This window comes from Choloepus didactylus, chromosome 20, assembly GCF_015220235.1.
Source record: "Choloepus didactylus isolate mChoDid1 chromosome 20, mChoDid1.pri, whole genome shotgun sequence".
Classification (NCBI taxonomy): Eukaryota; Metazoa; Chordata; class Mammalia; order Pilosa; family Megalonychidae; genus Choloepus; species Choloepus didactylus.
Window position 1 is genome coordinate 15,696,463 of NC_051326.1, and position 110,291 is coordinate 15,806,753.

The window sequence follows — 110,291 nt, forward strand, 5'->3', positions numbered from 1 at the left end:
AAACTGTCTTCCACAGTGGCTGTACCATTCTACATTCCCACCTGCAGTGAATAAGTGTTCCTATTTCTCTACATCCTCTCCAACACTTGTAGTTTTCTGTTTTTTGTTTTTTTTTTTTAATAGCGGCCACTCTAGTAGGTATAAGATGATATCTCATTGTGGTTTTGATTTGCATTTCCCTAATAGCTAGTGATGTTGAGCATCTTTTCATGTGCTTTTTAGCCATTTGTATTTCCTCTTTGGAAAATTGTCTATTCAAGACTTTTTCCCATTTCTTAATTGGGTTGTTTGTCTTCTTATTGTTAAGTCATAGGATTTCTTTATATATTCTGGATATTTAAACCTTATCAGATATGAGATTTCCAAATATTTTTCTCCATTAAGTAGGCTGCCTTTTCACCTTTGTGGCAGTTCTTTCAAACAGAAAAGTATTCAATTTTGAGGAGGTCCCATTTGTGTATTTTTTCTTTCGTTGCTTGTGCTTTGGATGTAAAGTCTAAGAAACCATTGCTAGATATTAGGTCCTGAAGATGCTTCCTTGCATTTTCTTCTAGGAGTTTGATAGTTCTGGCCCTTATTTTTATATCTTTCATCCATTTTGAGTTGATTTTTGTACATGGTAGGACATGGGATCCACCTTCATTATTTTGCAAATGGAAATCCAGTTTTCCCAGTACCAACTGTTGAAGAGACCATTGTTTCCCAATTGAGTGGTCTTTGCCCCCTTGTCAAAAATCAGTTGGCCATAAATATGAAGGTTGATTTCTGAGCTCTCAATTCAATTCTGAATGTCTGTCCTTGTACTGGTACCATTTTGTTTTGCTTACTGTGGCTTTGTAATAAGTTTTAAGATTGGGAAGTGTGACTCCTCCAACTTTGTTCTTCTTTTCCAAGATGGCTTTGACTATTTGGAGCCCCTTACCCTTCCATATAAATTTGATGATTAGCGTTTCCATTTCTGCAAAGAAGGTTGTCAGAATTTTGATTGGGATTGCATTGAATATGTAAATCACTTTGGGTGGAGTTGACATCTTAACAATATTTATTCTTCCAATCCATGAGCATGGAATAAATCCTTCCATTTATTTAGATCTTTGATTTCTTTTAGCAATGTTTTTGGTTTACTGTGTATAAGTCTTGTACATCCTTGGTAAGAGTTATGCCTAGAATTTTGATCCTTTTAGTTGCTATTATAAATGGAATTTTTTTCCTTGACTTCTTCTTTTGATTGTTCATGGTCGGTGTATAGAAACTGATTTGGGGGTGTTGATCTTGTATCCTGCCTGTGATGGTTAGGTTCATGTGTCAGCTTAGCCAGGTGATAGTACCCAGTTGTCTGGTCAAGCAAACACTGGCCTAACAATTGCTGCAAGGATGTTTGTGGCTGGTTAATAAACCAACAGGCTGGTCTATTAAATCATCAGTCAATTGACTGCAGCTGTGACTGATGAATCACCAAAGGGTGTGTCTTCCACAATGAGAGAATGCAATTGGCTGGATTTAATACAATTAATCAGTTGAAGACTTACAAGCAAGACAGATAGAAGACCTTCACTTCTTCTTTGGCTGCCCAGTGAAGCATTTCCTGAGGAGTTCATTGAACACATTCGTCGAAGATCCCAGTTCATTTCCTGAGGAGTTTGTCAAAGGTGCCGGTTCGTTTCTTGAGGAGTTCATCAGACTTCTTCCTTGGAGATGACAGTTTACTGACTGCTCTACAGAATTTGGACTCATGCATACCCACAGTTGCGTGAGTCACTTTTATAAATTTTATAGTCATAGGCACCTCTCATTGATTCTGTTTCCCTAGAGAACCCTACCTAATGCACTGCCACTTTGTCGAATTCATTTATTAGCTCTAGGAGATTTGTTATAGCTTTTTCAGGATTTTCTGTATATAGGATCATGTCATCTGCAAATAGGGAAAGTTTTATTACTTCCTTTCCAACTTGGATGTCTTTTATTTCTTTTTCTTGCCTAACTGCTCTGGCTAGAACTTCCAATTCAGTGTTGAATAACAGTGATGACTTTCACCATTGAGAACAGTAACAGTGCAGTTTTTATATATGCCCTTTATCATGATGAGGAAGTTTCCTCAATTCTTAGTTTTCTAAGTGTTTTTATCAAGAAAGGATGTTGGATTTTGTCAAATGCCTTTTATCTGTCAATTGAGATGACCATGTGCTTTTTTTTTCCCTTCATTATGTTAATTGATATTCTTATGGTGAACTACCCTTACACATCTGGGATAAATCCTGCTTGATTGTGATGTATAATTCTTTTAATGTGCTGTTGGATTCGGTTAGCTAGTGTTGTGTTGAGGATTTTTACATCTATATTTTTACGAGATATTGGTCTGTAATTTTCTTTTCTTGTGGTATCTTTATCTGGCTTTGGTATGAGGGTGATGTTGGCCTTGTAGAATGAATTAGGAAATAATCCCTCTTCTTCAAATTTTTGGAAGAGTTTGAGAAGGATTGGTATTAATACTTCCTGGAATGTTTGGTAAAATTCCCCTGTGGAGTCATCTGGTCCTGGGCTTATCTTTGTTTGGAAGTTTTTGATTATTGATTCAATCTCTTCACTTGTTATTGGTCTGGTGAGGTCTTCTGTTTCTTCTTGAATCTGTGTAGGTAGTTTGTGTGATTCTAGGAATTTGTCCATTTCATCTAGATTAATTTGTTAGTGTACAGTTGTTTATAATATCCTCTTATAGTCCTTTTTATTTCTGTGGAATCGGTACTAATGTCCCCCTTTTTATTTCTGATTTTAGTCATTTGTGTCCTTCCTCTTTTTTTCTTCATCATCCTAGCTAAATATTTGTCAATTTTATTGATCTTTTCAAAGAAGCAACTTTCAGTTTTGTTTATTCTATTTTTTATAATTCTCTATTTCATTTATCTCTGCTCTTATCTTTGTTATTTCCTTTCTTCTGCTTGTTTTGGATTTAGTATGCTCTTCTCTTTCTAGGCCTTCCAATTTTAAAGTTAGGTCTCTGATTTTAAATCTTTCTTCTTTTTTAATATAAGCATTTAGAGCTATAAATTTCCCTCTCAGCACTGCCTTCATTGCATCCTATAACTTTTGGTATGCTGTATTTTCATTTTCATTCACCTCAAGATATTTCCTAATTTCGCTTCTGATTTCCTTTTTAACCCATTGGTGTTTAAGAGTATGTTGTTCAATTTATACATATTTGTGAATTTTTCCATTTTTCCCTCTGTTATTGATTCCCAGCTTCATTTCATTGTGGTTGGAGAATATGCATTGTATGATTTCAATATTTTTGAATTTGAGACTTGTTTTGTGACCCAGCCTATGATCTATCCTGGAGAGTGATCCATGTGCACTTGAGAAGAGTTGTATTTTGTTTTTGTTGGTTGAAGTGTTCTCTCTATATATTTGTTAGGTCTAGTTAATTTAGAGTATCATTCAAGTCTTGTACTTCCTTATTGATCTTCTGACTAGTTGTTCTATTCATTATTGAAGGTGGTTTTTTAAAGTCTCCTACTATTACTCTAGAACTGTCAATTTCTCCCTTTATAATCTCTCAATATTTACTTCATATATTTTGGAGCTCTGCTGTTAGGTACATATATATTTATAGTTGTTACCTATTCCTGCTAAATTGTCCCCTTTATCAGTATATAATGACCATCTTTGTAACTATTTTTGACTTAAAGTCTATTTTTTCCAGTATTAGTATAAGCCACCCCAGCTCTCTTTTGGTTACTACTTGCATGGTATCTTTTTTTTCCATCCTTTCACCCTCATGCTTCTTGTATCTTTGAATTTAAGAGGTGAGTCTGTTTTAGACAGCATATAGTTGGGTCATGCTTTTTTATCCATTCTGCCAATCTCTAACTTTTGACTAGAGAATTTAAGTCATGTAAAGTGACATTTATAGTCACTATTGATAATGCAGGACTTTGTTCTGCCATTTTGCTATATAGTCTTTGTAAGTCTTATACCTTTTTTTCCCTCAATTCTTTCATTAATGCCTACTTTCGTATTTACTTGATTTTTGTGTGTGTGTTGTACCATATTGAGTCCCTTCTCATTTCCATCTGGATATATTTTTCATGTATTTTCCTTGTGATTACCATGGAGTTAAAATTTAACCTCCTAAATATGTCACAATCATATTTGATTTGATACCAACTTGACTTCAGTAGCATACACATACACTGTTCCTATACCCCTCTGTCCCCCCTACCTTTAATTTGTACTTGTTACAAATTATATCTTTGTACACTGTATATCCATAAACATACATTTATCATTTCTTTTTATGCATTTGTATTTTAGCACCCATAGGAAGTAAGAAGTAGAGTTACATACCAAAAATACAATACCATATTACTTGTATTTATAATTACCTTTAGCAGCGGTCTTTATTTCTTTATACTTCTTTGAACCACTGCCTAGTGTACTTTCCTTTTGGTCCAAAGAACTCCCTTTAGCTTTGCCTGTCGGGCAGATGTAGTGGTGATGAACTCCTTCAGCTTTTGTTTCTCTGGGAATGTCTTCATCTCTCCTTTATTTTTGAAAGATAGTCTCACTGGATATAAAATTCTTGGTTGGCAATTGTTTTCTTTCAGCACTTTAAGTATTTCAACCCACTGCCTTCTTGCTTCCATGGTTTCTGATGAGAAATTGGCACCTAATCTAGATGGAACACCCTTTCATGTAGCATGTTGCTTTTCTCTTGCAGCTTTCAGAACTCCCTCCTTGTCCTTTGCATTAGACAGTTTGATCCATATGTGACGGGATGTGTTTTTCTTCAAATTTATCCTGTTTGGTGTTCTCTGGGCTTCTTGGGTGTGCATATTCACATCTTTTGCTAAATTTGGGAGGTGTTCTGTCATTATTTCTTTGAATGTTCCTTCTGCTCCTTTCTCTCTTTCTTCTGGGACTCCCGTAATGTATATATTTCTGTGCTTGCTGGGGTCCCAGAGATCTCTTAGGCTCTTTCTGCTTTTTATAAATCTTTTATTTTTCTGCTCCTCCACGTGACTCATTTCAATTATCTTGTCTTCGAGTAGGATGAGTCTTTCTTCTTTCAGCTCCAATCTGCTGTTGAAACCCTCCTGGGAATTTTTTCATTTTGGTTATTGTGGTCTTCAACTCCAGCAGTTCTGTTGGTTTGTTTTTAAAATTTCTATCTCTTTATTAAGATTCTCATTTTTTCATTCATTGTTTTCCCAATGTCCATTAGTTCTTTCTCTGTATTTTTTTTCATCTCCTTGGTCATATTGAAGATCATATTTTTAAAGTCTTTGTCTAGTATGTCCACAATATGAGCTTCTTCATTGGTGTTTTCTGGTATTTACTGTAATTTACCAGCCTCTTGCTCCCACTCTTCCCTAGATGCTGTACAGTGCTCTACTGGACTCTGGAGTTTCAAAATAGTTGATTCAGACAGTTCCTGCCTGTTAATGGTTGTTCTGGTAGAGAGACTGATTCCTGGAGCTTCCTACTCTGCCATCTTACCACGATTCACCCACTCTGACAGTCTGACCTGTCCTGCCCAAGGTGTCAATTTTCCCTCAGGTGAGTCCTTAGGCCTCTTAGCTCCATGGGCCTGATGTAGGCAGGAAGGACAGGTCAGTGCCAACTTCCATAGGGCCTCTGGCAGAGCAGGAACTGCAGAGGAACCCAGGCTAGAAGTCCACGCATGACCAGTTCATACCGGCAGAGAAGAAAGGCAAAGCCCAGGGCTGAGGTCAGGATTTAGTCTGGGTTAGTGATCTCAGGCAAGGTTTGGAACCCAGGCACGTGGACGAAGGTTAACACTTGATGAGAGGTCCAAGCCAGGCTGGGTGGTATGGGCAGAGGAGCAGCAACCTGGGGGTCCATCTTCTACTCTATTCCCTGCTCAGATGTCACCTCCAGGAAGTCTTTCCTGACTTCCCAGGCTGAAATGTTAGGTGCCCCTTCCTGGTGCTTTCAAGGCCCAGTGCACTGATCTGATCATGGCACTCACCATGGTATAAGGAATTGTTCAATTGTCTGCCTCCTCATTAGAGTGCAAGCTCCCTGAAGGCAGGAATTGTTCTTTCTCATCACTGTGTCCCCAGTACCACCTGTGGTGGTTGGCACACAGTCCTTGATGAAGCCATCCTGGAAAGGAGGAGCTTGTTGTTAGAGTGGAAGCAGGATGGAGGTGGTAGGATTTTAGTTGGGTCTTAAAATGATGCATAGGATTTGGTGATAGAGATGAGGGAGGGCTGCAGCTTAAATGCCACCTCCTCAGGGACGCCCTTCCACACCCTCATGTTAGATTAGTTTTCATATTATACACTCTCATTGCACACTATTTGCTCATCCAAAGCACTTGTCACACTATAATTAAATCATTATTTGGAAATTATTTGTTTCCTTACTTGCCTTCTAGGTTACCATACTCTGGTCTTCTCCTACTTCACTGACTGCTTATTCTCAGTCTCCTTTGCTGGTTCCTTCTTGTTTCCTAAATCTTTTTTTTTTTTACGTTTATTTATCAAAAAATTAAAAAACAAACAAACAATAAAAAACATTTCAAACAAAACCAAAACAAAGGAATAAGAAAAACAAATAACCTAAAATAACTACATTGCTTCCAACATGTTTCTGCCATGCCACCCAAAAATTAACAAACCATAGTCGTTCCTGAGCATTCCCATAACATTAAGATTAACTTCCATAACTTATCTGTTCTTATTAGATTATTCTTCCCCCTTCACTAGTTGCTATCTATCACTAGGTCCCCTACATTCTACAATATAAAACATTTATTTCACATTAATGTAACATACATTAATGTTACATTAGTGGTAACATACAATATCTCTCTTTTTGTGCCTGGTTATTTCACTCAGCATCATGTCTTCATGTTTCATCCATGTTGTCAGATGTTTCACAACCTCGTTCCTTCTTACTGCCACGTAGTATTCCATTGTGTTTATGTACCACATTTTGTTTATCTATTCCTCTGTTGAAGGACATTTGGATTGTTTCCATCTCTTGGCAATTGTGAATAATGCTGCTATGAACATCGGTGTGCAAATATCTGCTCGTGTTACTGCTTTCAGATCTTCCAGGATACACCGAAAAGTGAAATTGCTGGATCGAAGAGTAACTCGATGTCTAGTTTTCTAAGGAACCGCCAGACTGTCTCCTCAATCTTAATGCTGGATTAGCCCAGGACTTGGTCAGCCTCTCCTCCTTCTATACTCTCTCTCACGGACATATCATCTAGTCTCAAGACTTTAAATACTACCTAGAAATAGCAGAAAGCAATGGTTGTTGAAGCTGGATGATAAGTCCTTGGGGATCATTGCTCTATTCTCTCTGTTTTTGTATGTGTTTGTAACTTTCTATTTAAAAAAGTTTAAAAAATAAATAGCACATATATGATGATGATTCCCAGATCTCTTGCTTGAATTCCAAACTCATATACCCAAATGTCAGCTTGACATCTCCTCTTTCATGTCTGATAGGCATCTCCAGTTTCCTAAGCCTGAACCTGAGCTTCTGATCATCACCCCTATCCCCAAACTTCTCCTGCAGACCCTCCCAGGTCAGAGCATGCTAACTCCATCCTTCCATTTGCTTGGGCCAAAAACCTTAGAGTCATCTCGGCTCCTCTATTTTCATCCCATACCCAGTCTGTCAGCAAATCCTGCTCCCACCCTTGTCCAAACTGCTATCATCTGTCATCTTGATTATTGCAGTAGCTTCTCTAGATGGTTCTGTTTCTACCCTTATTACCCTTTAGTATATTCTCAACCCAGCATAGGTCAGATTTTGTCCCTCCTGAGCGCAAAACCCTCAAGCAGCTTCCCATCTCGCTCAGAGTAACAGCCAGAGTCCTTCCAACGGCCAGCAAGGCCCTTCACAACCTGGCTCCCTCTAATCTCATTTCATACGACTTCCCACCTCCTCCCCAGCCATTCTGGCCTTCCTGCATTTCCTTCAACACACCAGGTATGTTCCCACCCCGGACATAGAGCCTCACGATCCCCTCCTCACCTGCTACAGATACTTCACCTACTCAGATGCCCTTTCTCAAGCTTTCCCTGCTTGTCCTTTTAAAAACTGCAACTTCCCCCTGAACATTGTCTGTATTCCTTGCTTTTTTCCCCAAAGCTATTATCACCACCTAACATACTATATATTTTCTTATTTGTTTACTGTCTGTTCCCTCCCACAAGACCGTAAGCTCTGTGATGGCAACATTTTTGTGTTTTGTAAGCTGCTTTATTTCCAGCACTTGGAAGAGGGTTGGGCACTTAAAAGCCCCCAATAAATAGTTGTTGAATGCATTAATGAATGTCTGTCTCCCACACTAGGCTATAAGAGCAGAAAGAGAGTTTAATTGTTGTATCCATGGTACTATGCACACTAGTAAGTCCTTCATAAATATTTATTGAATAAGTGAATTAGTTAACAAAAAGGACATTTTGTGAGGGGAAATGGTGTAAGAGCAATAATAGAGAGATGGAAAGAACAAATAAGAAAGAAAAATAATTTGGAGGGGGAAAGAGACCAGATTGTTGAAGAAGTTTCCCTTTAGGGCAACAGTAGACAATGAGTTTAGAGGGGTAAGTTGGCATCAAGTTGTAGGGTTCATTGCCAGATTTAAAAGATTGTTTTGCATCCTGCAGACCCTGAGCAAAGGAGTGGTGATGACGGAGGTCTCTTGCTTTAGGAACATTGATCTGGTAGCAGCATCTAGGATGAGATTGGCAGCAAAGAGAATAGTTAGGAGGCTAGGACAACAGTCAGTGTGATATAGGATTCCCTTAACTGGGGTGCTTCAAGGCTGTGGGAGTTGAAAAGAATGGACAAATGAAGAGCTATGTGAAAAAAAATTCTTTACTAAGACCTTTTTGCCTGAAATGGGGGAAAGGAATGAAACCAAAACCCAATGATGCTGGGGCTTTACCTTACTCTATCATTTTACTTTAAACATTTTTATTAGAGCAGTCGTAGGTTTACAGAAGAATTGAGCAGAAAGTAAACAGTTCCCATAGACTGCCCCCCTCACACACACAGTTATCCCTATTAATATTTGCATTAGTGGGGTACCTTTGTTACAACTAATGAACCAATAGTATTATATTATTATTTTATCGCCTATAGTTTCCATTAGGGTTCACTCTTTGTGTTGTACACGTCTATGTTTTTTGTGTATTTTTATTCTGATAACATATATACAACCTAAAATTAATCATTTAAACCACTTTCAAGTATACAGTTCCCAAGGGTGTTAATTACTTTCAGTGTTGTGCTACCATCAACACCATCCATTCCCCAAAATTCCATCACCCCCAAACAGAAGCTCTATACCAATTATTCACTGACTCCCCATTCCTCACCACCCGCCTCGCCCCTTGGTAACCTGTAATCTCATTTCTGACTCTATGAATTTGCATATTCTAATTATTTCACATAAGTGAGATCATACAATATTTGTTCTTTCATGTCTAGCTTATTTCACTCAACATGATGTCTTCAAGGTTCATTCACGTGGTAGCATGTATCAGACCTTCCTTCCTTTATACGGCTGAAGAATATTCCATTGTGTGTATTTACCACATTTTGTTTATCCATTCATCGGGTGATAAACACTTGGATTGCTTCCATCTTTTGGCAATTGTGAATAATGCCTCTATGAACATCGGTGTGCAAATATCTGTTTGAGTCCCTGCTTTCAATTCTTTAGGGTAAATACCTAGGCGTGGGTTTGCCAGGTCATATGGTAATTCTATATTTAACTTTCTGAGGGATCAACAAACTGTTTTCCATAGTGGCTGCATCATTTGACATGCCCCCCAACAATGAATGAGCGGTCCTATTTCTCCACATGTTCTCCATACTCGTTCCTTTGTGTTTTTTAAATAATATCCATTCTAGTAGGTAGGAGTTTTTGTTAGAAGTGTTGAAGGGAGAGGAAGTGAGAGAGGAAATGTTGAGAGAGGAAATGCTGGCATTCTGGCTGCTTGGGGAAGACTATGGGGATTTTTGGAAAGCCAGAGGGCAGCAAGGGGGCACTGCGTGGGAAAACAAGAAAATGGGGTTGTAAGAAGCCAGGAGAGGGATGTAGAAAGGATATGGAAGGACACCAATGATGATGTGCAGATATTCTTGGAGGAAGGATCTTGATAATTCCCCTCTTCTTGGTGACAAAATAAAAAGCAACTTCCCTCTTTCTAAACTGGGAGGAGACAGTATAGAAAGAATATCAGTAACAATATCAACAATAATCAAGCACTTAGCATGTTATCAGGCACTGTTCAAATTAGCATTTAATCCTTATAACAACCCTAAGAGGTAGACACTGTTATCACCATTTTACAGATGAGGAAGGCATGCCATTAGCCTGCAGGGTCTGGGGTTATAGGTCAGAGAGGAGGGGGATATAAAGCAGTCTCTTTAACTGGAAGCCCCCCCTCCACCCCAGCTGTCTGGCCCAGGGAGGACAGGCAAACAAGCAAGCTGGCAGTGGTTTGGGTCACATGTAGTATGTAACCTTCAGCTGCAAGAAGGAGAGCAAGAAGGGCCTGACCTGGCATCATTTAGATCCACACTCTCCCAGGAGGGAAAATGAATGTCAACCCCAGCTTTGGTGGGGCCTTAGACCCTGAATTTTAAAGTGGGAAGGGAGCTGGTGTGTCTAAAGAGAAGTCCCAGGGTAAACCCTGAACGTGGGCTCGGCAGCCTCGGGTCCGGACCTCACTGGGGGCCCTGGGCAGGTCAGTCTCCTCCCTGGGCAGCACTTTCCATCACTGTAAAATGAAAGCACTGGATTAGAGTTAAATCTGAGGTCCCTTCCAGCTCAAGAACTGTAGAATTCCAGAAGCTGGTGACAAATTATGATCTCTTTCCCACTGCATATGTTCCAGAGCGTGATATTTTGGGTATAAATATGCCAATGTCTGCTGTCTGTGTGTGTGTGTATTCCAGCTATATGACTAAAACTTTAGTTGTTTGTGGGTAAATAAGGAATGCTTTTGGTTTTCTCCAGGAAAGACCAAATGGCTGGGGGGTGGGAAGGGAGAGAAATTATAAGATCACCAACTCAGGACATGGCAGGAGGGCAAACGACTCAGTAATCATTCCTTAATGCAGTTATTTTTGTCTTTTCCATTCTTTCTTACAACCAAATCTAATTTAGTGTTCACGTTAGCCCCGTGAAATGGCATGGATTTTTACAGAAGAGGGAAAGAGAGACTCAGAGGTTAAGTGACTTGTCCAATATCACACAACTTGTTGCAGCCTTCTGGCTCCTGGCTTGTGTGTCCCTCCTCGCACTGTGCTGAGTGTCCAAGAGACCCTTTGGCTAGAAATCGGCGCGGAAGAGGGTCTGGTGTCCAGGTGAAGGCAAAGTGGAGAGCCTCTGGCCGAAAGTGGCCAGGCAGATGGCCACCCGGCCCTGTTCCCATCTCTGCACTCCAGACTTAAAGATAAAGGCTATTTGAAGAGCCACCGCCTGTAATTAATCAGAGGAGGGCAAGAGTCGGAAGTCATAACATTCTGGAGCCTGTGGCAAGATGTGAACTGTGGATGTTTACTAACTCTTCCCAGAACCGATTTGCCCTCTTTCTCGGGCTCACTTCCTCTACAAAGCAGGGAAATGAGGATAGCACTTCTCAGGATTGTCGTGAGATCAAAGGAGATAATGAGGTGAAAAGTACCTTTGAAAAGTCACACAGAAGTTTGCTCATTCATTCAACCAACCAACATCTACCGAGCACCTGCAAAACATCCCAGGAGCCAAGTTAGCAACTGGGGGGATTTTAAGACAAACAAGATACAAGGAGCTCAGAATCACATTCTTCATCTCCTCTCCTCTCCCCTCCTTTGTCTGTTCTTTCTAGGATGTGTGAGGGAAGATGTCCAATGCTCCAGCTAAGAGCTCTGACCCAGGGAATTCTTGCCATGGTCTCCAGGCTCCACTGGACCAGTGGGGAGCTCTCGGCTGTGGCTCATTCTACAAATCATTTATTCACTTATTAAGAGTCAGGCATGGTTCGAGGTGCTGGGGATGCTGTGGGGAACCAAACAGACAAAGTCTCTGCCCTCATGGCACTCAGTCTACTGTGGAAGGCAAAATTTAAATAAATTAACACACAAAAAAATATGTGTTCATGAGTCCTGGTAAGGGGACTATGCAGTGAGGGAGGGGAGTGGAACCCAGCTTAGAGAGGAGAAGCTGAGATTCTGGAAGGATGAAGAGCCCCAGGCAAAAGGAACAATATGGTCAGAGGCCCTTAGTGTGGGTAGGGACTCAGGGTCTTCAAAGACCCTCAGGAAAGCCATGGGGCCCATGAGGTTAAAGCCAGAGGCAGGATCATGCCAGGTAGTGCAGATTGAGGGAAGGAATATTTCCTAAGTGCGATGAATTTCTTAAGGCCTCCTGCTCTCTCTTCCCAATGCTGCTAGTTCTGTCGTCTCATAATGATGGTGAAAGGTTGGAAGTTGGAGAAATTTGCCATTGTATAAACTACCCCAAAATTGTCCACTTTAGCTCTTTCCCTTGTAAATTCATCTGGCCCAGAGTGGGGTTTTTGACCCCACTCCCCACACTGACCACAGATCCTATAGGAATAAATTCATTAATTCAGCAGTCATCGTGCTCGCTGGGTATGGTTTCTTTAGTCTAGTAGGCTCACCCCTCTTGGAGTGTGGTATGGACTTACCACGTAAATCCTAGAAGGGGAGGTAAATGTGCACAGATACCTGTAATAAAGGGAAGAGACTGATATAAGCCACACAAGGGAAAACAGAAAAGTATGATTGAAATAATAAAGCTCTTTCGATGACAGGTTATGGGAAACATTGAGTGCTCCTCTATAAAGACAACCAACAGCTCAAGGTGGTAAATTCTAAGTGGGGCAGACACCTTCTCCCCTAGATCACAGGAAATTACTGGTAGAGGCAGGTGCTCTCAGGCCCTGCAGCCAGGGTTGTCTGTCAATTGGTATTTTTCAGGGAAGACAGTGAGTAAACGGAGCAAGAGCCTCAAAAAATTCACCTCGACCCAATGATTCCACTCCCAGGAATCCACCCCAAAGGGAAAAAAACAGAGATTTATTCAAAGATTTATGTATAAGGGTTTCATTACAAGTAGTAGAAATAACTACAGCTGGTGGTATAAATAACTATCAGTCAGAAAAGACTTAAATAACCAACCTGGATTGTATAATTAAAGGACTGTACACCCTCATGAGGGCATAGTAGTTAAACGAAATTTTTGAAGGAGTGAATTTTGGAAAGTCTCGAGATACATATTTAAAGGAATGTGCCAACTAATAACGCTATAACACGATAAATGCTTTGACAGAACAGGGCGGGAACAACTGGGGGCTGAAGGAAGAACTCTCAGAAACACCGGCCTTGGAGGTGGGTCTTGAAGGATGCATAGGAGTTTCCAGGCGGAAGGGAAAGGAACTACCAAGTGAAGGCCCCTGAATTCTGAAAAATTAGACTGGGACGTTGCTATACATCCCTCTAGAGAAGGGCGCGCGGCAGAACGCGTGATCTTTAAGCGCGCCCCTGGGCCCTGCCCGCATCATGGTGGGCGATACCTTCCCGCGGCAGAGGCAGGGGAGCCCTGCGGCCTGCCCGCCAGCCGGGCGGCGGGAAACAAGGCTCGGCTTCCCGCGGGGCCCGCCGCGAGAGAAATAAGTCCCAGGGCCGTCGCGACGCCGGGCCCGGTCCCTCCGCCGGCGCCATGGCGCCCGGGGGCGCGGGGGGCGCAGTGCGCAGGCGCAGTCGGCCGTTGCGGCCCGGCGGAGTGAGGGGTCCCGCCCCGGAGACAGAGAGTGTGTGTGGCCTCCCCGGCCGAGAGCGGCTCCCAGGTAAAGGGCTGGGCCTCCGAAGGGTCGGCCTCCCTGTCGCTACAGAGCCAGAGGGGACCCGGGGAGCCCGAGCGGTCCCTTCGGAGCCGAAGCTTGTTGCCTTGGTTGTCCTTCCCCACCCCTCTGGGGCCCTGTTCACCGTTTCCCCTCTGGTCCGCCACGACAGCAACCCCTTTCTGCTTCCTTCTTCGGCCCTTGAGCCATCCCTCTGTTCTCTCCGCTGCCCGGTCTCAGAGGGCCAGGGTGGGATGACCTTGCTCTGAGAGGGGGAGGCTGGGAGGGGAGGGGTTCTCCTGGTCCAGCTGCAAGCGCTGCCCTCGGGCCTGGCGTTTGGACCCCCGACCCGTCTTAGGCAGCACGGTGTTTGCTTGAATTGTCTCTCCTTTGGTAATTGTGGGTCTTCTTCATTCTGGACCCAAACTCCTTGGGCGCTGGGGCCACCCTAGTCTTCCACACCCAGCAGTGAGCCCAGGGCTGGTTACTGAAAGCCCAAGGAGCTCTGGACAAAATCGACCTCCTCCCATGGCTTAGAACTCTCCTTGCTCACACCTCTCCAGGATGTGGAGTGTCTGGAGGTCTGGGTAGCTGAAGGACTCTGGGAAAGCTGTGGTAGGGTATTTCTTCTTTAAATGTTGAGGGTGAAGGCCTTTTCTGGACACCTGCACTCTCCTGCCAGCCACGGATCTCACTCACTGCTGTCTTATAGGTGCCCTTTGTAGTCATTACCTGCCCGGCCCCTGAAGGCAGTGACACGAGTGTCGCTGAGAGTTCCCTCCTTTGTGACCTCCCCGGGGGACGCTCTCACAAATGTTTCTTCTCCCCTGGCCCAGATCATGTCTCATTTGGACGAAGCAGCCCGCCGGCTGTCCAAAAGTGGAACCAGCCTCTATGCAGTGCTGGAGCTTAAGAAGGGTGCCTTGCCCGAAGATGTCAAAAAGTCCTACAGGTTCAGATCTCAGTCCCTTCTTGAACCTTGGGATTTCCCCCTTACACCCTTTTCTCTCTGCCTTGCTTTCTGACCCATTGTCAAATCCCAAGTCCTCACTTTAGTGTCCACAGCGGCCAGCAGCCTCTTCAGTGTGGCATGGGAAGGCATTTAGACTGGCTGCTGGCCTCCATCCTTTGTCCCACATCTCCTGCATCCCTTCTGCACTCTCTAGAGATCTCCTCCTGTAATTGATCCTAACCTTTCTCCCCAGTCATTTCCCACCCCTTTCCCACCCTCCTTTACGGATATTGCCCGGCTAGGAAACTGGCCTTGAAGTATCATCCAGACAAGAACCCAGGGGATCTTCAGGCTGCAGAAATATTCAAAGAGATCAACACAGCTCATGCCATACTGAGTGACCCAAAGAAGCGGAAAATCTATGACCAGCATGGCTCGTTGGGAATATATGTGTATGATCACTTCGGCGAAGATGGCGTCAGATACTATTTTATGTTGAATAGTTGTTGGTTCAAGGTACACAGTTTCTGTCTAGTTTCTTAAGAACAGGAAGGAGGGCCTGGGGACTCTCCTCTGCGAGGACAAACGCTTCTGTCATCTCATTTTCTGGGCCCTGGGAGGATTGAGGGAGGGGCGCTTGAGGGGAAATATAGAGGGGCCTGCTGGGCTGAGAGCATGCTCTCCTGCCTGTAGACACTTGTTCTCCTGTGTGCACTCCTCACATGTTGCTGCTTCTGCTGCTGCTGCTGCTTCTGCTGTGGAGCACTGAAGCCACCACCTGAGGAAACTGCGAGGAAAAATTACCAACAGAATGTCCGGCAACAGCCCACGAGGGCAGGTAAGAACCATAGGCACTAGCTGAGGTAAGATCTGGGTTAGGAATGAAAGAGATGGTCACGGGTGAGAAAGGCCTGTGAAACTGTGAACCCCTAGATATGGGAGGCCCCGAGCCTGGTATTGGGGCAAAGTGAAGAGAAAGAGGCAGTTAAGTTCTGTTTCTGAGAGCTTGTGCCCCAGGCTGACAGGTTGAAAAATAGTGTTGTCTTCACATGATGGCTAAGCTAAGGAAAGGGGTGGGAGAGCAGGCCTAGAAAAGGTAGTAGCTGAAGATGGGTGACAGGATACAGCTTTTTGCATTTACTCGGGAGGAAGATGAAGTGTTTGAGATATCCCCAGAGTAGTTAGTCTTTAAAACTGGGTTGACAGCGGTTCATACACCAGCGCCACCTAGTGATGCTAACGAGGAAGTGCTCGATAATGGTTTTCGCACCAGTTGCCTAGAGTTTTTAGTAAATGTTCATATATTTGTTTTTCAAATTCCATCATAGAAACCAGAGTTCATTTTAGAGGAGGAGACGATTCTGATTCTGACGATGAAGATGATTAAAAGATTAAGAAGAGTGAGATACAATAACTGAAAGGCCAAGATATTTCAAAGATAAGAAAGGACTATAGACTAACTCCAGATGAGTCATTAGTGGAAAGTTTATATCCCTACAGAATTGACGACAGGCACTTACCTAGGGGGGTCTGCTTTAAATTCAGGATGATCATTCCTCTTAATAGGGTGCCAACTGCTTCTGCCTCTAGGTGCTGACCCAGTGGGGATGCCTTCTGCCCGGTTCACTGTACACATTGAAGAGAGGAGCATGTAGCCCCTGTCCTGACACTGACCCTGATTTCACCTCTCTTCTTGTGTAAGAACCCCAATTTCAGAAGCTTTAATGACATCCATCCCAGTGAGGACACTGTCCTGCCCTGACAGTGATGCCAACCCTGGCCAGACAGTGCCACCCAGCTACTCTTCTCTTTGGCTCCAGCCCCAATTTTAACCTGTCAGAGAGCAGCCCTCCCATCCCTGCCATTATGAGGTCTCCAGCAGTGGTGACAGACTGCTTCCAAGGATCCTTTTTCCTGTGCCCTCCTTGGGGTTTGAACCAGTGTCAGCTGGTAGGGTCCCTGAGCCATTTGTGATAGCTCCACCAAGACCCTGGAGACTAAGCAGGGTGTTCAGGGTCCCTGGAGCTGCTGCATCAGCTAACGCTCCCTTCTTGAAACTCTGTGTAACAAGACCTTCTAGTGCCGGTCTCTTTCCTCAGCCCCTCTGCCTTCCCGGGGCTGCCCCCATCTTCACCTGATGCCCACACCCCTGGCATCATCAGCTGTGCTCTCTTGAAGCAACTCGGGAGAAGGATGAGTGGCTTTGAGGCATAGGGGTCACCATCCCACCTTCGGAGCCTCCCTGGACCTCAGCCACCAGCGTGGCACCTGTTTGCATCGGCCCAGGGTTGAGTGAACTTCACCTGTCAGGCAGTGGCTGCTTGCCTCCATCCTTTCTACCATACCTCGTGCAGGCTGGTCGCCATATATTTTGTTCTTAAAGCGAGGGCATGAGGCAGGTGGCAGGGAAAGGCTGGGACATTTGCAGACTCTCTCCTCACCCCTGCTTCCTTATTCTGCCCATTTGGTATCCCTTCCACACCATTTATTCCCATCCCCCCAGGGCCAGAGCCTAGTAACTACTCAAACTTCTCTCCCCTGACTGGGAGAAGGGCTAAGAAACATGTCAGTAAATAAAAGAACTTTTGTCCAATCCCAGTGCATATGTTGGGGCCAAAAAAAAAGAGACGAATTTTGCCTGGGATAGAGAAAAAGACCTGTAGGAGAAAAGATGAGGGGCCAGTGCTCCCGGCAGGGGTAGGAGTCCAGGACAGCTGCTGGGTTGGGCCAGAAGCTCCCTGGGGCCTCGTGACAATGCACTTTGTCAGGGCTCTAAAATTTCCCTGGAGACTGATTCCCTTGGTGCCCAGAATAGGCCCCTGGCATCAGTCCCTTCTGCCCAGCTCAGCTTCTTCCAATTTCCTACCAAATGTGAAAGTCCTTGGAATGGCTCCAGGGATGTGCTCACAGACCACAGCCCCACACTTACACAGGGACGTGCCCCTAAGGGCGTTCCAGGCCCTGCCCAACAGCTCCTCTTCCTGGTGCCCCGGGTCTGATTCACAGACGAGGAGGTGGGACAGGGTCGCTAGCTCAGCCCCTGGAGGAGGAAGTTGTCACTGACTGTGGGTCTGGCAAGGTGCCTCCTCTCGCCCTGAGCTGTGTGCGGTGCCCCTCACACTGGCTGATCGAGAGGCCGTGTCACTGTCGGGGAGCATGGGGGCAGAGGCTCCTCAGGGCCTCCCGAGGGAGAACAAGTGAGAAACGGCCACCTCCGCCGGCCCACCCTGTCACCCTGAGCAGTGAGGCTCACCCCCTGCCCTTGCTCAGGGGAACCAGTCACTCCTGAGTGAGTCAGGGTCACTCGCTGTGCGGCAGCTGTGGCTCGCCTTACACGAGCTAAATTGGGAGTTGGAATGTCCCACAGATACCCCTCATCTCCCCACCCCCACGTTAAAATTAATCTCCTCCCTGGGGAGCGAGGGACAAACAGTTCTGCCCACGGAGCGAACAACAGAGAGTAGTCTGGGGAACAAACAGAGGTTTTCCCAGGGACAGAGCCACCCAGAGAGGGAGGGCAAGAGAAAGCCACGTGTGCTCAGGGTACAGAGCAAAGAAGTGTCTGGAGGCTGCTGTCTAAGGACCAGGCAAGTTGTAACAGGGAGGCACAGGAGAGAGTGCAGGGCTATTTCCACAGAAGGGAACCTAAGACCCCGCAGGCTGTGTCCAGAGGCAGTGGGAGCAGGCCAGGCCGGGCCAGGGCCAGGGCAGGGATGAACTTCTCGGTGGGTTTCAAGCCGCTGCTCGGGGATGCGCACAGCATGGACAACCTGGAGAAGCAGCTCATCTGCCCCATCTGCCTGGAGATGTTCTCCAAGCCGGTGGTGATCCTGCCCTGCCAGCACAACCTGTGCCGCAAGTGCGCCAACGATGTCTTCCAGGTGGGCTCGGGGCACGGGGGCCGGTGGAGACACATGGGCTGGGACGAGGCGTCTCTCATCAGGTCGAAGCGGGGTGCCCAGAAGGGAGGGGGTGGGAGGCTCAGGGAGGTGGGTGGCAGGTGTTGTGGCTGAGGAGCAGAAAGAGCCAGGGTCTCCGCCGATCCCAAAGTGAGCGTGAGTCAGCAGCCTGCCCGGCAGCTGGGACACTGGGGCTGGAGGAAATAGGAGCCGGGAGGGAGGGGCTTGGAAACAGCCCGCACCAGACTCTGCTTTCCCGTGTGGCGCTTCAGATTTTGGGAATGACATGCACAATCCGGGGGAAAGATCCATGAGATAATGAAAGATTAAAAAGTAAACACTGTGAGAAAAAATCTGTGATGATGAGGAAACTGTTGAGCGAAAAGCTCCTCGTGTCCATCCTTTTGGGGGCAGAGTTAGGTAAAGGGGGCAAGAGGCAGGTCTCCCCAGCCCCATCCAGGTGGTGCCAGGAAACAGGCCTGTCAACCTGAGCAGAGAGAAGGCAGAGAACTGCAACCGGGTTTGGTTTATTTGTGGTCGTGGAGCAGAGCAAACTTGAATCAAATTCACAGATACCATTTTAACCACCACCAGTTTCAAAAATAAAAGCAGTATACACCAGAATGGTTTATAACTGGGCTTGCTTTCTTGCCCTGCACTATGGTGGAGGTGCTAGTAAGCTATAAAATTGAACAAAAATCATGGAGGGGGGGTGGGAAGCCCAGATACCTTACAAATGACACAAAAACTCTGAACGGGCCAGAGCTGGCTTTGTGTGTGTGTGTGTGTATGTTAGTGATCAGATATGACATGAAGAAGCTTTCTTCATCTGTATTAGAAACGTATTGGACGCAAGTGATTTTTAACTTAACCAGGAAAATGTTTCCCTCTTAAGGGGCAGCTGCATATGGAGGAAAAAGAATGGGCTGGCTAAGTCGGGGCGCCCCGCAGCTGTGCCCCGGATCCCACTCGTGTCCTCAGCTCCCCACCTTCACCTCCCACCCAGCACGGCCACCTCCCTGCCATCTTCCTGTTGAGGTCCACTTCCTTCTCTGAACCCTGAGTATCCACACCTGCCATTGTTTGGCTCCAGGGTCTCTCGGAGCCAGGGTTTTCCTTCTCCAGGGCCCTATGCTGCAAGGCCTGCTCATCCCAGCAACCGATCATGGAGGGAGGGTTCATGCCTTGTCCCCTATCTTGGTTTTCCCCTCGGTCTCCCTTGAACATCCTTCAGGCTGAGATGCATAGGAACAGATGGCAAAATGATTTTGCTATCTTTTCTCATGAATTTATAGCAAGTCATTCTCTTGTTAGAACCTGAAATTTATGAAAACAAAGAGAGGTTTTGAAGGCTAATGTGCCCTGAAAAAAAGTGGTCAGAAGGTTAACGTGCAGGCCATACAGAACAATCTGGCAGAAGGACCCCGGAACAAGTTCCATACGTGGAGGCCGAAGATGTCTGCATGACCTCCCTTGTGCTTGTTGGGTTTCACTGATGTTCTGGAAGACTGACCTGGCCAGAGAGACCTGGGGGTGGTTTGGGTTTGGGTCAAACTGTGCAGAATATTTGGGAGGCAACATGACTTCAGGGCTCTGAAAGGGTTCTTTTGGATCTGGGGTGATGGGTGTCTTAAAGAGCAGAGCACCCTTGGGCCCTCCAAGGAGGGAAGCGTGAACGGCTCGTTTCCTTGTTGCTTTATTTGGGAGGGCCTGGTGGGAGGCTGACCCAGTTGTTCAGCTGCACTTATGTATATCCATCTCAGTGCCTCCCCCTCTAAAAGATGAGCATATTTAGTTTTTTTCACACATTGCCTCCACATTTTGACAACTCTAGGCATAATCAGATTGTCTGTTTTCTAAGTATGGGACAAGAATAGGACTTTTAGTTCCTCTATCTTAAAACCACTTAGGAAGAATACTCTTAGAGCATTGCCTAGAAAGTTAACAGGACTTGTTATAAAAGTGACACTGCTATATCATAATCTTTTAACAGCAATATATGCCCATATCTCATTTTTCCCAACAGTATAGGAGTTTATGTCATGAAAAGTAAATGTCTCGCTCACCTCAGATCCTCCATTCCCTTCTCCAGATAGAGCTGTCCTTCCAGGAGTTTTTCATGGTTAGGTACTTGTTTGCATATATATATATATATACACATACAGACAGACACACATATACATGTGCATATTTATATATATGCATATTTAAACACATATATGTTTAAACACAAATAGGCACATACTAGTCATTGTCTTCTCCCTGGCTTTGTTCTCTTCATGTCTCTTGGCAATTGTCCCATACCCCCTTGTTCATATCTGTGTCTTCCTTTTCAATGGCTCTGTAGTATTCCATTGTTATGGCAGGGCCACAGTCTATTTAGTCAGCCCCCCAAAACATTTAGGGGTTTCTGGTGTTCTGCTAATCTAAAAACTGATGTGACAAACAGCAAACAGGAATTTGGGGGAATTGTGCATTTATAAGATCAGGTGAACTGAGAGCCAGGAAGCAAAATTTGAAAAGTTAAAACACTTCACTGAGAATATTGAACAGTATTACTGGATTGGGAGGAAATCACCCATAATTCTACCTCCCCTGATACAACTTTTTTCTGTATATTACTTTCAAGCCTTTGTCCCCATACATTCATATTTTTACATAGTTGGCATCATAATTTAACTAGTTTTCTTTAGAGCAGTAAATCTCTCTCTGAATTTGGGCAGAATAAAATACCAAAATGTACCCCCTCAAATTCTCCTCCCGCCCCTGCTTTCCCCACACTTGCACCCACGCAGCTACCAAGAATTTTGACTAGAAGTAAGCTGTTGGTGTGGGAATTTGACACAAACAGCTTTCCTTGTCTTTCTGTATTTGTAAACTCCATTCCCTCCTAAGCTACCTTAAAGCAAGCCTGCAGCTTATTTTTATACCTGCCCCCACTTCACTGTGGGCACTTGTTTATGAGCTGCAACCTGTTGTCATTTAACAACCAGAGGCCTTGGAAGCAGATGGCTCAGGAGCAGCTTTTCTAGAAGGTGTCCATTTAGGAGGGTACTTACAGACCTGGGGATGTCTCCGTACACCCCCTCTGAAAGGTGAACGAAAGGGCAGTCAAGGAATGGGGTGACCTCTGTTTCACTCCACCCTGAATTCCATTTTTTGTGTCTGTTAATTGTTAGGACCCATTATCATCGGGCACAGGCCTGCCAGTGAAAATCCTTTACAGCCTCTATGGCCCCTTCCACCTACTACTGAGGGCACTGGGAGCTCCCAGCCCAACCTTGGGTGGGTCACCTTGGCAAGAAATTGGTTCCCTAACAATTTGTCAATTGCATTCACCTTGCGGCAAGGTTAGGAATCTTACTTGGTCTTCAGGGAAGAAGCTTGGTTTAAGGGTGAAAAAATAAACCAACCCTGGACCTAGGTTGAGCACTGCTGGGTGCAGGTGCCGGTTTCTTCACTCATTTGTTGCGTAATCTAAAGCAGGCTCATTCACCCCTTCAAGCCTGTTTACACATCTGCAAGTTGAAGGGTCTTTCAAACTGATCTCTAACACCCCTTGTAATTCTCACAGTCTTATTTCACAAATTCAAGAAACATTATTCTTGATTTCCATGTTTAGGGGCTTCCTGTTTGGTTACAGGTGTCCTGACTTGACCCACCCTTCAGCATGGGGTTTAAGTTTATGAAAACCCTCCTGCCAGGCCCTTTGCTGGATTCTGTGAGCCATAGCTACCCCCCACTCAAAGCCCCTCTTCCACCCACAACTCAGCTTTTACCCCTACCTGGATTCTTCTGAGAGCTTCAGCTTTTCCCCACATTTCTGCTCTTCTGCCCCCCGTTTCCCATGGTTTGTTCCCCCAGGGTATTCTGAGTGCCTGGCTCAGAGGACACGTGTGATCCTCCATTCCTCCTGGCCCAGCCACCCCAAATTAGCATCTCCCTGGATAGCCAGAGAAGAGGGAAAGTATTCTGAGATAAGTATGGATTTGATAGCATGACTGCATTTACAGAGCATCTTTCTAGAGGGGACATTTCTTCTGGCTGCTCTGGAATGTTACACAGGAAATGGAAGGACCCAAACAGCCTATACAGCATGTGTGACACAAGAAAAGCCTCGAACGTAACCTGGAATTAAGCCCCATTTACTTATTCTATCCCATTTTACCCTCCCCAGTGAAGAAAGAGCAGGTAGCTATTCACGCCCTGCGGTTCTGGGTGGTCATTTATTTTTAAGGCCTAGATTAGTTTGTTGACCAGCCTTGGTGTTTGCATAGCGCTTTGTAATTTCTAGAGTGCCTTCACATGCACAGTTCCATTTGAGGTAGATAGAATGGATGTTATCTCCATTTTACCGGGAACACGGAAAACAGTGGTTGCAGTTGCGCAAACAAAGGGACAGAGTAGGGACATAAATCCAGGTATTCTGTTTCCTCGGGTGATGGAATTTCCTCTACAAAGCACATCATTGGCACAAGAAATTTTACTTTAAGGGGCTCCCTTGTATCAGTGTAAGATTTAAGGAAAGAACAAAGACATTTATGTGTATAATAGAGCCAGTAAGTTTTTTCTTTGTCTTGAAATAGAAAGATAAACAGATGCAGAAGACATGATTTTGCCAATTGAATATTAGCCAGAGGGGAGCTCTTTAGCCCAACCTAGGGACAATCAGCTATGGAGGTGTATTGAGGAGGTTGCCATTTGCTCCTTAGAGGAGAAAATTGCTATTTGTGATGAGAATGTCAAAGGCAGGAATTAATCTCTTTTCATGACATGCTCCCCTTTTGTCAGTTTGTGAAACCTATGAACACTTTCTAGGAACAGTGTTTTAAATGCTTGAAATAGAATACATATGCTTATAAAGGAACTGATCACATTGGAATACAGCATACATTCTCTGTGAGTGATATTGCTTTCAAGAGGGGGAAAAATTGGTTCTTGGGGAGGGGCAAAAATGTTTACTCTTTATAAAGTGCCAATATACATACAGTACCCAAACATATATAGTATACTTATGGCATTTATTTTTTTTCTAATTAGAGAAGTTGTGGGTTTATAAAAAAAATCATGCATACAATACAGAGTTCCCATGGACCACCCTGTTTCTAACACCTTGCATTAGTGTGGTTATGGCATGACATTTTTTGGGGGCAGGAGACTAAGGAAAAATGTCTAAAAAGGCTCTTAGAGTGGACAATAATGAAAAAACTTGAGTAACACTGAAATATAGTTTTTGAAATATTTAAGACATTTTATAATGACACATTAAATAATGAGATTTTATGATGACACATTAAATAATGAGCCCCAGCAGGGGGTCTAATAACTATTAAAATTTAGAAATAGCTGTAGCCCCAGCAGGGGGTCTAATACCTATTAAAATTTAGAAATAGCTGTAGCATAAATGATTTTTCGGGACCTCAGCAACAACCGTAATGTGATATGAGAATACCTGGGATTTCTGTCCATGACAGTCACAGGTATTGCTTAAAGCTACCGTGCTTTGTGGCCTCAGGCTCTGGGATGTGCGTGGATTCTGGCCCCTGTTTCGCAGCTGATCTCTGCCTCCTGTCTATCCAAACCACCTCAGTTAGATGAATATTCGCTTTCCTGTTACCTCCGTTCCTTACCCTTGGACTGAAAGCCCCCATGATAAGACCCACCTGCCTCGTTTGCCCCCCTACTCCTACTCGACTCCTGAACTCTCCTTCCACCCACCACCCCCTGCCATCTGTTACCCTGACTTCAAGGTCCATCTCGACTGGTATCTTCTTAGACGTCCCCTCCCTGGCACTAACATATTTCCTTACGGTTCTCCTGTCGTGTTTTATCTTGTTGGCTGTTACCCTTTTATGGCACTCTAGCGCCCCCTTTGTCTTTCAGTCAGAGTTGAGCATTGCATTTCTAAAAAAGCGAAGTATACTTTTTTCTAAACCTGAAAGTCCTTGTAGAAAATTTGGAAAATATTTTAAAAAGAAGGAATTAATAAAGTCCTTAGAATTCTCTCACTCAGTAAAAATTATTGCAAATATATTTGATTTTTATTGGTATGCACTTTATAAAGTAATTCATGGTCTATACAAATTTGTGAAATGTCTATGTATACAAAGAAGAAAATGTTTAAATCACCCATAAATCCCCTAACTCATTACAAAATTGGAATCTTACTGTCTACATGGAATTTATATCCTGCTTTTTCCATCTAAAAGTATAATGTAAATACCTTCCCATGTTATTAAGTACTCTTCATTAAACAAGGTAGCAGCTCTACATTCCATTTCACTGTACCATAATTCACTTAACCATTCCCCTACTTTTAAATACTCAGGCTGTATTCAATCTGAAAAGGCAATTTTTATTGTCTGATTACAAAAATAATACAGGTGTATTATATAAAACTCAAAACTCATAGATATACAAATTGTAGAATGTGTAAATCCCCCATAATCCCATTTCCTGAGACAAATACTGTCAACAGATTGTTGTATATTCTGCCATTTTTTCTCTAACATATAGTAACACACACCCATTACCAAAAAATGGCTTTATATCAGGTATAATGTTTTTCAACTTACTTTTTCCACTGAAAGATTTATTGATATTTTCCCATGACAGTTCATGCATATTTACCTCATTCCTTTTAAAAGATGAAGAGTATTCCATTAAAAGGATTAGCATTGTTTCCTTCATCATCATATCAATGGATAGTGTCTTAGTTTCCAGGCTGCTATGACAGATACCATGCCCTGGGTGGGCTTAACAACAGGAATTTACTTACTCATGGTTTCATCCTTTCTCCCAGGGTTGGTTGCATTCTGGCTAGCCAGAAATCCTTGTGTTCCTTGGTTTTCCCAACCCACGGCATGTCCTCTCCTTTCTCTTCTGGGTTCCACTGACTTTCAGCTTCTACTCTTCCATTTGGCTTTCTCTTCATAAAGTTTCCAGGAATAGGATTAAGGCCCAACCTCATTCACTTGGACTGCATCTTAACTAAAAGTAACAACTTTAACAGACCCTGTTTACAATGGGTTCCCACCCATAGGAATGGATTGAGATGAAGAGCATATTTTTTTTCTGGGGTGCATAATTCAACCTACCATGGATAGGTTGCTTCCATTTTATCCCATTGGTCCGAGTTTGGGTGAACATTTATTCTGCAAAAATCTTTGTAGTTTTGGATTGTTTCCTCAGGATAGCTTCCAAAGTGGAACTACTAGGTCAAAGGATATGAACATTCCTATACCTCTTGATAAATATTGTTTATTGCTTTCCAGATATGCTTTCCTTATTTATGTTCTTACCATGAGGGTATCCATTTCACTGAGCACTTAGCAGTTTTGGTAGTCTGCCTTTTCATAGTTATTTCTGCACTAGAATGAGACTACTTTGTATGGTAATCACTATGAGGACAGATAATTTATCATACGTCTTTGTACTTCCTGTCTATCACAGCATCTTGCCCTGAAAAGGCTCTGTAGAAATATTTCTTGAACTTAATGTTTAAATATAATAAATAACAATACCATGTAGAAAAAAAGGGATAAGTACAAGTTGTAGAGTGAGGAGTGAAGCTACCTGATAACCCTTTAAAGGAGAGAGAGGAATTCACCCACCAAAACACACTAGGGCTATGTCAGAGGATATGGGATTCAGGAACTGCTTGCATCAGTAGGAAGAGGGTGCATCAACAGCGAGGCACAGGCGCAAACAGAAGAAGTGAGATGATGGGATCACATGAGTCAAAATTAGACATGCAACAAAGTTCCTAGAGCTAATTAACAAATTCACCAAAGTGGCTGGGTACAAGATCAACACTCAAAAATCAGTAGCATTTCTATACGCTAGTAATGAACAATCTGAAGAGGAAATCAATAAAAGAATTCCATTTACTGTAGCAACTAAAAGAATCATATAACTGAGAATAAATCTAACCAAGGATGTAATGAACTTATACACAGAAAACTACAAAACATTGCTAAAATAAATCAAAGAAGACCAAAATCAATGGAAGGACATTCCGTGTTCATGGATTAGAAGACTAAATATCGTTAAGATGTCAACTCTACCCAAAATGATTTACAGATTCAACGTAGTCCCAGTCCAAATTCCAACAGCCTTCTTTGCAGAAGTGGAAAGGCCCACTCATCAAATTTATATGGAAGGGTAAGAGACCCTGAATAGCCAAAACCATCTTGGAAAAGAGGAAGAAAGTTGGAGGACTCACCCTTTCCAATCTTAAAACCTATTACAGGTCCCCACCTGCTCTATGGGGGTCAGCGGAGCATGTGTGTGCTGCTGTAGCATCTCTGCCTCCCCAGGAACCTGATGGGTGCCTGCTTCTCCCCTGCTGGGTGGTGAGGCCAGCAGCTATGAAGAGGTGGCAGATGAAGGAAGGGAAGGGCAGCAGGAGATGAGCTTGGTGCCCCTTTCAGAGGCTGGAGAGCTCTGGCTCTGCAGGGGTCAACACTGGGTGTGGGGCTGGGGCCATGGCATTGTTGTGGACCAAGTACAGGGCAACGCCGCTGCAGGGCTCCTGCTCTATTTGATGATGTCCACCTGCATAGTGTTCCTCAACAAATGGCTCTATGTCCACCATGGCATCCCCAACAGGAGCCCCACCCTCATGCACCTCGTGGTCACCTGGCTGGGCTTGTGCATCTACCAGAAGCTGGACAGCTTTGCTTCCCAAAGTCTGCTGCCCTCTAAGAACTCTTCTTGGCTCTCAGCTTCTGTGGCTTCGTGGGCTTCACCAACCTCTCTCTACGGAACAGCACCCCAGGCACCTATCAGCTGGTCAAGGCCATGACCACCGATCATAGCTATCCAGACGCTCTGCTACAAGAAAACCTTCTCCACTGGACTACAGCTCACCGGGTGGGTAGGAGCCAGGTGGAATGAATCGCAAGTATACTCCATTGCAGCTGCTGTACTACCAGGCTCCGATGTCACTGTCCGTGCAACTGGTCGCTTTGCTCTTCTTCAAGCCCGTTTGGAGGAGGAATCTTTGGCCCCCTGGTGAGATTTTGCTTTGCTTATGGTGTTGTTATGTGGGGTAATAGCTGTCATGGTGAATTTACCAATTTACTGTATCATTGGGAGCACTTTACCAGCCATCTACAACATGTTTGGACACTTCAACTTCTGCATTACTCTTTTTTGGAGGATATGTTTTATCAATGGATCTGCTGTCAATTAGCCAGGGTCTTGGCATTTTATGTGCTTTACAAGGCATTCTCGCATCTACCCATTTTAAACTCAGCAAACAGGAAGGAAGTAAAAGTAAATTGGTACAATGTCCTTACTTGGGTTTTTGTGGAGAAAAGAAAGTTGCCCCAAGGAGATAAAAAATTTTGTCAAGTGTGCAAACTACTTTCAAAGATGCAAAAACATTTATAGTGCAAAACTCATTAAATGATGGTTTGCAAGAAGTAACACAAGGAAATTTTATTCACAGATGTAACTTTCTTTTTTAGAGTATCTTTAAAAATACAATTCTCTAAAACAAAAACAGTTCATGCTTCTTTTCAAAGTTGATCGTTATGAAGTTCATAGGATGGGTTGTTTATACTATATCAAGTGCATGAAAATTAAAGTTTTATAACAATGACAAAGGAATTAGTTTACTGTACTACAAATGTGTTGTGGTTTTTAAGTGTTCATATTCCTTCAGGGGAAGACACACAGGACTCCTCCAGTTGCTAGTAGATGGTTTTCATATGTGAGATCTATTGTGATTCTGGCCTCCAGAATGACTTCTTCACATCCTCACGCTTACATACTCCCCCACCCCAACTCAGTTCTCCTTTCACCTCAGTGATTCTCAGCATTTCTACCACCCTACATCGTATCGGGGTCCTAGGCAGTGGAAGTCAGGGACCTCACATTTGTATAGTGCTTTATAGTTTACAAGGGGGTGTCCGATTGCTCTTCCCCATGAGAAACCTGGGCTGTAGATAGAATTGTCATCTTTTAAAGATGCAGAAACAGTGACTACCATCTTCATCTCTTGACTGCCAGCCTCATGCTTTTCTCCAGTGCCTGGGTTTGGATGACCAGCTCCTCTTTGATCACTACAGTGGCCTCCTGCTAATGGATCTCCCTGGCTTTCACCCACCCTCGATCCATCCTCCACCCATAACCAGATGGCTTTTCTAAAACACATACCTGAGTGCATCACTCTTCTAACAACAAAGTCCAGACTCCTTAGAGAGGTCTGCCAAGTCCTTCATGCGTTGGGTCCTGGTGGTCCTTCTCCATTGTACTACTGCTCACACGTGCCCCGTCACCGTGCCAAGTGCCATTCAGTCCTCCTGAAAATCCTCACCTTTAGGCTTTTGCTGACACCGTTCCTGTGGCCTGACACACTCTTTCCTCCTTCCCCATCCTTTTACCTGGCTAACCCCTGGCTAACTCTATTCATCCTTCAGAATGATGTCACTAATCCTGAACACTTCCCTCACCCCTTAATCACTAGGTTAGGTGCCTGCTTTGGGGGACTACCTGGTTTACAACCATTTCCCGCAGGAGACACCTGAACCCACCCCTTTCTTTTGGAACTGCACTCTTCTCTCTTCCCGTGGTGGGAGCTGCTGTCTTCTTACCCAAGCCCCACTTTTTTTTTTTAATGCAATTTTATTGAAATATATTCACATACTCTACAATCATCCAAACAAAGTGTACAACAGTTGTTCCCAGTATCATCATATAATTGTGTGTTCATCACCACAATCTATTTTTGAACATTTTCATTCCTCCAAAAAATAAAAGTAAAAATAAGAATACAAATAAAAGTAAAAAAGAACCCCCAAAACACTTCTCCCCCACTATTATTCATTTACTTTTTTTGCCCATTTTTCTACTTCTCTGTCCATACACTGGATAAAGGGACTGTGAGCCACAAGGATTTCACAATCACACAGTCACACCATATAAGCTACAGATGAGTTATACACTTGTCTTCAATAATCAGGGATACTGGATTGCAGTTCAACAGTTTCAGATATTTCCTTCTAGCTATTCTATACACTAAAAACTAAAAGGGTATATCTATATAACGCATAAGAGTAACCTCCAGAATGACCTCTCGACTTCGTTTGAAATCTCTTAGCTACCGAAACATTATTTTGTCTCATTTTGTTCCCCTTTTGGTGAAGAAGATTTTCTCAATCCTATGATGCCAGGCCATAAAGTGTCCAAGGTAAGGCCTCAACAACAGGGTCCCTTCCCTGGAGAAAGGCCATTGTGGCCAGAAAACCTCTGTTAGCTTGGAAGGCATGTGACTGGCGTCCACTTGCTCCCAGGTTGCGTTTCAAAATGGCGTTCTCCAAAATGTCTATGTCAGCTTCTCGGGGCAAACTCTGGGCTAGCACCTCCAAAGCATAAGCAAAACTCTGCTTTCAACAGCGATCTACAAAATGTCTCTGTAAGCTGCAGCAAGCTCCTTCTGTCTGAGCTCTTATATAGGGCTCTAGTAAACCAGTCAAGGCCCTCACTGAATAGGCGGGGCCACACCTCCATGGAAATTACCTAATCAGAGTTATTACCTACAGCTGGGTGGGTCACAGCTCCATGGAAACAACTTAATCCAATGATTCCAACTCAATCAACACTAATACGTCTGCCCACACAAGATTGCCTCAAAGAACATGGAATTTGGGAGGACATAATACATCAACCCGGCACAGTAGGTTTAGCCTCTGCTTTGCAATAACAAGCGTCATAGGGGCAAGCCCTAGGATCGAGGGCTTGGCCTTCTGAACTGGTTGTCCCCAGTCGAGCTCCATGTTTGAAAGGCGGCACTTGATCCAGGCAGAGCCGATCAGATTACCTTGCTCCCTGGGTCTTGGTGATTGGTCCAGGGTCTTGAACATGTGGCCCATGTTGGATCAGAGTCTTCTCAGAAGTTTTCAAATTGGCTGAGAGAAACTCATTCTTCTTGGAGTGGGGGAAGAAGCTGGGAGGAGTTCAGCCAGGAGCTGGCTGTACCCACCAAGCCCCCTTCTGCCACCCCCCGTTGTCGCATGAGAGAAAGTCCTGACGTAGTTTGAGTCCTGGTTCCAGCCCACCCTTGCAGTCAAAAGCATCTTGTGTGATCGAATATCCTTTCTGGTTCAGGACATGTTGGATTTCAAGAATCAGAAAACTGCTCACATTTGCTTAAGGAAAGGGGATTTAGTATAAGAATTTGAAGAATTTCTTTTAACTCAGTTGTAGGAAATACATCTAAATATGGAAAGTCACAGATGACTACTCTCTCCATTACTCTCTAGGTGTGCATGGTCTTCCAGCTGTTAGGATTGGGTTCTGCTGTGACAGAAAACCCCAAAGGGCTTAAAGAAGGTAGGAATTAGTGTTTTATCTCAAGTATGGGTAGGCAGGCAAGGACTGTTAGTGTGACACCAGGCTCATCAGAGATCTGCTCCTTTTATCTTGCTGCCCTTCTCAGCATGTGGCTACCACCTCATAGTTCAAGATGGCTGCTCCAACTCCAGCCATCCCATTTTCATTCCAGCCAGCAGGAAGGAGTAAAGGGGAGGAGTTGGACGTGCCCATTTCCATTAAAGATACTTCCACAAAAATGGCAAAAACACTTCTGTCTACAGCCCATCAGGCAGAACATAGTCACAAGGCAACGCCTAGCAGGAAGGGAGAATTGAACATGTGGTCTTTATTCCAGGCAGTCATGCATCTTGCTAAAACTCAGGGACTCTGTTATTAAAGAAGAGTTGGGAGGAGATCAGGGAACAACAAGCAGCCTCTGCCCATCTTTCAGCTTGGCTGCTCTGTACATGCTGGCTCTTTTCTCTTCTCTGCAGACCAGCCTTCTCTGTTTGGCTCGTAGTTCCTGGTCTCCCCACACTTTCTACTTCCACTTGCACAAGACTTCAGGTGGCCATAATGCTGGCTCTTAGCCCAACTCCATGGGCCTTTTAGGTTCTAGAGCCGCACTTGGTCAAGACACCTCAGCTTCTGTGTCTCAAAGTCAAATTCCTGGGAGAGAAAATCTGGTCCTGCTTCAGTCAGGTGATCACCCTCTCAACCCTGAGCCCATCACCTGTGGCCAGCGTTAGGTAGTCCTAGGCAGGGCTCTCGCTTTTAGGATAGGATGGAGCAAGCTCCTAAGAAGGGGGCGTGAGTGGGAGGAAGTATTGAGCATCTGTGGTAGTCCTCCTTCGGAGCTTGCCCTTGTCATAACAGCCATTCTGCCAGAGGCAGTTGTCCATTTGCTTGTCCTTCAGGCAGGGATATGCATTTTGTTCATATCTTTATCAACTGGGACCTAGCAATTACCTGGCACACTCAATCAATTTTTGTTGTAGAATGGGTAATCCATTCTAGTCCTTAATTTTACAGAGGCTGAAGGCTTGCACAAGTTCACTTCATAAAACAGTGTCAGGGTCAGCCTAAGAACCCAGGACTCCTGGACTCCCAGTCCCTGGAGCAATCCCCAGAATTATCTAGCTGATTCAGCACTGGCCACTGCTTGGGCTCCTGCCCAGTTCTGTGGAGAACCTCCCCCAGATCTGGCCTGCTCAGGGTCCATTTCTTACCTTTAGCTTTCCTATCTGGGCCACTTGCTCCCTATAGCTCTGCGCTGGGCCCCTTTGGAGAGATCCCATCCTGACGGGCTGCCTTCATTTCACAGCCCATTTCACACAGTGGGCTGGCTTAAACCATGAGAATTTATTGGCTCACAGTTTCAGATGCCAGAAGGCTTGCTACCTCCCAGGGTCAGTGGTGTTCTGGCTGGCTGGCAAGCCTCAGGTTCCTTGACTTTCCCATCCCACGGCATGTCTTCCCCTTTCTCTTCCGGGTTCCATTGACTTCCACGTCTCTTCCTGTGTCCTCTTCATAGAGCTTCCAGGAATCAGAATAAGGCCCAACCTCATCCAGTTGGACCGCACCTTACCTAAAAATAGCATTTTCCAAAGGTCTTCTTTACAGTGGGTCCCAACCGCAGGAGTGGATTAAGAGGAACATGGTACGTGACATATAGGCCTTGGCCACAGCTGGGCTCTGGATGCAGACACTCAAGGAGATGGAGATGGGTGATGAAGCAAAGGTGGAAAACCTGCTTCTGTGGTCACCCACCCTGAGCTGCTTTCCAAGGAAGACCCCGAAATAGAAACGGGCTTTCCCCCTGGCCTCCCCCCAGTTCCCTTATGCCTTGTGCTGCCTGACCCCACAGGCCTCGAACCCTCTGTGGCAATCCCGGGGCTCCACCACTGTGTCTTCGGGAGGCCGTTTCCGCTGCCCTTCCTGCAGGCATGAGGTTGTCCTGGACCGACATGGTGTCTACGGCCTGCAGCGAAACCTGCTGGTGGAGAATATTATCGACATCTACAAGCAGGAGTCGTCCCGGTGAGCTGTCAGGGGCTTTGGCCTCTCTAAAGCCTGGGGCCTGGGACACAACCAGGGAACCCAGCAGGGCCAGAATGGGAGAACTGAAACAAGCCCCCTGCCTTGCCAGGTGGGGAGGGACTTGAGCCAGGTGCCTCATCTTTGGTTATGTTGGCTCAGAATATTTACACACAGAATCTGATGAGTTATCCACCCTGGGGGCAAATACAGATCCATGGCAGGAGGTCTCCCCAGAGATTTGAGCCATTTTCTCTCCTTTGCACGACAAGCGGAACATTCTGGTTGAAAGCACCTGCAGGGTCCTTGTCAGTCCTCCATGACTTCCTGTCCTGTGGGCTTCCCCTGGTATACAGACCATGTGAGGCTGCTCCTGGATCCCAGCCTCCTCTATCCCTTGGGTCTTTCTAGTCCCCAAACTAAGGAAGGCACACACCGGCCCACACAGCCCCAGCTGCAGCGGCAGAGGAGGTGGCGGCGGTGGTGGTGTGCATGGAGCCTGGCCCTCTTGGTCTACCCTGCTCTCCCCGGCCTGGCCCCTGACCACCTGCCCCTGCCCGCTCCCCTCCAGCCCCCTGCACTCCAAGGCTGAGCAGCACCTCATGTGTGAGGAGCATGAGGAAGAGAAGATCAATATCTACTGCCTGAGCTGTGAAGTGCCCACCTGCTCTCTCTGCAAGGTCTTTGGTGCCCACAAGGACTGTGAGGTGGCCCCACTGCCCACCATCTACAAACGCCAGAAGGTATCAAGCAGGAGAGGGACCAGCCTCTGGGGAGTGGGGCATCGGACAGGGTCTCCAACTTCAGCCTCTTATTCCACCTGGTTTTGAAGTCGGGGAGATCAAGGCCCAAGTCCCAGCTTTAGCCTAACTTAGTGAGACCTGGGACAAGTTATCTTACTTCTCTGACCCTCGTCTTCCTCATTTGTAAAATGGGGATGAAAAAAATCCACTTTTGAGAGTTGTTGTGAGGGTATCATTAGATAACAATGAAAGTACTCAGAGACTTCGCTAGGGTGGACTGAGTACTCTCATTATCCCACAAATAGATGCTACATAAAATATAATTTGAAAATTATATTGGTAGGTCCTTAGGAAGCAAAGAAAACCTCCAAATTTTGGAGGAGGAGTTGTGGGGAGGAGGAGAGTGAGACGAAAACAGAACCCTGAGTGGGACACCCAGGAGAGGCCAGATTTCCAAGGTACGCAAATGCTGGCATCATCATGGCGATAGAGAGCCAGCCCCAAATCCCAACAAGGCAGGGGACCCACACTGGGACTCCCCAAACTCCCAGAGGGAAGCTGGAATCCCAGGAGCTAGAGTGGTCAGTTGCACCCAGGAGCTAAAGTAGTCAGCTAAAGTGAGCAGAATGGTCATTTTGACAGAAACATGCAGATTCTCTCTGCAGGAAAGCATCCTCAATTTGGGTCCTGGGGTTTCTTTAGAGTAAGATCAACAAAATATTAGCTCACAAGTGAAGATGCACAAAGAAATGTACCATGTGTGAAGTCAGCAGAAACAAAAACAACAGATTTAGACCTGTGAGAAATTCAGATATTGGAATTATTAAAAAAATAGAAAGTTGCTATGTATACAATGTTTTTTAAAAAGATGGACTTAAAAACCAAGCAATCAAAAATGACCATACAGTTGAACAAAGAACCAAATGGAGTTTTTAGAAAAGAAAATATAAATGTTGAAGTAGAACATTCGAAAGATTAATAAAATGACAGATTCCTTTGAAGAGAGAATTAGTGACGAGGAAGAGGATGGAACAAACCACCCAGAATGTAGCACTGAGCTGAGCATGAGATCTAACGTATCTAATCAGAAATGCAGAATGAGAGAATAAAGAGAATGGAGAAGCGGCAAGAGGCGAGATAATGGCTAGGGATTTTTCAGGATTGAAGAAAGACGAAATCTACAAAGTTCCCAGTACAGTGTCTGGTATATATAGTGGATGTTTTTCCTTTCTCATTTAGTGGCGGAGGCCTTCCTCTCTCCACCCCCTTCCAGAACCTATAGGATGTGCTTCCGTTCTTCTCAGATGGTTCCAAGACCCCTAGATCCCCATAATAGTGCCCTGAAGAGGCCCTGATGGAGGGGTGTTGCGGGGAGAGTCCTCCTTTGGGGAGCCGAGGCTGGGGTGGGGGGTGGGGGGTGCCACTCTAGGCCAGGCCCTTGTGCCCTCAAGGCTGCCCTGTGTGTGTGGCAGAGTGAGCTCAGCGACGGCATCGCGATGCTGGTGGCAGGCAACGACCGTGTGCAAGCAGTGATCACGCAAATGGAGGAGGTGTGCCAGACCATCGAGGTGAGTCCGGGAAAGGAGGGAACACACTGGCCTGGCCTCCCAAGCCACGGCCTCTTTCTGCGCTTCTCAGGTCCCTGCTGGCTGGAGAGTTTCTTGGCGCCTGGGATGTGTTCAGCCAAACTGCTGGGTTTGAATCCCAGCTCTGCCACTTACTAGCTCTGTGACTTTGGATCAGTCACTTAACTTCTCTGTGCTCTGGTTTTGTTTTTACTACATAAAATAGTGATAATGATAATGATCTAGCAGCTACCTCATTGGGTCTTTTCGAGGATTAAATGAGAGAATGCAAGTAAAATCCAAGGCCAGGGATAGAGACAGCACTCAGTGAAACTACTTTTAAAAATTGTATTGTTGCTGTTATTATTGCAGAAAATATTTGGGAATCATGAGCCCTTGGCTGGAGTTTTGGCGCTGCCACTAACTTGGGGTGTGGCCACCAATAGGTCACTTTCCTTCCTGGCTCTCTGTGAATTCCCTTAGGTGGGGAACCGGTTGCGGGTGCGGGTTTCCCAGCTGTTGAGTCTCAGCCACGCCTTCCCTCATCCGGGTCCAACAGGACAACAGCCGCCGGCAGAAGCAGCTGCTAAACCAAAAGTTCGAGACTCTATGCGCGGTGCTGGAGGAGCGCAAGGGCGAGCTGCTGCAGGTGCTGGCCCGGGAGCAGGAGGGGAAGCTGCAGCGCGTCCGCGGCCTCATCCGCCAGTACGGAGACCACCTGGAGACCTCCTCGAAGCTCGTGGAGTCCGCCATCCAGTCCATGGAGGAGCCGCAGATGGCGCTCTACCTCCAGGTGGGCCCTGGAGAAGGGCGGCTGTGCGAGCAGTGGCTGGAGTGGGGGCCTGGGCACCTGAGACCTGGGTTCCAGTCTGGTGTCTCGCCCCTACTTTCCCTGCACGAAATTGGGTTGTGCTGCCCACCTACCCCGCAGGACTGTGGTGGGACTCGGAAATGGGACTTTGTGGGGGATTAGCCCAGTGCTTACTCTCATCCGTCGTTTCTTCCCTGCAGCAGGCCAAGGAGCTGATCAATAAGTGAGTAGGTGGAGCCAGAAGGAAAGGGAAGGGGAAGGAAGGGTCCCCGAGGGCCCCACCAGCGCGGGGAGGGGGTGAGGGCTGAGGGTGCCGGGTGGTTTCCAGCTAAGCCGCTGTGGTCGACGCAGGGTCGGGACAATGTCGAAGGTGGCGCTGGCGGGACCGCCAGAGCCGGGCTATGAGAGCATGGAGCAATTCACCGTGAGCGTGGAGCACGTGGCCGAAATGCTGAGGACCATCGACTTCCAGCCGGGTGAGGAGCCGGGGAGCCCGGGAGCCAGGGGGCGGTGGCCCCGGGCAGGGAGTCCAGACCCTCGGGTGCAGCCAGAAAAACAGGGACTCCACCTTACGGGGGCTCCCTTCGGCCAGGCGCTTCCGGAGCGGAAGAGGATGAGACCCTGGACGGAGAGGAGGGCAGCGCGGGGCCAGAGGAGGAGCGGCCGGACGGGCCGGAAGGTGAGTGCGGCCCGAGGGGCTTGGGGCCGGCCCAGCCCGCACGCTCCTGTCCCCGCCCCTGGTGTCGGTCCTCCCGGTGGCTGCAGCGGTCGCTTGGAGCCCCGGCTCCTTTTAAGTGCCACCTCATCTCCGAACCGGAGAGGAGCGCCCCCCAGCGCGCGCGCAAAAGTGCATTTCCTTTCCCGCTCGCCATTCTTCTGGGGCTTGGGGATGCTAGATTGGGTGGGCAGGTAGAGGAGAAACCCTCGTGGCCGGGGGAAGAGGCTGCGCCCGGGCTCGGCGCCGCCGCGTTCCTGTGGAGCGCCCTCCCACCGAACTTCCTTTTCCTGGCCTAGGCCGGCACTGACCCGACCCCAATCCGGGAGCCCACGCACCCCGGGCCTGGCCCTTCGGGTGGTGGAGGAGCTGCGCAGAGACCACGGCGCCATCTAGCTCGGCGCCCCGCCCGGAGGGGGCTCAATAAAGGGCTTCTGAGTCCCAGACCCGCATCTCCTTTCGGCGCCCACTCCCTCAGCCCGGGCTCCGGAGGCGAAGCCACTACTGTCCCGCCCTTGCCCGAAACTGGGGCCATTTGGGTGGCCGAAGTAGAATGTACCCTTATTCGGCACCTCCCTGACCAAGAGGTTCACGCGTCGGACAGCGGCGCTGGGACCTCTGGGTTCCTGGGGTGGTCCCTGGCCAAAAGCCATTCTCCTGGAGCCTCCGGCAGCATCTCGTTCCCTCCCGCTGGCCGGGAGGCCCCAATGTCCCACGGGGTCCCACTCTACTATGGCTTCCCGCCACCTCCACGACAGAAACCAAAGGCTCTTCAGCACTTTTATTAAAAAATAGTAACGTAAAGAATGCTCAGGCCAGGGCCTCTCTGGCCGGGCGGGTCCGGGTCAGTTCGGTCGCGCGCATCCCAGCCCAGAGGTGGGGGGTGAGGGTCAAGGTGTTCGCGGCCCCGGACCGGATTGATCACTTGCCCACTGAGTCGAATATAATGCGGTTCTGCTCGGCGCGCTCCCGCTGGCTCTGCGTCCGCGCCAGCTCCAGCAGGGTCCGCAGCAGGTGGAAGGTGAGGTCGATGGACAGTGGGGGGTCGTCCCGTCGTGGCCGCTCGCCTGCCGTCCCGGATCCCCTTCGGCCCGGCTCCCCGCGGCGCGGGATGCTCTCAGCCAGCAACAAGAGAAGCGCGCGGGCCCGGCCGCCCTGGCTTGGCGCCCCGGGGCTCCAGCGCAGACTCGGGTCCGGGACCCCGGCTTCCGCCGCCTCCCGGCTCCAGCGGCTGCTCCCTGGGCGCAGCTGTGCCACGAGCAGCAGCGCCGCCAGCAGCGCCGCGCGTCCTGCCCGCCTCATGGTGCAGCCGCCCTGGACACACAGGAGCAGGGCAGGGTAAGGCGCGTCCAGGGCAGCCGCAGGTGGCGCCACATCCAGCGCCCCCGCCGGGTCCCTCCGGCTGCCGCCCGATGCCCACAGTATGCCCTCCAGCCCCAGCCACTGCCCCCGTCCTGTGCCACCCCTCACTCCCTCTTGGGGGGTCGCCGTGGGAGAAACGAGCGCAGAGTTCTGGTGCCGATGCTCCGAGCCACTCACAGGTAGGGCTTGCACGGTGCGAGACGGAGCTCCAATCTGTCTCTCGGGACCGTCTGAGGGCGCCTCGGGGAGCACGGGGTCTGTCCCGGGACCGCCGCCAGCCTTATATAGCGCCAAGACAGCTCCGACTGACGTCAGCAAAGAACATGCACTGATTGTAGAAGCAATGACGGCCGCGCTCCGAGCCCGGCGGGTTGTCAGCCCCCCGGGGGGCGCGCCTCCGGACGCTCGACTTCTTGTCTCCCGGGCGGGCGCTGGAAGCGGCACCGGGTTCAGGAAAACGAGAAGCCGGCTGGGGCGTAGAGATTGCTCTGGAATGCACGAGAGTCCTTCATCCCACTTAGAAAAGCCAGCAACGCCTAGGGCCCACCCCGAGACCAGATTGGTCCCGGGCCGCACATTCGGCACAGGACAGGAGGCGGGGCCGAGGGTGCTGTCCGTGGTGCTGAACCTGTCCTCCACCCCTAGACCGGGCCGAGGCCTGGGGCGAACGCTGCGCAGTTCAGATGGTCTCTAGCCTCAACCATCAGTTCCGCAAACTGAGGCAATCAGGAGCGCGCCAGGGGCATCTGGCGACCACCACGGGACCCACCCGGAGGCAGCTGAAGCAGCCCGGGTCTGCCGCTGCTCAATTCTCCAGAGTCTTGAGCTTCCCATCCCACGATCTAAATGCTAGGGCTGTCTGCCCGAGGCAACATATAAAAGAGGCTCTCTGGTTTCAGGGTGCCTTCAGACTACAAAAAGGCTGTCCCATCTGCCCTTGAGTTTGCCCAAGGTGGCAGTTTAGACAAGTTAAAGTTTTCTCCCAGGAACCACAGCAGCAGTATTACACACTTTTGACCTTTGGTTAAGATCACCAGGTAGGAAGTAAGGAAATTTAGCTTCAAGTTTCTACTCTGCCACTAACTCATGGTGTGGTCAGATCATTTCACTTCCATGGGCCGCAGTTTTCCCATTTGTAAAAGTCTGGGCTTGGTGATCTCTGGGCTTCTTTCCAGATCTAGAAATCTCCCCAATAGTTTTCGAATAAGTCTTACTCACTGCCTCTGCTAAGAACATATTTATAGGGTTGGAAGGGTCCCAAAAGAGCTGGAGCTACATTAGGGTTGGGAAGGTGTATCCATAGAGCAGGGTTGAGTGGCATTTGTCAGGATATGGGTGTTAACCCAGAAAGCCAAAAGATCAAGACAGTTAAATAATTATTTATGGAGTGCCTGTTATATAGGGGGTAAAGGACCATTCTAAAGGTTTTGGTGATTTTGAAAGGAGTTGGTTTACATTTTAGAGCAAAATGAACCATTTCACAGTGGTGACCCATTAAATTCTGACCAGCAACCCAACCCTGTGAAAAGGGATATGCCCACTCTGAAGAGGCTGTCTGACACATTCCAGCCTCTTCATCACTGCAAGGCAGGAACAATGGAGCGAGACAGGCCTAGAGCCGATGTGCCTTCCAGGACAGGTAGGAGTTCCAGATAACAGCGACGCACTGGACAACAGCCAACCTAAGGAACAGGAATGGTATCATGGAGAAGGGGAAGCAAAAGGAGAAGCAAAGGGGTATAGAGATGGAAGAGGCAGCAGAAAGTGCAATGGAAAAGGAGGGGTTATGTCTGAGAACATCCAGAGTTTAGGCCTCCTTCCCTCAGCCCCTTATGGAGAGACTGTGGGGCTCAGACCAGAGGACAAGGAGCTCAGTTCTGGCACCATCCCAGAACTCTGTCCTCTTGACGACAGCAGCAAAAGTTAAATACCCTGAGTAGCTTTCTTGCCATGTATGGCTGTTATTTGCATGTCTGTCCAGGCCTCTTCTAAATACATGTCTCTGTCCATCTTGTACCAGCTGATATTTCATATTCCAAAAATGGACGGCCTGCCATCCATTTTTATTTTAAATTTACCTTGCTTTAGTTGCAGAGAGTGTTGCAAGGAAACCTAATGTTTACAGTTTGGTTCCTAAGTCTGTATGCCTTTTAACTATGCTATTAATGTAAATTTTAACCATACTCCTTCTGAAGAGTTTCGTATTTTACCCTGTTCCCAAAGCCCCCTCACATCCAACCATTTTTACTACTCATCTTTCATTCCACTCTATTTTTTATTGCAGTCCAGCAACTACCTTTATTGTTAGGGTAAAAGCATATTTTGCAGTGCACTAACCTGACCAGGTTCCTACTTGGCTTTCTGGTCTACCTTTCTATCTAATCTAGGCTGCCGCTCCCCAGTCACTGTCCCTGCAGATAAGGCATCAGAGGTGGAGAACTCAGGTGGGATGGCAACAAGGGTTGTGGAAGCAGGATCCTCCCTAGGAAGATGAGAGAAAGTCAGCAGGCAGACACCCTGGGACAATGGTAATGCGTAAGATGGTCTGAATAAAATACTTGGAGTCTGAGGAGCACTGACAGGGACTGAGTGTTCTGGTTGGGGGGTGAGGGTGGGGGGTGAGGGTGGGGGGATGTTCCTAAAGTAGCTCAGGCTGAAATTAGAATCATTTTGTCTTCACGTGTTTCTAATGTGGATCTTCCTTGAAGGGAGAGGTAGGGGTCTATCATACCTGTAATGAAGAGGAACCAGGTAGAAGTTGGCCAACTGCACAGCAGGCCAGAGCTGCAAGAGAGGGGAGGTAAAGGTTGAGTGGCTACCTTCATCACCTGACCCCCCACCTCACTGCCTAGCTTGGCCTTACCCCAGTGGCTGCACACAAGAAAAGGTGGGACAGCTGGGTGAGGGGTTCCCTGAGTGTGGTGTCCACACTGGAAATGAGAGAGCCCTCCCAACCAGGGGCTTTCTATGTCAGGAGGACCCCCAAGCCCATTTCTGGACTCAAGGAAGCAGGAGAACAGGCAGCTGAGGACTCAGGTCTTACGTAGTAGTTGGTGATGAGGGCATCAGGATAATCCTGAGGAAGACAAGAGAAGGAACTAATGCAAATTTTAACCTCCAGGCTGCTCCCACCTTCCAGTCTGACCTCTCTTCCAAGAAGACTCCCCTGCACCCCTCTCAGCGCCTCTCCTCCAGAGCCTGGGGCTCCACCTGCACTTCCACCTACCTATCCCCACAAATCCTGCCTCATTCCCCTGGGACTGCTGGTCTACCAGCCAGAGGTCTTCCTCTACTGCCCAGCTCACCCGCTGGAGTTTGGTCCAATTGTCCTGGGCTGAGAGTCCATTGAGTGTCCCAACTAGTGGGAGGAAACAGCCTAGAAAACATGGGGCAAACCCCCCCTAGGGAAGAGAAATTAAAGCTCTGTGAACATGGATTTCAGAAATCAACAGCCCTGGATCCCCACCATTCCCCAACACGGCTTGCCCTTCCTGAATCCCTTTTCCTCCTGCTCACCTGATCAAATAACATCTTCTTCAGTGCATCTTTCTTGGTGGTGCCAGGGATGAGCCGGTCCAAAACCCTGTACCAGCCTCCAACTACAGGGCCCTGAAAGTAAACCCCAGATAGGGGCTGAGGATGCAGTGAGGAGAGAACTTGGCTTTTACATCACAAAGCTCTTCCCCAAGCATTAGAAACCCAAATCCCTGATTCAGCAGAGGGCCAGGCCAAAAGAGGAAGGCAGACTGGTAGAGATGTGAAAGGGGCCAAGGGAAGTCAAGGGAGGGCATGGAACTAAGACCACTGTCTGCCCCACTGGCAGCCCTGCTGTGGGCAGAACTTACCACAAAGCCACAGCCCAGAGTTATCATGGTCAGGGTCCGGCCACTCTGGTGTTCCCGCAGACCCCTCTTCTCCACCAGCTGTTGTGAGATAACGTCACCCAGGCCCATCAGGGACCCTGTGTAGGGCACACGTGTGTTGTCAGGACCTCTCCCGAGGGTGGAAGTGTTTCCAAGTGGTCCCTACTGGGAAGCCATCCAAGGAGGAAAGTAAGTCTGCTTGAATGAGGCTGTGGCTGTCTGAGCCTAAGGGCTTAATTCTGGGGACAAATGGCCAGTCGCTGCCTGCTCCTGAATGCTCTCCTCTCCCCGAGGATGGTGACTCTCATGTGCATCCTGCAAGAAATGGGGACAGCAGGCCTCAAGCAGGCCAGGGCCCAAGAGCTCTGTACCGAACAGTAAAAGGGAAGTCAGGGTCAGACACCGTGGACAGAGGAAGGAGAATCCAAGGCCCCAGGAGGTTGAGAACCACAGACTGTCAGAATTGGAAAGGGTCTTCCAGATACTTTCATCCAAACTTCTTATTTTACAGGTGTAGAAATGAAGGTCCAGGATCTCACCCAACTAGTAAGTGGCAGACCCGGCACAAGACCTGTTTTCTTTCCAGGATACCACCCTATGAACAGATCATGTAGAGAATAGCAAGGAACTTGGTTTTTTGCCCCTTGGCCAAGTCTGATGCGAGACCACAGCAATCTCCTTCACCTTGGTCTTAGGGTCTCTATTTGTAGAGTACAGCACCAATAATTATTTTTCTAAAATATGAGTACTCAGATAGCCCCAGGCAGAAAGATGACTGGTTGAGCTGGTAAGGGTCCCCACAAAGAAGAGTCCTGGCCACCTCCCAGCATAATCACCTAAACCCAGTCTTCCCCACTCACAACCTTGGACTGAGCTGGCAATGAGTAGTTCAGCCATTTTTTCCCTTGGCACCCACTTCCTGTCCTCTCCCTTGCCCTGTCACCCAGCTCCAAGCAGCCATAGTGGACAACCACACCCAGAAACCAGGACAAAATCACGATTTACAGAGCCCCCAGGGAATTAGGATGGCGTGATGGTTTCTAGCAAACACACACCTACAGGGCCGCTTGGAGAGTGACCGTATGATCTCCAGCTCGCCTGTCTAGCTCACTGTGTAATGAAAGGCCCCCTCCAGCCCCACCGCCACCGCAGTCCCTGTGCCCTCAATTAGCCCTGGACAAACACATCCCTCAACCCCATTCCTTGGCCCAGAGCTGACTCTGACGTCCATGCTGGCTGCACACTCACTGCTCTGCTCTTCCCCCACATCCTCTGCAGAGCCTTGCCCCTGAGCAGCCGAGTCTGAGGCAGCTGGTTAAGGCTGGGAACTAGGGCTGAGGCTGTGGCCCCCAGAGGGGATGGACTTTGGCCCCGGCACTCCCAGCCACAAAACCGCTCTGGGCTGCCCTGGTGCACCCGTCAGGGCAGCCCTGCCTGCCTCTCCCTGAAACTCCCAATGTGGTGGAGGCTCCTCCCTGGAGCACTGCTAGACGTGACCCTCTAGAGGGCACAGATAGGATCCTACACTTCTCTGTTCTCTCACACCCCACCCCACCCCACCTACCCCAAGCGCTGGCAGGTGCTCAGAAGATAAATGAAGGAAAACTGCCAAATTTACTGCCCCAATCAGCAGGACCGCTCTGGGAGAGCTGCAAGTCTAGGAGCATGTGTCGAGTATGAGATCCTCATGGAACTGAAGGCTTGTCCCCCTACCCTGCCCATCAGTTACACTTAACTGACTCCTCCCCGCCCCCCCAGCACACACGCACACTCAGCCTGCGGTCACCGGCGGTACTCCCAGGAGGAGACGGAGCTGCTGCAGCGGCCATACTGAGAAGGCAGCAAAGGCAGTCACTTCTTAAATGAAGACAGTAACAGGACAGACACTCTGATAAGACATTTACTTCGCGCAAAAGGTTTGGGACATAGGGGGTCACATTTCCGTTTAATGATAAACAGGGTCTGAGAGATGAGGGGGCTTTGTAGGGAATGGAATGGGGACCTGCACCCAGGCTTCTCTCAAGGAAGAGGCCGGGGCATTCCAGGCACAGCCTAGAAGACCTGAGCTCCAAGGCCAGTGGGCAAGAGGCTCCTGCGGCTGCTGCCCGACAGGAGGTCCTGCCCGGGTGCGGCTCAAAGGGCCTGCAGATCGGACACACCCTGGGCTAATGCACCTCCTCTGTCCTTTACTCCCAGAGTGTGTCACCTCGTCACCTTGTGGGGAGGGCAGGCAGCAATATCCCTATTTTCCTTGTTTGTCTGGGAAAGAAACAGTCACAAAGAGGTATGCATTTTCACTCTTCACGGCTTGCCAACAGTCATGCCTCAGTATAAAGACAGAGCTGGAATGGAAACCCAAGTCGCTGACGTCTAGCCCCATAGTCCCGGAAGCCTGCTGCCTGAAAGAAAGGTGGGTTCCAAAGGCCCCAAACTATGCCCTTCAAGCCTCAGTGATGGGGCAGCAGCGGGGAGTGGGAAGGGGGTGTGTGGCTCTGTAGCCCCTGCCACTTCTGTTCATTTCAGACACAACAGTACCCAGATGTTCCTCTTCTGTCCAAAGATAATCGGGTCCCCTATGCACACAGCAACCCCAGGGTGGCCAAAGACTTTGCATTGCTGTCTCCCCTCTTGTTGGACTTCCTTCCAGGGGGCTGGGGCTGGAAGCCCATAGAGACATAGTGCCCAGGGCCGATGGGGCAGGGTGAGGGGCTGCGGGGCAGTGATGCCCCAATGCCAGGCTGGGCACAGAGCCCAGGGGCAGACGCTGGCACGGATGTGACGTCATGCCCCTGGGTAGGTGCCAGTTCTTATGCTGTCACTTGCCACAAGATCTAGTGGGGGGGGGGGGGGTAGCCTGCTTCTGAGCACAGATTTATTTGGGACCACCCTCTGCTCACAAGTGGAAAAGTTCCAACTCCATCACCTTCTTCCATGGCATGGGTGGGGATAAATCCCCTACTTTCCCAATTTTATTCCTTTTCTGGCTCCTGCCCGTGGAGTTTAGATGCACAAAAATAAAGCATTAATAGGGGGTGAGAAGCCAGAGGGGTAGGAAGTAGCTTCTTGGAATGAGGAGTAGGAAGTATGTCCTTGGGACTACAGGAGGCCTGGGTGGGCAGGTAGTTACTCGCATGGGACAGCAGCACTGCCAACTCGTTCCTCCCCAAAAGTCTCTAACAATTAAACAGCGGCTGGGATAGGGGCTTGGTCTGGTACACAGCCCGGAGGGAGTTGAGGCCCAGCAGTGAGAGGGGAGAGAAACTACTCCTTGGGTGTGAGGCCTGATCTCCCCATTCCTGGCCTAAACCCCTGTCCGACAGCTAGAAAAGGAGAAGAGACAGATGGTTCTGTAGCTTGTCAGGTATCTAAGTCCAGACTAGTTGGGGCTGCACTTCACATTCTCTGGCCCCAGTGGTCTCTAGCACAGGGCAGTGTAGTGTGCGTGTGTGTGTGCATGTGCGTGTGCATGCCCTAGGTTCAATGCCAGCTCTAGCACTGGCCATGTGTGACCTCAGTGCATGCCACTCCCTCCTCTTGCCTCAGTTTCCTTCTCTGTATTATTAGGGACTGGTCTTTCATGCCTACCAAGCTCTCACATCCTGAGGCAACACTTTGGGGAAGCCAGTGTCTAGAGGACCTCAGCTGCCCCATGGCAGGACCAGAATGATCCAAGACGGTTGGAGCTAGGCCCTGGGCCCACTGGAGACTGGAAGGGCCCTCAAGAAAAGAAGGAATGCGGCTGACTCAGAGTACAGAACACACAAACCTTTCCCCAGCTGCCAGGTTCCTGTGGCATGGCAAAAACTGGGGGTAGCAGACACTTCCTACGAACAATTTTAGATTTCCTTGACTTCACCTATTTCTGACTTCAGCCACTAGCAGTTCAGCCTAACAGAGTCCTGCCTCCAGCCTTTGCCATTCCTGGGATTTCACTGTTGAGGCCTGACCTTGGAATCTCACGCAGTGACCAGGCCATGTGCAACCTGGAAATACAGGGGAGTTCACATCCCATAGGGTGAACTGTGACCAATGGGATGGGAGCCAGGGGATAAAGGTTTCTCCTTTATCCAGACAGTTTCTCCTTTATCCAGACGGTCCTAAAATGCATTTCAAAGAGCTTCTCAGACAGTCTCAAGGGATTGAGCAACCCATCGCTCTCAGCAGTGGTCAATTTGATAATGCATCCTTGCATTGCTTTCCCTCTTTTCCTGCTTTGGTTCACTCCTTGACAAAGCACCTGCACATAAGCTTCAGGCTCTGCTTTTTGGGGAACCAAGGCTAAAACGGTTACCTATGTTCAGATTTATGGCAAATGGAACAAACCCAACCCAAGCACCTCTATCAAGAGAACAGCTTGTGTCTGGGTGGCCAACACTCAGAAAGGGCCGACCCTTGAGCCTTTAAGTTTATACAACATTTTCTGATTTCCAAAGCCTTTTCACAGATGTAATCCCTACAATGACTTTGTATAATATAGTATATATAAGTAAACCCAAGTTCTAAATGAGGAAGCTGAGGCCCAAAGAGGTTTACTGACTTGCCCTAAATAACACAGCTGCTAAGTGCTATGGCTCTGAGATTCAAATCTTGGTCTTCTAACTCCAAGTCTGAAATCTCTGCGCTGTTTTCCAGTGTGATGAGCTGTCACATGAGTCCCTAAGGACTACTGTGCTGGGGTCCAAAAAAGGGCTTAATGAACAAAATCCACCTCCCCCCTTTATTTGCAGTTGGATGTAAATACACTGAGCAATAGGGATAGAAAAGTCTGGAGGGTGTGGAAAAGTCTGAGAAAGATGCTACCTAGGGGATTGCAGGTTGCTTTGGGGCTGAACAGGGATGTCAGCACAGTCTGAGGAAGACTGAGAGTGTGGGGACAAAGGGTTTTGACACAGATAGCCCAGAACCCCAGTGCAGTCACAGATCTGCACTTGGACCCCTTTGGAGCTCTAGCTCCTGCCCTCGTCAGCCACAGCTCCCTTGCAATAGGGAGACACAAGGACTATCCCTCCCTCCATATTCTTGATGGCCACGAGGGGACCTTCCTTCTGGCAGTCACCGGCCCTGAGGGAATCTGAGGCTGGGCAAAGGGCCCAGCGTGTCAGTTCCCATCACAGCCACACAGTCCAGCATGAGTCACCACACACGCAGCCAGGTGAGTCATGCAGGCTGACGGACACTCTGAGGACAGGACAGGGGTGGCTGGGCACAGGAGGCTGGAGAGGGTCCCAGGGAGGGGCAAGAGAGTCTCCCCTGGCCATTCACCCAATGAAGTTTCTAGTGCTAATGTAGGGTTCTTTCAGTAACAGAATCCCTGTTCTACGTTGGCTTTCAGTGGCCTTCCGTTCAACAGTCCTCCTCCCAGAAACCCATGCTCATGATTAGAATTCTGCTCCCTTCCTCTAGACGTAGGCAAGACTCCATCTTAACCTGACCACTCTTTGTACTGCCCCAATGGTCATGGGCCTTCTAATTCTTCCACCCAGAACATTTACTTAACTCTCTGCCATCCCCTCTTAGGTGAGCTCACCTGCTAAAATAAGGATGTTAATAAATGCAGCCAAGTCACTGGGTTACCTTTGCTAGGTTGCTACACAATCACTGGATTTGGAGTAAACAAAAACCTTGGTTAGTGTATTGTTTGGGGATAAATACATAGGTGGTAAAACTAAAGGAAAAACAAAGGAATGATACAAACAAAACTCAGGAAAATGGTTACCTCTTAGGGCGGGTGAATTAGGGAGAGGCACTCAAGGGGATGCAAAACTGAGCACTGATACAGGGGTATTCAGATTTAATACTATTTAAACTGAACATACACATCTTAATCATTCTTTTGGATGTTAAAATGCATATCACAATTTTAAAAATACTAGGGAAAATAACCCAGTGTGAGTCCTCATTGTTATCTTTTGTTTTCTAAGTAGGGACCCCCTAGGGCAATGCCTTCATCTGGAGAGGATGACATCTCAGCTTTTTGAGGCCCTTCAGATCCTACTCCACAGCCAGGCCAACTATGCCTACACCCTTCCCCACAGACTGGAACAGCCTGGAAGGAGAGACAGCCACCCCTTCATGAATAGAAGCAAGGTATGAGGGACAAGCGATTGGACAAGCCTCTGCTTCCCAAAGCAGCCCACTCTGGTACCACTCACGTCCCAGAGGGACACTCACCAGCGGTCAGCACCTGTACTTTCCACGGGTGAGCAGCCAGAGCTCGCTGGTATGCCCGCCAGAGTGCCATGCTTCCTGCCAAGCCAAGAGGAGAGGGTGTCACCCGCATTGCCCCTCCCACAATTAAGGAGACTTCTGCCTCCCCAAGCCCTTCCGCTCGCCAACCTGTCCTAAGGGGGCAGACTTGGGAAGGATGCTTCCCGGAGAGCTTCCTGTTACAGGGGTCCCCCTAGACAATCGGGGAAGAGGAGAGAGGATGTAGGTGCCTATGGAATCCCGGTGGCAGCCATCTGCCCCCTGACCCCAGCCCTGAAACAGGACTGGTGAGGACAGGCTGGCTCGGGCTTCGACTCAGAGGCTGGGCTCCGAAAAGTGAGTCTGATCCGTCCCCAGATTTGGATTCTTTGTTGGAACCACCCGCATCCTTCCTGAATTCACGGAAGTAGGGCCCGTGACTCCGCGGGCCTGGGATGCTCACATGCCCGTGGGCACGCCTGGCGCGCTGCCACCTAAGCCAGAGACACCGATCACCCGCCACTCACCCAAACGCGAGCTCGGCGCGCGGCGGCCCCGCTCACGTGACCTGAGCCGGCCCGGGGACATCCGCCGCAAGCCCCGCCCCTTCCTCCTGGTCGGCCGTGGCTGTTCCGAAAGGCTTCTGGGGTGGTAGGGAGGTCGGCTGACCCTGATACCGCGTGGAGCTGCTCAGCTCGGTGGTTCGCTGCGTGCGCAAGCCTGAGCGAGTGCACCGTGCCGGGTCTTGGCGTGGCCCTCGCCAGCCGTGCTTCCCACCTGGGTGCGATCCCGGCCTCCTGCCCCTTCTCTCTTGGGCGCCGGGACTTTCTTAGCCTGACTGGACCCTCACTGTTCCCGTGCCCCAGAGCTGGCCAAGGTCTCGACGTCCTTCTCGGTCTCAGTACTCGGAAGTACGAACTCTTCTAGAATCAAAGTTTGGAAACTATAAGGGATAGATAATTAAGTGCGTTATACCTGTGTGTATTATTTTAGTGTCGCTGGATCCTCCATTAGCCTCAATAATTCTGAGCTCCTGAAGGGGTGGAACTGAGTCTGATTCGTTTTTGTTATCCTCATAGCAACGGTTTCAGTGCTTTGCCCGCAAAAGTCTCTTTAGAAATTCTGTCTTAAATTGCCTATTGCATAGAAAGCACTGGGATTACAAAGTCTCAAAGGTTTGGGTCCAGGCTATGCGCAGCCTTGTGCAGCGTTGGTCATCAGTAGACTTGAACTTAAGGTTCCTCGTGTAAAATGAGGGGTTTGGATTACTTGTGTTTTTCAAATTGAACTCCTCAGAATTCTACGGTTATAAGGAGCCGGTTGGGAGCGCTGACTACAGGTTCACTCTACCCCAACTGCTGTTTTGTTTATACTTCTAGAAAGAACCATTTTAAATCCGGCCAACAACTAAAAAAGTGTTTGAAAACCAGTAGACTAAATGATGTCTTAATCCCCTTCTAGCCCTAAAGTTTTAAGATTCTGTGAATATAGTGGAAATTCCTATCTATATCCACAGTGGATTTGTCAAACTGGCAGGTTCAGGGGGCCCACGCTTCAGGAGGTAGCCATGTCTACCACTTTCTGGCTCTCCACATACCTAGCTTCAACCCCAATTTACCCAATTCTTGTATGATTAAGGCAGGAGAATCCTGTCACCGATGCTGGAGAAACAGAGCAAGGAAGCAACAGAATTCATCATCCCAAACATTTAACTAAAAGGATCCTATTTACAACTTACACACTAGAGTGAGTTTACACTAGTAAATGTCATAAAAGATCCAATGTGGTGGGCTGGAAAGTTGAGGTAAAAGAGACTGCTCTAAAGTCAGCCTGTCTGGGTTCAAATTCCAGCACCACCTACCTGTTCAGGCTGCTCAATCTCTCAGAATCTTAGTTTATCATTAAGTAGAATGGGACCAATACCTTCCTCATAGGATTCAGTAGCATATGCAAAGTACCCTATATAGATCAAATGCTTAGTAAGTACTTGTTTCTCCTCTTTTCTGCCCCCTTCCCCCTTGGGAACACATGGAAGGGAGATTATATGTACAAGAGAAATCTGGGAAGGCTCCTTGGTGAAGCTGGAATGTAAGCCTGGGCCTTGAAGGAGGAATAGCACCTAGGTGAAGGTGGTGGAAAAATGCACTCCTGGAGGAGGGAATACTGTGGAAAAAAAGGCAACAAGGTAGAAAAGTGCAGGAACCAATGCATGGTATAAACTGGGAATACTGGGAGAGAGGCTTGGAAGTAGTAGTGGCCTGGGGAGAAAAAGGTTATAGTAGAGAAAAAGAGCAAGGTCAGAAGCATCATTTTCTTCTGGAGGCTGAGACTCAGCAACACTAACCTACAGCCTCAGCAACTACCACTGAAAGTGCAAGTTCATGGTGCAGCATCAAGGGGCTGCTCTGTTGAATGGCAGGCACTTCCCTACTTTTTACCTCAAAAACCAAAAAACAGGCATAACCTGAGCCAGATCACCAAAGCAGGGGCACTTGGCTCCATTGTACTGACAGGTTGGGGGTCCCTCTGCTGCAGATTGTCCAAGTGTCCTCCAGGTCTTAGCTTCCTCTTCTCTAACATGGAGGGAAATGGACTACTTGATTCCTTTCCTCTTAAAGGAGATTTCCTGACATATAAAAAATTCCCTATTCTGGAGAGGCAAAAAGCTGTCTCCAGATATTTTGACAGTCACGAGTGCCAGGGGGTTTTGTTCCCAGTAGGCACTAATCTAACCTCCACTCCCTGCAGTAGGAACTGAATGCTCTTCTCTATTTCCTGAGGTTATCTAATCACATCCCCCTGCAAACCCCAGCCTGTACTCATGCATTCCAAGACTAAGGTTTGCCTGTGTCTCATTGCTGGGGTCCATCTGTTCTTGTTTAGGAGGCAGTACTGCGGTCACCACGAGCCCGCAGCATCCCACAAAAGGACTCTAACAAGCTGAGATATAACAATACATGAATTACTATGCTTGGTTTCTAAACAACTTCGGTACATAGAGTTGAAATAAAGTAGCTGAACATTTAAGAAGTCAACAATGTGACCGTATCATGAAGGACCAAAAATCATGACGTGTAAAAGAATGATTGAAGTAATGGAAGATATTTAATCTAGAGAAGAAAAGACTTGGGAAATACGTGATAGCTATTGTTAAATACTTAAAAGGACAAGCACAGGGAAGAATGACTAGATTTTTCCTAACACCCATGGATAAAATTTATAGTATACTCTTTGACTTGATATAAAGAAGATCTTTTAAAACATGACTGTCTAGGAATGTTCAAGTAGGGTCAAATGACCAGTGATGGGGAATATTTCATAAGCAGGAGCAAGTAAGATCTGAGTCACTGTCCTATTGGTAGGGTATTTGTGGTATTCCTCAGTTAAAGAAATACTTCAGCTTCAGCCCAATACACATCCCTCACAAGCTTGTGTGTTGGTTACTCTGAAGAGAAAGTTTGAGAAGGCAGTAACACTGGGTCCTGGAATACAGTCAGACAGGAGCCTTCATGCAGACACCCTTTCCAATTCTCCAAACACCCATTTGCATGTGATCTCAAAAACACCCAATTCCTTTACTTGGCTTTACCCACTTGACAATATGCTCAATATGAGCAATTTGACTCTCAAGCCTAGGTCAGGCCTGAGTGTTTCTTGTAAGCCATAGTTTTAGGCTGAGGAGCCTTGAGAGTTTGTGGAGGGAGAGCCCCTCTGCCCGCAGAGGGCTGTTATCATTGGAGAAGTCTGTGGAAGGAGAGGGATCTAAGGAGTCCTGGGAGGCAGGAGAAAAGGTCCAGGCCTGGGCAGCATCACTGTCCAGGAAGGCCCCAGTTCCTGTGGCACTATGCATGGGGGCCATTTGTTCTTGACCAACTTCATTCCAAGGGGCGTGTGTGGACCAAGACTAGGGAGTGGGCAGAAGGCGATGGCTGATTGGAGGGAAGGCAGGCCCTTTCGGCGGGGAGGATGGCTGGAACATAGTACTGAAGTGGGCTCGGCTTTCAAGCTGCATACGGTGGCCCAGTGGGGAAGTGAGTCCTCGGACAAAATGGATCCGAACCAGCCCTGACTGCCCCCCAGATACCAGCCATCCATAGGAGTCCAGATTTGGGCTGAAACGTACCTGTAAAGAGAATAATAAACAAAAGATAGACACCTATGGTTGGTGCTTTAGGGTGAGTTCTAGCTGTATGAGAAAAAAAATGGGCCACAGTCTGAAAGAGAAGTGGCAATGAGGAGAGGACAGTGAGTGAGGCATGTCTATCAAGTGCTAGATGATTAGATGATGACGTTGCTGATGTTTTCCCTCCTAAAGCTGTTACCTTCTCTTCCAGTTCATCGACCACCAGCTCAGAGTTGGAGGAAAAGGAGAGAGGAGGGTAGAGAAGATGAGAGAAAAGGTTCTTACCTTATGAATAGCCTCCAGCTGCAGCCTGTCCAGGCAGAGCTGAGACTGCCCCTCTCCTTCTTGCATTCGCAGCACTGGTTCCCTACGAAGCAGATCATGGAACGAACCCTGGGGAAGAATGTAACAGGATGGAAAAAGTGAGCAGCTTCTTAGTTTTTTTTTGCAAATTTGTGCTGGAACTCTTTAGGGTTCCCTACTATACAGGAACTAAAGCTTTCTACCTTTTCTAATGCCACACCCATTCTCCTGACCCCAACTTACCAAATCTGTGTCTTGAAAGAGCAGGTAGTGATGGTTGACAGTTTCAGCATAAGTTCGAGCCTTGGGAGGATTGGGGGCCCCAGAGGAAGCAGAAGAGTGATCTTGACCTTCAGGGCTTTCTTGATACGGCATCAGATCTGCTTTATATATAGGCTAGAAAGGTGACCGTGAGGTTAGGTTCTATATTACTGAACACAGAAAAAAAGTAAAGGAAGAGGAAACTGGTTTGGGGCAGGAGAGACTTAAAGATGGAAGAAAGTAGTATGTTTAACCAAATGCTCAGATTGAGTAGAGTAGAGAAGATTACCCACAACTCTGCATTAAGACTTTCAGGGATAGTATCAGGCCTGGAAGACCTGACACCAACTTGTACTCTACCAGGAGTTGGGAGGGGATGTGGATTTGGATCCAACCAATGGTGCTGCATGAGATATTCATATACGTACAAATCTTCGTTCGACAGGTCGCTTGACATTTATTGGGTTCAGTGCCATATCAGGCAATATTGCCGCAATGAGCTCTCCAGATATATCTCCTGCGGCTATGGTCCCAAGCCAGTCTGATCCTGAGAGACTCTAACAGGAAGAGACAGCTTTCATTCATATATTCACTCAGTTCTAAAGTTGGTAACAACTGCACAGTATGAGGGGAAAGAGACACACACACACACAAACAAAAATGAGCTTATTGTAACCCATGTCCGTGATGATAGTTACCACAGACCTATCTTTTCCTCCTCCTACCCAACATACAGCCTCTTCCTGACCACCACTAGGTGAGTACATGAATAGTTTTTCTGTGTAATAAAGATCACGAAAGAGAGCAAGGCTCACCCAGACAGTGCCTTTTCGAGGAGCAGTGAAGTAGGCCTTGAAACCAAAGTAACCAGCATCAATATAATGAATTCCACAGAGCCCATAACTATAAGAGAAAGAGAAAGAAAATAAAACCTCCCTTTTTCTAAGATTAGATTCATTTCTTCTCCCCAATTCCTTCCAGAATGCAAATTACCTCAGTGAAACAACTCTCAACCCTCCTTTCCCCATAAAAATCTGGTACCCTTTTGCATCCCAACCCACAGGGCCTGCCCCCAGAACTACTACTGTTTCCGCCTTGCCGTACGAGGCATAGCAGTTGTCCTGAGCCACAGTGACACCATTGTAGGGTAGCAGCCAGGCCAGCTCTGTACTCAAGAAGCGCTTGATAGAGTTTATTGGTTCATAAGGCCGTCGAAGATCCCAAAACTTGATTTTCCGGTCACTCCCAGCAGAGACCAGGAAGTGACTGTGAAAAGAGGGGATAAGATCGAATTTGAACAAATCTGGAAGAGTCAGCTTGTCCCAGTCTTCACCTGCTACCTCCACGACTCTCCTCTTCTATACCTGTTAGCTTTGCACCACTGAAGGGTACGCACAGCCTGGTCATGAGCGAGGAAACACTGGAAGGGGTAGAGCTTCAAGGAACCATCAGATAGCCGTATCCGCTGCAGAGGTGAGTTAGTAGGAAGGTTCCAGAAGACCACCATGCCTGAGGTAGGGACAGAATGTGTAGGCATTAAAGGCAAGTTCTCTTTTCCTTGCTTTAATTTAGATCTCAGGGCCCCTAGGACCTTTGACTTCTACCCTCAGATCCGAAGCCTTATGGAAGGGTATGGGGATCATGATCAGCTACCCAAGAACCCCTCAATTGTTAATTAGTCAACTTGATATTTCAGCCCCCATTCTTATCAATAAAAAAGTAACAGCTCAGTCTGGGACCTGCAGTTAAAGAAGACAGGTTGAATGTACCCCAGTAGCGTCTGTCTACTAAATAAAAATAAAGGTATTTGAAAAAGGCATAAGCTCTCTAGGCTGAAGGTTGGCAAACTACAGCCAATGGGCCAAATACAGCCTGCCACCAGTACTGGTATATAAAGTTTTATTGGAACACAGCCATACCCATTCATTTACCTAATGTCTATGGCTGCTTTCACCTTACAACAGCTGAGGTGAGTAGTTGCAACATATCCATACAGCCCACAAAGCCTAAAATATTTACAGAAAGTTTACCAACTCCTGCTGTAACACAAAGAGAACAGGCAAGGAGCCAAAAGCCGCAAAATGTAAAGGGACAGAAAACAAATGGACAAATAGGAACTAACTTGGCTGACCTATATACAAGACTGGTAGAGGGGAAGGTAAGTCAAAGGGATAACTCTGATTAAAAAGAAAAAAAAAGCATTTAAAAAATAACTGGGGGTTCTGCAGTTGGAGAGACTTCAGCGCTCCACCCCCCAGAGATACTTTGAATAATCAGCAATAACTGACAGAAATATCTTTCTCAAAGTTCCAGAAAGCAAAGGATTGCAGTAACAGGGTGAGTGCCAAATCTAGAAAAAGGCTGCTTAAAAGTAGCAGGATCTCCTGGCGCTCTGGCTGGCCCTTCCCCCACCGCTCGCTCACTGACTCAGCAAGGCACTGGCCCACTCTCCCAGTGAAGCAACCTGGTCCTGGTTCTGGAAGGAGCAGAGTAACCCTCATGCACAAACTGGGAATAAGTATGTCTGGCCCAATCTGTCTGGAAGTGGTCAGAGGGACTTTCTATCCCAGAACTTGCCCTCCATGTAAAAGGCAGCTCACCGAGCTCTCCTACAGAATGTTCCAGGAATCAGTCCCTCTACCAAAACAACTACTGAACTGGCAGGATCTGCCTCAATCAACTGTTTTGGAACACTGAAGTCTAGTGGAACACTGTGCAGTATCCAGGGAAAGGCGGGAAGAAGAGGCTAGTAAATTGTATTAAGTAGCAGTGAATTTCACCCTCTATCCGGTGGCTACCACCCCCATTCCCCATCTGTGTGGCAGGCAGCAGTGGGGACTGCACACCAGGCTCCTGGTGCAGCTTGCAGGTGCCAGGGTGGGCTATCAGGACCTAGACATCCAAAATTTGGGGGTGTGGTCTGATCACTGATCACTGTTTTTGATTAGCTACTTCACATTGCTGGGCAGCCGACTGTAAAGAGGCCAATGTTCCAAACCACAATCACCCCCTTTCAGGGAAAAGCAGCAGAGGTCTTAAAGTATACCTATTTTTTCGTCTCCTCTTAACACTTTCCATTCCCCATTTGGAAGAAAAAATAGTTTACGAAAGTCACAAATTGACAGCTCCAGCCAACAACAGCAACAACGAAAATAACAAAAACCCTTGTAATATCAGAGGAGTGGGAGAACTAGACTTCCAGAGTGACAACAACATAATACTCAAAATGTCCAGATCTCAACAAAAAATTATAAAACACCCAAAGAAACAGGAAAGTATTGCCCACTCACGGGATAAAAAGAATTTGCCAGAAAGCATTCCTGAGGAAGCTCATACACTGGAACTATTAGTCAAAGACTTTAAATCAACCTCTTAAATATGTTCAATGAGCTAAAGGAATCCATATACAAAGAACTAAAGGAAATTAGGAAAATGTTGTCTGAACAAAATAAAGACATGGAAATTATAAAAAGGAACCAAACAAATTTTAGAGCTGTGAAGTACAGTAATTGAAATGAAAAACTCATTAGATGGATTCAACAGCAGATATGAACAGGCAAAAGAAAGGATTAGTGAATTTGAAGATAAGACAACAGAAATTATACAACGTGAGGAGCAGAAAGAAAATAGAGCCTGAGGGACCTATGGGACACCATCACACATGTCAACATACACATCATTGGCATCCCAGAAGGACAAGAGAGAGAAAGGGGCATAAAAAGTATTTGAAGAAATAATGGCCAAAAACTTCCTAGATCTGATGAAAGACATAAACATACACATACAGGAAGCTCAACAAACTCTAAGCAGGATGGACTCTAAGAGATACACCAAGACACATTATAGTGAAACTGTCAAAATCCAAAGACAGAGAGGATTTTGAAAGCAGAGAGAGAACGGTGAGTTGTCGCATATAACGGATCCCCAATAAAATTAAGGGCAGATTTCTCAGCAGAAACCATGGAAGCCAGAAGACAGTGAGATGGCATATTTAAAGTTCTTAGAGAAAAAACTGTCAACCAAGAATTCTATATCTGGCAAAATTATATTTCCAAAATGAAGGGGGAAATCATGACATTTACAGAAAAATAAAAGATTTTTTAAAAATGGTCTTAAAATGTTCAAAAATTGATTGCAGTGATGAATGCACAACTATATGATGGTACTGTGAACAGCTGAATGTACAGCATGGATAAATGTATGGTGTGTGAATATATCTCAACAAAACTGAATTTTTTAAAAAAAATGGCCTTAAACCTTGCAAGTTGTTGAAAAAGGGATGGTATTGGGGAAAAAATATAATCAAAGCAAACTGGAGTCTATGGTTAACAGTAACATTGTAATAAGCTTCCATTAAATGTAACAAAAGTTATATACCTAAAGTTAAATGTCTACGAGAGGGAGATGTAATAGGGGAGGGGAGGTATTGGATTCTCGGTAGTGGTGTAGTTGTCTGACCTTATTATAATGTTGTTTTGTATGGTATTTTAATTTTTTAAATCCTTTTTATTATTCTTTAAAAATTTTTTTGGCATAATGATTACGTTCAAGTACTGACTGTGGTAATGAATGCACAACTACATGATGATACTGTGAACAACTGATTGTACACTGTGGATGACTGTATGGTATGTGAATATATCTCTATAAAATTGCAGGGAAAAATACAAACAGGGATACAAGTGCTGGAGAAAACATGCAGAGAGGGATGTACCAATTTACTGTTGGTGGGGAAGGAGAATGGTGTAGCCTATCTGGAGGATAGGGTGGTGGTTCCACAAGAAGCTAACTATGTGGGTGCCATAAGGTCCTGCAACTCATTGGGTTTATACTTGGAAGATCTGAGAGCGGGTACAAGAATGGACATTGGTACACTAGTGTTTACGGCAGCAGTATTCATGATTTGCAATGGATGGAGGTGGCCTAACGGTACATTGTCTGATGAACAGAATGGTGAATTGTGGTGTACGCATACAATAGAATACTGAGCAGCTGTAAGAAGGAATAAAGCTGTGAGACACACAACTAGGTGAATGGATCTTGAGGACAGCATTTTGAGTAAATTATGCCAGAAACTAAAAGATAAACATTATAATGCCTCACTAATATGGACTAAATACAATGTGTAAATGCTGAGAATTGAATCAGAGCACAGCTTATCAGGGGAACACTTATTGTAATGGTCCCTACATTGTAAGCTCTTACAGCAGTCATATCTATTCCTGAGTAAAGTAATGGTTATCTCTAAATACTGAGATGCTGAACTCTTTGTGAAAAACCTCATTGGTCTCTGGAACTTTGGGTATCTGTGTGACACCTGAAACTCAGAGCTAGAACTCAGCAGCTATGAATGTCAGTGTAGCCTCATAGAGCAACTGTTAAAAAAAAGCTGAAAAAGAGTTCAGACTTCAATTAGAGTTATGAATGAAGAGGTTCTGGTTAGGACTAAGGCAAATCAGGCCAAAGGGTAAAGGACAATACTGACTGTGTTTTAAAACTTCAACTACTGTGTGAGACCAAGGGAAGAGAGGTTTATTTGGTGCAGGATCTATATTTTCTGCACCACACTAAATAATTAAACTTGCACAGTTAGTTTATTCAAACACCATAATCACATGGAACTTTGAATAGGAAGTGAGATCTAGTAGGTTTCTACAGGTGAGTGTGACATCCCAATACATCCCAAAGTAATTTCAGCAGAGAATAAAAATACATTTGCAAGGCTCCCTTAAGGAACTGGGGAAAAATGCAAGAATGTTGGACTTCCCCACCCGGGTTATTACTGATATTTTCACAAACTTTGAGGACTAACAATTTAGTAGGATGAGCCCTCAATCTTGGGGCTTGCCCTTATGAAGCATGTTACTGCAAAGGAGAGTCTAAGCCTACTTATAAATGTGCCTAAGAGTGCCCCCCAGAGAACCTCTTTGTTGCTCAGATGGGGCCTTCTCTCTCTCTTAGCCCACATAGCAGGTGAACCCATTGCCCTTCTCCCTATGTGGGACATGACTCCCAGGGGTGGAAATCTCCATGGCAACATGGGACATGACTCCCAGGGATGAGCTTGGACTGGGCATTGTGGAATTGAGAAAATCTTCTTGACCAAAGGGGGAAGCAAAATGAAACAAAATAAAGTTTCAGTGGCTGCAAGATTTCAAATGGAGTCGAGAGGTCACTCTGGAGGGCATTCTTATGCACTATATAGATATCCCTCTTTACTTTTTTGGGTATTAGAATAGCTAGAAGGAAATACCTAAAACTGTCGAACTGCAAACCAGTAGCTTTGATTCTTGAAGGCGACTGCATAACTACATAGCTTACATGGTGTGACTGTGTGATTGTGAAAACCTTGTGGCTCGCACTCCCTTTATCCAATGTATGGACAGATGAGTAGAAAAATGGGGACAAAAACTAAATGAAAAATATGGGGGTATGGGCAGTGGTGGAATGTTTTAGGTGTTCTTTTTTACTTTTATTTTTATTTCTTTTGGAAAAGGAAAATGTTCAAAAATTGATTCTGATGATGAATGCACAACTATATGACAGTTACTGTGAATGACTGTAGGGTATGTGAATATACCTCAATAAAACTGCATTAAAAAAATGGTCCTAAATATGCTCAAAGAGATAAAAGAAAACATGGACAAAAAAACTAAAGGATATTAGTAATCTTTTAGATGAATACAAAGAGAGTATCGATACAGAGATGTAAATTATGAACAGGAACCAGAGAGAACATGCCAGGGATAAAGAGAGAATTCTGAATTCAAGAGGGAAGCAATGCATCACATACGTGGGAACCTCAAGAAGATTAAGTACCGATTTCTCATTGGAAACCATGGAGGCAAGAAGGCAGATGATGATATATTTAAAGTGCTAAAACCAAAAAACTGCCAACCAATAATTCTGTATTTAGCAAAGCTGTCTTTCAAAAATGGGAGAGGAATTAAGACATTCCCACATAAACAAAAGCTGAGGGATTTCGTCACCACTAGACTGGCCCTACAAGAAATGCTAAAAGGAGTTCTGCAGGTTGAAAGGAAAGGATACTAGACAATCAGCTGAAGCTGCATGAAGAAATAAATACCTTGGGTAAAGATAATGACATGGTAAAAATAAATACCAATATTATTTTTTATTTGTAACTCCACTTTTTACTTCCCACAGGATCTAAAAGGCAGATACGTAAAATGTAAAGATAAATCAATGGTTTTGGATTCATAATGTATAAATATGTATTTTTCACAAGAATTACTTAAAGTTGAGGGGATGGAGGGATATAGGAACATAGTTTATGTATGCTATTGAAGTTATGTTGGTATCAAAGCAAATGAGACTGTTCAAGATTTAGGTCGTTAAATTTAAGGCCCATGGAAACCACAAAGAAAATATCACAGAATATCCGTGCACACAGAGACAGAAAGACTACAGGTTACCAGGGGTAGGGGGCAGGGGCAATGGGAAGTTAATGCAAAATGAGTGCAGTTTCTGTTTGGGGTGAAGGAAAAGTTCTAGTAATGGATGATGGTGAGGGTACTGCAACACTGTGAAATGTGATTAATCCCACTGAATGGTATGTTTGGGAGGGGTTGAGATGGGAAGATTTATGTTGTATATATGTTTACACAATTAAAAAAATAAACAGAAACTAAAGAGATAACGAGAATTAAAAGCAATACATGATACTGGATGGGATCTTAAGAATTGGGGGAGTTCTAGACTGTAAACTCTTACAGCAGTCACATCTACTCATGAGTTGTAATGGTTATTTCTAAATTCTGAGATGCTGAGCTGTTTGTGTATAACCTAGTCAATCCCTGAAACTTCGGGTATCTGTGTGACACCCGAGACTCAGAGCCAGAGTTCAGCAACTATGAATGTCAGCATTACTCCACACAGCAATTGTTAAAAAAGCTGAAAAAGAGATCAGACTTCAATTAGAGAAACAAATGGAATGGACTTGGTTGGTACTAAGGTAAATCAGACTAAAGGGTAAAGGACGATGATGATACTGTGTTTTAAAAGTTCAACTTCTATGTGAGACCAAAGGAAGAGATGTTTATTTGGTACAAAATCTGTATTTTCTGTACTACACTATATAATTTAACTTGTATGGTCAGCTTATTCAAACATCATATTTACATGGAACCTTGAATAGAGGGTGAGATCTGGTTGGTTTTTACAGGTTAGCATGAAGCCCCAATACATCCCAGAGTAATTCGGGCAGAGAATAAAAGTATTTGCAAAGACCCCTTGAGGGACTGGGGAAAAATGTGTTAATATTAAACTTCCTCACCTGGGGAATTCCTAATATTCTTGTAAGCATTGGGGACTACCAGTTCAGTAGACTGAGCCCTTGATCTTGGGGCTTGTCCTTATGAAGCTTGTTCCTGTGAAGGAGATGCTAAGCCTACTTACAATTATGCCTAACAGTCACCCTCAGAGAACCTCTTTTGTTGCTCAGATGTGGCCTCTCTCTCTAAGCCAACTCTGAAGGTAAACTCACTGCCCTCCCCTCTATGTGGGACATGACTCCCAGGGGTGTAAATCCTGGTAATGTGGGACATGACTCCTGGGGATGAGCTCGGACCCGGCATCATGGGATTGAGAAAGTCTTCTGGACCAACAGGGGGAAAAGAAATGAAAGAAAATAAAGTTTCAGGGGCTGAGAGATTTCAAATGGAGTTGAGAGGTCATGCTGGAGGTTATTATTATGCATCATATAGGTATCAGTTTTTACTTTTTAGTGTATTAGAATAGCTAGAAGGAAATACCTGAAACTGTTGAACTGCAATCCAGTATCTTTGATTTTTAAAGACAATCGTATAACTATATAGCTTACACAGTATGACCATGTGACTGTGAAAATCTTGTGGCTCATACTCTCTTTATCCACTGTATGGACATGAGTAGAAAAAAAGAGATAAAAAGTAAATGAATAATAGGAGGGGGAGGAAGGGTATGAGAGGATTTGGATGTTCTTTTTTACTTTTATTTTTATTTTTTTGAGTAATGTTCAAACTTGATTGTGGAGATGAATGCACTACTATATGATGATACTGTGATCAACTGATTGTACACTTCGGATGATTGTTTGGTATGTGAATATATCTCAATAAAATTGCATTAAAAAAGAATGGAGAAGAAAAAGATTAAACGACATTATTAGGACATAAGAAAAAATTGGAATATAGACTGTAAGCCTTATATCTATGTTATATATATTATTTTTAATATATTTATTTCTCTCTCCATCTAATCTTTTGATCTTTAAGCATAGAGAAGTGCATAAACTGATACTCATCTATTCTTAATTATTTTCTGAGTAAGAAAGTCTAATGACTTTTTTCTTTCTTCTTTGCATTGCTTTATATTTGTATTTATAACTATATAATGTCCAGCACTGAACCAAAAAAGAAATAACAACCAGAAAACAAGCATATATAAAAAGCTTAAAGAGCAGTAGCTCCTTATGTTTGGTTTGTATTTTACCATTATAGTATCCAGCAGCCAGGTGGTGGTGTGGCCGGGTGGGCATCCAGGCCAGGCTAAGGCACTGACCACACTCAGAGGGGTCTGCAGCTTGCATAGATCCCACCTGAAGGGTGGCCACACATTGTACCTGCAGGGACAGAAGAGATGGGCCTGGGGTTAGGGAACCCTACTGTTTGAAATAATGGCTCAAATCAGTGTTTTATCCAGCAGGGCAGGGAAGTTTTTCAGAGGGAGGGGACTCACTGTGGAATGAGTAGAGGGAGGCTCTAGAAGATGGAGCCTCAGCTAAGGCAGCGGGTCCTTCACTCACCTTATAGATGGCAGGCTTCATTGCATCTGGGAGGAAGCAGAGCAGTAAGTGATGCTGGGGGTCCTGAGGCCTGAGCTCTTATTCAGCCCCTGCTCCCTGGCCCGCCCTTCCCTTATATCTCCTTGAGAAAGCCCTCATCTTTCTACCACCAAATTCACAAATCCACCTCCACCCATTCCATCTTCTTTCCTTCTGTTGTACCTGTTAGTATCCTTCCTCCTATCAGAATGGCTAATCCCTTCACTCTGCTGTCTTCTCATTCTCTCTCATCTTTTCCAGAACTCTGCTTTTTCAGTGAGCCTGCCTTCTCCTGCATTATCCATCTTTCTCTCTTTCTACTGGATCATTCCCATATTCACATGTAAACATGCACTATTGTCTCCTATATAAAAAAACAAAAACACCTTCCTTTACTCCACACTCACCTCCAGCCACCACTCATTTGCCTTCTTCAAGCCAAACTTCTTGAAAGAATTGTCAACACTTACTGTATTCACTTCCTCACTTCCGATTCCCTCTTCAACCCACTCCTCCTCCACCAGACCACCAAATATGGGACCACCCAGGGCTTAAACCCGGATGCCCCCTTCCGGAAACATTCAGTATTGTTGAAAAATAAATAAATTCAACAAATTGGAGCTGCCCATCTCTGACCCCTTCCTCTTCTTGCTCATCTTCAGCTCTATATTCTTTCCTACTCATCTCAACAAAGATACTGTGAGTGTATGAGTGGTGGTGAGGACAAGAGAGGCTAGGAACCAGATTAGTAAGAACAAGAAGAGTAGAGCAGGGGAGATGAGCCCCATCTGTCAGCCCCCACCCCAGCAGTTTTACACAGCCAATTAGCTGTGTCAGCAAGAGAGAGAGAGGCCTGAGAGCACACAGGGAGATTAGGGAGGAGGGGGGAGAATAAAAGAAAATGTGCTGAAGGGGTCAGTTAGAAGATTACAAAAGAGACTACCACCTGCAGGCTGCTAAAAAGAGACCTCAAGAACAAATATGTGAAGTCAGAATGGGAGGTATGGCTGAGTAAGGCTATTCCCTAGAGTCTGAAATGGGAGGAGTTTTAGGGGTGATGAACAGGCCCCACTAAGCTCTGGCCACCCACACAGCCCTGTTCTCCTGGTCATGCTACTTACCTGGGGACTGCTGAGCCAGCAGGGCCTCAGGATGGGGCAGACTGAATAGCAGCACCTTCCCGTCTGAGCAGGCAAGAGCCAAGAGACCCAGCCGGGGCAGGAGAGGAGCCTGGAGGGTGAGACCAGGTCTGTGTTGAGGCTTGCTGCCTTGAGTGCCTCTCAGAAAACCTTTGAGGTTTCACGTCCCTGGAAATATGTTATGGAGGTACTGGAAAAACTTGACCTCTCGCTCTCTAACCTCCCTTCTCCCCACTCTGGGAACTCTTAGGGCTTCTCTGTTATGGTTCTGAGTCCAAGGGTCCACAAGCAACTGGGGAAGTACCTTCCGAGGGGTGCCTGGAAGTTCCCATGCTCCACTGGGGCAGAACTTGAGGTCCCAGATGCAGCCGTGATCACAAGCAATCCCATAGACAAAGTGGGCCCTGTTGCCAGGACTGGGGAGAGAAAGCATGTGGGGAATGGGTAGGGAGGGTCCCAGGGCTGCCAGAGCATATGTGCCCTTTGTTTCAATCTGGTCCTAGCCCTTCCCCTACACTGCCCAGTCCCCATCCTTCTCTCCCCCTCAACCACCGTCCCACAGTAGTGTCCCAGCCCCACCTCACCAGCTTTCTTGCTGCAAGGTCCCAAGGTCCCAGAGCTGCAGCAGCCCTGGGCCTGAATGAAGTTGGCTCAGAGCATGTGTCTCATTCATGTCAGGACTGGAGAAAAGGGCCACATACTGTGAGGCTGCTGCCCCCTCTGGCACTGGGCACCAGTCCAGAGCCCAGAGTGGTCCCCCCGTGAAGAAGGACACATCCCAGCGCTCAGGGTGTGCTGTGATCGAGCTAAATCTAGAGAAAATTCAAAGATGGGGTGAAGAAAGGAGTTGATAAAACGTAATGAGGACAGAATATCAAGAACAGTCTACAGGTGAGAACAGTCCTCAGCCACCACTTTCTTTCCCAAAGTCTATCCTGATCCAGCTCATGTTCAGAGATGATGGGCTGTTCCTTCTGGTTCATCATTGTATTCTCTCTAGGGTTAGTCTGTCCAGGTCTAACTGAGTACATGTGACCTTGTAAACTGGCTTGACCCTCAGTCCAGCCAGCTCAGTGATGAACACTGTGAATTACAGAGGTTTGTCCAGCTCTAGCCAGACTCCTTCCCCTGGGACCAACTGGACCAGCCATGGGGAAGGGCAAGGCTAATATGGCATTTCTTTCAACATTCATTTTTACCTGTTTCTGTTCTCCTAGAATCACATAAAAGGCTGAGGTCCAATCTTTACCTGTTTATTCGGTAAAGGGTGGCATCTTCAGGAAGCCCTTCGCGTTGTACTGAAAAGAGTGGCGACTTCTCCTCCTGGGGCAGGTAGGAAGCTGCCTCACTGGAGGAAGGAGAAGAGAAGAGACTGTATTTGGAAGAGTTTCACCAATCCCGGGATTCCAATTACAAATCTAGAGTCTTCTTTCGCCATTTTGTCTCCAGTGGTGCCATGCCCTCCTAGGCTTCAGAGATGTCTCTTCAACTTACATTTCAGATAACAAGTGCCACTTCCAGGCCAAAGGAATCCATTCAGCAAACTCCCAGTATGAATGCTTCTGTTCTCGGCTAGAGGAACAAAACAAGCATTAATGGAGGAATGGAGACATTCTTGGCAGCACTGTCCAATAAAACTTACTGTGATGATGGAAGTGATCTTCTATCTATGCTGTCTAATCAGAAGCCACTAGCTGCAAGTAGCCATTGGACACTAGTAATGTGGCTTCTGTAACTGAGGAACTGAATTTCCAATTTTCATTAATTTCAAATTCCATTTAAATAGCCACACGTGGCTGGTGGCATAGCTCTGGAAATCTTGCCTTTGGAGAGTGCCTTTTGGTAATGCATGTCATGGTAGAACTCTGCCCTGGAAGTGCCTTCTCTTGCCCATTGCTCCACTTCCAGATCCTGCTTTGCACTCCCACACCACCTCTTCACCTCTAGCCCCAATCCCCAAGACTCACAGTTCCTTGGTGAGATGGAGGCACTTCCAAACAGGAGCCATGATGTGATTCGGTAAGCCATTCGGAGCCACACCTCGGCAGTGCGGCTTCTGCTTCTGCAGCGTGAAAATGAAGAAAATGAAAGAGAATTTTATAAGCTAGTGAGAATGTCCCCAGAAGACAGTTTTTTTTCCCCAGCTTTCATCTGCTTTTAATTCCTTTGGCATGACTGCCCCTATAGCCTCTACCCTATCAGCATCTTAAAAAGGATTAGTTTCAACCCTTACAATGACTTCTCCACCTTCTGCTCCTACTCCTCCATAAAAACTGCAAAATCTGTTATCTATTTTCTGTTCATTTTCCTTGATTTCTCCATGGCATTTGATTCCTATTTGCTTCTTGAAACTCTTGCCCCATGGGATAGTCTCTGGTTACTTGTCCCACCTCTCTAATACTCCTTCTCAATTTCCTCTGCAGTCTCTCCCTGCTCTGCTTGTTTTGTTCAATGACTGTAATCCCTAAAGTCCTTCTGTCTTCTTCTCGCCTCTCTATCCTAAACTCTCTTGGTGATCTCAACAATTCCCATGGCTTTGAACTACCATCTTTACACCGGATTATCGAATTTACATCTTAGTAGACGTAAATTTTTCTCAGCCTCAACTTTTCTACAAGTTCTAGACCAATACAGTGCCATGCCGAATCACGTTAGGGCCTGAGGCAAAGAGAAAAATCAGTGATACAGTTCCTACCCTTATTAAAAAATTTTGATATTCTGTTCATCATGCATTAGTTGCATTGATTTTGATTTTTTAAAATATTGCCTTGAAATATCATTTATCTTGACGACTAAGTTTTTTGGTGTTCCCTTAAATTGTGCACCCAAGACAAGTAAGGCATTGGTCCCTATATATATTACTGGCTACTGGGCATCTCCAGCAGTTGGCTCACAGCCCACAGGCACCTCCAACTCAACATATCAAAAAGTGACCTCATCATCTTCCCTGCCCATCTTTACCTCCCTCCCAAATCTCCCAATATTCCTGTGTTCCCAAGTTCAGGGTATGGTGGCACAAGTTAAGCTAGAAAATCCTATTCAACTTCTTCCTTTCCTTTAACTCCCAAGTCATGTTAATCCTTTTATCTCTTAAATCTGCCTCCCACCTTCTCTTCCTTTACTGCTTGACGCAGGCCCTCATTATGTCTACCTGGATAAGTGCAGCTGTCTTCTAATTGTCAACAGCAGCTTGACCTATTTTCCTAACTGATCATGTCATGTTCCAACTTAAAATCTTTGCTGGCTTCTTGTATTCTAAAGGATGAAAGGCATCCACTTTGCATGGCGTGCAATGCTCTTACCAATCTCTTAGTCCTTTCATCCTCTCTAGTTTAATTTCCCCTGTCACTTTACCCCATGTCCTATGCTCCAGCCATAACTACCTTCTGGGAAACCATCCCCTCGGGGGAACCTCTATTCACCCTTCAAGACCTAGCTCAGTTATCACTCCTCTGAGAGACTGAAGCTGTTAATCACCCTTCCTCTACATGCCAAAAGCATTTTGTTCACTCTTGGTACAACACTTTTCACACTGTGAGCTTTTGTGAGGCAGGACTCTGTCTTGTTCATATTTGTGCTTTGTAGCACAGAACAGATGCTCAATACATGAATGAAGAATCTTGGTTACTACCCACCTTCCATTTCTCTAATAACCCAACGTTTCTGAAGTTGTCCGTATCCTCTTTTACATTCTTTTACCATCATAATTAGCAGGCTAAAGCTATCCTGGGCACCCTGCTGACTCCCTAAAAATCCTACAATTTACCCCTTTGCTTTTCTGTCCATTTGTGTTACCCCTGAAGTGGATCCTCGGGGGGTGCTTCGGGGCACTGGAGGCTCGGGGTCAGATGAGCTCTCACTTGGGGCCTCACTTTCTTCCCCATCTTCAGCTTCAACCTGGAGAACAAAGTCCTCATCCCGTGCAGTATCATCCTCTTCTTCCCCACCCTGGTCAGCTGCCTGCTGCCGGCTTTTCTTCGGTTTCATGGGGCTGCTCAGTTTGGGGCTTTCAGGACAGGACACTGGAGCAGGCAGGGCTGTTGACAGCTCTTCAGCCAATTCCTGAAGATACAGAAGTGCCCTGTGGGATAGGGCAGGATCAGAGCTATGCTCACAAACACGTAACTGAGAGCCCACTTTTCTGGACACTTTGGTTGATTCTTATCTCATTTTATCCACCCAGTAACCCTGTGAAGTACGTATTAATTTCCCCTTCCCCTCTGGTAGATGAAGAAACAAAAATTCAGAAAAGTTAAATAATTTGGCTAAGATGATTCAGATAACAAATGTGAAATCTGAACCCAAGTCTTCCAACTCCAAGTCCAATGTACTTTTCAATCACAGTCAAAGATCACAGAAGGCAAAGGGAAAGAATAGAAGGGTACATGTACCCTGATAGATACTAGGGTGGTGGAACAGCAAGTGAAGTGCTGGGGGCTTTGTGAAAAGCGTTATGGGGTACAGAAAGTACACCTCCTAAACAGGCCAAGTTAGCAATGGAGAAAAGATGCTGTGGAGAGAGCTAGAAGACTGCTCAAGTCCCCAGGACCCAGGCACCACCCTGCTTACCTGACCCTCATCAGAGTCATCTTAACTTTCTAACACCTGCCCCACCCTGATCCCTTCACCCCAATCCCCCTCCAACAAGCTGTGCCCCACAATCCTTACACTTGGGCAGCCCTCCTGCGGGGTCGTTCCCCAGGAGGGGTCTCAAAATCCTCAGGGGGCCTCTTTGGAGGTGGAGATTCTGGCTGATCTAGGCCTTTCGACAACTTCAGCAGTAGCAGCTCTGCCTTGGACTTTCGACCTCGTTTCTTAGGCACAGGGGTGGACAGAGGGTTGGACTGATCTAAGAGACCAGGAACCAGAGGGGCTGATGGAGGATTAGGTTGTTGGGGCCTTTTGGGGCCTTTTCGTGTCCTACCACCTCTCTTCCGGCCAGGCTTGGATGCCCTAGGCTTTGAGACCTTTGACATCTCTGAAGAAAGATCTGTAGAGAAGAATGCATCTGTGAGATGAGACCAGAGCTCAGGTCAAGCCCTGCTGAAACCTCTTTGGAATAGATTACACCACACTCAGGTTTGTAAGATCCTGTGAGCTTGAACAGCTCTCTTCCATTTTAAGCTAGGTGCAAGGAGACAAAAAGATGAAAGGACAAGGTACATACCCTGTTGTTCCGGTCTAGAGAGGCTTTCCTGCTCTGGAGGAAGCTTCAGCTTATTAGGAGAGTCCTCAACTTCAGGCCGAGGGGTAGGTAAAGACATCTCTATAGAAGCCTCCACACTTGCTGTTTCTGAAGAGGCCTCAACACCGAGCTGGTTTAGCACCTCTTGTCCAGGAGAGTCTACCACAGTCATGTTCCCCACGGGGCCGGCCTCCCCCAGGTCAACACAGCCGACCCCGCAGGTATCCATCAGCACCCCCCCAAAATGGCTTCCCCTGCATACAGAGACATACAAATGAGAAGAAGGCAGAAGCTAATTATGTTGCTTACATATACCATTAGCTCAGATTTTTCTGCTTCTCTGTCCTTTTCTCCCCTCACCCCTACAACCAGAAACCTGAGCTCCCTGATTAGTCACTCAATTACCTTCTACATGTCAGGCACTGTTCTGGGCACTGGTAATATGGTAATATGACAGACAAGGTCCCTGCCCTCATGGAACTTACACTCTGGTGGAGCAGACAATAAAGTAAACAAATTATTTATAAAAGCTACCATCTATTAAATGCTTACTGGGTGCCAAGGACTCTAAGTGCTTTATTTACATTATTTAATTTCAAGCTCATAAAGTTTCTTGTAAAGAGATTACAGTGACTGCATAATTATTTAACTCTTCTCCCTGAAACCCAATGAAATGAATCACCCTCCAATGAGAAAGAGAGAAAGAGGGAGAGAGAGAGAAAATCACCTATTAGGAATCAAGGGACAGGCCACGACTGTCAGATACTATAAAATCTAGATCAAACTGAAGAAGGATGCCTAAAGCTAAACAGATTTATTTAAGAATAAGTAAAAGAGTTTTCGGGTACCCTGCCATCAATCATCTGTATGGGGAGGGTGGCTAGGCCATGTGACAATTAAGGAACATTTCATGACATCAAGGGACCATTTCCAAATTGAAGAATAGAATTGAAGAAAACTGTCATTAATCTTCATTTTCTTCAAACCCAGAGAGTCAGCTGTGTAAACATGGACCAAAGTAATCTGACAGAGATAAACCAAATACTGACCACTAAACCAAAAACCTGAACAACACAGAACTCAAGGACCCAGTTTTTTGGTAAGAATAACCTGCTTTCCTATAACAAAGAGAGGAAAATAAATCCCAAGAGAGAATACTCCATAGGTCTGTGTATGTCTTAAGGATAAAGAACTCATCAGCCTCAGTGGAAAAGTATGATAATACAAATAGCACAAGAAATAGCTTAAAGAAGCTACAGTCTAGGCAAATTATAAACTGTGACAATACCTCACCCTCTAACTCAAGTGCTAAGGATACAATACAAGATCATGTGCTTAGGATACAATATAAAAGTGCCAAGATAAATAGAGGTCAATGAAAATCCACCTTGCGTAAAGGTTGTTTTCTGGTAAATAGCAAGTCTTCATAGAATTACTCCATTCAAAATTAGTAATAAACAAACCAGATCTAATACAGAACCCATGCACAGGTACTACAGAAAGAATATAAAGGAAACAAACAAAGATGAAAAGTACCCTTTGGAAGAATTGCTCCAGAAAACAGAACAAAACTTCCAATAAAAACTTCTAGACTTCCAAAACAAATAAACAAAACCAAAATGGAACAAAACCAACACAGACTACAGACTCCAAGAAACAAGAGAGTAAAGGAGATGCAAGAGATCAGAGATAAACAACAGCAAAGTAAAAAGTGAGCTAGCTGACAGTCATAAGGAAAGAAACTAAGTAAAAGAGTAAAATCATAGAAAACCACAGCAGAAGCAACAAGTAGAAACTATACCGCTGAAAAGAGAATCAGTGACATGAAGGACAATCTTGAGAAAAATCACACAGACTGCACAGAGATAAAAGTGATTAGTAAGATGAAATAGATGGAAAAGTAGTGGAGAGCCAACAATATGAACAATTGATGTTCATAGAAAAGAGAGCAGAAAAATGGGAACGGGGGGAAAAATGTTTCAAAAATTTTAACAGGAGAAGTTTGCTAAAATTAAAAATATAATAGGAAGAAACTCTCCTGAAATAAATGAAGACCTGTTTATAGATCAAAAAGGCTCACAGTATAAAGGGGAAAAATCAATAAGAATCCTCAAATCCAAGAATTATCTTATAAACTCATCCATTAAAAGAAAGAAGGAAGATTCAGATTGGTCAAAAAGCCAGGATGAATTAAAATATACAGGACAAATGTAAGCAAAAGAAATAATTATGGTGATAGCAAAGTTGAATTCAGGGATAAAGGTATTAAATGGGACAAAAAGGGAGTACTTTATAATAAATACAACTTCAAATCATATAAAAGATATGTCATGAATCTTTAGACATCAAACAAAATAGCATCAAATATGCAAAGCAAAATCTTTAGGAAATACAAGAATACTTTCATTGACAGATCAAGTAGATAAGGACATTGATAGATCAAGCAGATAAGGGCAGAGAAGATATGAATACAGTAATTTCTGACCCTTATATTGGTTAAGGTTCAGTTGCATAGAACAGAATCTTCTCTAGCCAGCTCAAGTAGAAAGGGATTTATTAGAGGGTATTACATGGTTCACATTAGTGGATGTCAAAGTGTGACCCCAGAACCAGCAGTATCAACATCACATGGGAATTTATTAAAACGCAGATTCCCTGTTCTATCCCAGACCTACCGAATGAGGAACTCTGGAGGTAAAGCAACCCATTTGTTTAAAACCCCTTCAGGTGTTTGCAAGCACACTCAAGTTTTGAGCCATATGCATACAGGATCATTGGAAGGGGTGGGGGTAGGGTGGTACACAATTTAGGAACAATTGCTTGTCAAATTGGGAAACTGCTTCTAGAACTGATAGTTCAAGAATCATATGGAAATAAAACAAACACCTATGTTTCTGCCATATTTCAACTTAAGTTTGATAGGAACAATAACTTTTAGGACCCCAATTTCTTTAAAATTTAAACATACACAGCATTTAAACAAATAGAAATACAATAACAAACCAATTGACATTAAAAAAAAAAATGGGGAGCCAATGAATGCCTCTTGGCAAGCGTTCAACTCAATTAGTGGGAGCCCAATGCCCAGGCCTATAGGAGAAAAGCCTGTAAGCTTCATGCACTCCATGTGTCATGGACATCTGTCTATAGAAAATGGGGAATGTCTGTTAAGGTAAGGACCTGGTTAATTAGAGATCAGTTAAGAGAGCTTCTACATATGTATCAAAGATTTTCCATACCAGTACACATAGTTGTATCTCATTCTTCTTAGCTGCTGTATCGTGTTCTGCAGAATGATGGTTTAGACATTCCTGATTTAATGATTAGGTTACAATACTACTTCAAACAAAACTGTAATGAATAGTCTAGTACAGCTCTCTTCACTGAGAGATTATTTTTCTAGAATAATCACCTGGAAGTGGAATTAATGTATTGGATTAAAGGGTATGCTCATTTCAAAATTTAATAGATACTGCCAAATACCTCACCAAAAAAAAAAAAATTATATACCACCAACTGAATATCAGTACCTATTTCACCACAGCCTTGTCAAGCTTTTTAGTTTTTGCCAATCTGACAGGTGAAATAATTCTTCCCTATTTCACTTATTTGCATTGTCCTGATAATTAAGGTTAGCAACTTTTTATACGTTGAACATCTATATGTCTTCTGTGAATTGCGTATACGTACTTTGCTCATATTTCTATGGAACTATTGTTTCCTTATAATTTGTGGGGTGTTACAAATATTTTCCTTCTATATCTGCTTGTCTTTTAATTTTGTTTACAAATGTTTCTCCTTAAGCTGAAGTTTTTAAATTTTTATAAGTTAAATTTCTGAATCTTCTCCTTTAGGGCCTCTGCTTTGAGTCTTAAAAAAGCATTTCCTGCCCCACTGATATAACCATACCCTCTTTTATTTTCTTCCAATAATTTTTCTAGTTTTGGTTTTTACATGTAGCTCTTTAGTCCATCTAGAACTTTCATGTATGACAAGAGATAAGAGTATTTACTTGTTTCATATTTATTTTCCCTGAAAGTTTCATAAGATTGGAATCTTGCCTATCTGGTTTCATTGTTGTATCCAGAACCTGATACATGGTAAATGCAATACTTAATTTTTGTCCATTAAATGACTGATTCCTCAAGGTAAAAAAAAATCCCTGTAAGGATGCACTTCTCATGGAAGGCAGCAACAGGGTGTGGTAGTTAATTTCCATTTATAATTTCACAATACAAATTTTGAACACATAGTAAAGAAACGGGTGTTTAGTAAATTTGTGCCAGAGGGTTTATAAAATCTTACATTTGCACCCCAACTTGTCTGGTTCCCTTGCTGCTCCTGGTTGTCAGCTTGACCTTCCTAGCAAAGGAAAAATAATTACATAACACTGCACCCCACATATGGAATTACTCTAAACAAGCAGTTTGATCCAATTCGCTGTTTTCCCAGGAGTTCCTATGGTACAACTGATGATATGCAAGATGAATTTTTAATGGTACAAAATAAAAGTTTTTATTTTACTAGTTGTGTTTTTAGTTTAACTTGTATTAAAAGGTAATACTAGCCCATGAAATCCACGGTTTCATTCATATTGCTAAGACTAAAGCAGTCAGACTTTGGAAATAAATCAATTTAAAGAAAACTACGAAAATAATACATACATACCTAATAAATACAGTTGCTAAAAAGGGATGGTGAAAATGGTGATGGTACAGAAATAACAGGTTTGTGTAAAAATATGTCTCTGAGACAACAGGGGTTGGCCAGACCCGACATCCCTCCAACAAAGTGAGTTACCTCCGGGGGGGGGTGGGGTTTGAAGCCGCCGCCTCGGCCTTCCCCACCAGACAGCCACCCTGTCGCGGGATAAGCGGACAGAACAGGGAAACATAACTGGCCCTTGGCTGCGCCAATGGGGTTGCAGCGCGCCGGGAACAACCCTCGGGGTAGAAGAGCCTCATCCGGGGGGCGCTGGGACACAGATGAAAGTGCTGGAAGACCCGCCACCACCGCAGGAACGACCGCCTTTCCTTCCTTAGTCCTGGCCTTGGGGACAGCTCTCCCAGCCTTGCCAGAGGCGAGCCCTGAGTTTTTCTAAGATTAAGGACTTGGCACGAAGCAATTATATAGGTTCAAGGGGTCCGAGGAACGCAATGGAAGTAGCACCGAGGCCCGGACACCGGATGCCGCGTTACCAACACCGCGTGGGGAAGAAGGCAAGAACCGTTGTTAGCAGAGATGGTTGCCGCTAAGGGGAAGAAGGTGGAGAGCATGATGGTTTCTGTACGGGCGCAAACGATGGAGTTCGCGATGCTGTGCGGAGAGGCACTAGCTGAGCTGGAAGTTGGCACCCAATATCTTAAGTGCTACTGGGAAAGAAGAGAGAGGAGTAATCGTGCCCCTCCCCACCCCCCGCACACCCAGCTGCGGTACACTCACCCTCACCAAAGTCCTTCCGGAAGTCCAAGTTCGAAGATGGCGCCGCCTGTTTGGTCGCGGTTTTATGACGAAATCTTGTCGCTCCTCTTCATTGAACCCCCAGGGCACAAGGTAAACACGTGAGCTTGATTGGGCGTTTGGGTCCGGCTACGTTTTCTGTTAGACTGGGTATCCAATGGTGCAGTGCAGAAAGAGTTACGGAGCCCTCGGGGGGCCGGCGAAGCTCTCAGGGCTGTCTAGCCCGGCCGGGGACGCTGCATGGCCTTATGGGAACTGCAGTGTCCCGAAGGGGAGGTTGACGCCTGCGCGATGCCGGCAGTCGCGTCCCGGTGGGTTCCCACGCGGCCTCAGCCCCGGCCTCGACTACGCGGGGCCCAGGCCTGGCTCTAGCTCCCCAGTGCCAGCCCTGCCCTTTGGTCAAGACTTCCGGGCCTGTGGCCGGCAGGGCCAGGCTGGGCCTGAGGGTCTTTAACTGCAGCCCTGACACCGTCCGAGCCGGGCAGGGATCGGGAGACAAAGAAATCCCTGCCTCCGGCCGCCAGAGGATGGTGGGGTTCTCCTGCATCCACTGCGAGGCAGCTCCCGCAGATCCAGTCACTGGTGCAGTCGGCGATGGACCCGAGACAGAAAGAAAGTGAAAAGGGGCATGGGAAGAGATCAAGATAGAAAGGAAGGAACAGGAGTAGGGAAACCTTCACTGCCGGAGTGAGCCTCGGGCTTAGTCCCTGGCGGTGGTAGGCCTTGCTCCGTTCCCCACTGGAGGGTGGGATGCAGGTGAAGAAGGAAAGATATGACACGTTTCTGTCCCTTTTTTGATACACTTAAAATCGCGTTAATTTCACAGGTCTCCACATATCCAGTAGGTGAGCCTTCAGGATGTATATATACCAACAGGAAGTGGTGGGGTAAACTAACCTTCTTCCCAAACATTTCACGCATTAAATTCCCTTGATTTCCTTGTGTATAACATTTAAGAAAAGAATCTGAGGAATCTAGCAGAAACTTAAAAAGGGGGAATAAGGGGAGGACACTCAATTTCACTCCCATCCCATCTTCACCCCCCACCCCACCCCTTAATGGCCTAAAGACAAACTTTGGCTGTGCTGTGGCTTAGGAGCAACTCCTTTGTGAGAACACAAAATTGAGTGCAGCTTCCTTAATATATGTCTTACATTGCTTGTCTGATGGAAGCTCTCAGTTTCAAACATTTACTTTTGTATTGAACAAATCTATTTTCTCCATTCCTGCTGCCTCACATTTTGCTATTTTGGCTTGAGGTATTGTAAAATTGCATTTAAACTAACAATTGTTTTTATTTTTTGGACTAAGACATTTGAAGTTTGAACTTCAAAAGAAACAAAGGGTATAAAGTGAAGACTCCTTCCCACCTCTGTCTCCAGCCACAGGTCATATCCACACAGGAATCAGTTTCTTGTTATCAGTCCAAGTTATCTTATGTATTTGTACACATATGCAAATACATATCTATTTTTCCCCTTTTAACACAAACGTAACTACACAGTGTCCTGCATCTTGCTTAACCAAGTGTACCTTAAAAGGTTTTTCTGTAAGTAAAAACCTTTTTCTTTATGACTGCTTGCCATCTTTAACTATCTATAGCATAATTTAATTAGTCCCTTAATAATGGATACTTAGGTGGTTTCCAGTCTCTATTATAAATGAAGCTATAAAAACCTTGAATCTAAGTTACTTCAACCATTTGCCACTGTATCTATAGGGTAAATTCCTAGAAGTGGAATTGCTGTACCAAAGCTTAGGTGCATCTGTAATTTTCACTGATGGGCAATAATCTCAACTGACCTCTCTCTGCCTCTAATCTCTATCCGTTACCTTTCTAAAGCATGGAGCTGACCCTGCTGATTCCCTGCTTAATTTTGATGATTGAATGATATATGTTGAATATAAAAAAACCCATGAGTTCATAATAATCCTAAAACGAACAAACAAACATACAAACAAAAAAATGAGAGTGAAAGCCAAACAGCAACAGCTGCTCATTGTACACCACTGGAAATAACTAGGGACTGCCTCTTCCCTAAAAATTAAAATAAAGGGAAGAATTAAGCATTTATCCTCCCTTTCCAGTATGAATCATAATTGAATAATTATATCACTCTGATAAGGGGAAGAATACCAGCTAGTAAATGCAGAAAGAATTATAGAATTTGAAAAAATCATTTTGCAACCTCTAATGAAATAATTCAGGCAATAATCACCAGTGGATGAAACCACGAAATGAAAGGTTGTTGGGAAACTGAAATGGAGGGGGTCAGGCTTTCACTGAAGGTGGAACAACCAGCCCTTGTTTGCCTTCTGATGTGAGGCGGTATAAAGCACGTAACACCACTTACGAAGTATTCATGACCAAAAAGTTGAATGGAAATACAGGGAGGAAAAAAATTTAGAGGAATAAGTTAAATGATACAAGGAGACAGTCAATCCAGAATGCAGGACATTCTATAAGACAATTGACCTGGTTTCTGCAAGTCATTGTGTGTGTGTGTGGGGGGGTGGTGGAGTGGGTTAGGGGAACAGCTTTTGATTATTAGAAATTTAAAGAGACATCAAACAAATACAACATGTGGACTTGTCTGGATCCTGATTCAAAGAAACCAACTGTAAAAAATAATTTTTGAGAAAATCAAGGAAATTTGACTATGGATTGGGTATTACTAAGAAAGTATTATTAAGTGTGATAATGACATTATGGTTCTATAAGGAAATTTCCATATTTTTTAGCAGCACATACTGAAGTTTGTAGGAGTAAAATTATATGTTTGGGGTTTGCTCTAAAATAACTTCAGCAAAGAAAATAAGGAAACAGAAAGCAAATGTGGCAAATCGTAATAACTGTTCCATCTGGTGATTGGGATTCTTTGTATGGTTCACTCTACTTTTATGCTGTTTAAATTTTTTGAAGAAAACACACATGCACACTGAGAGAATGGATGACTCTCCATTTTTAGGCCAACAATGGTTAGGTTCTCACACTCTGGCCTTAACCAACTTTTGCAGCTTTATCACTCTCCACGTGAGCCTCAGTTCTAGCCTCACCACACTACTTAACACTCTAAAATAGTCCAGTCATTTTAGAGCCTATTCTGTCTTTGTGTTCAAGCTATTTCCTATGCTGAACTGCCTTCCCATTCTTTTCCAACTGGGAAATTTCTTATCCTTCAAGGACTAGGTCAGATGTTACCTGTGAAGTCTTCTCCAACCTTACTAGAATGAGTGCCATCATCCTTGATTGCTTCCAAAAAATTTTATTCATATCACTAGTGGAATTTATCTCATACTGTAGATATTATTTGTGTCTCCTCCTCCACCATGACAAGTGCTCCTTAAGTGCATGTAGCAAAGAAGTTAAGGACCCAAGTCTCTGGATCCAACTGCCTGAGGTTACATCCCAGTAACTACTGACTAGCTATGTTACCTTGAGCAAATAATTTAACTTCTCTGTGCCTCTGTTTTCTCATCTGTAAAATCTCACTTCATAAGAGTTGTATTAACCTTCCTAAAGGGATAAGAAAGGGCTTACAACAGTTTCTGACATGTAGTAAGTACTCAATAAATGCAAGCTATTGCTAAGGATAGGATTCTTGTCTTGATATTCCTCCCAATACCTAGCTCAGTGTCTGGCATGGAAATGCTGGAAAAATGAATGATAACTTGGATAGTTTTTGGTCTCCAAACTAACCTTCACTTTGGCCCCAAAGCTCTGGCTTGGAGCTACAGTCACCTGAAAGGCTTTCCATAGAGATCTGAGGTTGACAGCAACTGATAAAAGGGGCTGGGGATTCTGGATTCCTAAACTCAGTGGCTGTAATGCAAAAGATATAAAAAGGCAGAGTTGCTGAGTATAGGAAATAAGTCATTTATTGACCCTGTGTTTCCCCCTTACTGGTCACTGCTCTTGACTCGTAGGACAACAGGCACGGAACTGCAAGGGATCATCCCCAGATCTGTGATCACCAGATCCACGAGCTCTGGGGGGGTCACATCATAGACCAGATTCAACAGCCGTAGGGAGGGGTAGTTCTGCCAGTTAGCCAGGGCCACGTGTTCTCCCCGCTCACACAACAGATCATCAGGGTCATCTGCAATGGGAGGTGTACCCATTTATGTCCTTTCAGAAAACAAGTTGTAGTTTAACCTCCCCTCACCCTCTCAAACCTCAGGTTCCCTGGAACCTTCTCTTCTGCCTTCCTGGGCCTCTTTACCTAGCTCATTAGAGACAAAGGCATCAGTCTGCACACGCTCACAGAACTTGTACGTTTCACAGCAGACCAGCACTGGCACATTATGGGCTCGAGCCACGAGGGCCAGCTGTGCTGTCCCGACCTGTGACATCACAGACCCATTGGCCAGGAGTGCGTCAGCTCCCAGTAGCACCTTAGAAACCTGTTTTGGAGAGTGGGGAAGGGGGAAAAAAAAAAGTCATGTGGTCTCAAAGCACAAGAAAGTTCTCCACTTCTGCCCAGAACAGCAATATTAAAACAATGAGTAACAAATCTTAATGGTGGCTCTCTTGGAAAACACCTGAGCATTGACCCACCAAACCTCCCTCAGGAAAAATAAACTCTGTAGTTACTTTTGTCCTGTTGCCTCTCAGTGGTTGCAAGTTTAATATAATGTCCTTACAATACCTAGACTGTATTATGGCATGCTGTAGGTGGTTTTCCCATTAAGTATAAACAGGACCTATATCATTCTAAAATTTTCTAAATAATTCAACCTTGGAAAGGTAGGATTATACCTCTATTACTCTACCCCTTTACTGCCAATTCTGAAGTCCCTTTCCCCTGCCCTCACCTCTGGGAGCACATAGGAGGCTGCAGGAATCAGCAGGTAGGAGGCAGGGACCCCAGCACGGACTAGAGAACGTAGTGTGTGCCTTCCCTCCAGCCGTGGCCGGCTGTCCACCACTACCACCCGAAACCGCCGGCCCTTGGCCCAAGCCTCCTGAAGAATTCGTGTTACCAGAGATGAGCTGGAGTGAATGGAGAGGAGGATTCAGCTATCAATGTCACTAACCGATGGCCAGCCCATTCCTAAAGGGCAAGGGGTAGCCCCTTCTTCAGACTGTTCTATCCCCCAACTTTCTCAGACACAGGATCCCTTTCCAGTACTGTGATCTGGACCATACCATCCATAAACCAGGATCACATCTCCATTACTGATCTTCTTATAAGCATAGCGTGAAATTGCTTCAGCTGCAAGCACAATCTTCTCTTGCACATATCGATCAATGGCTGCTCGAAGTTCTGATTTGGCCTAGATGGAGTAAGATGCTTAGGGACTTCTGCTTATCATGCCCGATGCTTGAATATGTGTATAATGATGGGCCCAAAGGTGGCATGAGTCAGACTACCCAGCCTCTTCCTTGGCCCTTGACTAGGGCTTGTGTTGCCCTTCCTGGGAGTCCTAAACATGTTGCTTTAACTCTACCCCCAACGGCATGCCTTTCTCATTCCTCACACTCATCACCTCCTCTTCCCGCTTGGAGCTGCTCACACCCGTGATCTCCTTGTTAAGGAACTTGATGGCGTTGTACATGCTCGCTGACAGAGGACGGCACTGAGTCAGGAAGCTACAACAACAATACCTTACATTTGTGCAGGTCTTTACAACTTACTTACAAAGCCTTCACATTTAAAAAATATCTTTAAAAAGGAAACAAGAGAACAGAAAAGTGAAAATAGAAGTTGAAAAGCCAGAGAAAGGGTACAAGAAAATGACTGGGTAGGTGGGGGTACACTTGGAGCAGTCGTCCTTACCTGATGTAAGGTTTTAGCTTATTCACTAGATCCCTTGAGAGTTCTTCACTGGGAGGTGTTGTGTAATCCTGAATCACCTAGGGAGAATATAAACTAAGCAAAATGCTCCAAATAAAAATCCCTGGAATGGGGGTGGGGTAAACCTCACTGAGGAAGGTGTTCTGAGGGTGGAGTCATTCCCTCTTCTCCCCCCTGCAATTACCTTTGGTGAGAGAAGCTGGGGTAGTGTTGGGGAAGGTGGGGTTGGGTCATAAGAGGCAACAGGATGAGCATACCTGCTGCAAGGCACGAAGCAGGGCAATACACCGGGCATTGGAGCCACTGACCAGGCCCTGGGAGTACTGCAGGCCGAGCCGCACCATGGCTGGGTGGATCACAGAGGATGGGATGCTGATGGGATGGCGGTGTCACACACTTTGCAAGGGAGCTTGAGCACCCATGGCCCACCTGCCCCTGATAAAAAGCAACTTCCTTCACTAGCACAGACTCCCCCATTTCTTCTAGAGTTTTTGCCTTGAGTCCATCCTTCTTCCCACAAATTTCCAGTTGTTTTCAATACCGAGTCACTGAAATTCCTCAGACTTAAAAATTATGACAATTTCATAAGATCCTACCTCATATACTGGGTCAGAGAGTTTTGTCGGCTGTACTGGGGTAGGTGAGAGAAGAGACTGACTTTGGATCCATAATCCTTTCGTGTAGGGACCTTGACAAAACAGGGGAATGGAGCCAATGGCCCAAAGTTAAAAATTTATGGGATGGAATGCATAACTATATGATGGTACTGTGAACAGTTGATTGTACACCATAGATGATTGTATGTATGTGAATATATCTCAATAAAACTGAATTTAATTTTTAAAAAATTATGGGATAAAGCTGGAGAGGAAGTAAACAGTGAGACTACCTTGATCCAAACCCCATCTTTCTGAGTCTCACCTTGCCCCAAGCACCTCTCTTCCCTCTATCCCATCTCCCCAGGATCTTTCTAGCCATGCACTGAACCCACTTGCTACCTGCTGTCGCTCTGGTTTCTTAACAAGCCTTCTCAGCGGTGCAGGGTCATCAACCTGAGTGTGCTCAGGGAGATGCTTCACTCCTAAAAGATAATGATCATGCTCTCAAGATACTGTACATGCAACTACATAATTTACTCTTGGGGTATAAAGGGCATCATGAAAAATAGGAAAGGGAAAAAAAAAGAGGAGAGTAGAAGGAGTATGGGTAAGATGGGGTTGAGAGGAGAATTTTGAACTATGGGTCACAAGGCAAAGAAAGGGAGGGGAGAGCTGTTTTACTCTGGAGAACTGAGCTGGCATAAGAATTAGTAACAGAGGTCTTGATATGAAGGGAAGATACCTGAAGGGGTTTCTCCAGCTGTGCTGGGGGAGGCCTGAGGAGGTGGCCCTCCTGGTTCCCCTTTCCTTGCCTGTTTCAGGGCCCGCTCTGCCTCCTGCTTGGCCCGCCGCTCAGCACGAAGTTCAGCTTTACTCCGACCAGCTGAAACTTTCTCCCCAGGAGTGCCTGACTGATTGCCAGGCCCTGGGGGTTCTCTGATTGGGCCTACAAAAGGTAGAAGGAAGAGGTGCCCAAACCCCAGGCAGGTAACATCCGGGTCCCAGCCAAAGCCTCACTCCCTATTTATCGATACTCTTCTCTTCATTTGCTCAAACCAACTCTGCCCTGTCTCCCCTCCCTCCCTCCCACCACATCCCTCTACCAGCTCTACACCCCAGCCCATTGAAAGATCCCTGTCCCCAGCACCTTGACATTGGGCTGTAGATACAGCAGAGCCAGTTTCTGGTTCTGCTCCCTTTTCCTCCTTCCGTTTCTTCTTCTGCTGTTTCTTTTCCTTCCGAAGCTGTAACTTCTCTTCTTGGGTCATCTCCCTCCCACCTGCCTGAGACACAGACACAGAATACTACTCTTCCTCAGCATTTCCAAAGGTGATAAACGCTACTGGATGCTTACAGAGTCTCACCAAGTCAAGTCCTGGAGTCTCCCTAACTGCCACCAACTACCTGCTAAAACCTTACATCCCACGGATATCGACGCTTCTCCCAGGGTCAGAGTCAACTTAACGTAACAAGTGAGAGAACTCGGTAAAGTCTCCTTGTTTTACCGAGAAATAAAACGAAACAGGGATGGAGGCGGTGGCGAAATTAAGTTAACACAGCCTCCTGCGTATCAAGTAAAACCTTGTTAGGGGGCTCGGGAGGGTGGATACCCTCACTTACCCCAGGCCGGGAAGAAAGTTCCGCCTTCATCCCGGATCCCGATTCTGCATCAGAAAACAGTGCACAAAGTGAGCGGGAGGGGCTCCGGGAGGGTTTGAGGGGAGTCGGCGCGGCCGGCTGCTGGGTCTGCATGGCCACGGCTCCGCGGCCGGGCGCCAGGCGAGACGGGACTCCGCGTGGGGACGCGCTGTGCGGCAGGATCAAAGGAAAGGCGGGGTCACCCACCCTTCTCACAGGAATCAGTCGGTACGTCGCGCCCGGCTGCGCCAGAGGCTGTGCAGACCGGATTCGGACCTGGCGCCGGGACCGGCCGATTCGGCCCAGAAGAGCCCGGGGGCCTAGCACCAGACGGCCGGAGCCTGTCGGTTCGCGTATCTGTGCGCCCGAGCCCTTCACTCACCCTCGCGAACAGACACAGCTACGGCAGCCATCACTCTCCGCCTTAGGCTCCGCCCCGCTCGATCTCGATCACTGAGCCTTGCTCCACGGTCACTGAGACCACAGCGCCACCTGGGCCGGAGGCTGAGCGGCCGCCACCCGCTGCGCGCAGCCTAAGAGGACTACAATCTCCGACATGCAGCCGGGCTCTACCCCTGCGCCTACGGGTGCCGAGGAGGGCCATTGCCGCTGTGCGCTCCCGGCCCCGACGGCCGCCTCGTACCGTTCAGACTACAGTTCCCAGCATGCTGGGACAGCTGCAGCTCGGGGCGGACGTCCCACCACTCTTCCCACCTCGGATCTTCGGCCCCCCCCCAAAATGGCGTGTGAGGCTGCGGGGACGCGCTGAGCAGCGGAGGCAAGCGTGCAGAGCCGCCGCGGCCCTTACAGTCCGGAACCCCGCCGGGCCCTGCTGCCGGGAACATGCACTTTTCCATTCCCGAAACCGAGTCCCGCAACGGGGACAGCGGCGGCTCCGCCTACGTGGTGAGAAGCGGCCAGCGCCCGGCCGAACAGGGGCCGAACAGGGGCGGGGATAACGGGCCCGAGCCCTCCCGGAGCGGCCTCCGAGGCCTGGCCATCACCTTCCGGGCCTGGTCCGGGGCTGCTGACCCCTGAGATCAGATGTCCCAGATTCTTCGAGAGGTCGCTCCAGCTCCTGCAAGTCCTTTGTTCGGCCACTTCTCCCCGGGCTGGGCCGCGGCGGCCCAAGCGGCCGACTTCCACCCGGACTGGTCTTTCTGCTTTTGGACTGGCCCTGGGAGAGGACGGCAAACTAATTTGCGGTAGATGTCGGCCTGTTTCAGACCCAGCTGTGCCAGGCAACTTCCGGTCAGGGCTCTCAACGGGGTAGCCCAGACTGCGACCCTAAAATGCTTGCCTGCTTTTGTGTCCTCAGGCCTATAACATTCACGTGAATGGAGTCCTGCACTGCCGGGTGCGCTACAGCCAGCTCCTGGGGCTGCACGAGCAGGTGGGACTAGCAGCCCTGCCTTGAGGCAACTTTAAGCCCTCTCCATTTTTCCCCTCATCGCTTCCCTCTAGGCTGTAGTTCTCTTTTAATCACTGCCACAGGGGAGGATCCGTGCTTTATCGGGGACTATCTACGAAGCTGCTGTGCTAACTGCGCTTCCTCCCTATACTCATATCTTCCTTCCTGCTTTTCTCTGTCTCCAGTCTTACTGCTTTTCAGCTTTTGCCTGTGCATGGAAAAACCGACCTCCTCCCGGCGGCCAAAGCACATTCCTTCTGTCATCTGAGCTGCAACTTGAAATTCTTTTTCCTGCTCATACAAACCATTCACCGATTTCCTTGTATGTTCTTTGGCCCATCTCAGTACGTGTAGCTGGTCCAGTTATTGTGTATCTGGTTTGCAATGTTTCTCTGCCTTCCTTACCAGATTGTGAATGCTGTATTTAACTCAGCACAGAATCCTGGTTATACTAATTGTTACCCAGAGCAAATTGCCTAATTTCTTTGGGACTTAGTTTCTACAACTAAAAAATGGATTTGTTTCTTGCCAAGGTGCCTCTAAGTCCTAAGATACTTTGTGAACATACTTAGCTATTGCTTAACCATCTGTGCACATAAACTTTTTTATAAAGCCTTTTGCTTCCTGTCGGTTCAATGAACAGTGTCTTGCTAGATAATCAAGGGACTCCCATTGCCCTGATCCCACACAAACCTTGTGGAGGGGTTGACTTATACACAGTAAGATAGGACCGAGGCATGGCTTCTTTGAGACACTAACTCTGTCCAATGAATTGTTTCCCAGATGGGCAGGGTGGAGGGGGGTGGGGCACAAGGATTGAGAGAACGGGAGCCCAAGAAAACATGGTGGGTCTGGTTGCCTCTTCTATGTTTCTGTGAAGAGTTATGTCTCTTTCTCTAAATAGCTTCGGAAGGAGTATGGGGCCAATGTGCTTCCCGCATTCCCCCCAAAGAAACTTTTCTCTCTGACGCCTGCAGAGGTGGAACAGAGGAGGGAGCAGTTAGAGAAGTACATGCAAGCTGGTGAGTGGTTGGAGGGAACTTTAGGCCATTGACGACTGTGGAGAGAGAAACTAAAAACGCTGGTTCTGTAGAACCTGCATTCAGTTTTAGATCTGGGAAACCTCTGTTTTGATCTGTTATTTAATTAGCAAAAGTTATAAAGTATATAAGGATTTTGTAACTCTATATACTAGCAAAATAATTTGGGTTCTAACATCTATTCCTAAAGCAATTTAGATTGGTGAGGAAAACTTCATTTGTATCTGCTGTGCTCTAGACTGCCGTCATTTTCTCTCCCTAGTTCTACAGACTGGACCCAACTAGATGGTAGCCAAGGGTGGGACAGATGAAGAATTTAGTGAGATGAGGCCATCTGGGAGGTGTGGCAGGCCATCACCTGCCCAGGAAATGGGGTCAGGGAAGATTCACCAAGAAGAGGACTAGGGGGAGCCAAGAGGGAGTCCTAAGTTACTGGAACTTCGTTCTGTTGTCCCCACAGTTCGGCAAGACCCATTGCTTGGGAGCAGCGAGACCTTCAATAGTTTCCTGCGTCGGGCACAACAGGTAAGGCTTTGGGTTAAGATTTAAGGGAAGGATGTTGCTGGAAGGCCATGTCGTTTTAAGGAGGGGACTAGAGAAGAGTCATCCTGGCACTTTTTTCTGGAATGCAACTTCTGCTGTACAAATGAAATCAAGGAAGCATCAGCCTTTATTTAAGCAGCTGAGAACAGAAAGCAGAGGGATGCGTCAGAACTGGACTGAGGGCAGTTGTTAATAAGTTGGTGTCTTCCATCCCCATGTCTGCTCACCACCAGGAGACACAGCAGGTCCCCACAGAAGAGGTCTCCTTGGAAGTGCTTCTCAGCAATGGGCAAAAAGTTCTGGTCAACGTGCTAACTTCAGATCAAACTGAGGATGTCCTGGAGGTGAGGCCCTTGTTCTGCACTGCGCCCCCTTTCGCAGGGTCCCAGTCTTGGGGGCGACTGGAACCAGCGAATATGATGAGCTATACTTCCTATTCCTGTTCCCAGGCTGTGGCTGCAAAGCTGGATCTTCCAGATGACTTGATCGGATACTTTAGTCTCTTTCTAGTTCAAGACAAAGAGGATGGAGCCTTTTCTTGTGAGTTTCTCTGGACTTTACTGCTTCCCTGTGCTTCCAGTAGTGCATTTGCCACCCTCTGCCTTGAAGACCAGAATGTGGCATTTCCTCAGGGCAGCTTCCCTCTTTTTTCCCTTTTCTTGAGTGCCATGACATTTTCCTCTTTTTCTTTTTTTACCCATAGTTGTACGGAAGTTGCAAGAGTTTGAGCTGCCTTATGTGTCTGTTACCAGCCTCCGGAGTCAAGAATATAAGATTGTGCTGAGGAAGAGGTCAGGGCTGGGCTTGGAAGAGGAGGGGGTTGCTGGATTGGATTCTTGGGCCATGTATTTAGACAGAATTGGAACAAGGGGGTAGAGCTGGGTGCTTCTACCAGACCTCCCAAGCTTCCCAACTGTAGTTCTGTTAGTTTCCGCGAGTTCCAAATTGCTCCTATTTTGCCTCCAATTTCCATCCTACCTCTTGCCTTATTACCCCAGCTTAGCCCCATTACCCCTCTCCACCCTTGGCCTCACAGTTATTGGGACTCTGCCTATGACGACGATGTCATGGAGAACCGGGTTGGCCTGAACCTGCTTTATGCTCAGGTGAGCTTGGAGCTGCCTCAGAACCCTTCCCCTAAAAATGGGCCTGGTGGCCCACTCTCCCAAGAAAACACCCTTCATGTTTCTGTGCCCAGCTAATGGGGAAATTCTTAGAATACTGTCAGGGCACCTGGTACAACTGCTGTTCTCCCTATTTTATAAGCTGATAAGGACTCACTGCATAGAGATTTCCAGTGTGGAAGCAGGGCTCAGGTTGGACAGAGATAACTGGACACCTTCCTTGAACCTCTGACTGGAAGCCTCTGCCCCCCACCCCACGTCTTCATTGTAGACGGTGTCAGATATTGAGCGTGGTTGGATCCTGGTCACCAAGGAACAGCATCGGCAGCTTAAATCTCTGCAAGAGAAGGTCTCCAAAAAGGAAGTGAGCCTTGTTTCCTTCCTGTCCACCTCCAAGGGGTTGCTTTCCTCAAGTTGCCCCCACTCCCTCTCCCTGACCCACCCCCCACGGCATCTGCATTTCAGTTCCTGCGGCTGGCCCAGACCCTGCGGCACTATGGCTACCTGCGCTTTGATGCCTGTGTGGCCGACTTCCCAGAGAAGGACTGTCCTGTGGTGGTAAGCGCAGGCAACAGTGAGCTCAGCCTCCAGCTCCGCCTCCCTGGCCAGCAACTCCGTGAAGGCTCCTTCCGGGTCACCCGCATGCGGTGTTGGCGGGTCACCTCCTCAGTGAGTTGGGGCAGGAGGGGGAGGCCTGCTGGGATGGGGGCCTCAGTGGCCTTGAGCTTTGGGAATCGGCAGTGTTGAGTCAGGGAGGGAGGCAGGTTGGTCAAAATGAACTCAGCCTCATTCCCCTTCCTCTCCCAGGTGCCATTGCTCAGTGGAAGCACAAACAGCCCAGGTCGGGGCCGGGGTGAGGTGCGCCTGGAACTGGCTTTCGAATACCTCATGAGCAAGGACCGACTACAGTGGGTCACCATCACCAGCCCCCAGGTGTGAGCCCACCCTCAGGCCTCCTCTGGAGCCCACTGCACCATTACTCTTAGATTCCTAAGTCTAGGGCTCCCAGGACTCCATGTGAGGGGGAGCCCTTGTCTGAAGGGGGCCGGGCTCAGGTGACCTCTCTAGTCAGGTCAGGCTGAGCTCTCTGCTTGCCCTCAGGCCATTATGATGAGCATCTGCCTGCAGTCCATGGTAGATGAACTGATGGTGAAGAAGTCTGGCGGCAACATCAGGAAGGTAAGAAGCCAGTGGGGACCAAGCAGCTATGTTCTCCTTGCCTTTTGTCCTAGGTGTGAGGCTTCTCTTGAGAGGGGATGGGCGGGGCTTGGGGAGTGGTTGGGACTCTAAAGGGAGGGATCCTGCCCTCATCAACACCTTGTGTCGCCATCCCAGATGCTGCGCCGGCGGGTGGGGGGCACCCTGAGACGCTCAGACAGCCAGCAAGCAGTGAAGTCCCCACCACTGCTTGTAAGTATTGCTTACTGGCCAGCACCCTGGCTCCCTCCTTGCCTCTGCTTCCCCCAGTGAGGTCTCTGACACTTCTCTGCCTCTTCCCCAGGAGTCACCTGATGCCAGCCGGGAGTCCATGGTCAAACTCTCAGTGAGTTACCTGTGAGGGTTGGTGAGGTTGGTGTTTGTAGGGCGTCTCAGGGAGGCTCAGGCCCTCTGACCCCTGCCCTGCCTCTGTTACAGAGCAAGCTGAGTGCTGTGAGTTTGCGGGGGATTGGCAGTCCCAGCACTGATGCCAGTGCCAGTGATGTCCACGGCAATTTCGCCTTCGAGGGCATTGGAGATGAGGATCTGTAACCCACTGCTTGGATGTCATGTCAGCCCTCCACGCCAGAGGAATATACAGAAACTTGCCCTGTGCCTGTATCCCCAAGCTGGGGGGTCTTTATCTTCCTCCCTCCTACTTTCCCCTTTTCTCCCGTTGGCCAGGGGCCTCCTAACCAACTTTTCCTTCTCCTTCCCCTGGGCTGGCTACACAAAGGACTCCCCCCTCCCCTCCTTTTTTTTTTTCAGAGCTGGCCCTCAATGCCAAATTAGCATTAGTATTTTGCACAAAATCCAAGGGACCATGGCTACACGCCTTGGGAGGAGTTAGTCTGTTCTCCTCCTCCTCCCCCCACCCCTGGCTGCTTCTGGCTTCTGGCCATAGGTCAAGGGGATGGGCAGAGGTCTTTGTATGGTCTGGCCCAGCTCCCTATCATTAAACTCAGCCTGATTGCTGCCTACCTCTGGTGCCCTCGCTGCCCCTGCTGCCCTCATCACAGCATGGACTCCTGTGCTAAGGGAGAGGCTGAGCTGTGCTTGCCATTGTCAACTCAGCATAGACATGGCTTTGTTAGTGTTTCCTTTATTATAAAGCACTGAAATAAGTTAAATAAACAGATGGGAGGCTGGGCAGTCCCACAGCCACTCCCTCCACAGCCCCTGGGAGCAGTGGAGGTGAACACAGGGCCCCTCTCACTGAGCTCATGAAGTGCATCAGTCAACGCAAAGCCCTTGGTCCATATGGGCCCCCTGCCCATGGGGTTTGGGCTGGTCCATATAGTGCCTAGATTAGTCTGTGTGGAGCCCCTGGCCAGCGGGGGAACAAGGAAGAGAAGGTGGCTTCTCGTCAGTCTGTATAAAACATACAGAAGGGTCAGGGCTAATCCATAGGGCCCTGGGGGAGAAGGGCCTAGTTCAGGGCGAGTCTGTATGGACAGCCCGACTGCCGGTGGTGCCCAGGGCTGTTGGACCCCGAGAGCTCAAGGAGGGTGGGCTATGAGGTTGGACCCAGCCCTCCGAGGCAGAGAGGCCAGGTCCTCCTGCCCCACCGTGGCCGTGTACTTTCTGGTGGCGCTTGTAGTTGTCCCAGTGGCCCGTGGTATAGGCGCAGGTGGCACAGCGGAAGGGCTTCTCGCCTGTGTGCCGTAGCATGTGGCGTTTGAGGTTCATGCTCTGGTTGCAGCTGTAGTTGCAAAGGCTACACCGAAAAGGTTTGTCACCCGAGTGGATACGACCATGACGCTTGAGGTTGGCCAGGTTGCCACAGGCATAGGGGCAGAGGGGGCATTTGTAGGGCTTCTCTCCTGTGTGGACGCGCTGGTGCCGTTTCAGGTTATCCAGATGAGCAGAGGCATAGGGGCAGCGGGCACAGCGGAAGGGCTTCTCTCCACTGTGTGTCTTCATGTGCCGAGCCAGGTGGTTGGGGTAGTGAGTGGCAAAAGGGCAGAGGCTACAGGCAAAGCCTTTGTCATTGGGGCCCTGGGGCCCCCCACTGGCACCCCCTGCAGCCTCTCCTCGCATGCAGCGCCCACACATGGCAGCTCCTAGCCGACTACCCTCACCCTCCTCCAGCTCTTGTCCACAGCCCCGGCAGGTCCACGGGAACAGCAGCTCTGGCATTGGTTCTGATCCAGTCCCACAGAGACCCTCTCCTTCACCCTGCAGCTGCCCACAGTCTGGCAGGAAACTGGCACCACCTGGTGGCACATGGAGGCTCAGATCTGGAAGGAGCAGAGCATCTGTGGGGACAACAAGACCTGGGCTATGAGTCCAAGTACTCCTAGGGTCACCCTCCCTTGCCCCAGGTTCTTTGAACTCTGGCTTTTTACCTTCAGGTCTCCGGGGCACTGCCCCTTCCTGCTCCGTGGGAGTAGGAGGCCGGGCTGGTCTTGGGGCACAGCAGCGGAAGCCACAGGTCGGGCAGGGAGGAGTGGGAGGCCCTGCATGGGTGCGCTGATGCCGCCTCAGGTTGCCCAGGCTGCTGCAGGCAAAGGGGCAGTGGGGACAGCGGTAGGGCTTCTCGCCAGTGTGGGTGCGGGTATGCCGCGTCAGGTTGACGAGCTGGGCTGAGGCGTAGGGGCAGCGGCCACAGCGGAACGGCTTCTCCCCGCTGTGTGTCTGCATGTGCCGCTTCAGGTGGCTCGAGTAGTGGGACACGAAGGCACAGAGGCGGCATGAGTACAGTAGCCGTGGGGGCAGCGGGGGCCCCCCACCCGGCCCTCCTGCCCCACAACACGGCCCCTCACCTGTCGGCCCCCCACACAGCTGACAGGCTGGGCCTGGCCTCTCACCCCTGGCCTCCCCTGGACCCCTGGCTGGCTCCTCAACTTCACTTTCGGCACTCAGTGCCCGGCCGCCCCCAGACTCGTCGTCACTCAGTCCGTAGGGAAGCCCAGGCCTGGCCCCCAGAGAGTCTCCTGGTGAGACAGACATGAGAAGGAACATCAACATTGGGTAAGATCAGGCCCCAAACTCTCCCCTTCAAGTCATCTGTGGTTTCCCCACTTGTTTGGCCCCACCCTTCTCTTAGCTTCAGCCATCCTTTTAGTTCCTTCTTAGGGACCAAGCTCTCCCCTCCAATGACTCCAGAAAATTCCAACATGAATTGTCTGCCTCTGAGCCTGGATTAACATAGTGATGGTAGGGTTGAGCCAAATCTAGTTCCACTGAATGGAAAAGGATCTGTGGCTCACAGTGGACCTCTGACTGAAAAGAATCAATAATGTAATTAATTGATTCTTGGGATAAAGTAAAAATACAAATGGTGAAGACCTAAAACCTTTTTCTAAGCTTTATACTAGTGAGGTACCTTTTAAGGTACCTTTTATTATGGAGCTGATTACAAAATATCCTATCTCAGGAGTGAGGCAGAACAGAGGGAGGTGAGAACAATGAAAATACTTCTAAGCTTAAAGGATGGGTCCTCTTTGACATTGGTTCCCTCAATAACAAAAATAATTGGGTAGGTAGTGCAGCAAATCAGGATGGGGTGATGCTAACACAGGGAAGAGCTGGGAATGTGGAAGAAGACATATTTGAGGTATAGACTAAAACCTCGATACAAAAGGAACTTATGTTTCAGGTGAAAGTGTTAAATTAGACATAAGTACTAGCTAGAATGATTTATGGAAAGGCTGCTTCCCTGAACCTCTTAAAAACAGACACAAATAAGGAATGGGCTAAGGTGGGAAACAAGGGTATTAGAGAACATTTACTTTTAAGCAGGTGCTCCCTATGATTCCCGTAGTCCATTACCCTTTGGGCTAGACCCCAGTACTTCACTACAATGCAGACTTGTATAGACTGGGCAACATTGCCAAAGAGATGGAGCTGACCGTACCATTAGGTCAATGAAGAAATCTAGCTCAAATCTAAACTAAACCAGCCACAGGCTGTGGCAGGAAATGGTGTTTTGCTCACTAGTACTAAACCCTAACCAGCCTCCTGAAGGGCTGAGATCCCGGCAGTCACCAGTCCTTCACCAGTTCCCCAAAACCCACCTTCAGAGTCTCTCTCGAAGCCCATGAGCTGGTCGCTGTTGCCGTCACCTTCCTCCTCTTCCTCTTCCTCCTCAAACTCCAGATCTTGGCCTAGTAGCAAATCGCTCTCCAACACCAGGGCCCCGGGTCCCTCGTCGAGAGAATCTTCAGTATCCCCTGGAGAGGGGAGGGGGCTTGTGGATTCTCCCTGAGGAACGGTGTCCATCGCCCGCTCCCCGAAGAGCCAGCCCTCGTGGACCTACTTCCCGTACCTCTCGGGTTCCCTCAGTACCTCAGTCGGAAGCTAGGAGTCCAAATCGCCCACCCTAGCCCTCAGGAGTACCCCCTTCACCCTGACCTGAACCCACTCCGCTGACCCCACCTCCGCTCCTCCCCCCTCGCGCCCCCTGACCCCTGACCTTTGACCCCCTCACATTTCACGGGCTGCGGGTGGCTTTGCTTCCTTCGGGGCATCGTGACCGGCTCCAGCCCGGCGCGCCTCCGGCCTGCGGCCGCCCGGCCCCGCCCCTCCCGACTCGGCCCGCCCGCCTCCCTCAGGGCCCACCGGCCGCCCCCATGCAGCGGCGCGGGCCCCGGGCAACCCCCGGCCCTGGCCCCGCTGCCCAGCTCAGGCCGCTCCCGCCACCGCCGCGGCTTCCATTCATGGAGCCCCCTACCCCCCCTACGGAGACCAGCTGGTACCTCCGTACTCGCTTCCGCTTCCGCCGCCGCAGAGCCACACGGGACACGTAGTCCATGGAAAGCATAAGCGGCCCAGGCTCCCACAGCGTGACCAGGAAGTGATTGTGACGAAAGACAGCGGACGGACCAACTAGGGCCCACACAGAAACCGGGCCGGCGAGCGCGGCAGCAGAGGCCCCGCCCCTGGCCTCAGCCGCAAGGGCCGCCAGACCGGTATTGACGCCTCCCGGGAAGAACTGGGATATTATTCCTGAGTTTAGAGGGGTGAGGAGGAGCGGCGACGCCAGACAAGCCGGTGCCCTGGACCCTTCCCCCGACACTCATGCAGACATATACAGACGCAGACACACATGTGAACAAGGCTCCATAGATGCTACTGATGGGGCCAAGTCTGGGACCACGGCAGCCTGGGGGGCAGGACTGGACGGCATAAGAGAAAAAAGGACACCACGGGCACGATTAGGTTTTGGCCTTTAGTCTGAAAAAGTGTTGCTTGAAAGTTGTACAACAGAGAGCAGGTGCAAGCGGCAAGGGTTGTGGAGCCGCCAATAAAAAAGAATGTCCTTAAATAAAGTGTTCACAGAGTAAAAACCAGAACCACCAGTCCTTCCCTCCAACAAAAGGGCACAGGCACAGGCAAAGAACCAGTGATGAGCCCAAAGGAGCAAGGAGGAGGCTGGGGAGGACAGCAGAGGCTCCCAGGCTGCTGAATGGAGGGAAAGCCCTCTTTGGAATAGGCTGAGTAAAACCACCCAGCTCCCTCTGCACGCATCATACCCACTGCTAAGGCTAAAAGAAAAAGACAAAACTCAGTCTCAGGTCCGGAGGGCTCAGAAAACAGTCTATGTGGGTAGAGGTGTGGATGATGGCTAGTCCCGCTTGGCCTTCTTGTTGTTGTCACTGTTGCCATTTTTCTCAGCCCCCTCAGAGGCGAGCACCTCCTCCAGTTTCCGTTTGCTACTCTCTGGCTGGAGCTCTGCTGTGTTTCGGGGCTTGAAGCAAATGATGATGCAGGTCATGTTGTCACACCCTGTACCGTCCCCAGAAGTGTCAGGCGCCAGGCACTGATCTAGCAGCTGCAAAAGGGATGATGGGGCGGCTCAGCAACAGAATTTGAACACCTTCCTGGACAGAGTCTAAAGCCCGACAAGAGGGCTGGGTGATGGAAAGGAGTGGAATGGGCATCAGATAGCACAAAAGAGCCCAGTTGCTAGGCTGTGAGGCATAAAGCTGAGCCACAGGAAAACAAGGGAAAATGGAACTTCACTGGCGCCTGTCAGTAATTAGTGGTTCCCCCAGGCCCTGGTCTCACCCCAAATGAAAAGAGGAAACTTTGACTATGCAGACCAGTTACCTTCTTCTCTCCACCCTGCGACTTACCTCTTCCACGATGGATGACAGTAACCGAAGCTCCCCATTTTCATCACGCTGGCTAATCTTCGACTGAATAAAGTCTACGACTTCCTGGCTGCTCATCACATTCCTGTGGTCAAAAACAATAATGAGAATCTTCTTTAGTCCACCAAGGAAGAGTAGAGTAGTGTGGATAGAGGTGACAGCCCAGGCCAATGTAAACACCTACAGAGATTCTTCTTGGCTCTGCCTTGGGTTTCGTGGTCTTGACATACAGGGAGGTCAGCCTAGGCTCTAATCATAGATCAGCTTGAGAAAAGGTGCTGAATGCGGCCATTAAGAGGGATGATAAAGCCAAAGCAGCTCAGAGCTCTAGAAGAAAAGTAATGCTACAGAAAGAAAATTTTAAGGCATTCTGCCGGTGCTCACCAGATGCCATCACAGGCAATGACCATGAATTCGTGGTCGTCAGTGAGAGTCAGCACCTTGATGTCAGGAAGGGCTGAGATCATCTGTTCCTCAGGTGGCAGGTTCTTGTTTCTCTTGTAGAAGTGGTCTCCTGGAGTAAAGGAATGGCTAATTGACTAGAGTATTTGGGGTACTTCCCACAGACTTATGTTTGAGGTAGGTCAAGCCTTGTCATTCATTTCCCTTCTTTAAAAAAGTACTGTAATCTAGCAGAATGGAGTACTGGGTTCTAGTTTTCCTGGTAGTTCTAGTAAATCTTAAGTCACTAAACTACCTGTCTTTTTCATTATCCAAAGAGTAACGGGGATAATGATAGCTAGCTATCTTACCTACTTCTCAGAGAAGTTTAAGAGGTAGTAGCTATGAAAGTACTTTGAAAGGTATGAAGGCTATGCAGATTAAAGTTTGCTACTAAGTAGCCTGGGACAGAGAGCAAGACTCTAGAAGTCTTTCCCATAGTTTCCAGGCCCTTACCAATGGCTCTGGAGAGGTTGAGGCCCCCGTTGACTCGCCCATCCATGGTGACCTTGCCACCAGCATTCTTGATGCGTGCTAGCTCCACTTCATCCTCTGGTTTGTGGTCATAGGACATGTCTAAGGCTTTGCCAGCCTCAGACACCACACAACGGGAGTCTCCTGCATTGGCTACAATCAACTGCTTCCCTCGTATCAGAGCCACCACTGCTGTTGTGCCACTGTCAGAGCCAGGCTTAAGAGGAAAAAAGGGAGCATCGCAGGAGCTCCTGGTCATGAGCTCCTCCCTGATGCTCCTCCAGCTACCCCCACCCCACTCCCCCACCCCCACACCCTCCCAATTATGCTTTCTCCTCTCACTGGGACCATCAGGAGAGCTTTAACAAACAGGAGGAGCACAGATTTAGTCTTTCCAGAGACAATATGCTCCCTCTTTTTTTGAGATAATTCTACCCAAAAGGCTTACCACATAGTTCACCTTGCAGAATAAATCCACCCCTGGCCATGGCTTCGGCACTAAGTTATCAAGGGAATCCCCTGTCCCAAAACTAAAATCAAAGGATTCATATCTGCCTCTTCCAGACTCACTGCTCTCCTTCCCCACACACCTCCTCTTTGCCTTCCATCCCAGGCACCATCATGTCCTCCTCCTCCTCTTCTTCTTCATCCTCTTCTGCCTCTTCAGTATCATCCTCATCTTCCTCATTCTCTGCCTCCTCACTGCTGTAGCCATCCTCTTCCTCACTGCATTCCTGCCAAGGAGAGAATGCCAGGCTGTTGAGACTGGGGTGACCTTCTGTTCCCCTCTCCCCGTCCCCAACTCATACCCAGAACCAAGAGGCCATGCTTGAACACAGATCCTCAAAACACTGAAAGATGCAACGATATGATCATAATGGGAAAATCTAGAGTGAGGAGGGGAAAGGGTTAGGATGGGTATATAACTGACATCCTGAACTAGGCTCAGCAGTAATGGCAGGAAGGCCAGGGCTGTCAGCCCAAAGCACCTCCAGGCAATGTGGCCAGAAAATAAGCATCCCCAAAAGAAAACACCCACATATCCAAAGAAACAACTATCTTCTCATTCTTTCTCTAGGAGATGGACTCTGAAAGGCCAGAACTAGATCTATTTGTAATAGTGGTGACAAAGGAAGAGGTACGAGGGCTAATGGTACCTGTGATAGAGGAGATAATGAATTCAGGAAGGCTAAAGCTTAGATTACAAAGGATCTTGGGGGTTGATGTGAAAACAGAAGGAAAAAAAAAAAAAAAAAAAACACTTGAAAGACACAGGATGGTGACCAAACAAGTCCTCTCTGCAACTTCAGCATCTGCCTGCCCCCACAGGCCCTTACCTCACTGTCTTCCTCTTCCTCCTCCGCCTCATCTGACTCATCCTCACTGTCCTCAAAGAACTTGGACTTAGCAACACGAGGCAGCTTGTCGGAGGCTGAAGAGCAGGAGGGCCCAGCCTCACCAGTGGGGGTACCAGGCTCACCAACTTGACCTGCCTCAGTCCCACGTTCCGAGTTGGAGGAAAGGCCTGAGTGGACCTTAGCTGTGGGGCCGTTTTTCTCTGAAGGAGTTTCCCTAGATGGATCCTCAGGTCCTGCCTCCCCATTGAGGCCCTGGGACCCTGGTTCCTCGCCTGTCCCAGCTCCAGATCTGCTGTGGGGAGGGCCCTTGTGACAGTTCTGCCCGTAGCGTGTCAGCAGCTCTTCAATAGTCATGGTGGCCTCTTCATGCAGCAGTGCAGCCTCCTCATTGTCCACTGCAGGGAAGAGGCTAAATCAGGGCCCCCATGCCACACTTCTCACTGCCTCCACAGCCCCTACAGCTGGAGTTACAACTTCCCCACAACTTCCCACTCCTACAGCTCCTCTCACTTTTCAACTCTCGAAAGAACATCCCCCAGGCTGTCTTCTCTTCAAGTAACATCTGCCTCCACAGACTTTCCTTTGGTTTTTTCCTTTCACTCCCTTCTTAATCAAAGGAACACTAGGTACTGTATTTCCCCTCTCACTTCATTTATTATTGGAAAGTTGGAAACCCTATTCTGGCTGAGAACCCAGGAAGCCTACAATGTTAGTCTATACCTACAGTCCAGGCTTAATGACTGGTGGCCAGTACTAATGACTGTTACAGTCTTAGAAAAAAATTCACAGAAATACTAACAGGAATCAGGAAGAGCCCCATCACAATGGCAAAAGATAACATACGTAAAATGCTTACAAACTCTGGAACCAGGCACTCAGCTGAGGTTAATTCTCTCTCTCTTTTTATAACCACATATAGTGCAGGAGAACACCATACAGTTCTCTAATGTAAGGCCTGCCCAGGCCTCTAAGAAGCCATCCTCTCTTAGAATTGACACATAAACTGTATATATTAAAGAACAGTTCTTAATAATGCTGATTTCTTCTCAAACAGGTGGGATGCCATGCTTACCATCATCTTCATCAGCTACTTTTTCTTTTTCATCCTCATCTTCAGTGGGTCTCCCTGCAATCTGTGCCAGCTCCTTAATGACTTCCTCAGTGGTCAGTTTGGCATCGATGGCCAAGAAGGCATCTTCCAAAGCCTGAGCATAAAACAGGAATACAAGGCAAATGAATTGCCTATGTACAATCCTGGACACAAGGATGGGATGCAAATCAGTGTGGGATCCGCCACACCAGGAAACTCTCAGAGATAAATAAAGGAGTTCAGAGACCTGGGAATAATAAAGCAGCTCTAAAAAGACCCAAATGGAAATAAGCTCATTTTAGGCACAGAATTCTTTAAGAAGAAATGTGGTAAGAAAAAGCCAGGGGGCAAAGAGAAAGGAAAAGTTAAAGGTTGGGAAAAAAAAAAAGGGAAAACTGTAACAAAGTGGGAAATGAACAGTGTGAGAAGACAGACCTTCTGTAGCTTGCCCTCCTTGTAGGCCTTCTGATCTTTGATGATATCAGGAAGATATTTGGCACAGTACAAGGCAACTTCCTCCCCTAGAAGAAACGTAAGTTCACCTAGAGCACTGCTTCCTGTACATGGAAAGTGATATATTTATATGCCCCATACTCACGTGAACACCAAGGATTATTTATCTTATTATCTTATTTTAGCACAAAATATCCCTTGTCTAACTTTTCACTTAGTTCTTAGTGGAAAAAAAAGTTCAGTGCTTCTTGAATTAAAACAAGGCCCAATTAGAACCAATGCAATATCCTATTAGGAAGGAGGAATGGCAGAATAGAGAAAAACAGCACCAGGCAGGAAATGATATCTAAGGACCAGACCCTAGAAAGTAAGAAACCAAAGGACCTGTTCTTGCCCTGTAAAGTCTGGAATGGGGATCCCAGGATGTTGCCAATATGGTACCAATATGATCTGATAAAATTACCTCCATGTCCATCGTAAACAGAAAACATGGCTGTCTCACTGTCCAGCTCAGGAATACAGTTGTGAGCATCCTAGGAAAAGAAAAGGATAATCAGCATTTCTTGAGGTCAAAGGCTATTCCTTCTGTGTGCACCTCTAGTCATATAAGAATTGCCTTCACACCAGAATCTCGCTAAGCCTTCCCTGGCTGGCCTATGTGGTCTGGAAATAAGAAAGAAGGAAGACAGGATGAAAAAATAAAAGAAAGAAGGGAAGCAGGGAGGGAGGGAGGAAGGGAAGGGGAGAAGAAAGGAGAGGAAGGAAGGAAAGGAAAGGGGGGAAGAAGGGAGAGAGAGGAAAATCAAGTCACTACCTCTGCAGTCTAGCAGCCTCAGCCTAGGAGATCTTAGTCCCGATGGCAGAATGTTTGGCTGCTGGAATTCTAGACCTGACCCTTTTGGATTTGTGGCAACTATGGGGAGAATCAGAATAAAGGATCTTTAAGGTCACTTCCAGACCCCATTCTATGAATCAGTGAACTTCAAAGAAGAAAATGTTAGGGAAGATAGCAAAAAGAGACCCAAGGTTCTTTCTGATGTAAAGAAAATGTTCAGAGATAGATTGTGGTGATGAACGCATAACTATGTTATCATACTGTGGACAGTGGATTGTATACCATGGATGATTGTATGGTGTGTGTGAATGTATTTCAATAAAACTGAATTTAATTTAAAAAAAAAAAAAAGAGACCCAAGGGCCTTAGAAATAATTTTCCAGACAAAACAGAAATGTTATTCTTAAAGATCTCTCAGCTATGTTCTTTAGGAGCCTTGATTTCCCAGTCTTTCTCCAAGGTTCCTCTTTAGTCGAGTAATCATGGTTCCCTTTGTCATATCCCCTTAATCTCCCAAGTGAGGATCAAAGCTTCACACAAATAGGCTAAAAGAATGGCGACTGGGAGATACACAGGTTGACAGCTGGGGACTTGCTCTATTTTGTTTTTTATTTAATCTTAGCACCTTTGTCCCTTAATTTCCAATGCCATCTCCCAACCATTCAGTCTCGGTAGTCTGTCTTTAAAGTTTGAGGCAGCCTTGCCCATTCTCTTTTGTATTGATTCTGTGGTCTGTTGCTGATTTTTTCATTTATTTTGTTTACAGATTCCTCTTTCCCCAACAAACCAAACAACATTTAGAACAGAATGCAGAAATGAAGCCTGGGGCCCAAGACTTAGAAATCCCAGCTTCTGTTCCATGTTAGGCCCTTGGAGTCTCATTTTCCACACCTGGACAACAGGGTGAATGCTCACCTTATCAGACTGGTAAGTTTCTGTGAGAATCCTAAAATGGCCTAAGTGAAAGCACTAGAAATTTGTATACTTTAAAAAGCAAACCAAAAAAAGGCACCATCTAAACAAATTTTCCTTCTCTTCTCTCAAAGCTTAACTCAAGAAGTTACCCTCAGGCTAGGCTGAGGATATTGTTACAAAATATCTTCCCAACAAATAATCCTATTAAGCTACACTGTGTTTAGTACTTGGTAATTGAAACTCACAAGGCCCTATCTCATCAGCTCCCACCTCCCATCCCTGAGATATCACTCAACTCTAATGGCACAGCACAACAGAAGAGAAGATGCAATGTTCTTGCCATACCATTTTGGTTGGAAGGCTGGGCTTGGTCAACTTCTTCCATCAACAAAATTCTGCTACCCCAAACTAATGCTCCAGGCTAAGCTAAAATTCAACTGAGACTATCAATTTTGGGTAAAAGTATGCCATAGCTCACCCTGTCCCATCTTGGAAGACACCCCACCCTTCCTTCAGGTACTCTCAACTAACGAACAAAAAAAGATATAATCAGGTATTTATTCTGGTTAATTATCCTCATGTGGGTTTATTTCAGACCTTGCTCTCCTTCCTCTTTCAGGCTTTGGCATTTTAAAATTTCTAGTTATATTAACAATGAGAAAATGAGAGTGGACTGCTCTTCTGTTGTCACTGAAATCACACTATACCTTAGTTATACAGGTCTAGAAAATGAAACAGTGATTTTAAGGTAAGGAAAGAGAATATCAGAAAAGAGCTAGTCTTGTATTTCCCTCTGTCTCCAAGAGAAAGTGGCCTAGAATCTAAGGGGTTGAGAGGATGGTCCATGGCCTATCTAACTGAGATCATCCCAACTACCTCTTAGCCTCATTCCTAGGACCTAGAGAGTACCACAGACCAAAGATCACCTTTCCCCTCTTTCAACTACTCCCTACTGAGCCTGGACCTTATCTGAGTCTACCTCTCTTCTCAGCACCTTCTCTTCTGCATCAACGACTATCTATTACCCCAGCATCCTCTACCAGTGGTTCTCAAACTTTAAGGCATGTAAGAATTCATTCATTCATCATATCTGTGAGTACAACCACATGCCAGGATGTATGCTGGTTGCTTCGGACATATCAATGAACAAAATAAAGACTCACACTTCATAAAAGACTTACATCCTAGTGGGGGATGTAAATCATACAGAATGTTAAAAGATGATTAAGTGCTATAGAAAAAAAATGAAGAATGAAGTAAGGAGGACTAGGGTGGATTACAGAAAAGTGGTGAAGTGACTGGGCATGGGACACAGTGCAGCCAAGGCAGGCTAAACCCCTAAGAACCTGGCCTCAGCGGTCACTACTGGAGTCATGTGGGATCTAGTTTCAGCAAAACAATTGTGTCACATTAATGTCAATTTTAATTTTGTTGATTTTATAGTTTGGTTTGTTGGTATGGAATTTATGCCCAGGTCTATGTTTGTACACATTTAACTAATGTTAATTAAAATCATTTTAGTAAATACTGGAGTTCCACTATGTTTAAAAAAAAACATGAACAATCTCCAAGGTATCTGTGAAATGAAGAAAGCAAAGAGCAGAATGATGTATGCAGTAAGTTGCCATTTGTGTAAGAAGTGGGTCCATTTGGATAGTTATTTTCCTTTTTCATACTGTAACACTACAAGGATACATAGGAAGTGAATAAAAGCAGGTATCCATGGAAGGATTGAAACAGGACAGACCAAATGGGATTGAGATTGAACCATGGGAATGTATAACTTTTTTCAAAGTAAACTAAAATTTTTAAAAAGGCTCTATATATTACTAAATTTGAAAAACTAGTCCAAATAATTCCGCTTTTTTGTAGGAGAGGACAAGATGATCAACTGGCTTTTCTCTGTCCTGCAATGCCACGTCTATATCATAGGTGTACCAACTCTTTTTAATCTTCACTCTCTAGTCAAACCATCTTTTCAACTTCCTCATCTGATCCTCACAAGAGCATATGATTTTACAGCAGAAGATCTAGCCCCAGTGAGCACATAAATACTTAACCTCATTAGTAAAGAAATGAACAGTAAAACAAAGAAATATCCTTTTGTGTGAAACTTAAATGAAAAAGATTAATAGCATCCAATGGTAATAAGAATGAAGGTAAAAAAACATTATCATAACCTGATTGACACGAATATAAATTAGTACAGCTTTCCTGCAGGGCAATTTGGTAATACGCATCAAAATTTCAAATATGCATGCCCTCTGATCTAGTAATTCTACTTCTAAAAGTTTACTTGATGGAAGTAATTAGATAAGGGTAGATAGATGTGTTCAGTAATGTTGATTACAGCATTACTTATAATTCAAAAATTTGTAAACATCTAAACTTCCATAAATAGATTTGATTATAAATGGTACATCCCTCCAATGGAAACATTCTGCTTTTAGAAATGATGAATGTGTGTTAATCTGGAAATGAGTTCACAATATATTAAGTGATAAAAAGAAAAAAATAGAAAGTATCATATATGCTAGAAGTCTAAGTGATCATAGATAAAACTTTACAGTGGAGGGTAAATTTGGGTAATAACTATTTTCTACCCTTCAAAAGTTTTTACCTTTTTTAAGCCATATTTCTCCATTTTGAACAGTAACACAAAACAAACCCATGAATTGGCTTTGAGTCATCATCTGACCATAGACTGCATGCTCCCTGGCCAGCCACCTCTCGGTGCACCTGAGTTTCATCCTCTATAGTACAGAATAACCTCTACCCCACCCACATCATCACAGGATGGTTGTGGAGATGATGCCCAACATGTAAAAGCCCTTTGGAAACTGGAATTTGCTATATAAATATATATCCTGCTCTGAGAATATTCTGATTAACAGTTTTTTTCTCTACCCTTTTTCTGAAAGAGGAATACCCACAATAAAGATCTGTCTTATACCCTGAGGTCTCAGTTCCTAGAGTGACTCCACATGACTGATTTTCTCTTCCACTTCTGGGTAAGGCTTTGCATCTATATTATCACTTGGAAGTGCTCCACCTTCTCCAAACACTTCAATTTCTCCCTTTTCATCTTTGATTATAACCTCCCTTACCTTTACCCTTGCCTTTCTTTCTCTCTGACCCTTTCTGAGCCACAGCCAAGTATTTCAACACTGCCTCTTAGCAATCTGGAAAAACTCAACCAACCCTGTACAATCCCACCAACTGCTTTCTTTACTCCTGAATAAGGGCCCTAAGTATTGCTAGTAGTAAAAGTCTTGAAATCATGTTGTTGATTGTGATCACTATTCGGTTTGGCATTTTCCGGTATTCTGTTATTGACTCCTAAATACACGACCCACAGCCTGGAGCCTTTCCCACACCCTCTGAGATCTCAGTGCTATCCTTCATTTATGCCTAGTGCTCACTGGCATACTTCACTGAGATCAAGGTCATTCCAAGAACTATTTCATCTTCCCTCTTCTCCCTCAACATTTTTCCATAGCTTTACTTCTGCTTCAAAATCATTATCTCTTCTCTTCCTTGATTAACATTTCCTCTTAAATTCCTAATCTTAATCCCTTCTTCAGGACCTTACTTTACAGAGAAGGCAATAACCTAAACAGCAACCCAAAGAGCCATTTTGCAGGCTTCATTCTCCTTAACCATTGTATAGGATTAGTTAGTATAAACCATGTCAGCTCTCTTGAAACTTCACTTGGGTTCTGTGAAGAACTGCAGTTCTGTGTCTCCAATTGCCTGTTTTCACAGGATGCCCCTTTTCCACCTCAAGCTTAAAATATGTAGACAGGAGATCAACATTCTCCCCAAATCAGAGTTTCCCCTAGGTGTTATTTTTGTCAATGGAATTTTAATTTTCCCAGGCAACACCTGATACCAAAGTAACTCTTCACTTTCCAGCTGTCTTCCACCATCCACCACTGTGTCCTGCTGAGTCTACCCTTGCAAGTCTTCATCACCTTGATCCTGGATGACTCTGCTCTTAATAGTATTTTAACTCCTGTCCTGCTTCTACTCTCTGCCCCCTGAAATCCAGCCTATATACTGCTGCCAGATTAATCTTCCTAATGCAACATTTTATTGCTAGAACCTTCAATGGATTCTCACTGCACGTAAGATTAATTCTAAACCACTTAACTGAAAATTAAGGCACTCAATCATGATTCCTATCCGTCTCTACAAAGTAATCTCTCCTACCATTTCCCAACAGAAACTGCTCCACTCTTGATACTGACACCCCCTCTTCCCCCAAAGGTAGTATGCATATCTACCTCAGAACCTTTTCTCATATCCCTCCTTTGAATACTCCACACACACACCCCTACTATCTTTCTTCCCACTTATCTGTTATATTCTTTCCTTAAGGTCCAGCTAAGTCTCATGATCTCCAAGAGACTTTTCCTCACCATACGAATACTCTATGATCATTCCCTCATCTAAACTCTTCTAGTATTTGCCTCTATACCACTAATTTGGCACTCAGCGTATACTACCTTGTGATATTATCCCACATTCCATGGGCGGGGAGAGGGGGTTAGATTGTAAACCACATGAAAGCAAAGACTGTCTTAAACCTTTTCCCAACTCTGGGGCCTACCATTGCTATATTCTTCAATATAGCAGGACCTCCATGTTTGCTTATGATGGTGAGTTTACAGTTACCTAAAGAATACATCCTCCTTCATTTTCTACCCTAAACCCAGGCACAAAACCACTGAGATGGTCCAGAGGAGATGATTCCTAGAAATAACACACATCATCTGAGAAAAGGCTCTTAGGAATTGTCTTCCTAAATCATACATCACACAGCCCTTTCTGACCTTCCAGAAAACCAATGGATCTGAATTTACTAGCTAGCCTAGTATCCACATAAGCTAATTCATTTCTGGTTACTCATATCCTCAAGGATCGTGCTGATTTTGGATTATTTCATTTTCCAGGAGTTTGACATAATTTGAGGGATTTTTACTGCACATGGTGGACACCCCATGTCCATTTAATCAATCATAAAAATGCAAACAAGACTGAACCTAGGATTAATTGCCCTAAAAGGCACTTATTTATTTATACTTCATCTAGACATATCTATCATCTTTTGCTTTATATCTATAAGCCTTATTCGGTTAGATCATATCCCCCCAATCCCACTGTGACTTAATTTTTGAAAAGACCTTTTGGCCAACAGAATTCTATTTCTTTCCCTTTAAAAGGTATGTGGGATATTTAATAATCCCATTATTATAAAAGATTCCTGTCCAGGACTGACAGACCTGCAGTTTTCACAGAACCCTTTGCATAGAAACAGCTCATGTTGGGAACTTACACATTCTCTGGTACAGTGAGTAACTACAAAGGAAAGTTATATATTTCAGTCAACTTTTCTTTCTGTAGTACCTTCAACACTTTCAGGTAGATGCCACTTATTTGTTGATTAGCTCTAAAACTTTCTACACATTTCAGATTCTTTGAGAACTCCTTAATGCAGACATAGTTTTGCCTTTTTAATAAGCTTTCTCTTTAAAATAAATTTTAAAATAAATCTTTAACATGTTAAGTTTTTTCTCAAACAGTAACCTGCAACAAGTAAAAAAACTGAATTAGTAATTTTAAAACTTCCCACAAAGAAAAGCCCAGGCCAGATGGCTTCATTGATTAACTTAACAAATACTTACAGAATATCAATTCTTTATAAGCTCTTCCAAAAAGTACAAGAGGGAATACTTCCCAACTCATTCTATGAAGTCAGTATAACCCTGATATAAAAACCAAATATATCACAAGAAAATTACATACGAATATCTCTTATGAATATAGGCACACACACACAGAATCTCAAACAAAATACTAGCAAACCAAATCCAGCAACATATAAAAAGGATTATACATCATGACCAAATGGGATTTATCCCAGAAATGCAAAGTGGGTTTAACAGCCAAAAATCAATTAATGTGATACATCATATCAAGAGAAGAAAGAAGAAAAACACATGATCATCTCAATAGAAGAAAAAGCATGTGTCAAAATCCACACCCTTTCCTGAGAGACACACTCAGCAACCTAGGAATAGAAAGGAACTTCCTCAACCTTATCGAATGCATCAACAAAAAATCCACACTAACATCATACTTGATGAAAGGCTGAAAGCTTTACCCCTGAGATCAGAAACAAGACAAGGATGACATTTTCACCACTACTGTTCAACACTGTACTGGAGGTTCTGGCCAAGGTAATTAAGAAAGAAAAAGAAATAAAACTTATCCAGACTGGAAAGGAAAAGCAGCTCTATTTGCAGATGACATGATCTTACACATAGATAAGCCCAAAGAATCCACAAAAAAATTATTAGAATAAACAAGTTCAGCATGCTTGCAGGATACAAGATCAACAAACAAAATTTAACTGTATTTTTATCCTACCAACAATCCAAAAATGAAATTACGAAAACAATTCCATTTACAATACCATTAAAAAGAATAAAATACTTAGGAATAAATTTATCAAAACAAGTCCAAAATGTGTACTCTAAAAACAACAAAACACTGTTGAAATAAATGGAAAGGCAGTCTATGTTCATGTCTCAGAAGACTTACTATTGTTAAGAGAGCAATGTACCCCAAATTGGTCTACAGATTCAATATAATCACTATCAAAATCCCAGGTGGCTTTTGTGCAGAAATTGACAAGCGGTTGCATTCAGGCTACCTTTCTTCAAAACATCCTGGTTCCACAGCAAGGAGTCTTGAGAAAGGCAGCAAGTATAAAATGTAAGCTACTGAGGGTTGCCATCCTTGCCTCAAAAGAAAAGGGAGAGTAGCACTCTGTAAGTCTGGAACCTATGCATCAGTCAGGATTTTAGTAACCCTTGTAAGGTGTATTGGTATAATAAACTTAACCTCAACTAAATCATTAGGGCCAAGCAAATAAGGTAAATAGACTTTATTAATTGGCAGAATTAAGCCCTAAAGGTTAAGAGCAACAGTACACTTACTGAAAAGTAAGATTCCCTCAGGGGGCTAGAAGTCAGAGTTATTTTATTGCAGTAGCAAAGAAACTCTGTTGTACTTTGAGAGAGGAAACAAAACCAGAAGGAAAAGTATCAGTGAAGCAGAAAATCCCAAACAGTACTTAAAGAAGACTTGATTAGGTATATTCAATCATTCAAACAATGATAAATTCAGAAACAGCAAATTAGAAAGATTTATTTCAACACTTTAAGTAGTTATGATCTCTCGGGAAGGATCTAAAGAACATTCTAGCAAGATCTCTACACAGCAAACAGCCCCTGATGAAAAAAATCCATGTTGTAATTATCAAAGGAGCAACTAAAAAAAAAAGGGAAATGCCTTACTAAGAAGCAGCCAATAGCATAGGATCACTGGGCAAACAACTTGGAAAACTGAATAGCCAAGCAACTCAATTCATAAAACTAGAAAGGAGTGTCAAAGAAAAGGAAAAACTCTAACAGAGAAGGAAGAAGAAAATGTGGAATGAGAAACTCAAAGGAAAAACCTTACTGTGAGATGAGATATAAACTTCAAATCTTACAACATTAACAGAAAATGCCATAGAATTGAAACCTCCAAAGACTACCTAACCCAAACCTCAGCCTTACATTAAGGCTTTCCTCCTGAAGATATTTCTAACATTTGGACAGTTACATTTATCGAGTACCCAGTAAGCTCAATACTGTGCACTGCAGTGAAATATGAATGCTGTACTTCAGTTTAAAACAGATGATAACAGCATCTAGTAAGAGTTTTGAGCAATTTGATCCTATTGGATTCTTTCCACTGGGCACATGAGTTTCCTAGCTGTAAAATGTGGGAGCCAAACTAGAAGAGATGAACTATAAGATCTCCTCCATTCTTGAGATTCTATACCTAATGATAGAACCGTTATGAAAGTCATGTATGGGTATAAAATTTAAAACGCTTAAGTTCATACTGTCATTCCAGCGCTAACCACAGGGAGGAGCGAGGGATTTGAGAAAATTCCTAAGGGAGAGAATATTCAGCTGTTACTTGAAGCCCACCTAGTAAGTGGATAAACCCTCCACCCCAGATATAATTAGGGCATTTCCCAGGCCCCACTGCCTGGACCTCACAACCATCTTTGCAAAGACACATCTCATACTGTATTTCTTCTTTTCCTTCCTATTCAAGGATTTCCCTGATGTTCTCGTAGTTTCACATCCATTTTGCCCAGCACTACTCCTTTCATCCAGACATTTTTTCTTATTTCCCTTTTGTCTAGAGAGAAATTTTCTAGAAAAGAAAATCAATACTCTGTAGGTCATAACAACAACACAAGTTATTAAGTGTCTGAAAATCAAGGAAGCTATAAACTAAAAACACAGGCAGGTGACTATTACTATATAAGTTTTGGAGAAATCCCAAGAAGAGAAAAAAAAAAATACCAAAGGCAATAACAAATTATAGTGAGTGACACCAGTTCAAGTTTTCCAAAGGCCCTAAAAAGAAAGCACTGACAAGTGACAACTCTTGGAGGTCAAGTTGACCCTATGAAGTTAACATGCAGTATCCAGGACCAAACAACTGCGGAGTAAGTATTTGAAACAGAATATTTGTCCGGTTTTCCTTTCACTGTCAACCTCATCCCAAGAGGCCTCCCACAACAAATATTAAAAAAAAAAAAAAGTAGTCATTCACATCTATTTGTCCCTTCCTCGCAAAAATAATGAATTAAATTGTCCTTCTTCTCCTTTACTCCCACACTAAACCTCACCCCATTTACGAGGCCGGAAAGCTGGGTTGGCACGAGAGGATGGCGCCCGGCACCGGGAGAGGGCGGTCAGTGGGCGCCTGGAAGGTGCCTCGCCTCACATGGGCTGGCCCTCGCCGCCAAGCCGGCCACCGGCACCCAGTCCCCGAACACCCGCCGCTCTCTTTCGGCCCCCGACCCCGCGCTCGCTGCCGCCCCCCACATTGCCGCTCCCGCCCCAGGACGCCGCCTCTGACTCTCTCCCCAGGGAGGGCCCCATACTGCCCCGCTCCCTTTCCCCTTTGGGTTCCCGCCCTGCAGCGGCCAGCCTGCGGGCCCTTCCCGCCTCACCTCCATGGAAACGCGCCAGCCCTGCATGGCGGAGAAGCCGTAGGGCAGCGGCAGGCGCGAGGCGCCGACCCCGTCCCCGGAGCACTTGACAGTGTTGGGCTGGGAGAGGTAGGCACCCATGGCGGCGGCGGGCCGGCGGCCTCAGGGGCAGGCGAGCGAGGGCGCGACCCGTGCCGGCGCCGGAGCCGGAGCCCCGGGTGCGCGCGTGGCAGGAGCGAATGCAGCGGCGCGGCGGACGCCAGGTGCCGGTGAAAGGCGCGAGGCCGGCCAGGAGGCGGTAACGGGACCCGAGCAGCGAGGGAGCGGAAGCGGAAACGGCGCGGCTGCAGACCCCGCCCAGCCGGCGCGGCGGGCGGTCATTTCCTTAGCAACTCGCCCCGCCCGCGGGGATAACGGCCCGCCCAGCCGCCGCTCCCGCGAGACTGGCGCGGCCACGCCCACCAACCGCCGTGGCTGGCCAGGGGCGTCTTTGGACAGGTGGAGTTCCCCGCCATCGCGGTGGCTCCGCCCCGGTCCCCCGGGCTCGGCGTTTTTGTCCGCAGCCTTTTTTTGTCGCGCCCGACGCTTTCACGATTCTATCAGCCCCTCTGTCCTCCCTGCGCCCTCCCGCCCCCGCCACGTTCGGTTCAATTAAAACTGATCAGTACCTGTTCTGAGCTTTACGAAGTACCTGGCCAGGCCCGCTGAGGCCTATGGGGGAAGAAAGTGAGAGGGTCTTTTTTGACCAAGGAAGCCTAGGTCGACCTTAGGTGACCTAATTCTCGTTAATACAGTGTAGGAAGGTTTGCTACGGTCTATACTGGGCGAGAAGAGATGAAAGGAGGGCAGGACGAGCCGTTGTTCCTTGGCGGGTTGAATGGATTTAAACCGGCAGAGAGGACGCTTCGGGAGTGCGTTTGCCCAGGGAGAGGGGTATAATATTGCAAGGTTGGAGAGGTGAGGAAAGAATGTAAACTGCATTTGGGAGGATTTTTGAGGAAGCCGGCTGGCCTCATTGGAGAGTGGTTTTAAGAAATAGGATAGATGTGGTCGTCAGCGGAGGGATGGGTGACTTGATTTCACTGTTATCCTAGCGTGGCATTTTGGTATTGTGGTGTGCAGCTTACGTGGGAAGGAGAAAGTCTGAGTACTGTAACTGGTTAGAAGGCTCTTAATCTAAGTGTGAGAAGTGCTAGGGCTACAGTGGTGGTGGGAATAGAGATGAAAGGACAAATTAGAAAGAGGAAATCCGCAGGCTTTATAGTAATAGATTGAATGCAGGGGATGGAAGGGAAAGAAAGAAATCCTTCTCCAAACTATGGCCAAATCAGCCCTTTAAAAATACAAAACTAATCATGGCTTCGTATTGTTCCTAAGTCCAAATTCCTTAGTGTTGTTTAGGAGACTCTTCATGTGTGACTGCATTCTAGCATGGCTTTCCCACATTGTCTCCACTTCCCCTACCACTCTTTGCTTCAGCAATAGGTCTTAAGGTTCCTCCAAAGCATGCTTTCTCTTCCTAGGCCTTCACTCATGGAACACACCTATCCCCCTACCCCCCACTTCACCATCACTTCCTCCAGGAAGTCTCTAATATGCCTATACTGACTTGAGGCCCCAC

At 46.5% G+C, this 110,291-nt stretch overlaps 9 protein-coding genes and 1 pseudogene across 29 annotated transcripts; 4 read left to right on the forward strand and 6 right to left on the reverse strand.

Moving 5' to 3' along the window:
• Positions 1–13,787: 13,787 nt before the first annotated feature.
• Positions 13,788–17,386, forward strand: DNAJC5G (DnaJ heat shock protein family (Hsp40) member C5 gamma). Its single transcript, XM_037812712.1, is given in 6 exon segments — positions 13,788–13,847; positions 14,678–14,793; positions 15,047–15,074; positions 15,076–15,309; positions 15,487–15,631; positions 16,384–17,386. Coding segments are annotated over 5 exon segments (585 nt in total). The 5' UTR covers positions 13,788–13,847; positions 14,678–14,680; the 3' UTR covers positions 16,449–17,386.
• A 961-nt stretch (positions 17,387–18,347) lies between these two features.
• Positions 18,348–37,526, forward strand: TRIM54 (tripartite motif containing 54). The gene is made up of 9 exons (XM_037812715.1): positions 18,348–18,674; positions 32,881–33,053; positions 33,622–33,793; positions 35,266–35,361; positions 35,918–36,151; positions 36,370–36,392; positions 36,521–36,645; positions 36,762–36,848; positions 37,184–37,526. The coding sequence occupies exons 1-9, from the start codon at positions 18,507–18,509 to the stop codon at positions 37,192–37,194; spliced, it is 1,089 nt and encodes a 362-aa protein (XP_037668643.1). The 5' UTR covers positions 18,348–18,506; the 3' UTR covers positions 37,195–37,526.
• On the forward strand, positions 27,103–28,135 carry LOC119516947 (annotated as a pseudogene).
• Positions 37,527–37,665: 139 nt separating the features above from the next.
• UCN (urocortin) lies at positions 37,666–38,936 on the reverse strand. Of its 2 annotated transcripts, XM_037812714.1 has the most exons (2): positions 38,424–38,551; positions 37,666–38,198 (listed from the first exon to the last, which is right to left on the reverse strand). In XM_037812714.1, exon 2 carries the CDS (start codon positions 38,184–38,186, stop codon positions 37,806–37,808), a length of 381 nt encoding a protein of 126 aa, XP_037668642.1. In that variant the 5' UTR covers positions 38,187–38,198; positions 38,424–38,551; the 3' UTR covers positions 37,666–37,805. The 2 variants fall into 2 exon arrangements, with proteins under 2 accessions (XP_037668642.1, XP_037668641.1); XM_037812713.1 differs by having other exon boundaries at positions 37,666–38,936.
• A 674-nt stretch (positions 38,937–39,610) lies between these two features.
• On the reverse strand, positions 39,611–49,411 carry MPV17 (mitochondrial inner membrane protein MPV17). 7 transcript variants are annotated; one of them, XM_037812705.1, is made up of 9 exons: positions 48,823–49,226; positions 48,281–48,355; positions 42,092–42,207; positions 41,763–41,855; positions 41,552–41,647; positions 41,290–41,322; positions 40,978–41,030; positions 40,584–40,728; positions 39,611–39,928 (listed from the first exon to the last, which is right to left on the reverse strand). In XM_037812705.1, the coding sequence occupies exons 1-8, from the start codon at positions 48,881–48,883 to the stop codon at positions 40,596–40,598; spliced, it is 660 nt and encodes a 219-aa protein (XP_037668633.1). In that variant the 5' UTR covers positions 48,884–49,226; the 3' UTR covers positions 39,611–39,928; positions 40,584–40,595. The 7 variants fall into 7 exon arrangements, with proteins under 7 accessions (XP_037668633.1, XP_037668639.1, XP_037668636.1 ...); XM_037812711.1 differs by having other exon boundaries at positions 42,092–42,274; positions 48,823–48,852; XM_037812708.1 differs by lacking the exon at positions 48,823–49,226 and adding an exon at positions 48,759–48,821.
• A 1,970-nt stretch (positions 49,412–51,381) lies between these two features.
• GTF3C2 (general transcription factor IIIC subunit 2) lies at positions 51,382–74,790 on the reverse strand. 7 transcript variants are annotated; one of them, XM_037812699.1, is made up of 20 exons: positions 74,572–74,610; positions 73,435–73,491; positions 69,112–69,383; positions 68,613–68,934; positions 67,740–68,025; positions 65,912–66,006; positions 65,439–65,516; positions 65,194–65,292; positions 64,529–64,756; positions 64,249–64,360; positions 63,927–64,035; positions 62,788–62,813; positions 62,475–62,604; positions 54,347–54,491; positions 54,087–54,248; positions 53,798–53,885; positions 53,411–53,539; positions 52,965–53,117; positions 52,704–52,811; positions 51,382–52,418 (listed from the first exon to the last, which is right to left on the reverse strand). In XM_037812699.1, coding segments are annotated over exons 2-20 (2,763 nt in total). In that variant the 5' UTR covers positions 73,437–73,491; positions 74,572–74,610; the 3' UTR covers positions 51,382–52,199. The 7 variants fall into 7 exon arrangements, with proteins under 7 accessions (XP_037668627.1, XP_037668629.1, XP_037668626.1 ...); XM_037812701.1 differs by lacking the exon at positions 73,435–73,491 and having other exon boundaries at positions 74,572–74,790; XM_037812698.1 differs by lacking the exon at positions 74,572–74,610 and having other exon boundaries at positions 73,435–74,065.
• Positions 74,791–78,446: 3,656 nt separating this feature from the next.
• EIF2B4 (eukaryotic translation initiation factor 2B subunit delta) lies at positions 78,447–83,084 on the reverse strand. Of its 6 annotated transcripts, none has more exons than XM_037813274.1 (13): positions 83,007–83,084; positions 82,607–82,650; positions 82,134–82,269; positions 81,729–81,932; positions 81,386–81,468; positions 80,984–81,075; positions 80,645–80,759; positions 80,370–80,446; positions 80,080–80,182; positions 79,739–79,866; positions 79,405–79,582; positions 78,813–78,993; positions 78,447–78,689 (listed from the first exon to the last, which is right to left on the reverse strand). In XM_037813274.1, the coding sequence occupies exons 1-13, from the start codon at positions 83,035–83,037 to the stop codon at positions 78,490–78,492; spliced, it is 1,572 nt and encodes a 523-aa protein (XP_037669202.1). In that variant the 5' UTR covers positions 83,038–83,084; the 3' UTR covers positions 78,447–78,489. The 6 variants fall into 6 exon arrangements, with proteins under 6 accessions (XP_037669202.1, XP_037669201.1, XP_037669204.1 ...); XM_037813273.1 differs by having other exon boundaries at positions 80,071–80,182; XM_037813276.1 differs by having other exon boundaries at positions 80,071–80,182; positions 82,841–83,041.
• A 254-nt stretch (positions 83,085–83,338) lies between these two features.
• On the forward strand, positions 83,339–88,919 carry SNX17 (sorting nexin 17). The gene is made up of 15 exons (XM_037813137.1): positions 83,339–83,530; positions 83,943–84,017; positions 84,940–85,057; positions 85,536–85,600; positions 85,852–85,962; positions 86,068–86,158; positions 86,322–86,409; positions 86,655–86,724; positions 87,014–87,106; positions 87,208–87,411; positions 87,550–87,675; positions 87,844–87,921; positions 88,078–88,152; positions 88,244–88,285; positions 88,378–88,919. Exons 1-15 carry the CDS (start codon positions 83,468–83,470, stop codon positions 88,489–88,491), a joined length of 1,413 nt encoding a protein of 470 aa, XP_037669065.1. The 5' UTR covers positions 83,339–83,467; the 3' UTR covers positions 88,492–88,919.
• A 106-nt stretch (positions 88,920–89,025) lies between these two features.
• On the reverse strand, positions 89,026–92,530 carry ZNF513 (zinc finger protein 513). Of its 3 annotated transcripts, none has more exons than XM_037813135.1 (4): positions 92,372–92,530; positions 91,959–92,114; positions 90,288–90,875; positions 89,026–90,197 (listed from the first exon to the last, which is right to left on the reverse strand). In XM_037813135.1, exons 1-4 carry the CDS (start codon positions 92,409–92,411, stop codon positions 89,374–89,376), a joined length of 1,608 nt encoding a protein of 535 aa, XP_037669063.1. In that variant the 5' UTR covers positions 92,412–92,530; the 3' UTR covers positions 89,026–89,373. The 3 variants fall into 3 exon arrangements, with proteins under 3 accessions (XP_037669063.1, XP_037669062.1, XP_037669064.1); XM_037813134.1 differs by having other exon boundaries at positions 92,357–92,479; XM_037813136.1 differs by lacking the exon at positions 92,372–92,530 and adding an exon at positions 92,210–92,295.
• Positions 92,531–93,094: 564 nt separating this feature from the next.
• PPM1G (protein phosphatase, Mg2+/Mn2+ dependent 1G) lies at positions 93,095–108,989 on the reverse strand. Its single transcript, XM_037813328.1, has 10 exons — positions 108,692–108,989; positions 98,317–98,386; positions 97,836–97,921; positions 97,383–97,515; positions 96,290–96,705; positions 95,543–95,686; positions 94,935–95,169; positions 94,422–94,551; positions 94,020–94,122; positions 93,095–93,715 (listed from the first exon to the last, which is right to left on the reverse strand). The coding sequence occupies exons 1-10, from the start codon at positions 108,809–108,811 to the stop codon at positions 93,509–93,511; spliced, it is 1,644 nt and encodes a 547-aa protein (XP_037669256.1). The 5' UTR covers positions 108,812–108,989; the 3' UTR covers positions 93,095–93,508.
• Between the last annotated feature and the right edge of the window lie 1,302 nt (positions 108,990–110,291).

What these genes read in the sequence shown, in the direction of transcription:
- TRIM54 (XM_037812715.1), top strand. Translation starts at nt 18,507, where the DNA reads ATGAACTTCTCGGTGGGTTTCAAGCCGCTGCTCGGGGATGCGCACAGC. An exon ending in GCGCCAACGATGTCTTCCAG is followed by an intron (nt 18,675 to 32,880) that starts GTGGGCTCGGGG and finishes CTGACCCCACAG; the next exon opens with GCCTCGAACCCTCTGTGGCA. An exon ending in AGATGGCGCTCTACCTCCAG is followed by an intron (nt 36,152 to 36,369) that starts GTGGGCCCTGGA and finishes TCTTCCCTGCAG; the next exon opens with CAGGCCAAGGAGCTGATCAA.
- UCN (XM_037812713.1), bottom strand. Translation starts at nt 38,186, where the DNA reads ATGAGGCGGGCAGGACGCGCGGCGCTGCTGGCGGCGCTGCTGCTCGTG.
- MPV17 (XM_037812705.1), bottom strand. Translation starts at nt 48,883, where the DNA reads ATGTCCCCGGGCCGGCTCAGGTCACGTGAGCGGGGCCGCCGCGCGCCG. An exon ending in CGCGCCGAGCTCGCGTTTGG is followed by an intron (nt 48,356 to 48,822) that starts GTGAGTGGCGGG and finishes TTGGCTTGGCAG; the next exon opens with GAAGCATGGCACTCTGGCGG. An exon ending in CCCTCATCACCAACTACTAC is followed by an intron (nt 41,031 to 41,289) that starts GTAAGACCTGAG and finishes CCTCTCTTGCAG; the next exon opens with CTCTGGCCTGCTGTGCAGTT.
- GTF3C2 (XM_037812698.1), bottom strand. Translation starts at nt 73,532, where the DNA reads ATGTGGGGTGCAGTGTTATGTAATTATTTTTCCTTTGCTAGGAAGGTC. An exon ending in AGACAAGTTGGGGTGCAAAT is followed by an intron (nt 69,384 to 73,434) that starts GTAAGATTTTAT and finishes CTCTGTATGCAG; the next exon opens with GGGAAGCCATTTTGGGGGGG. An exon ending in GACCTGTCGAACGAAGATTT is followed by an intron (nt 53,118 to 53,410) that starts GTACGTATATGA and finishes TCACCTTTCTAG; the next exon opens with CCTATATATAAAGCAGATCT.
- EIF2B4 (XM_037813271.1), bottom strand. Translation starts at nt 82,738, where the DNA reads ATGCAGACCCAGCAGCCGGCCGCGCCGACTCCCCTCAAACCCTCCCGG. An exon ending in AAGCTAAAACCTTACATCAG is followed by an intron (nt 80,183 to 80,369) that starts GTAAGGACGACT and finishes TTGTTGTTGTAG; the next exon opens with CTTCCTGACTCAGTGCCGTC. An exon ending in CTTTGTCTCTAATGAGCTAG is followed by an intron (nt 78,690 to 78,812) that starts GTAAAGAGGCCC and finishes CTCCCATTGCAG; the next exon opens with ATGACCCTGATGATCTGTTG.
- SNX17 (XM_037813137.1), top strand. Translation starts at nt 83,468, where the DNA reads ATGCACTTTTCCATTCCCGAAACCGAGTCCCGCAACGGGGACAGCGGC. An exon ending in AAACTGAGGATGTCCTGGAG is followed by an intron (nt 85,963 to 86,067) that starts GTGAGGCCCTTG and finishes TCCTGTTCCCAG; the next exon opens with GCTGTGGCTGCAAAGCTGGA. An exon ending in CTGGCGGCAACATCAGGAAG is followed by an intron (nt 87,922 to 88,077) that starts GTAAGAAGCCAG and finishes TCGCCATCCCAG; the next exon opens with ATGCTGCGCCGGCGGGTGGG.
- ZNF513 (XM_037813134.1), bottom strand. Translation starts at nt 92,411, where the DNA reads ATGCCCCGAAGGAAGCAAAGCCACCCGCAGCCCGTGAAATGTGAGGGG. An exon ending in GAAATGTGAGGGGGTCAAAG is followed by an intron (nt 92,115 to 92,356) that starts GTCAGGGGTCAG and finishes TCCCCTCTCCAG; the next exon opens with GGGATACTGAAGATTCTCTC. An exon ending in CTTCGAGAGAGACTCTGAAG is followed by an intron (nt 90,876 to 91,958) that starts GTGGGTTTTGGG and finishes CTGTCTCACCAG; the next exon opens with GAGACTCTCTGGGGGCCAGG.
- PPM1G (XM_037813328.1), bottom strand. Translation starts at nt 108,811, where the DNA reads ATGGGTGCCTACCTCTCCCAGCCCAACACTGTCAAGTGCTCCGGGGAC. An exon ending in CAACCTCTCCAGAGCCATTG is followed by an intron (nt 94,552 to 94,934) that starts GTAAGGGCCTGG and finishes CCTTTACTCCAG; the next exon opens with GAGACCACTTCTACAAGAGA. An exon ending in ATTGCCTGTGATGGCATCTG is followed by an intron (nt 94,123 to 94,421) that starts GTGAGCACCGGC and finishes TTTTGACCACAG; the next exon opens with GAATGTGATGAGCAGCCAGG.